The sequence below is a fragment of the Pinus tabuliformis genome, chromosome 4_2 (genome assembly GCF_031772625.1).
Source record: "Pinus tabuliformis cultivar Carrire ecotype Pingquan chromosome 4_2, CPIR1, whole genome shotgun sequence".
In the NCBI taxonomy this organism is placed as follows: domain Eukaryota; kingdom Viridiplantae; phylum Streptophyta; class Pinopsida; order Pinales; family Pinaceae; genus Pinus; species Pinus tabuliformis.
This window is the reverse complement of record NC_142304.1, coordinates 488,911,709-489,055,887: the sequence shown is the minus strand read 5'-3', so window position 1 is coordinate 489,055,887 and position 144,179 is coordinate 488,911,709. Positions and strand designations below refer to the sequence as shown.

Below are 144,179 nucleotides of genomic sequence, written 5' to 3'. Positions count from 1 at the left end.
CATGTTGCAGATGTACTTTTAGCCCAAAATTTTCAAGAAACATGCACCATTCAATCTTTGCAAACCACATTTCACGATATTTTTCCAGTTCAATCCATCACAAACACACAGAGTCAGATCATAGAGATTAGTCCAAGGAAAACTCTGAACATAGGCAATCACCTAGACTCATCTCAGCAAGAGAAATTGATTCGACTATTGAGAAAATACCAGAAAGCATTTGCTTGGGACTACACCGATATGCATGGGATTCACCCCGACACATGCACTCACCATATTTATACAGATAGTACTATCAAACCAGTGAGGCAACCGCAGAGAAGAATGAACCCCATGCTCCAGGATATTGTCAGAGAAGAATTGCAAAAACTGTTGAGAGTTAATTTTATATATCCTATTTCTGACAGTCAGTGGGTATCCCCATTGGTTATAGTGCCCAAGAAAAATGGTAAGTGGAACATCTATGTTGATTACAGACAACTGAACAAAGCAACGCTCAAAGATTATTTCCCACTACCATTTATTGACCAAGTGTTAGACACCTTAGCTGGGAAATCATCATTTTCTTTTCTTGATGGTTTCAGTGGCTACAACCAGATCAGGATAGCCTCAGAAGATCAGGACAAAACCACATTCACCTGTCCTTGGGGCACTTATGCTTATAATGTTCTGCCATTTGGACTTTGCAATGCTCCAGCTACATTTCAGAGAGTTGTCTTAGCTATTTTCGTTGATTTAGTTCATGATTGTGTTGAAGTTTACATGGATGATTTTTCAGTTTACGGCAACTCATTTGAACATGCATTAGAAAACCTTGAAAGAGTTTTGAAAAGATGTATTGAAGCTAATCTGTCCCTGAGAAATGAAAAGTGATTTATGATGTTAAATGAAGGGATAGTATTAGGCCACTATATTTCTTTTCAAGGCATCAAAGTTGACCCAGCAAAAATCCAGATCATTGTTGATTTGCCAATTCCAAAGAATCAAAGAGAGGTAAGAAGTTTTCTTGGGTATGCAAGCTATTACAGAAGGTTTATTGAACATTTTAGTAAAATAGCTTTACCTTTGTTTAATCTTCTAACAAAAGATGTAATTTTCAACTGGAATAAGAACTGCCAACAAGCATTTGAAGCACTCAAAAAGAAGTTATCAACCGCACCAGTCTTAAGAGGGCCTAACTGGAGCCTACCATTTCATATCTTTACAGATGCATCTGACACTGCAGTGGGTGCCTCATTAGGCCAAAAAGAGGAATCTTGTAATTATGCCATTTATTTCATTAGCAAAAATTTAACACCTGCAGAGTCAAACTACACAGTCACAGAAAAGGAAACACTTGCCATCATATATGCTGTGAATAAATTCTGACATTATATAACTGGTTATGAAGTCTTTGTACATATTGATCATTCTGCCATTAGATATTTGATGAATAAACCAATAACTAGTGGCAGAGTTACCAGATGGTTATTGTTGTTACAGGAATTTAACATCACAGTGTTAGATAGACCAGGTAAAGAGAATCAGGTGGCGGATTTTCTTTCTAGACTGCAAAATCCAGGTGAGGTTGTTCCGGTTGAAGATTCTTTCCCAGATGAAAATTTATTTGCAATTTCCATAGTGAATCCTTCGTATGTTGACTTGGCCAATTATTTGTCTACAGGAAGGACACCTCCATATTTTACTCCAAAGGAAAAGAAGAGACTAGTCAAACAAAGCGCTCGATACTCATGGATTAATGGCGATTTATTTTACACTGGTTATGATATGATTATTAGAAGATGTGTAAGAAATGATGAGATAATTGATATTTTAAAATCTTGCCATGATGAACCGTGTGGTGGGCATTTTGCAGCTAAGCGAACAGCATTCAAAGTTCTTAGTCTTGGATACTACTGGCCATCCATTTTTAAGGATTCCAAGAAGTACGTGAAGAGTTGTGACAGCTGCCAAAGAATGGGCAGGCCAACAGCTACAGACGAGATGCCCCTTCAGCCCCAAGTTCACCTAGAGCCATTTGAAAAATGGGCTCTAGACTTCATAGGACCCATTAACCCAACCTCCAATGGTAAAAAGTACATCTTAGTATGCACTGATTACGTCACAAAGTGGGCTGAAGCAAAAGCACTAGTTAGAGCCACCGAACAAACAGTGGTAAATTTCCTTTTTGAAGAGATTTTTGTCAGGTATGGAGTACCAAGGGAAATAGTGACTGATCAGGGTACTCAATTTACTTCAAAGTTAGTGAAGGACATCACAGAAAAATACCAAATCAAGCACAGAAGAAGTACACCTTACCATCCACATGCCAATGGGCAGGTGGAATCCACAAACAAAACTTTGGAAGGGATCATCACTAAAACTGTGGCAATGAACAGAAAGAATTGGGAAGAGAAGCTCAGAGATGCACTGTGGGCTTACAGAATTACGTGGAAGAATACTACCGGATTTACACCATATCAGTTGGTGTATGGCAAAGAGGTAATGCTTCCTATTGAGTTTCAAATACATACTTTTAAACTGGCTGTAGATTTGCAAATTGACCTGGACCAAGCACAACAAGAAAGAATTCAGCAGTTGAACTAGCTGGATGAGATGAGGCAGCAAGCAGAGGAAACCACAATCCTCATGCAAAAACAAAGGAAGCAGTGGCATGATGCACATATCAAGAAGAAGCAGTTCAAGGAAGGCGACTGGGCTTTACTTTTTGACTCTAAATTCAGAGATCATAAAGCCAAGTTTACCACCCATTGGATGGGTCCATACCAAATTATTCAAGCTTACGACAATGGTTCAGTCAAGCTCAAAACTATTGATGGAGAAGGTCATTCCTTTACTGTCAACGGTCATCGCCTGAAACTTTACACTAAGCCCATCAGCAAGCAAAATTTTCTCCAAACAGTATCTCAACAAAGTGAGGTTGAGATACTGCAGCCTTCAGCTGCAGTATCCCTGCCTTAGTTCATTTCATTTCAATTTAGAAATTTAAAATAAATAAAAAAAAAGAAACAAAAAAACAAAACAAAATCTAAAAAAAAAAAGAAAAAAACAAACACAACCAAAAATAATAACAATGGGTTAGATGTGAAAACCAGACTCTGGCACACTCTAACCCCGAATTCTTACTTGAAAACCAATTCGTTGGCGGGTAAGAATTCCTTTTCTTTTGTTCCCTGTTTCATTTATCAACTAAATAATGACTTGAGGACAAGTCAACACTTTAGTGGGGGAGAGAAGCATCAGCATTTTGTTCTCTTATCTCTCCATTGTAAATTCTTAAAGATTTCTTATCTCATCTCCTCACTGTAAATTTCCAAAGCAGTTTGTTTCAGCATTCCAGATTTCAATAAAGAAGTTGTTTTGTCATTGTTTTATCTCAGAGGGACCTGGTTATAAACATTATGCAAGGGGACCTGTTCTGTCCAGAAGACCATGTTATCAACACCAGCAGTAATGGGACCTGTTTAAGACACATAAAAGGGACCTGTTAAGAGACTGTTACTTCAAGATTACTTCAACAAAGCTTCATCAAGTTTCTACAAGGATCCACAGGTTGCTAGGCACCAAGACTTCATCAAATATCAAAGATCAAGGAACCTGTATACATATAATTCTTTCTCCGGATTTCAAAAGAAGCTGCATGAACATCTTCAAGATCTCAGAGGGACCTGTTGCATTCGAATCTATCTTAGGGGACCTGTTATGAACAGCAAAAGTCAAAAGAGACTAGTCCTACCCAGCATGCCAATGCAACGCTTGAACAACCAACAAAAGTGTAATGTATTCCTTATTCTTAACATTTAAATTCTTAGATTAATTTTTAATGTTAAATTTAATAACTGTGACTACTACGATCAATTTCAGAGACACCTCCATACCTATCACTCGTTATCCTATTGTTAATCCCTATCATCTTCCAATACTCCAACCCCTCTCATACTTATACGATTTTGTTAATCCCCTCTCATATCACCCTTTTCAATCTCTGTTAATTAGACCCTACAGCCATCCCAACATTTCTATCTGGCCGGGTACCAACAGAAGCAGGACACGTGGTGAATTGTTTGGAAACCAAATGTCATGCGGGCTTGTTCATTATGTTTGAAACGGCCGAATTATGATTTAAACACCCGACGAAGCCAAATGATGCAAACGACTAACCGGAATCATATCTCAGTACTTCATATATATGCTTCTAGCGTTTCTATGATGGCATCCATACGACCAGTACAGCCATTCCTCTGTTTCAAAAGATGAATATGTTATGAATTGAGTTAAGCCGATTATTTCATTATTGTTTTCAGTTGTTAGCATTCGACTCCTGTGACTTCAACAGTAAAGACTGAAAGTAGCAAGCGCCACGAAAGGAAAGTGCAGTTAATTGGGTTCGACCTCTATTACAAGGTAGTCAATCGAGCATCGTCGGGTTACTAAAGGAGCTAGTGTTAAAAGAGCCAAGGATGCCACCAGGTCAGCAGCATTGGGACGGAAGATAAAAGGTAACAAATCAAAACTTCCTTGTTAAAGTTGTAGAACATAAACAAGGAAGAGTTAGAGCACAACTCTCGGCCACAATGACCAATAGGGTCGAACCAAGCATATTCGATAGTTCCCGGTATCATGAAGATTGTATTTCAATTCTTAAAGAAATACAGTGGCTGCCCTTTTTAGAGAATTTTCGTGGAAGTAATGAAGAGGTCACTAAACAATTCGCTTTTACATTCAACGGAGAGAAAGCTCTGATAGGTAACTTTTCATTCAGAGTTTCGGAAGATACCATAGCTCAAGCCCTAGGGATCAGCCCAGAAGGGGAGAAGTACTTCAAGACAGAGCAATTTAAAGAGAAATCATGGACTCAATTTATGTCCAGATCCAGGGTTTCATCCGTTAATTGGAAGAAAGGCGTCCCAAGAAGTTGGCTAGTGCATCCCTGGGACGAGATGGTCTATATCATCCAAAAGTTTGTAACTTGTGAAGGCCGCTACAGTATTGTTTACTTGTATCATATCAAGTTACTGTTACATTTGAAAGGGCAGTGTGTTATCAGTCTGCCATACTTCCTCTTGCAAAGCCTAACCAAAATGTCAAAGACCATCCAAAAGCAGAAAGGTAACGAAGACAAGAGCTTATATCACTTTGGGTTAATTAAAATTCTTATTGAGCATGAATTGCAGAGAAGAGGGAAAACGTGGAAGGAGTTCTTAGCTGCTAACCAAATTAAAGACGAAGAGGACAAGGAAGAACCACAGGAAAATTCAGGATTCATGAATGATATCGATGAAGAGATTCCCATACACAAAGCAAGCAAGGTACCTCCACCTGTTAGCAGGATAAGGACGAGGAAAATGAGAAAAGAGGATGCTCGGAAAGCAGAGCAAGATAAAATTTTTACCACTTATTCAAGAAGAACCGGGAGAACACCAAAGGCCCAGCTACAAGAAGACCAACCTGAATCAAATGCACCTATACCGATGGATATTGAAAGTAGTGCCCACTCACAACCTGGACCAGGAGCTGAGATGGAGGTTGAAAGCAATAACAGGCAAGAAAAAGATTCACCGCCTGCCATAAAGAAACAGAAGAGACTGGAGAAGTAAATTGAGAAGTTAAAGGAAGAACTAATGGAGGCTAATATGCTGGAAAAAGTTATCAAGAAAGAAAATGAAATGCTCAGAGCACAGAGTAAAGAGACTCAACAGAAGAATGAAAAGTTAAGGGAGCAAATTAAGGAACTTGAAGCTGAACAAACAGATATTTGTAAATGGGCCACTAAATGGTACAATCAAAAGAAGGTCCTCAAGGAAAAGTACAAAAGTTTAAAGCATGAGCTCCATGGTCAGAAAGATGCCCAGGTGAAGAAGAATGTGGATACATTGTTGAGGGCAGCAGAGGTACAGGCAGGGACAGAGTTCAGAGGAAGCACATCAGGGTTAGCATGAGGTCATGCTAATTCATTAAGTCGGGGAGAGATGTTGGTACCATTCCTTGACCTCCTTTTTCCTCTTCAAACGCATTGTTTGCCTACCTTTTTCCTTCATACATCTCTTAGACCCCTTGGAATTGATTAGTTAACAGTATTATAGTTGTTAAATACATTAGAATTGATTTATGAGTTTTATGTTAAAGAATTAGGGATTTTTGATAAAAAGACTACAGGAAGTTGCAACATCCTGTAATTGGTTTATTGTTTGACATATGGCATGACAGCTAGGCTAAAGCAAAGGGTAGGGATGAAAAGTAGAATGTACAAGCATGGACGAACACCTATCCTACAGCAGAACCAATGCTCCTGGAGGCACGGTCAATGATGGTCAAAGTATAGCATGTTGGCGACAAAAGCAGCAACAGCATAGGGTTCTAAATCGATGTAGTTTTATTCCTTTTTGAAATTGGTTCATAATAGAAACAACTTAAAAACTATGCCATAGCAAAAGCGGCAACAGTCGCATCATGAATGTACATTCATTTCGAAATGTAAACGTTGCAAAAACATATGTAAACACAGTTCTGTGTTCGCAGTTAGTTTTATCATTGTATCGTTTTGAAAATAGAGTTTTGAACTTAATACAAAAGACACAGTTGCAGTCACGATTTTATCGTTGCGTTGATTCTATAGTTGCTTGAGCACAGTCCAGTATACCTTTGAAACGCGGACGGGCCCTGCGTGGAACGGGTATACTGTTATTTTATTTCATTTGCAACTTTTGAATATTCAATAGTATGCACAGTGATTAGAGTTCAGTTATGCTTTCGTTGATTCAATTAGAAATTTGTATGAGTAATGTTTATGAGGGTAGCTTGAAAGATTAATTGCTGAGATCGTTGAATTGTATCCTGTAAGGGATCTGATCTTTCATTATTTTTAGGAGCATCTTCATGAACCCTGTTTCTCATATATTTGGATTTTAAGTGTGCTTATGATTTTAATACATTTCAATCTTTCATGAATGATAAACATGGAATGCTGAGTGTTTACTGAACAGGGGTTTTATGCACAGTATCCTCGTAAGGGGATTGAAATCTTGGTTTAAGTAATACACAGTGTTTTTAGAATAGGTAGATGAATTGAGTGACCTGAGTGTCCAGGTGATAGGGAGCATACCTCAACCTTCCGTAAAGAAGTTCTGTAACCTATCATCACAAACACTTAGTTAGGAATCCTTTATGTCTATAGATTGTAGACGCATGCCTCGAAGTTTACTGACCCTGGTCGATAATAAATATAGCCTAATCTAGCACCCTAGATAGGAAACTACAATGCTCATCTTGGCCCTCTTTACGGGGAATTAAATTGGGAAATCTTGATCACAACAAAGCCTTTCTTCATCACTCTGGTGTTTTCCATCCACAAGAAACGATTGCAGTGTACATCAGATGTTAAGTTTATCTTCTGGAAAGAGCAACACCTTTTGCTTTCTAGTTGGCAGTTTCCTTTGAGCGAAGTTGAGAGCCCTCTTCTCTTTGGTCTTGCCATCCTTCATCTTTCGTTCGCCAACCTTCCTTCTCTCTTAGGCCTTCCAATTATCCTCCCCTTGGTTTGGTTTCAATTCTCTTTCTTTTTGGGTCATTGGGTTTTGTTTCCACTGTGTTTCATCTCTCTCTCCCACAATATGGTCCAGTTTTTGCGAGAGTGAGCCTCTTGGGTATCTGGGAGGCTGCTCTTCTTTGGGATCCTCTAGTCTTTGAGGGATCACAGTGCTTTAAGGTTTCCTTTGAACCTCTCCCTTTAATTAAATCCACACTTTGGGACGTTGTTACATTGTCCACCTCACTCTCCTCTCTCCCCTGTCTCACTTCTAATGACTATCTCCTCTTCTTTGGGAACGACTTCTCCTCCCATGTAGCAAGCATGCCCCGTCTGTGAGCTCGTGCTCACCATGGCACAATGTATTATCAGAAATGTGGGGATCAAGGATGGACAAGAGCTTAGCTCAAGGCTAAATATTCAAAAGTATAGTTTTGAGAGCTCATTCCCCCTCCAATCCAAGTAGAGCAAACTCAAGTTGGGAGGGATATTGCTAACAAGTGGCACCTTCTCTCGAACACAGAATTTCTAACTAATGTGGTTGATTGATTTCCCGACGTGGGACACACACACAGTAGATACAACCAATATATATACATGATGGACATCTATTGGCACATGAAGTATCTACTTGGTAAAGTTTTATTCGACAAGCACGAAAGCTAGGAGGACCTCCTCCTCTCTATGGACCACTTAAACAACATATGTCAGTTCTCGATCATCATTTGGAGCACATTGAAAAGCACATAAGCATCCCTCCAATTCCCAGTTGCTCTCCAGGCAGCAACGAGGAGCATATTCTGGTAGAGGCCACAAATTCATAACCCTCTTCCTAGTTAATCTTGTCATGTTATCATATTATTTTTTAAAATTATGTTTTTTCTTCAGTTCCCTTAGGTTCTTAAAGACCCAGTATCCTACATATGTATTTTGAATTTAGACTCTTTAAGCAATATTTTGTCCTCCACCTCTCTAAAAAAGCTATATTTTTTTATATGGTCAGGTTTTCCTAGTGACCAACCTATCTAAAATGTCCATATTTATCATGTAATATCTTGTTTTTCAATTAATACTTAATAGTATAAAAATGATAATAATAAAAAAAACTTCTTATAATACAATAAAGAAAAAGAAGGAAATAACATATAAAGTTATTAATTGATTTCAAAATGAATTTATTGGATTTTACAATTTTTTTTAAAAAATTGAATATTTCTTTTATAATAATGGTGATTAATATCAATATAGATTTATTTTAATTATATATATATATATATATATATATGAGAAATTAAAATAAATTTTATTATTAATTTTTTAAAATTTAAAATATTTTTAGAAAATGACAAAATTTATAATAATTTAATTATCAAAATTTAAAGCTCAAAAAAATTATAATAACTTAATTATCAAAACTTAAAACTCCAAAAAAAAACTATAATAACTTAATTATCAAAACTTAAAACTTATATAAATGTAAATATTTAAAATTATTGTTTTGGTAAGTTGAAGGTTTTCTAATAAGAAAATGAATGCATGGCTAATTTCACTTTTACAAAACTTTATATCAAATTTTTTACATCTAACAAAAGTGATTGCACTACCCATTATCTTACATTTATAGTGATCCACAAAAGCAACATAAACAAGCCAAAATAGAGACCCACTCTAGGAATCAGATGATGTCACAGGAGCTAGATTTTCAGGCCTATTGCTAGGGGGAGTTGGGAACTTGAATTCACATTGAATATGCTTCTTCCATATGGGGCACACAAATTTTCAGTCTATTTAGGCTATCCTGCATTTGCCATAGATTTTGTTGGAGGTCATTAAGGAACATGATTATTTAATTTCTATCATCATGCTTCTCCTTGAGAACTTGGCCCGGTGGAGACTTCAATTCCCGGTGAAGAGTAAAAATGTGTATATGCTAGTGACTTCGTCCCCTTGTGTGCCTAGGGTCTGGAAGCCATTAAGAAACTTCATCAAGAAGATCAAAATTTGAAAATGCATGTCTACCCTATGAACATTCCTTTCCAGTTGTTGAATCTTAGCCTGAGTGTTTGGTGAGGTCGTTGCATCGTAAACCCCCACTGCCTCATGGGAAAGAGTCTTAGTGCAACACTAGCTGGTCTAACTTCTCTCCAAAACAAAACCCCAATTACGACCTCGCTAGTAGGGCATAATGACCTAGAAAAACCATAGACGCCAATAGGCCCCAAGAGGGTATGAACCACAACTCCCCCAATGCCAATTCGAGACAATGTCCTTTAATATAGAGTGATTACTCAAAAAACCGAACAAAGATATATGTAAACATTTAAAACTATTATTTTGATTGTTTTTAAATATTTATAATAATAATACCATAATAATTTAATCTAAATATGTTAATTTTAGATAACAATGGCATGTTCTATGCTTAAAACACTTTACTTCAATGTTCCTTTAACAACCAATAACAATTTCCAGCTATTTCCAATAGCAATCACATTAACCATTAATCACATTGATAGTAAATGAAGATAGAACATAAAGCAAATGTAGAAGACAATCCAAGACAAGAGGATGCTAGATTTGTCAAATTCCAGGGAAAAAACCCAATGTGGGGAAAACCCTTTGATCATTCAATAGTTCAGTAGAGAGAGAGAGTAAAAAATCAAATAGACTAGCACAATACAAAGTCAAATCAACCTTGTCAAATTCTACAGTCAACTGCATTCAAACTTTAGCCCTAACCAGAAAGTCAAATTTAGTCAAAACAACAGTAAAATACCTCCTTTGAAGCTCGGTCAATGACAATCCAATTTTGCCTCCAACAGTGGTCAAATTCACCCCAAAATAGTCACAAAAAATATGGTCAAACTCAATCAACCTACGGTCATACAGGCCTACGGCCAACGCAGGTCAAACAACTCCAAAATCCTCGATTTCTATGCCAGTCAATGTGACCTAAAGAAACCAAAAATTTTCCCTCAAAACTAAAGTCAAAACAAGTCAAAATCTCCTTTGTCAACATTGGTCCTGAAGTCTGAAATTCAGCCTGTAATTTTCTTCCCATAAAATCGTCCTCCTTGCCACACGTGTGAGAGAGAGGTTGTCCAAGTTGTATGAACCAATCTGATGAAGAGAGAGAGAATAATGCATGAGCGATGGATGTCCAATTGAGGTGTGAGGTCTCTTCTATTATACACTTTGTTGTGGGTGAAGAGACACATCCATTAGGCTTCTTGAGCCTACACGAAGCTGAGGCCGACTTGAACAATTTGCACATGTGTGGTCATACATTTAAAATCACACTTCTGCCTGTATGAATGAGATGATATTTATATCAATATTGGACCTCTCGAAAATAGGAATCCAATGCAATCATCATCTCCATCAAATGATTTGTTCCATGGTGGAATTTGGCCCTAATTGCCACTTTTAACACTCCCTCTCAACCAGGGAGAATTCCACTTGCCAATCCATCTATAGTCATCACGTACCATCTTTGTTATCTATTCTCTATTGAACCATGAAGTAATAATGAAGAAGAATTGATCGAGAGTGAGTTACAAGACCTTACCACTCTCCACTAACAAAATTCAGTCCAGTGGTAGAACCTCAAATGATCCCAGATCAAGTTGTTGAACATGATGCATCCTAGTCATACGGAGTCGACAATACACAATGCGCCCATCGGTAGTGCTATGGTACCTAACCACTTTTCCCAACTCATTCGCCAGATGATAGGTAATTCCCATGAGCCTTGGACTCCATGGGTAGGATGTATGTTGGGGAATCAATGGGAGAAGGTGAACCACTCATCCTATCCATATGTCATAGGAGAAGGTGAACCACTCATCCTATCCATATGTCAATCGTAGGGGAAGGTAAAATAATCACCCTACACACATGTCAACCATCATGGGGTATCATAGGGGAAGGTGAACTACTCACCTTATACATAGTGCACCACAAGGGGAAGGTGAACCATTCACGCTATGGTCGCTCATAGCTCCAATAAGTACCCCAAGCCTCCAAGAGCTCCCAAATCTCAGTATCCAACTCATGTGGGACCCTCATAGGAGGGTCTTTCCATGAATCCAAGTCTCTCAAGGAAAGCTAAGAATTTGACCTTCCTCAAGGGCTTCGTGAGAATGTCTGGGACCTGCTCATCCATCCTGATGTGTTGGAGAATTATTACTCCTCGTTGTACCATATCCTGAATAAAGTGGTACCCGATATCAATGTGCTTGGAGCATTCGTGGAAAGCGAAATTCTTTGAGAGGCAAATCTCACTTTGGTTGCTGCAAAATATCACAGTGGTATCCAACCTGTGCTGAGATATCTCACTGAAGAGCTTCCTCAACCAAACAACTTCACAATAGGCCATACTAATAGCAATGTATTCGGCCTCAGCGGTGCTTAAAGCAACCGATTTATGCGTCTTGCTCATCCAATATATTGAAGCAGACCCCAAAGATAAGTAACACCCAAACGTTATTTTACAATCCACCACACGGTCAACCCAGTCATCATTAGTATATCCATGTAGCCTCAAATTCCTGGCAGTGTATCTCAAACCATAGTTGATTGTGCCACGGAGATATCTCAAGAGATTCTTGGTAGCAATCCAATGTATGTGATGAGGCTCGACCATAAATTGACTCAATGTATTCACAACAAACCATATGTCCAGACAAGAGTTTACCAAGAACATTAGGGACCCCACAAGTTGTCGATACTAGGAAGGATTTTCCAATTCTAGCCCAACAGCACTTTCGCGTAGTTTCTTGATGTCGAGTTCCATTTGAGTAGACACGGACTTGCATTCCACCATCCCACATCTCTCGAGTAGCTTCACAATATATTTTCCTTGAGAAAGGAAAATCTCACCTAGCTTTTGCTAGACCTCCAAGCCTAGGAATTAGTTCATCAAACCTAGGTCCTTCATATCAAATTTGGAAGCCAACTCCCTCTTGAATTGATAAATGAGAGGGTTTGCACCTGTCAGAAAAAGATCATCCACATAAAGGACCAGAATGAGAGGCATGTCCTTTTTAACCTTGAAGTATAGGTTTGGGTCAACTTCACTCCTTGTAAAATCCATCTTCATAAAATAGTTATCAATCCTCTCATACCAATCCCTAGCAGATTGCTTCAACCCATAGAGGGCTTTCTTCAACATGCATACATGTGTCTTTCGATCTTGGACTTCAAACCCCTCAGGTTGTTCTACATAGACTTAATCCTTGAGTGAGCCATGCAAGAAAGTAGTTTTGACATTCATTTGGTGTAGGTTCCATCCTTGAGAGGAAATAAGAGCAATGATGGATCAGATAGTGGTGTATCGGGCAACCAGTGCAAATATATCATCATATTCCACTCCTTCCTTTTGAGCGAAACCTCGAGCAATGAACCTGGCCTTGAACTTTTTAGCACTCCCATCAGCTCCATGTTTGATTTTGTAAAGCCATTTTGAAGTGACCACTAACTTGTCATTAGGTCTAGGAACCACATCCCATACATCATTCTTCATGATCAATTCATATTCCTCATTCATCGTATCCTTCCATACTTGGTGCTTCACGGCTTCTTCAAACGTACATGGCTCAGATTGAACAATGGTACTCATAGCAGCTAAGTACCCTTGGTACCTGTTTGGCTTCTTACTTTCACGAAATGTCCCCCTTGGTAAAACATGTCCTTAAGCATATTCGAGAGTATGTTTGAACCATAAAGGTATTTTCCTTAAAGTAGAGGGCTCACTAGGAGGTGGATTAATGGGATCCATCGGGCCTTCAACATCAGGCATCGAATCATTTGTCGGAGATTCATCCTTCTTTCTTGTATCATAATCATTGTCCTTCCTAGGGATAGGAAGATCTCTGACTTTCCCATGGGAAGAATCTTCATCGAAGGTGACATCATGACTTATTTCCACTTCTCTTTGACCAGGCATATAGATTCTATATAGCTTCAAAGTTTCATTGTAGCGCACAAAAGTTCCTTTCTTCCCAGATGCATCTAACTTGTTTATTTTCTCTTTCAGCACATGAAAATATACAGGACAACCAAAAATTATAAAATGAGAAACAGGTTTCTTACCAGTGAAAACTTCGTTGCGTTTCTTGAAGTCCAATGCTTGATGCAGGCACCTATTTTGAACATATATAGTGGTGTTGGTAGCTTCTCCCCATAATAAATTTGGTAGGCCTTGGTTATAAAGCATGGCATGGGTAGCTTCTATGATTGTTCAATTCTTCCTTTCGACAACTCCATTTTTCTCAGGAGTATATGCAGTAGTCGTCTCCCTCTTAATACCATCTTCTCTACAATAGTCATTGAATTCATTTGACTCATATTCGGTTCCATTATCGGTCCTCAATATTTTGATCTTTTTCCCTGTTTGATTTTTGACCAAGGCTTTGAAAGAGTGGAACCATTTGAACACTTCGTCCTTCTTCTTCAAGAAATAGATCCATGTTTTGCGAGAGAATTCATCCACAAAAATTACATAGTACAAGTATCCTCCCAAAGATGTTACAAACAACATACCTGATAGATTAGAATGAACCAATTGAAGAATATCGATAGTTTGACTTTCACTTGAAGGGAATGGTCCTCTTGTATGTTTTCCAGCTGAACAATCCTAACAAACTCCTTCATGATCTATGTTGAATTTGGGCATACCTGTGACCATCTTCCTTACATCAGGAAAGGCTTTGTAATGAAGGTGCAAAAATCTTCGGTGCCATAATTCGGATTGAAGAGAAGTATTGCAAGTCATAGATCCCAAAGGACTTACTACAACCTGGTAGAGACCTTCAACCCTAAATCCAAGTGTAAATGTATCTTTTGGGCTCCTTTGCCAAACACGTACCTTCCCATTAATGAATGTTACCTTGAAGCCTTTATCTTCCATTGTAGAAATAGATACCAGGTTCTTTTCAAATTAGGTACATACAAAACTTGTTGTAGATGAAGGTTTTGACCTTTATTTAAGTGAAGAGTGAAAATCCCTATTCCTTTCATGGGGTAGGTGGAATTGTCCCCAAGTATGATCTCCAAATTTGTCTTCTTTTCAACCAAATTTGAGAGGGCCTCCTTGTATCCAGCGAAGTTCCTTGAGGCACTACTATCAATCAACTAGTGATCTAATGTATCTGGAGGAGACACAGTGGTGAGGGCATAAATGGGATAAAATTCCTTTTGGTTATCTACAACATTAGTTTCCTCATACCTAGAGTTTCTTGACCTTTTGGGAGGATGACCATTTCCATACCGAGCAGCGGGAACATTCCTATTTCCTTTGTTGTTGAACTTGTTGTTCCTTCAATTGTCATTGCCTTTGTAATTGTTGTGGTTGTTGTTGTCATCATCCCTTGGATTATCCTTCTTGTGAGGAAATTCTCTAGCATAGTGGCCAAACCTGTTGCAATTGGAGTGCATCTAGCCAATAATTCATCAAAACTCAGAATCCTATCATTGTTGAGGATGGTGGTGTTAAACACATCCCATTCTCTTGTAAGACCTCCAAGTGCAATAAGAGTTGAGCTCCCTGTCTCCAATATCTAGGAGATCATTCTTGATTTTGGTAAGCCTCATGAAGTAGGATTGAATGGACTCTCCTCTCTCCAGCGATGTTTTTCAACTTGTTCTTGAGAAAGAGGACTTGATTTGCATTGTTTACTTTGAACATCCAAACAAGCTTGTCATACATCTCCTTTGATCCAGGTGGATATTGGTGGCCACATGCCTATTCCACTTAGACCCCCAACACTATCTCTTTCAGTTTTTTAGTTTCCTTAGTTGTAGCACAGTTTACTATTTTTGGTAGTTTTTCGGACCTGAACTTCTGAAGCCATTTTGAGGCCCTAAACGATGTTTTTAGGGAAAAAGGAAGACCAAAATTGTCCCAAATTGGCTTGCCAATTTTTTTTGGCCTTCTCTTCGAGATCTTCGAAACAAGGTATTATGATAACCAAATAGAGATCGTATGGCAAAGTTACGACCCCGAGAATTTGATGTACCAATTTACCCAAACGAGGCCCACAGTTTTGGTGCTTCATCTCCTCGGGTTAGGTTTTTGGATGTTTAGGGTTTTCCATTGTTTCTCAATAATAAAAGGCCTTTGAGCCTCATTGTAATACAGTTTAGAGGCATGTAACCACCACATCTCTTCTCAAAGATAAGCTACCATCACTCGAGCTATTTTAGTTTTATTTATGTCTGTAAGCATATTTCAATTCTTTGATATTAATGAAATGAAGTTTTATTTCTTCTACATCTATGTGTATATCGGTATTTATGTATTTTGTTGTGTTCCTGCGTAAGTCTGGATTATTGGTATCAGAGCAGTCTGTTCTTTCTCTATTTTTATTTTCATGTCCCCAATGAGGTCAGGGTATAACAAGTTAGGGCTCGATCTGGTTGAACCTTTGCAAGACCAACCTCGCAAAACCTGACAACCTCCTATGGAAAAAGAAAAGAAAGACGAAGGGGCGTGAGATCCTTTCAAAATACTACACGAGGAAGCCCTCAAGCAACAAAGGAATACACTTTTCCTAGATCCTTAGACAGCTACCCACATGCAACACATCTTCATCCAGCGGCCACTCTGGAGGTGCCACTCCTTTTAAGGTACAAGCTAACTTTGATATTCCCATATTTGAGGACCAGATAGATGTATATGTCATAGATAAATGGTTAAATATGTTGGAAGGGTATTTTTCAGTTCATGACTTTTCCAATCGGGAAAATTTTATTTTTGCACTTCTCAAATTCGTCCCACACATCAAGTATTGGTGGGAAACCTACTGTGAACAAAAGGATGAGAGGGAATCCTCACTATTTTCAGCCGCACCCACTTAGAATTCTTTCTGAGATTCCATCAAGGAACAATATTACCCTGTCGGGAGCTATGAAGATAAATACATAAAGTGGACCACACTACGACAGTGAATGGACCAAGATGTGTCGGAGTTTACAAAGTTTTTTTCCATACTCTTCGCACGAAGCTGGGTATCAAGGATTCTGAGTGGAATTTTGTACTCAAGTGCCACAGTTATCTACACAAGTACGTGCAGGACGAGATGGAGTTCCTGGACATCTTCTCACTCGGTATGATGTACAGATACACTGTCAAGATTGAGCAGAAGTTTAAACAAAAGAAGCGAGACTTTGGATCTCTGAATCCGAAGAAAGGAAAAGGTGCCCCCAAACCACAAAGAAAAGGACAAAGCCAAGGCGGGGCAACCCAGGACAACCTGCTGAAGCCGCAAGAAAAGAACAATACCATGAAGACAAAGAAGGACACGAGAAAATGGTGTGAGTTCGATAAGAGCTCCACTCACAACACGAGTGAGCGCCATGCCAAGCAGTCACTGGTGGTCGACTTGAAGGCTTATGAATCAGACACATGTTCCGACTCTAAGTCGGAACCCGATAAGGGGAACGACAAAGGGAAGAACATCATTGACGCGGAGCCCAATGCCACAGTGGCCACCACTAAGATCGACAAGAATGAGCCTCAAGATCCAGACGAGGGGGAACTCCTCTTCCACTCACAAATGTGGGTGAAGGGTTCTCCGCTCCAGTTCATTGTCGAAAATGGGAGCCAAAAGAACCTCAATTCAGTAGATGTCATGAAGTGATTGGGCCTACCGACTACATCACTCTGCAACCGTACACCATTGGGTGGCTTCACCAAGGATAAGATCTCTGCGTCAGCTAGCAATGTCGCCTTCCCTACAACATCAAGCCCTTCATGGATGAGGTACTGTGTGATGTTTCTACTCTTGAAGTTTGTGATGTATGATTAGGACAACCATACTTGTGGAAGCGACATGTTGTATATGAGTCTAGACCTCGCTCTGTGTTTATTATCTTGGGCGATAAGTTGTACAGGATCCCAGAGGTAGCCCCACCTATCACCATCTATTTGATCACTGAAAAGAAATGCAGTACGATCATTTCCAAGGCCAAAAAATTTGTTTTCCTTATGATTCACCCTCAAGGCAAGAGGAAGGTTGTGGCCACGACTTCCATACAAGGCTCCTCTGCACAACAATAGCAGATGTACAAGGTCATGGAGGAGCACAAGGACATTTTCGCCTCACCTAGAGGGGTACCTCTACACTGTCAGGTCAAGCACTCTATTGATCTGACCTTGGGTGCGCCGCTACCTAATGGAACGATCTAGCGATGCTCTATTCTGTAGAACGATGAGATCGAGAGGTAGATTCAGGAGCTATTGTAGAAAGGGCACATCGGGCCAAGCTCATCCCCCTTGTGGGAGCCCGATTGTATTGGTACAAAAGAAGGATGAGACTTGGAGACTCTGTTTTGACTATCAGGCACTGAACAAGATCACTGTTCGGAATAGGTACCCAATCCCACAGATTTCTTCTAGATCAGATCAGGGGCAAAATATTCAGCAAGATTGACTTGAATTCTGGTTATCACCAAGTGCCTATCGAACCCTCCGATGTCTGGAAGACTGCCTTCAAATCCAAGGAGGGATTTTTTGAATGGTTGGTCATTCCTTTCAAGTTGATGAATTCCCCCACAACCTTCATGAGATTTATGGACGACATCTTGCGACCCTTCACCAATGAAATTGTGGTGGTGTATTTAGATGACATCTTGATCTTCAGCCAGAGTTGGGAAGAGCATCTCCACCATATTTGACAGGTCCTTCAAACCTTGTGACAACACAAGATGTGTGCCAATTTGGAGAAATGCACTTTTGGCATGACCCAGGTTCAATATATGGGGTACATCATTGATGAGCAGGGTGTGCATGTGGACCCAACCAAGATACAAGTCATTTGGGATTGGCCAGCCCCAACCACTCTAACAGAACTCTACAGCTTTCTGGGTCTTGCCAATTTCTATCACAGGTTTGTGTTGGGGTTCTCTCATATCACTTGGCCTTTAAGTCAAGTCACCAAGGGCGGAGCGAAAGAAAAGTTATTTTGGTCTGAATCCCAACAAAAGGTGTTTTCCGAGTTGAAGCATCACCTCTACTCTGCACCAATGCTCACATTACCAGACCTGCAACAACCATTTGAGATCAAGACAGATGCTTATGACTATGTTATTGGTGTAGATCTTACTCAACAGTGGCATATCACAGTGAGAGACTTTCAGACACAATCCAAAAGTATCCCACCTATGACAAAGAGATGAATTCCATTGTGGATTTCTGCTGACAATAGAAGCATTACATTTTGGGGAAGGAAACAGTCATCCACACAGACCACCGACCCTTGCAGTTCATATAGAGACAAGGGAAGATGCAGAACGATCGCCATCAGAAATGATCCACATGCCTGCAACAATTCCATTTGAACATTAAGCACAAGAAGGGAAGCACCAACAATGTTGCAGACTACCTCAACCAACCATCGGCAATGGTGTTGACCATTGTGCTCGACTCTTATGGGCACGAGACTACAGGATGGCTGCATCTTTGCAAGAGCAATCCAAAATTCGGCAACACATTCCAAACACTCCTGGAAGGTAAGAAAGTTCCAAATTTTCCCCTCCAAGATGCATTGTTATGCCACCTGGGACACATTTGTGTTCCTTCAAGTGAGCATGCCAAGATGATTTTGGAGGTGCACTATAGTCGGGTCGCTGGACATTTCTGGGTAGGTAAAACAGTGGCAGTACTATAGAAGTATTTTTATTGGCCGAACCTTCGACGAGATGTTGGGAAGTACATTAGATCCTGCACTACCTACGCCATTGCCAAACCGACCATCAAGAAGCAAGGCCTATATACTCCTCTGCCTACTCCTAGTTGACCTTGGGAATCCATCTCCATGAATTACATGTTGGGCCTTCCTTCTACTAAGCATGGAAACACCTATGTTTTCGTGGTCGTCAATAGATCCTCTAAGATGGCCATTCTGGCACCCTGCAAGAAGAGTATCACAGCAAAAGCCACTGTTAAGCTCTTCTTTGAATGAGTGTGGGTACATTTTGGGATCCCACAATCCATTATCTCAAATCGCAACAACAAGTTCCTAAGGAAATTTGGTCAAGTCTCTGGTTGATGTTGGATACCAAGCTCACTAAGTCCACGAATTTCCACCCCCAAACTGATGGCCAAACAGAGGTCGTCAACAAGATGATTGTACACATTCTACATATGTACAACTCGAAGCATCCACGCACATGGGATGAAAGCCTCCCATATGTCCAACACAGCTATAGCAGAGCTCTTCATAGCTCAATTAGACACAACCCCTTTCAGGTGGGTTGAGATTCCAACCACTATGTCCCATTAATGTGGCCTTGCCATTTGTAGCTGCTCAGGCAGATTCGACTCATGTCCAATTTGAAGCTGACAAGGCTAACAACTTCATTCAACGTATCCGCCAGTAGGTCCATGACATATTGGATAAATCCAATGCTCAGTACAAGCATCGTCATGATCAACATCGGGTGCCACACAAGTTCCAGGTGGGTGACAAAGTTTGGTTACATCTGCAAAAGGAGCGCCTCGCTAGGCCCCAACACAAACTTCACCTGCTCCGATATGGGCCTTACACCATCACTAAGGTTATAGGGGACAATGCTTTCGAGCTGAGAATCCTATCATTCCTTGGCCTACACCTAGTGTTCAAGGTGGACCACCTTTGACCATACTTTCCACCATTACTAAACACATCAGAGATTGCAGAACAACTCACACCAACAGAGTTAAACCTAGACTACATGGAACAAGCCACAACTAATTGGATCATGGACACACAGATCAAGAACACTCACTAGTAGAAGATCCAACTGTATCGAGTTGTCAAAGCTGGCCAACTCATGCACTAAGGCAAGTGGCTCACTAGGGACCAAGTTCAACAGAAGTTTCCTCATCTCATGGAGGCACTCAACACAATCGGGACCATTGCTTCCTAAGGAGGGAAAACTGATCCAAGTGGATATTGGTGGCCACCCACCTATTCCACTTGGACCCCAAACACTGTCTCTTTTAGTTTTTTAGTTTCCTTAATTGCAGCACAATTTACTAATTTTGGCAGTTTTTTCGGGTCCTGAACTTTTGAAGCCATTTTGAGGCCCTAAATGAAGTTTTTAGGGAAAATTCTAATTTGGAAGTTCCTTTGGTTTTGTTCCAAATATATATTGATTGAGCTAATTGTTGTCAATTGTTTAAAAGATTTAAAATCCTTAATACCATGTCTGACAAATTTTGGTAACATCTATGACCATGATGAGATGTACGAGTAGTGATAACTGTAAACTTCAAAATTTATATTAATTAAATTGTGTTTTTATTATAATTTTATTTGGAAAAATATAATTCCTATTTGTTTTTGTTGTGATTCATTTTATGTATAGGAGTACGTTTCTAGTATTTGAGAGTTTGTTGAGAGATTATCTCCAACTAGTTAGCTTCTTAGATTGGTGTGTGCATGTTGAGATATTCATTCAACCAAGAGATTGTATGTCTAAGATAGACTAGCTATCTAGAGACATAACTTGATGTATTTATATTGTATTATTATTTTCATGTGAATACAATTATGAATGCATTTAGAAAATATCTTACAAACCTGCAATCATACCCGTTCAAAATGATGAAGTCAGATCTGACATTCCTTAAGAGATGCAAAGATTCCTCGGTCATTCCGGTTTTCGTTTTTTTAGCCATTTGAATGACCGATCACTCTATTTAACTTGTTGCCATGATCTGGTTTTTCATCTTGTCCTGACGATGAAACACACTTGTTGGTTCAAAACGCGTCGACAAATGAATTTTGATGTGATTATCGCCGAAAAATATGTCTCAAAATCTTGATATGGATCACAGAAGCCTTAATTCAATAATTACATCCCTGCACGAAAGGGCCACTGCGACTAAGGTTCATCATTTTGAACGGGCACGCTTGCAGGTTTCTAAGATGAAGTCAGATCTGGCATTCCTTAAGAGATGCAGAGATTCCTTGGCCATTATGGCTTTCGTTTTTTCTAGCCATTTGACTAATCGGTCTCTCTATTTAACTTGTTTCCATGATCTGATTCTTCATCTTATCCTGACGATGAACCACACTTGTTGGTTTGAAACACGTCGACAAATGAATTTTGATGTGATTATTGCCGAAAAACATGTGTCAAAATCTTGATATGGATCACAAAAGCCTTAATTCAATAATTACATCCGTGTATGGAAGGGCCATTGCGACTAAGGTTCATCATTTTGAACGGGCACACTTGCAGGTTTCTAAGATGAAGTCAGATTTGACATTCCTTAAGAGATGCAGAGATTCCTCGGTCATTCCGGTTTTCATTTTTTCTACCCGTTTGAATGATCGGTCTCTCTATTTAACTTGTTGCCATGATCTGGTTCTTCATCTTGTCTTGACGATGAACCACACTTGTTGGTTCGAAACGCGTTGACAAATGAATTTTGATGTGATTATCGCCGAAAAACATGTCTCAAAAAATAGTTAATATAATTTTTATATTATGAAATTTTATTGTTAGAAATAAAAGTATTGATATGAATTATTTTAGAAGAAGAATATTAACATATTTTTATGGTAATATGTTGAGTATAATTTAAGGTTAGAGTTGATCATAAGATTATAAAAAATCCAATATTTAAATATGATAAGAGGAAGAGAACATGGAAAGTTTTAAGGATGAAATTTTACCCATGAATTAAATAAGGAGATTTGTAAAAGAAAAAAATTATATGTAAAATTCATAAAGCATGTGTAGAAATCCATTTCCCCTTTAAAATTTGAGCCAGATCTTTTGTATTTCACTTTTATTTTTTAAGAATGTCATTTATTTGGAGGCATTTCACTATATAGATTTCATGTGTACTTTGTTCAAGTTTTCCATTTGTCCACGTTTATTGGGATAACATATTTTTAGTAGCAATTTCAAGGCCCTGTTATGGAAGCGAGATTTTTTGTATTTCACTTTTATTTTTTAAGAATTTCAATTATTTGGAGGTATTTCACTATATAGATTTCATGTGTACTTTGTTCAAGTTTTCCGTGTGCCCATGTTTATTGGGATAACATATTTTTAGTAGCAATTTCAAAGCCCATTTATGGAAGCAAGGTATATTAACTTGATGTCGGAATGTAATTTATAACTTATTTTTTTCCAAACTTGAGAAGGTAGTTTCGAGCTCACTTGAATTTAAAATTACAACATTCTTTTTCAAACCTCAAATAGCAGCCCTCTTTTACAAGCCACAAATTGCATTTCCAACCCTCTCTTTAAGTTTTATTTAATGCATGGTTTTTGAGTAATATTACATCCTTCATTTGATTCTATGGAAAAATGAGATTTCGACCACCATTTGCATCTTTGAGATGATAATTTCTAGCTCTTTATCATTGCTTGAAGGATGATTTACTATCTTTTTTTTGTGTTTTTGAAAAGGGGGATTGCCAAGTACAAACTATGCTTGCATTGAAACATAAAAGGCGAAGTGATGGCATGTTGAATTTTATAAAAATATAAAATGAAAAGAAAACTCATTTTTGCAAACCAAGTATAGGGTAGTGAAATTGAAATCAAAATTTCTATGTTATTCCTTCAACATTTTGAATATCAAAAATTAGTTTGCACAAGAATTTTCATGATAAGAAGGCATTAAAGTAATGAAATTTTTGTATGAAGTAATGAATTTACATGAAAAGCTTTGTAAAATGATGTTTCAACAAACTTAAATCGAATAACATGTGTTATTTCCAAGAGTTGATGCCAACAAACTCGTAATAGGCAAAATAAGTCATCTCCCATTCCATGATTAGTATGCATTCCATGATTGATATGGCTATTGGACAAAGAACAATTAAAATCGATGTGTATGGGAAGATTCAGTTATGCTAAATTTAGTCATTTTGTAGTTTTTTAACTTTGTTTAGTTATTTTGTAATTTTTTAACTTTATTTGAATGTTTGTACAGAGATTACTAAATGAAGCATAAGTCCTTAAACTTTGGCTTACTTTTATTTAGGATTTTAAGAAGCTTATGCAAACTTGTGAGTTACAAGGCTAATATATTCCACTTTTTGCCCACTTAATGCCTTGCTAAAATTAACATATTTTTCCTAAAGCTTAAACATTTTAGGTTAGCATGAGATTTCTAACTAGTTTGAAAACTTTCTTTTACATGATATAGAATGCAATATTTAAGATGTAATTTTCAACACATAGTTTTGAGATACAATCTTTAACACTGTCTTGGGTTTTGCTTGGAAACAAAAAATATATCCCTCATTTATTTGCTTAAGAATGCATCTCTAATTCTTTTTCAAGCCTTAAACACATTTCTACCTTATGTTAAAGACAAGAAATGCTATTTTTTTCAAAATTTTATATACATTTCCCACCTTCATTCACTTGCCTAAAAATTCAAATAAAAATTCAAATAGCATCTTTCACGTTTAAAAATACATTTTATCCCTTTTGCATGTTGAAATAAAATGTTATTGATTTATTTCACATATTTTGAAAACATATTTAATTAAAACACAGAAAACAAAAATTATATTCTAATTTAATGTATCACTTATCATTCGCTTATATTCTAATTTAATGTATCACTTATTATTCGCTTGATTATGGAAATTAAAAAACATTTTCCAATTTAACAATGTTATGCACGTCTCTTTGCACCTTTTGAGAGCCATTGCAAGTAATTAATTTGAATGTTTTAATTAATATAAGTAAAATCAAAGAGTGGCTAATAAGAAAAAGGCAAATTTAATAACATTATGCAGAGATAGCTGTCAGCATTAAGAGGCCATTCTTTTTTCAGGGTGGACCCCACCACGTCTACTTCTAAAAAGCTGTCACATTGTAAGTGGCCATGTGACTTTCATTGACTCCAAATATGCCAGGCTTCGTAATGAAGAAACTGGGTAAATATTTTAATGGCTTCAGAATACAGAAAGTATGAAAGGCGCGTTTGCCAAGTTTGAACGAGAAATTAAATAAATTTCGTATCCAGGTAGTTGTCAACGAAAAGAAGGCAAGTTGTGCAAGGTATCATGGTACCACTGAAATATTGATTAAATCAAAGAGAATATTCTGTGAATATATCCTTTGAAGGCCATAGATCCAGATTAACACACATAGAACGATATCACATCTAAACGCATACTGTATCTTAGAATATTCTGTGAATATATCCTTTGAAGGTCAGAGATCCAGATGTATAGAGGTAGAACGAAATCACAGCTAAACGCAGACCGTATCTTTAAAGCCACAAGCCTGTAATTTCCTGCATCCATCCTGCCTGTGTTTCATCTTATATACTTATTTATTGTTCTTTCATTCATTCAATTTCAGTTCCAATGGCACAGCTTGCAACCGCCTCGGCTTCTGCTTCCCCCTCAACCTCTGCGTCCACTTCTTATCCCCACTACGATGTTTTTATAAATCATCGTGGTCGTGATGTCAAAGAAACCATCGCCCTCGATCTCTACAAACGTCTTTCTTCCTGTGGCCTGCAAGTCTTTCTTGACAAGCCTAAAATGGAGCCGGGTCTCAACATTTGTTTCCAAATAAATGCCGCCATTCAAAGAGCTTCTGTGCATATAGCCATCTTCTCCCCCAATTATGCGGATTCGAAATGGTGCCTGGATGAACTGGTCAGCATGGTGAACTCTGGGGCTACCATAATCCCCATCTTTTACGAAGTTAAGCCTCATGTGGTCCGGAAGACGGGCACGGATCGCAATGGAGCGTATGCTATAGCCTTGCGGAAGCACGAGCAGCAGAAAGACTGTGCATCCGACATTATTCAAAATTGGAGGCATGCACTTCATCATGTTGCTAATATAAGCGGTTTCGAGTTGCAGGGGTGAGTTGCATCTCGCACGGTACCTTCCAATTTCTGTATCTTCCAATTCTGGTTCATTTTCAATTTGCTGGATCGATTTATTTAGCCGTTTATTTGCATCTTTATTTTGATTCAGATTTTGGAAACATTTTGGAATTAAATTGACAAAATGGAAATCAAATGTGAAAATTGGAAATATTCTCAAAATCTGATGTTTCTCACTGCTTACTTCTGATCTAAATGAATATTATGCAGGCAAGGTGAGGAAGATCGCTTGGATAAGATCGTGCAAAGCGTGTTCAAAAAACTTCCAAAAACACCTTTGTATTTGGCAAAATATCCCACTGGTTTACAGGAAAAGTTACAGGAATTTGAAGAGATATTGTTATCGCAATTCAAGGAACGCAAGGGGTCTAAGGTTATGGGCAAGGAGGCTAAGGTTGTAGGCATTATAGGTGCAGGGGGGGTTGGGAAAACGACACTAGCCAAACATTTTTTCAACTGTAAGAGATCAAATTACAATGAATCCTCCATTTTATTTGATATGAGAGAAAAAATAGCTATAAATTCTCTCAGTTATTTGCAGAGTAAGCTTATTAAGGACTTAAGACATACAGATGTTGAAATTGAAAGTCATGACCAGGGTATAGAGAAACTTAAAAAGCTTCTGTCATCTTGTAATGCTCTGATAGTACTTGATGATGTTGATCATGTGGACCAACTGGATGCATTCTTGCCAATTAAGCATGTCCTCAGCACGGATAGCTTGATTCTGGTTACTTCTCGTGACAAACATGTGCTCATAAGCTCAGGAATTGCTGATTCGTCGATTTATACGCTAGTAGGATTGAATAGACAGCAGTCCCGAGAGCTCTTCAGCTTCCATGCCTTCCATCTCCCACAGCCACTCCCAGGGTTTGAAGATCTTGTAAGTCGGTTCTTGGAAGGCTGCGATGGATTGCCCTTATCATTGAAAGTGCTGGGCGCGCTTGTTTGTGGAGAAGTAGAAGCTTTCTGGTTAGATCAATTGAATCAACTTGACAGTTATTTGCCTGCAGAGATAGAAAAGAGGCTTAGAATAAGTTATGATTCTTTGAGTTCACAGGAACAGCAAATATTCTTAGATATTGCCTGCTTTTTCGTGGGGGAAGACAGAGATGCGGCAATAAGAATATGGAGCTTTACTGGGATTCGAAAGTTGGAGAACAGGTGTCTCTTGGAGGTGGACAGTGAAAATGAAAATAAGATAAAGATGCACGATCATCTTAAACGTCTGGGAAGAAGTATTGCGCGGGAAGCATCGATGCCCCGTCGTCTCTGGCATCAAACGACCAACAATATTGATGATCTGGTGGACCAATCGTCACGCGTAAGTGCTGAACCATCATTCAAACCCTTGCCTTCCGTTTAAAGATGATTTTTGTTTCTGTATACTGTAATGTATGATTTTGTTTTTGATGAACGAACAGGTGGCGATGGAAGTTCACGGAATTGCGATGGTGAGACCCCCTCAGTTTGGGGACCTGGTAATCAGTTCTGAAATGCCACGGATCAAACGATGGCGTGATGAAGTGGTTGGGGCCTGGAGGAATCTGGTCCGTTTTCGTGGTATTCGGAGTCTGCAACTTGTTGCAATTGAAGATTGTTATTTAGAACGCATATTGAGGAGAACCGAGTCAGCACAGCTCACATGGCTCCGTTGGTATAAATGTCCCTACAATGTCCTACCTGCCTGGATTATGATCGGCCATTTGAGAGTCTTAGAAGTGGTGGGGAGCAGATTGAACAAACTGTGGCCCCAAGAATCTGAAGTAAGAAAGTATATTTGTGTGTTTATTCTTATTTCATTTCATTTTGGAGAAGAGAATCGTCATATAGCTGAAATTAACCCTGAAAATTGCAGGTGCCTCACCAATTGCGAGAGCTAAATGTCCGGGCTCCCCTGTCAGAGTTTCCAAAATCCATAGGGTACCTGAGACACCTCGAAAAGATCGTGGTGCGTTATGAAGCACTCGCAATAACAACTTTGCCTGACGAAATTGGTGATCTGCGTTCTCTGAAACACTTGGAGATAAGGGGCTGCTCCAGACTGAAGTCGCTGCCTGATTCTTTGGAAAGGTTAACAAACCTGGAGCACATCGATTTGTTTGATGCTTCCTCTTTGCTGATTCTTCCCATTTCTTTTGGGAAATTAACTCGACTCAAACATCTGGCTTTGAGGGGTTGCCGGAACTTGAGCATCTTCCACAAAACCCTAGGAAACATTACCACTCTGGAGTACTTAGATCTTCGAGGTTGCATCAAAGTGACAGAATTGCCTCCGCAGCTCGCCCATCAAAGGTCTTTGGAAAAATTATATCTGTATGAAATGAACTTCAAGGCATTGCCAGTCGGTATTGGACGCCTCGGCAATTTAAAAGTTCTAAAGTTGGGAAGCGATTCGTTGGAAGTGCTGCCCCCTTCTGTTGGGGGCCTGAAGAGCTTGAAGAATTTACGGCTCTGTACTAGCCCAGAACTGATCCGTTTGCCTGATGCTTTTGGACTGCTGACTCAGTTAACTGAGTTGAAGTTGTTCAATTGTGGCATACAATACCTGCCACGAGATATTTTGAAGATGAATAATCTCGAAATTTTAGAGATAGACCAGTGCCCGGTAAGGGAACTGCCATTTCAAACGATGAAAGAAGAAGTGGAAGGCTTGATTCTTCTGAAGCAGTTACATCTGTTACGCTCTGATATATCCAAAGTATCTTTTCCTGTGAGTGTTTGTCCCAACCTTCGACATCTCACGATGGACTCTTGTAAGAATCTGGTGAAAGTGGGGGATTTGCCGACAACACTAAAATCACTCTCCTTACTTCACTGTAATGAATTGAGGCAAATAAGAGGGCTTTACCAGCTTGAAAAACTTCAGCGTCTGGACATCAATGGCTGTCACAAAATAGAGGAGCTACCAAATCTTGAAATGCTGGTGTCTTTGCAGGTCCTGTGTATTAATGAGTGTCACAAGCTGAAGAGATTATCAGGGTTGGAACAGCTCAACAATCTTAAAGAATTGGTTATTCAGGAATGCCATGAAATAGAAGAGGCACCGGGTGTCGAAGAATTGATGGGGTTAAAAGGACTTGATGCCCGTGGGTGTCCCAAACTGCGCTGGGATGAGGGAGTTATAGAGCAGCTCCGTGAACAATTAGGGGAAGATCTCTATATATGAGTAAAATGTAATAATCCTTTTTTTTAATAAAATGTAGAGTAATTTGTAAGTTGATCTTGGCCAGTAAATTTGTTAACGGAATTTTGTTTTAATATTTTCTAAATGTATCAATTAATTTTTAATATTATTTTTAACTAAGATTGGAAAGGATCAGTAGTAGTAGTTATAGACGTTAAATTCTTAATTTGTAATTAGTTGATGATGAATATTAAAAGATTTAAAAAATTATGTATTCATTATGATTCCGCCCTACCATTGTTGCATGTTTATCGTTGGCAAACACATCGTTTAAATAATGAACTTTTAATTTGATTATTAAAGTGAGAAAAATTTATGTCAGCCAAAAGTTTTCTACAGATCAGAGAGCTGAAATAATTTCAGCATATAAACAGAATGTTCATGAAAACCTCTTTTCTATGCCCTTTGCCTCTTCAGTGTGGAATAGGGTGCTCCATATGATAAACTATCTAGCTGATTGGGAGGGGTCCGAATATCCCTTCTTGCTTTGGTGGATGGGCACTTGACCACAAACTTCATTATATTCTGGTTTTCTGTATCATTTGAGGTATCTGGAAATCTGGAAATGCTTTCATTTTTAACATGTTTTTGGAATATTTAGAGAACCTGTTGCAGCATCCTCTCTTACCATTTTGAATTTCTGGCTACTTTGACATCCAATCAACTTTGTCTCTCTTCCTAAAGACCTTTGGTCTTCCTATCCCGTTAGATTTTTCAATGGAGCTTCCTCTTTTGACTCCTGTGGATGCAGCATGGCCATCCATATCAGCCCTGAGCGCTTTTACAGATTTTATTGGCACTGTTTCTTCGGTACCAATACTTGGGCCGAATTTCTTGCACTCTAGGTTATCCTTCACTAGGTTATTCTTTACTGTGCTATTTGGCTTGATGTCAGGTTTTTCTTTGTTTTTGGAGACTCCAATTCAGTTATTGAATAGGCAAACAACAGGGGCTCTTTAAACTCTGTTACTCTCGAATCATAGAAAGCTCACATCAAAGCTCTATCAATGGTTTTCTATCATTTATCTTTTCAGCACATCAGCAAAACTCAAAACAGTGAGGCTGACTGTCTTTCAAAACAGAGTTGCAGCTCTGTCCCAGATCACATTATTTTCAACCAATTTGATCTTTTTTTTTTTCAGATGGAAATCCACATATGGCCAAAGCCTACAGATATTTTTTTTTTACAATCAATATGGCCGAAGCCAGCAGAATATACGGCCGAAGCCAGCAGAATATGGCCGAAGCCAGCGGAGTTAATGGCCGAAGCCAGCAGAATACGGCATAGCCGTTTGAAATTGCCCAGTGAGGGGCCGCCGCAGGACTCGATCACGGCTGGGGGGTGCGAAAGCCAACCGCCCCAGCCGTCCTAACATGCACGTCATGTGCTCAACCAATTTGATCTAGGGACATTGACTAGGAAAAATGTCATTCCTATTTAAAATGAACACACCACTTGCTGGGATACTCTGTGTCCACTGTTTTTCCTCAGATTTTTTGTGGATTTTGTCCCTATGCAGCATTCTTTGGTGCTAATTTTTGTAGCGGTTGGAGCGGTTGGGGCAGTTGGCTTTCTCACACACGGATCGTGTTCCATTCTCACTATTTGTGACGCTGCGCGGCAGCCCATTTGTATCATTGTGCACATATATCGGTATATGTTGATTGATGTGATGGATGACATTTGTATATATGTAAAATATTGTACATTGAACCTAATATAAAACTTCTTCAAAGGACTACTAGCTCCCTTTTTAAAAAATATTCAAATCTATTCAGCACCGGATAAAAACAGATTTGTAAACTCGAATGAACAACCCTATTCCAGTTCTCTGCTAAAAGATCGAATGTATACATTTTGTCTTTTTGTCCTCTGTTTTAAGATAGCAATGGAGAATCACATCTGCAAGACACACATACTTTCTCTCATAATAGAAAACAGTGTATTTTTTCTTTGAAAAAAAACTGAATGTTCAGGAACTCTTAATTTAATTATTAAACTGAGAAAACTTTATGCTAGCCAACGGGTTTTTTTTCTAATCCGCGAGTTTTCAATAATCAGAGAGCTTTCAATAATTTCAGCATATAAACTGAATGTTCATGAACTCTTAATTTAATGATTTAACTGAGGAAACTTTATGCTAGTCAACGGGTTTTTTTTTTAATCCGCGAGTTTTTAATAATTCAGCATATGAAGTGGCATATTCTTTGATTTTGCTTTCAGCACTATAAAGTCGTATGTTATAAACTCTTATGAATGGGCAAGATATTTGAATCAATTCATGGGTTCGATGGTTCATTACACGTTCTAGAAGAATATTAACGATTCTAAATGATATTTGACCATATTTAATTAATAAATAATTTGTAACTATATTAAATTAGTAAATCACAACGTGATGAGCGATTCGCTGATCAAACTCCACCCCCCGTGACAAACTAGCTAACAACTTGTCAGAATTCTGAAACGAAAAAATCAAAATATTTGATAACAAAGTATATTCCACACATTAAAAATGTTATATATATATATATATCATTTTTATTAAAATACATCTTATGAGGAGATATATATACTCTGAAATGTATTTTAATAAAAAATGCTATATATATTGTCATGAGATATATTTTAATTAATTTGTATTGATTTTAATATTTATAAAATTTTAAATTTAAATTTTATAACAAAATAGCAATCAGAAGAATTTACAATCTATCTAAAACAAATTATAAACTAATTTCAATTTAAATATAATTTAATAATAATAATATATTTATATATAAATTATAATTTTCATCATTGTTCTTTATGTTGCCCGCGATAGATTTTCAATTATTGCGATACCATGAGACAGTCTTTTGCCCTGTTACTAATCCACCCTTTCATGTGAATCACATTAATACGAAGTTTTAACATGTATCGAATAAAAAATAAAAAGATTAAGGATTTTTCCTGACATTGCGATGGTATGACGAATTGTCTCCTCACGGTTTCGATGCCTTCGTTTCCGCTTTCATCTCATGTCGGTGATCTGGCGGATTTTATGATTAAAAATTTTATTTACTAGAATTTTTTTTGCAAGCTTGGTAGGACCTTTTTATTTTCGAGTTTTTACATCTCTGATCTGGCGGATTTTATGATTAAAAATTTTATTTACTAGAATTTTTTTTTGCAAGCTTGGTAGGACCTTTTTATTTTCGAGTTTTTACATCTCTGTTATTCACCCTATGTAGCACAAGAATTGAACTTAAGATCTCCGGTTCGGTGAGACTTTATTTCCACGGCCATTGCCACTTAAGCTACCCCATCCAGAGCATTTAGTAAAATATTATTAAAAAATATAAATATTAGTAATTGTTTTTAAGGATTTTATGATAGATTTTTCGGCCAAAATCACATGAGAAACCATTTGTCGACGCGTTTCGAACCAACCAGTGTGGTTTTTAAGGATGTAAAGTTACGGCGAAGGAATAGGATATTAGAGAACATCGAAAACTAAATTATTAAATATTAGAAGATTATTTGAATTTTTTTAAGACTATAAGAGTAATCTTCTATTTTAGTGGTTACTTATTTACTGATGGAAAGTTGTTATTATAGCATTTGGTTATGTTTGGAGAAAGATGGTTGATTGAAAATTATGTAAGTAAATAGATAAATGAACACATAATTTAAGTCATTTGTTAGATTTTAATTGGAGGGAGATAGATAAAAATGAGGCTCTGCCATGGTTGGGGTGGGGTGAAGAGTGTCTGCCTAGCCCAACCCTGCAAAGAGACATCTTCCGTATAATTATTAAGTATTTTTAATGAAATCAATGGCAGTTTTAAGAAATATTAAAATGAAAAATTGAAATTCTTAAATATTCTATCATACTATTATGATTTAAATTTTGAATGATATCAAGTCCAAAATCATATGCACACATGTTTGAATGACAAAGTTTGAGATGTAAATTATAATTATGTGTTTATTTTAAATAAGCATATTTAACAATCTAAATAAGCATGAATGACATGCTATTCTAATGTTTTTATAAAAGATATATTATAAATTAATCTTTAAGCTACAAACCATAAAAATAGCAAAAAAATCCTAGGTCTCCTCACACATATCTTGATCACCATGATATTACTATGAATGAGATTAAGACTCTTTTTTTTCGACTACAAATATCCATCAATATTGTTTATAACATATAGTTGTGTCGAAGAATCACATTATTCAAACTCCAATTTTAAAATAGAATCCCTCAATATTTGTTGATAGATTTAGATCCTCCAGATAGACCTTGAATAAGAGGCTCAATTGCCGCTACATTCAACAACCTAGTTGTTGAATTCTACATTAATGCACTTGGCTTACCAGTAGAAAACCCCCTAGTGCCCTATGGCAAAAGCCTTGCATTACCAATTGAATGCTTTAAAACAGGTGCTTGGGAATGATCTTGACTTAGAGGTAGAGCAGGGGATGGCACCAGACTTTCTTTTTTGTTTACTATTCCACCAAATAGGCCTCCCAAACCATGATTGTCCATTACAAGCATCCCAAGCATCTTTCAAACCATTGCAGGAATTCCGGGCATCGAACCTCCAGGTCGTCAAATACCGAAATTGTTTCTAGCACCCATAACCATAACAGTAGATGCACCACGACTATTGCAAATGTTAGTTAATATGGGCCTTAAACCAAGCTTCTATCCAGCTTATAACTGGATCTCATTTGTAGTTTTAGCTTTTATCTCTTCACGTCTAGCAATACCAACACTGTTTCTGGCACCTGTATCCATAAGATTAGATGGACCACGACCACTGTGCATGTTCGTTGCTCTAGGGCTTAAACTAAGCTTTTGTCTAGCTTATGAATGGATCTCATTTATAGTTTTAGCTTTTATCTCTTCACGTATAGGGATCCATTTATTAGCACGCAAGTTAAGAACATCATGAACCATGAATCTCATTTGAGATGCCAATTGTTGATTATTAGCTAGTTGCTTCATTGACGTTGATAGAACGCGGCTTGGGATTTTCTTCAAGCTGTTTTCCAACAGTGTTGAAAAGATGGCAAGCTGGAGGAGACTTTGCATCCTAGTCTAACAAATGTTGAATACAATGCTGAACAATTTTTTCAGGTACCATTTTTTGCTTGAACAACTCTGTTATGAATAAAATATAGATATAGATAATGTAAATATAACACATCATAAATAATGATTAATTAGTTAATGAAAAGGCATGTCCCTAGGGAAATGACATTCATAAAGGGGAACTTGCCTAGGGTATATAAGCAAGCCCTCGCTCTCATTTGTAACATCATTCTCATTCATACATTTTAATATATATTCTTGTATGTTCAATGGAGATCTTCATATTCCAAGTCTTTTGGAGTGTTTAACCTGCTATAACAAACCTTGTTTGGTACATTGGTATCTGAGAATTCCTTTGAGTATATGAACTTTGTTCATTACATTTGTTGAAATGTGGCAACAAGAATATTCCAATTTAATTTCTCCTTGAATTGAATTGGAATTAAAATTGAATTTAGTCTTAACAACTACTTGGAATTAATTAATTAATTTGTTTCAAATTCATTAGTTGGAGAAATTCAAGTTTTTCTAAAGTCATGCAAGAGTTATCCCTTAAATTAAGGAGATAAGATTGAGTTATATTTGAGTTGTAATTAGTTAACTCAGTTTACTAAGTTAAGTCCAGTTAAATTAGTTCCAAACTGTTTGAGGAACTAATAGAGAGTTAACAGTCAGTTGATGCATGCATGCACTCAACTAGTGTACTCTAGTTAACTGAAGATTCCCTCTTCAGAAACTCATGCATGTCTATTATGAGAAAGACCCAGTTGAGATTAAATTCAAGGACAGTGTACTATCAGTTGCATGTGTTTTCTTATAAAAAAAATTCATGCATGCAATCAAGGTATCATTCCTTGAGGATTGTGCAGTTCTGACAGTGTGTGAGATAGTGTTCCACTTGGTTGAAGGAGAATCATCCCAGAGGAACAATACAAGGAAATAGGAGCTTGGAGGGTAGAGAGGAAGGCTGGAGAGCAGCCAAGATTGCCTGTGAGCATCTGTGAGGATTGTACTGAGAGTTGGCTAGCTGTGAGAGCTAAGGCTTTGTATAATTCCTATGTATTTCCACCTTGTATGATAATACAGATAGTGGGGTTTTTAGCTGAGGCTTTCCCCAAAGTATTTTCATGTGTATGGTTCATTGATTCTTCTTGTTCTAGTTATATGTGTTCAGCTCGATATTTAAGCTTCCGTAAATTGATAGTAGAAATAGGATATAGTATTCTGCTTTGATTTATATTGCATTATTGGGTTAACCTACAGTCATATTTTCTACATGGTCTCAGAGCGATATTTGTAGAGAATTTCTACATGGTATCAGAGTTGTTAACAATATATTGAGAAGATAATTCGAAGTTTGAAATTCGGGGTTGCAGGTGCAAATTGAATTCATATCATACTTCAAGGTTGGCCAATGGCGTTCTATGGCTTGAGACTCAAGTATGCCTTAGAAGGTAGCTCGAATTACATAGCAGGGAAAGATAGAATGGAGGCTGTATTAGAAGACAATGGCTTGAAGAAATTCATTGATTAAGAAATCCCAAAGCCAGCTTCAACTAATGCACAAGAGTTGGCTGAGTGGAAGAAGTGTGTGGCGAAGGCGAGATGGATCATCCTTGAGGGAGTTTGAGACCATATTGTCTCGAGTCTCCATGGGAAGGTGTAGAATTTCCCACTGTAGATCACCTAATAATGCAATATACTAAAGCAAAATACTTGATATACTTCTACAAACAAACTTGAGGAAGCTTAATCGATTTTGAGCAAGATCAAATAGAACACATATAACAGAGAATGAGAAATCAATCACACATGAAAACAAAAGAATACTCTGGGGAAGCCTCAGCTAAAAACCCCGCTATCTGTATTATCATACAAGTGGAAATATCTTCGGATTACACAAATCTTTAGCTCACAAGCTATCCAGCTCTTAGTACAATCCCTCAGCGCTGCTCATAGACTGAATAGACACAACATATGCCTTCCTTCAGTCCTCCAAGCTTCCTATTTCCTTGCGCAGTTTCTCTTGGGTCCTCTCACTGCCACTTGTGTGAATTAACCTCTCACACAACTCACCAAACTTAGAAGTAACTCCGCAATCTCCAAGGAATGAATTCCTTCTGCATGCAAGAGATATCCTCAATGGAATATTCTTGCAACTGATAGTACATTGTCCCATCCTTTGATCTTAACTGGGTCTCTGACTGAATTGACATGCATGAGTTATTTATGAGAGAATATTCAGTTATCTGAAGTACAGTAGTTACATGCATGCATGCATTAACTAACTGAACTCACAATTAGTTCCACAAACTGTTGGAACTAATCTAACTGGACTTAACTTAGTTAACTGAGTTAACTAATTACAACTCAAAGTACAACTCATCCTGATCTCCTTAATTAAGGGATAACTTCCTCAATCAAAGGGAAAAATGTTGTATGTCTTCACATAGACTTCATGTTTGATTTTATCCAACTAATTAACTCAAGATGAATTCATTAATTATTTTTCAAACAGCTGCTAAGATTAAATTCGAATTTTAATTCTCAATTTTAGTTCAGGGACTAACTAAAATTTGATTGTATCCCGAAATGCTATTTATAGCAATGCTATTTTTAGCACTTCTATATTTAGCATTTCTTGTTGCTATTTTCAACACTCCCTATCAACAAGAAAGGGATTATCAGTCACCCCAATCCTGTCTTCGTGGAACTCGAATTTGCATTTTGACAATGCCTTTATCAAAATATCTGCATCCTGTTCCTCGGTCAAAAAATACAGTAACAACATGATCCTCTTCACCACACAGTGTCGAAGATGATGATACTAGATATCGATTTTCTTGGACCTGTCATGAAATACTGGATTCTCAGAGAGTTTGATACAATTCTGATTATTGCAATAGATCACAGTTGGATCCATCCTCTGACCAAACAATCTAACTAGAATTTTCCGCATCCAAATGGCCTCACATGCTGCCTAACTGGCAGCCATATATTCAGCCTCTGCTGAGCTAAATGAAACTGACCTCTGTTTTCTGCTGTACCAAGAAACTGCAGCTGAGCCAAGGTTGAAAATTCCTCCTGAAGTGCTCTTCCGATTTGATGGACTCCCTGCCCAATCTGCATATGTGAAGCCTTGAAGCTTCACTCCCTTTGTCCGTCTGTACCATAATCCATACTGAGATATGCCTCTGAGGTATCTCAACACATGCTTTACTACCTTCCAAAATAGCTTGGTAGGTTGAAACATAGCTTGACTCAACTGGTTCACTGCAAAGCACAAATCTGGTCGTGTGTTCACTAAATACATCAATGAACCCACAAGCTGCCGATAAACAATAGTAGCTACTACCTCACCTGAAGTAGCATCCTTCTTCTTCCAGTTACTTGCTAGAGGAGTCTGCATGGGCTTGCACTTATCCATGTGGAATTGCCTAAGTATCTCATTAGCATACTTGCCTTGAGACACAAACACTTCCCCATCCTTCTGCCACACTTCTATGCCTAGAAAGTAGTGCATAAGACCCATGTCTTTCATCTCGAACTCTCTTGCAAGGTCCTCCTTGCAAGACTGGATCAACTGATCATCACCTATCAATATCAGATCATCAACATAAAGAACAATGATCAATGACTTACCTTCTACCATGATGTGGTAAAGGTTCGCATTTACTTCAGTCTTTATGAAGCCCAACCCGGTGAAATAGATGTCGATCCTGGTGTACCAAGCATGAGGTGCTTGCTTCAGCCCATACAAATCTCTCTTGAGTGGGCACACATGCGACTCATAATCGAAGGTCTCAAATCCTTCCTTCTACTCTATGTACACCTCTTCCTCAATCTTGCCATTGAGGGACGCAGTCTTCACATCCATCTGATGGATCTTCCAACCCATCTAAGCTGATAGTGCCAACATTGATCTGATAGATGAGTACCTTGCTATAGGAGCAAAAGTCTCATCATAGTCGATCCCCTCAACCTGTGAGAAACCACGGGCAACGAACCTTGCCTTATGTTTCTCCACACTACCATCAGCTGCTTGCTTTACCTTGTAAAGCCATCGGGAACTCACCACTGACTTGTCCTCCGGTCTTGGGACAACATCCCAAACACTGTTCCGAACGATGGAGTCGTACTCCTCTACCATAGCATCAACCCAGACTGGTTGTTGCACTACTTCCTCGAAGGAAGAAGGTTCGGTCTCTACACACTCCCCAACTAGGGCCATGTAACTAGTGTACCGCTCGGGTGATCTCCTCTGTCTATGCTGAGAGGATGGTTGTCCCACATTCTCTCTCGCATCCATCACCAATCTGTCAGCTTCCCTTGAGCGTTTCCGCCCATCTCTGGAAGACTCTGCATGAGTGGATGTCTCCACTCCTGGATCCTCTGCATGCAGTTGCTCCGCATCAGTCTGAGGCTCCTCCTCCTTAGGAACCAAAAGTTCCTCCTCTGCATGCAACTTGAGCTCCCTCTCAAGGGAAACTCACATGGCCTTCTGCTCATCGAACTTCAGATCTCTACATACCACTGTCCTCTGACTGGTAGGCAAGAACACCCGATAGTTGTGGGGTGTATTAGTGTACCCCACAAGTATCCCCAACTCAGCTGTTGGCTCTAGCTTCTTCTGGGCATCTTTGGTCACATGGCAATAAATCGATGATCCAAAGATCCTGAAGTGACTCACATCTGGTCTCTTCCCGAAAAAGGCCTCCACTGGTGTCTTCATCCCCAGTATACGATGCGGGCTTCTATTCTGCAAGTATACTATTGTATTGCATGCCTCAGCCCACAAATTAAGTGGTAGGCTTTTGTCATGCAGCATCGCCCGAGCTGCTCCCACAATCGATCTATTCTTCCTTTCAGCTACCCCATTCTGCTGTGGGTTATGGGGTGCCGTCAACTCCCGTTTAATTCCTTCTGCTACACAGAAGTCCTTAAATTGTTGGGAGACATACTCTCCACCATTGTCGCTTCGCAAGACCCTTATTTTCTTTCTAGATTCTTTCTCAACCAAGGCTTTGAACTCACAAAACCCTGAGAAGGTTTGATCCTTCTTCTGCATGAAGTAGATCCAACATCTACGAGAAAAACCATCAATAAAAATAACATAGTAGCTTTATTTAGCGGTGGAGGCTATTGAGAATGGTCCACACACATCTGTATGAACTCGCTCCAAGATTGCTCGAGCTTGACTGTTTCGATCCTGAAAGAAAGATTTTGCATACTTACCCAAGGTACAACCTTTTCATGTATCAACTTGCTCCAGTTTACCCTTGGGAAGTTTGGTAGAAATCTGCTGCATGATCTTCAAGTCCCCATGGTGTAAGTGGCCCAATCTTCTATGCCATAGCTCGCCAATATCTTGGCTCTTGTTGGACACCTAATCCTAAAGGGTTAGTGTGGAAGCCGAAAAGACTAAGCAGTCCAAGAGACCTTGGGATCTGAAACCCAAGAGTCATATGTTGTACTATAAATGTATATCTGATGTTAATAAAAAATATGAACTCACATGATTTATCTTTGACATTGTTTGTTGTCCATGACATTGTTTGCTGTCCATGTGTGTTTAACATGGTATCAGAGCCACTTGTGTTTCTGTGGCCTGTTATGTGCATGGCAGTCCTGGCCCTTTATCTGCATAAACGCATCTGTCCACAATATTCTCTACTCATATGCCTGACATAGCACTGCCACTGCTGAGTCTATCGCCCTCTGTCCTGAGCGCCTCTGACATTATTTGCGCATCAGTTTTTTTCCAGCAAAGAATACCATCCAACGCTCCTTGGGGACGTTTTTGCCAGGACGTTTTTTTTGCCAGTCCGTTGCTCATCCAGAGGCCTATCTCTGGTATCTCCTTCTTCGAAGACTCAAACACCATTTGAGTCGCTGCTGCAATACGCTCCAGGAACAGCTAGCCCATGGAGGCATGTGGCCCAGCTGGAGAAGCCGGATGCGTTGAAGCTCCTTCTCAAAATCTGAGAATTTTCGCTGGAAATGCTGCTTGAATAATAGTTTTTCCCCATCGCACCTTCTTTCATTGTGGCCCAGCTGGAGATGCTAGAAGCGTTGCAACGAGAGCTGGAAACCCTGTTGATCCGAGGACTGTAGAAGCTGTTCGTCGAGAAATCGGACTAACTATCTTGCAAGTAAAAGACAACTGTATGCATACCAAATCTCCTCCGAAGGAACCTGCCATTACCAATCTCAGTTTTCTGTAGCCAGTGCAGGATTGCTTTCCCCATCTCTACTTCACAGATTTGGAAATCCTCAATAAAACTTGTATTTCGTCAATTTCTCAGTTTTCTCCTACTGTAATATATTCGAGTACAGAAAGCATTAGCCCGAGGTGGTGAGAAGTCTGTTCGAGTAGGCATTCGGTGATTTTCATCATTAAAAAAAAAAAAAGAAGAAGAAGGATTTTGTGGCATTGTTCTCTACTATCTATGAGTCAGGATGACCTTAAATCAAGCAAAAAAAAAAAATTGAAGGGGTTAATTTGCCACCGTCAGATGAGTTGAATTTCTGCCTCGGAAGTATTGTGGCATTCATTAGAATCGGCTGCGGTACACATTAAAAATGGGAATGGCATCGTTGCTTTTCTGGAAGATCCAGAACTGGACCATCGGATTCATGCATCTAAGCTGATATGTATTCTTTCAGAGCGGTTTAAGTTGCATGCTTTTGAAGGTGTGCCTGACTATGCTCTATTTGAAGAACACAAAGCCTGTGTATAAAATGAGCTCAAGAAATCGTGCATTATGGCTGAGTCTGATAGTAAACTGAAGTGTTTCTTTGGGAGGCATAATTCTGTCATTTTAATGTTATAGCTAGTAGGACCAAATTGTTTCTTGAGTATCCAAAAGATGTGCCATTTTTTGTGTAGCAGAGCATGACACACGATGATAACGTTTGAAAGTTTCACTTGTTTATGTTGCGTGCATGAGGGCAGATGGAATTCGCTTGTCGCATTGACTCATTAAACTTTCCAGATTTAACGTATCATTGCCTTTCGTCGTTCTTCCAATAAAAATTCCATGCTATTTCGTGAGTACAAGGGAGAAGCAGCCCCTGGGTATGGTTGAAGTTTTCATTGACTAAGTTCCAACTAGAGTTGGGTGCATTTAGAGCCAAATCATTGTATTTCTTGTAGCGGCCAGACAATGTAGAGACAAAGCATATATATAAGCCATTTGCCAATGCTATTAATCGCTTACAGTAGTGACATTGGCTCGATCCAAGCAATAAGTCTGTGTAGGAAGGGCAACATATGTCTGAGTATGATAAATCTCATCATGCCAGATGCTAGACATGTTTGAAAGGGAGCTGTGCGTGGTTGCCATAAAGACAAAGTGCTGGGACAAATGCAAGTGATGTGTCCCTTCAGAAAGATCCCCGTTCCAAAACTGGCAAGTTTTCTAAAAAAAAAAACGACGGAGTATAATAGCTGTCGGTGACACTTCACAATTTATTCCGGACAAGGAAGCTGATATTGCAGTGTGGTATCGTTGCGCGTGTGCCATTCACATTTCATCTTCAATAAACCAACTAGAGTTTACAAACATTGGATTGATGGTTTGCGCAGAGACTGTTGTATTTGGACTCTCTCTATCACTCTTGGTAGCTATATTCGTGCATGATATGTGTGTTTAACATGTGTTGATAACTCCTGTCTCATTTCAATCATAACAGTTCTAAATTTCCAGCGATAAGGAAAAGATTCTTGACATAGTATTGTGAGTGGGTGCTGCTTATTCATTTGTTCATAGTTATGATCAGTTTTTAAAAGGTGTAATTTTGACAATGGAGAATATGGCTAAAATTACTGAAGTATTAGAATTCTTGAAAACTTTGATGCATTCTACTGATCATGATACAGTGAAAATCAGCAAGAACACTCTCTGTGATATCAAAACCTATCTGCAGTATACACAAGAAAAGGTAGAATTTTTGGAGCTTGAATCTCAGCTTCAGCAAGAAGAATTAAAACAAAGGAGTCATCATTCTGAACGTGTTTTTGTTCAGAACAGTGAAATAAATTCCCATAAGCAGCAAGTTCATTCAAATCCAATGCCCAATAAAGTAGCAGTTGTACATGCAGATGTAGAAACTCAGTGTGCACTTCCCAAGCCCATCATCAGACCTTGGGAACAGCTTGTCCACAACAAGCATAGAACTGGTCTTGGATATGACAAGGACTTGTCCTTTCATATTCCAGACTACTCAAAGCCCATTCAGTTTCAGAGTGCTCGATTCATTCATGACAGTTCACCTGCTCTTCATGACAGTTCAGCTTCATCTGTTCCAGACTCTGCCCCTCTTCCACAGCAACAGCAACAACAAAAACAACAGATCGTGAAATGCCCACACTGTGACCGAGTTGGCCATCTGAAAGATCACTGTTTTGATCTTCATCCATGTAAGCACTGTCATAAAACCAGTCATTCTTCACACAGATGCTTCAGAAACAAACGTCCTGCAAGAACAAAGATTCATCTTGGATGGATCACTTCTTGGCAATGGGCATCAACAGCCAAGAAGATAATCCAAACGCATGTCAGAACTTGTTCCAGAGTATTGAACAGTCTTGCAGTTGAGTTTTCTCCATCTTCTCACCTTGTACCTCACAGGGGGAAAATGATGGTCATCTACAAGCTTCAAAGCCACATCAAGCGAGCCTGAGCCACAACCTGCCACACCAGTTTCAGAGTTGTAGCCAGAGACAAAGATGCCCGTGAACAGATTAAGAACACTTCCTCTAGCAGAAGACTCCAGCTTCTTGCCAGTTTTGGAAGAGTTCCAAAGTTGTTGGTCATCCTTAAACCATCACAGATTGAGAACACTTCCTCTAGCAGAAGACACCAGCTTATTGCCAGTTTTGGAAGAGTTCCAGGAATTGCATTAAGCATTCCAGAGTTGTTGGTCATCCTTAAACCATCACAGATTAAGAACACTTCCTCTAGCAGAAGACTCCAGCTTCTTGCCAGTTTTGGAAGAGTTCCGGGAACTGCACTAAGCGTTCCAGTGTTGGTGGTCATCCTTAAACCACCGCCCTTTTTTACCAACATTTCATAGAGCACATTCAGCCTAGTGCTGCCATGCATTTTTTGCACATTTTGTATTACAGCTCTCTTCTTGGACTCATACATAACCCTTCAGATCAAGGGGGGGGATGTTGGACACCTAATCCTAAAGGGTTAGTGTGGAAGCCGAAAAGACTAAGCAGTCCAAGAGACCTTGGGATCTGAAACCCAAGAGTCATATGTTGTACTATAAATGTATATCTGATGTTAATAAAAAATATGAACTCACATGATTTATCTTTGACATTGTTTGCTGTCCATGACATTGTTTGCTGTCCATGTGTGTTTAACAGCTCTGCACCAGCTTTGCTTTGGAACTCAATGCAACATAGTCGTCTACCTCCAGCTTGTAGAGATTCTTTACTTGAATCCCAATCCTCTTGGTCTGTCCAGTGCCGATATGCCTCATGAATGCCTTTCGTTTGCTAAAGACTACATCATAGCCTTTGTCTTCCAACATAGCGACAGACACAAGGTTCTTCTTTAGACCAGACACGTACTCTACATTAGTCAGGGTGAGAGGAGCTCCATGCTCCCTTTGAAACACAACCGTACCTTCACCTGAAACACGGTACTTTCCATCATCGCCCATCTCTATGCACATTTGGAGGTCCTTCTCCTCCAAGGTATTGAAAGGACTCTTTTCGCCAGTCATGTGGAATGAGGCTCCACTATCTAGGTACCAAACACAACCCACCATCGATGAAACCATGCATGCGATGAGGGTGAAATCCAATTTGAACTGTGAGGCCAATGCCTCACCATCTGATCCTTTCGAGGATCCCTTCTTGGATTTCTTCTGTGGACAATTTGTAGCATAATGGCCCACCTCATGACAATGAAAGCATCACACTTTCGATTTTTCAATCTTCTTGCCACCATGGGAAGAAGTCGACTTGGAATGGAAGCCTTCCCCTTCCCTTTCCTCGCCTTACTCTTTAAGGCTAGATTTTCTTTATCATCTTGCTTTGATGAAGATCCATCTCTAGTGCTTCTCCTCATCTCCTCCTGCATCAGATCCAACCATAGTCGTTCCCAATCTAGCAATTTCTCTCTTCCATTTACCGAGTCTTGGCAGCTATGCCAACTCTTAGGAAGACTGAGGAGAGCAAGACTCACCATGCCATCATCAACTGTCGTGATTCCTACACTTCCAAGCTCATCCCTGCAGGTGGTGAGCTTGTTTAGATATGTAGAGATCGTGTCGCCCTTTTCACACTTGATTTCTTGAAGCTTGTCTTTCAGCGCCAACTTCCTTTGATCGCTGTTGTTCTGATATAGATCCTTCAATGTTTTCCACATTGAAAACAATGTCTCCTTCCCATGGAGACTCGAGACAATGTGGTCTTGAAATCCCTCCAGAAGAATCCTCCTCACTCTGGACACACATTTCTTCCATTTCACCAATTCTTGGGCATTAGTAGCTTCTGGTTAGGGAATTATTGATCAATGAAGTCCTTCAAACCGTTGTCTTCTAATACCGCTTCCATGCAATCCTTCCAGGCTATATAATTCGAGCTGCTGTCCAGGGCATACTAGAGTCTCAAACCGTTGAATGCCATTGGTGAAATTTGAGATGTGATAAGAATTCAATTTCTATAATCAGGAACTTCAAACTTCGAACTTCTCCCTTATTTTTACATTGTTCTTTGCTTTGATAACCTGGCTCTGATACCATGTAGAATTTCCCACTGTAGATCACCTGATAATGCAATATATTAAAGCAAAATATTTGATCTACTTCTACAAACAAACTTGTGGAAGCTTAATCGATTTTGAGCAAGATCAAATAGAACACATATAACAGAGAATGAGAAATCAATCACACATGAACATAGAAGAATACTCTGGGGAAAGCCTCAGCTAAAAACCCCGCTATCTGTATTATCATACAAGTGGAAATATCTCCGGATTACACAAAGATTTAGCTCACAAGCTATCCAACTCTCAGTACAATCCCTCAATGCTACTCATAGACTGAATAGACACAACATATGCCTTCCTTCAGTCCTCCAAGCCTCCTATTTCCTTGTGCAGTTTCTCTTGGGTCCTCTGGCTGCCACCTGTGTGAATTAACCTCTCACACAACTCACCAAACTCAGAAGTAACTACGCAATCTCCAAGGAATGAATTCCTTCTGCATGCAAGAGATATCCTCAATGGAATATTCCTGCAACTGATAGTACAATGTCCCATCCTCTGATCTCAACTGGGTCTCTGACTGAAATGACATGCATGAGTTATTTATGAGAGAATATTCAGTTATTTGAAGTACAATAGTTACATGCATGCATGCATTAACTAACTAAACTCACAATCAGTTCCACAAACTATTGGAACTAATCTAATTGGACTTAACTCAGTTAACTGAGCTAACTAATGCAACTCAAAGTACAACTCATCCTGATCTCCTTAATTAAGGGATAACTTCCTCAATCAAAGGGAAAACTGTTGCATGTCTTCACATAGACTTCATGTTTGATTTTCTCCAACTAATTAACTCAAGATGAATTAATTAATTATTTTTCAAACAACTGCTAATATCAAATTCGAGTTTTAATTCTCAATTTTAGTTCAGGGACTAACTAAAATTGGAATGTATCCCGAAATGCTATTTATAGCAATGCTATTTTTAGCACTTCTATATTTAGCATTTCTTGTTGCTATTTTCAACAGAAGGATACTCCATTTTCAATGTGGAGGACATTGAAGGACCTCTACTAGAACAACAACGACGAGAGGAAATTTACGCTCAAGGATAAGCTTCGAAGAATCAAGATGGAGAAGGGCGATACTATTTCCACATATCTGAACAAGCTCACCACTTGTAGAGATGAGCTTGGTAGTGTGGGAATAACTACTGTCGATGATGATATGGTGAGCCTCGCTCTCCTTGGCCTTCCAAAGAGTTGGAATAGCTACTAGGACTCTGTGAATGGAAGGGAGAAATTGCCAGATTGGGAACGACTGTGGTCGGATCTCATGCAAGAGGAGATCAGGAGGAGCACACGAGATGGTTCTTCATCCAAGGATGATGATGAAGAAAATCTGGCCTTAGCAAGTAAGGCAAGGAAAGGGAATGGGAAGGCTTCCCATTTCAAATCGTATTCTTCTCATGGAGGGAAGAACAGTGACAAGTCTAAAGTAAGATGCTCTAATTGTCACGAGATGGGACATTATGCAACTAATTGCCCATCGAAGAAGTCTAAGAAGGGATCCTTGGAAGGATCAGAAGGTGATTCATTAGCCTCTCAGTTCGAAATGGACTTTACCCTCATTGCATGCATGGTGTCATCGATGATGGGTTGTGTCTGGTATCTTGACAGTGGAGCCTCATTCCACATGAGCGGCGATAATTTAGTGCCTTGGAGGAGAAAGACCTCAAGATGTGCATAGAGATGGGTGACGATGGAAGGTATAGTGTTTCAAGAGTGGGCACGGTTGCTTTTCAGAGGGAGCATGGAGCTCCTATCACCTTGACAGATGTGAAGTATGTGCCTGGACTGAAGAAGAACTTGGTATCGGTCGCGATGTTGGAGGACAAAGGCTACAATGTTGTCTTCAGTAAAGGAAAGGCATTCCTAAGACACATAGCCACGGGTCAGACCAAGAGGATAGGGATTCGGGTGAAGAATCTTTATAAAATAGAGGTAGATGATTGTGCAACATTAAGTACGAAAGCAAAATTGGTGCAAATCCAAGACATTGGTGAGTTGTGGCACAGGCGGTTGGGCCATTTGCATCATGGGGCTTTGAAGATAATGCAAAAGATATCTACAAGACTTCCCAAAGGTAAACTTGAGCAAGTTGACACATGCAAAGGTTGTACCTTGGGAAAGTACACCAAGTCTTCCTTTCATGATCGAGACAGTCGAGCAGAGGCTATCTTAGAGAGAGTTCATACTAATTTGTGTGGACGATTCTCGACGGCATCCACAATGAAGCATACTTGGGATGAAGACACCAGAGGAAGATTTCTTTGGTAAGAGACTAGGTGTGGGTCACTTCAGGATCTTTGGCTCATTGGTATATTGCCATGTGAAAAAGGATGCACGAAAGAAGCTTGAGCCGATAGTAGAGTTGGCGATACTTGTGGGTGTACTTGCCTACCAGTCAGAGGACATTGATTCATAGAGATCTCAAGTTTGATGAGCAAAAGGCCATGCGAGTTTCCCTTGAGAGGGAGATCCAACTAAAGGCTGTGGAGGAACTATTGGTTCCTAAGGAGGAGGAGCCTCATACTGATGCGGAGAAGCCGCATGCAGAGATTCCAAGAGTGAGACATCCACTCAAGCAGAGTCTTCCAGAGATGGATGGAAGCACACAAGAGAAGCTGACAGATTGTTGAAGGATGAGAGAGAGAATGTGGGAGTACCATTTTCTCAGCGCAGACAGAGGAGGTCACCTGAGAGGTATACTGGATACATGGCCCTTGCTGGGGAATGTGTTGAGACCGAGCCATCTTCCTTTGAGGAAGCAGTGCAGCAGCCGAATTGGGTTGATGGTATGGTGGAGGAGTATGACTTCATAGTTCGTAACAATGTTTGGGACGTGGTTCGGAGACTGGAGAACTAGTCAGTTGCGATTTCTCGTTGGCTTTACAAGGTAAAGCAAGTTGTTGATGGTAATGTGGAGAAGCATAAGGCAAGATTTATTGCTCGTGGCTTTTCACAGATCGAGGAGGATCATGTTGCTGCAATGTATATTTCGACAGAGGAGCAAGATGCTGACATTTTGATAAAGGCATTGTCAAAGTGTAAATTCGAGTTCCATAGAGACAGGATGGGGTGGCAGATAATCCATTTCTTGTTGAGAGGGAGTGTTGAAATGTGGCAACAAGAATATTCCAATTTAATTTGTCCTTGAATTAAATTGTGAATTAAAATCAAATTTAGTCTTAACAACTACTTGGAAAAAATTAATTAAATTTTTTTCAAATTAATTAGTTGGAGAACTTCAAGTTAGAAGTTTTTTTCAAGTCATGCAAGAGTTATCCCTTAAATTAAGGAGATAAGATTGAGTTATATTTGAGTTGTAATCAGTTAACTCAGTTTACTGAGTTAAGTCCAGCTAAATTAGTTCCAAACTGTTTGAGGAACTAATAGAGAGTTAACAGTCAGTTGATGCCTGCATGCACTCAACTGGTGTACTCCAGTTAACTGAAGATTCCCTCATTAGAAACTCATGCATGTCTATTCTGAGAAAGACCCAGTTGATATTAAATTCAAGGACAATGTACTATCAGTGGCATGTTTTTTCTTATAAAGAAAACTCATGCATGCAATCAAGGTATCATTCCTCGAGGATTGCGCAGTTCTGACAGTGTGTGAGATAGTGTTCCACTTGGTTGAAGGAGAATCGTCCCAGAGGAATAGCACAAGGAAATAGGAGCTTGGAGGGAAGAGAGGAAGTCTGGAGAGAAACCAAGATTGCCTATGAGCATCTATGAGGATTATACTGAGAGCTGGCTAGCTGTGAGAGCTAAGGCTTTGTATAATTCCTATGTATTTCCACCTTGTATGATAATACAGATAGTGAGGTTTTTAGCTGAGGCTTTCCCCAAAGTTTTTTCATGTGTATGGTTCATTAATTCTTCTTCTTTTGGTTATATGTGTTCAACTCGATCTTTAAGCTTCTGCAAATTGATAGTAGAAGTAGGTTATAATATTCTGCTTTGATTTATATTGCATTATCGGGTTAACCTACAGTCAGATTTTCTACATGGTCTCAGAGCGAGATTTGTAGAGAATTCCTACAACATTGGTATCATAGCATTCCTTTGAGTATACGAACTTTGTTCGTTACATTGGTATCAGAGTTATTCGATCCTCTATCCACTCAACCGCTACACAAAGCCACATCTGTTCCGACCTTTGGCCATCAACCTATAATCAACCTTGTTGTCATCATGATTTAGGTGTTTCACTACACCAGTCTTAGAGATTCTCCATTCTACCGAATTCATTGTTAGGCTTTTGGCCATTAAAATATATATATATATATATATATATATATATATATATATATATATATATATAGAAAGGAGTTAAAAAAAAAAGTTATCAAGAAAAACAAAATTACAATATAAGGAAAAATAATAACAATAATAATAAATATATAAAAAAAATTGGAAAAAATAATATAAAAAAAGGGGAAAGTTAAAAATAAATTAATATACATATTAAAAATATAAAAATATAAAAGTTGAAATATATATATATATATATATATATATATATATATCTATATATATCTATATATATATATATATATATATATATATATATATATATATATATATCTATCTATATATATATATATATATATATATATATATATATATATATATATATGATAAGAAAACAAATAAATAAATTAAATTTAAAAAACAACTACCTGGCCATCGGGACAGATCGCTACAGCCGTCGACCGAGCCGCCAAAACTCCACCACATCACCATATTCTGCAGTCACTCATCCCTGTACCCGTTACAGGTCAACGCCTCTCATGACCTCATTACTTCTTGCTTGTTGTAGTCTCTGACCCCGCCCTATGCCCACACACAGTCGTTGTTTGAAACCAATTTACTCGCCCATTGCAAATTCTTCTGTCACACACCGTCCATATTCAGTATTGTCGCTGCCATTGGAGACTGATCCTCTTTGGAGCCACAAATAGTTACTCCACACTTCGACACTTTACCCGTCGGCTAACAAATTCGGCATTGTTGATAGTTCACTGATCCATTCATTCCCTTGCCAGCCGCTCACCCCTTCTTCCAGCCACGCACAAATGCAGTCGCACCTTGCTACCTATCGGAACTCCCCAAAAAATCCATCTATCGCCAGAAGAATCCACCATACAACACATCCACTGAACCCTTTCTCCACTTTATCCTCCACATACTTGTTTTTGATAAACTTCCATCATAGTCACCTGACCGTCCACTTGCCTGTGTTCTTTCTGCCACCCGCAAGTCCCTATTCCATCACCCCCAAATCACTGTCCGTACGTTGGTTCCATCACTGTCCACCAAGGATCCTCAAATTCCATGTCGACCGTCGTTCCTATCCACTGGGCCCTATCCTTCATCGCCATTCATCGCTTCTTCTGCCTACTCCACTGTCATGACTGGTCATCTTGCCAACCATCCTACAATCGTCTCTACTTCCATATACCTGCCGCCGTCAAGGTTATAGTAAAAAGAGTTGAAATATATATATATATATATATATATATATATATATATATATATAGATATATATATATATATATATATAAAGTTCAACTTCCATCTAAAAGAAGTCATAAAGATTCATAAAGTTTGTATTAAATTTTAAGGTTTATTAAACATTAAATTGAAGAGAATTATAATTTTTTTTTGCCAAATCCAGTCAAGCCTTTATGTAAAATTTGAAGTAAAAGGACAAGGGATTATAAGTCAACACTTGCCAAGTATTTTAATAGTGATTTAGTGGAATAATAAGAAAAATTACTTTTGAAATTTTATTTAATATTAATTTAGTGGAATAAAAAAAATTACAAAGAAAAAAAAATGATTAGGAAAGAGAATATATTTTTATAATCTCAAATTCCATTAAAAATAAGAGGAAGAAATTTATAAATTAATAATAAGAATAAAAGTGTTGCCTTTTAAACCTTATGTCTATCTCAGTAAAACAAAATGGAGTCAACCAAAAAATAATGGATTCTAGTCTTGAAATGAAGGAAGATTTCTGGAAACCTCACGTAATTATGCTTCAATACTATTTAGAATTAGAGGGTCTATTGTGGGAAAAGATGTTATTATTTATAGCTCACCCGCCAAAGGTAAAAATGATATAAAGCCTAAAATCGCAAACCAATTAGTGATTCTCGAGTCAAATATAATCGAAAAATTAGATTTTTTTGACAACAAAAATTATGACATAACCAATTTACAATTAAACATTGGAGACTATACATTTACACCACAATTCTCTGTTCAAACCCTATGAAACGACCAAGGTGACATTATTCTGGGTTCACCCTGGATGGAAACCTTAGGGTCCTTTATACTAAATACCAAAAAATAAAAAATTGACATTTTCATACAGAAAGAAAAAAATAATGCTACAATCATTACTTTGAAGCCAGATTCAGTCACACCATAAGACATACAAGATATTTCAAAAATAATTTCTTAAGAAGGTAAAAAAGTACTACAAAATATGCAAAGAGAAGTTGACAAGATCACCGCTAACAAAAATGAAGAAGTTTCTCGGCTTAAAGACCATAGTGAAAAATTACTAATGCAAATTAAGAAGCTTAAGAAGGACAATAAGTCATTGGAAAACAAGGTACAACAACTTATCGAGAAGGAAGCATTGAATGTAGAAGTCCAAGTTGAAGAAAAAGAAATAAATATTGAGTGAGTGAATATCACAACTCATAAATAAGACAAGTCAGTTGAAGAAAAGGCACACTTAGATGTTGCAGTTCAGACAATGAACATCCCAAGTGAGGTTTTGTAACCAATTCAACAACATCGTCACCTGAAGTAAATCATAGTATTGCTACACACGTGATGAAGGAAAGAAAAACCAAAATAACTCCTTATCTATATCTGAATCACAAGTGTAGACAACTCAATCAATTCACGTATTTGTATGACTCAAAATAGAAACAACAGACTTATGTTTCCAAGGATAATGATTTCATCACAATCCAGTCTGATGATATCAATTTATCTCAACTATCAAGTAATTGCAAAGTGCCTCAGAAGATTGATCTAGGATGGTCTGATCCTTTCTCAGTGCAACAATTTTGTTTATCACTTAGAGGATCATATTGTCTTGTATCAACGAAGATCGCAGTTTCGAGAAGATAAGATATTCAAAATAGAAAAAGAGATCAAGCCTTTTCATCAACAAACTTTGAGGAAAAATCTTTTTGAGGAGGAAGACAATGTTATGAATAAAATATAGATATAAATAATGTAAATATAACACATCATAAATAATGATTAATTAGTTAATGAAAAGGCATGTCCCTAAGGACATGATCGTTCATAAAGGGACACCTGCCTAGGGTATATAAGTAGATCCTCACTCTCATTTGTAACATCATACTCATTCATACATTTTAACATGTATTCTTGTGTCTTCAATGGAGATCTTCATATTCCAAGTCTTTTGAAGTGTTTAACCTACTATAACGAACCTTGTTTGCTACATTGGTATCAGAGCATTCCTTTGAGTATACGAAATTTGTTCATTACATGGTATTAGAGCATTCCTCTTAGTATAGGAAATTTGTTCGTTACAAATTTAGGATAGTAGTCTAGCCACTTCAACTCCTAAACACACAACGTTGCTTCTTCACAGTCTCGAATAGTAAATTACTCCAAAATATTTTGAATTTTTATGTAATTCAACAGGTGGTTTTCCTGAGGCTAAAGGTTTTTCCATAACATACATGTTAGCTGAGAACCTATCTTTCTCAAATTATTGGACTTTAGTAATATCTACAGTATATTTAGATCCTCCATATAGACCTTGAATAAGAGGCTTAGTTGTCGCTACATTTGGCAGCCTGGCTATTGAATTCTACATTAATGCACTTGACTTACTAGTAAAAAAACCCCTAGTGCCCTGTGGCAAAAGCATTGTATTACCAATTGAAGGATTTAAAACAGGTGCTTGGGAATGAACTTGACTTGGAGGTAGAGCAAGAGGTGGCATTAGAATTTCATTTTTGTTTAGTAATCCACTAGATAGGCCTTCCAAACCATCATTGTACATTGCAGGCATCCCAGGAATATTTTGAACCATTGCAGCCATTCCAAGCATCGAACCTCCAGGCCGTCCAATACCAAAATTGTTTCTGACACCCATAACCATAAAATTAGATGCACCACAACCATTGCACATGTTCATTGATTCATGCCTTAAACCAAGCTTTTTCCCAACTTCTAAATAGATCTCATTTATAGTTTTAGCTTTTATCTCTTCACGTCTAGCAATACCAAAATTATTTCTGGCACCCGTACCCATAACATTGGATGCACCATGACCATTGTCCATTTTTATTGATCTAGGCCTTAAACCAAGCTTCTGTCCGACTTCTGAATGGATCTCATTTATAAATTTAGCTTTTATCTCTTCATGTATAGGGATCCATTTATTAGCATGCAAGACAAGAACATCACAAACCATGAATCTCATTCGAGATGCCAATAGTTGATTATTAACTTACTGCTTCATTGACGCTGATAGAACACAACTTAGGGTTTTCTTCAAGATGTTTTCCAATGGTGTTGAAAAGTTGGCAAAGAGCCTCCACATTTTCTTCAGCTGGAGGAGACTTTGCATCCTGGCCTAAAAAATGTTGAATACAATGTTGAACAATTTTTTCTGGTACCATTTTTTGCTTGAACAACTCCCCAATTAGCCTTATATTTCCTAGAGTGCAAAGATTTACCATCTTCTCCTTGTCACGACACTCAAATTCTTGATTTGGGGTTATCATTTGCTTGATTTCTACTGGAAAATTGTATGCACCTTTAAATGCTTCTTGGCAAGTGTTAAGAAGTATCCTCTAGAATTCTATTGGTTTTTCATTTGGTTCTTCAGGTGGAAATTGAGGGAGTTTTGTACTTAGATCATGACACAACTTGACATACATGGGTTAATGTTGGTTCCAACACTGCCTTGTCAAAAATAAGATGCATTACACATGGTAGATTGTATGTTGAATTGATCCCTGAATTTATTAGTTGATATTTGAGAACACCAAACTTTTTTGGGGTTAATTTGTTCAGTATCCCCCTCACAGTTTTTAAAACTTTATTCTTTTCTGACAAGATTCCCCTCCTATCCAACCAAGGAACAACAATCTACAACCTTCACTAAAGTAGTTGTTGGTCCAAGCCCCGAGCCTAATGAAACATGAAATTTTGAAAATTGTGAGTTCAGTTGCTCCTGACAAGAAAAATGATAACCAAACCCCTATAAGCACTACAATCATGCATAGTGATAATAATGTATAAACAAGGCTTCATCAATTTTCATTGGCTAGTCGTTTGAGGATTTGGAATTGCAAGATTGCTATGATACTAAACATTTTAGCTACCTAGAAAATCTAGGTAAATAAATTAAAAGTATCATAACATACAATGATGACGTATCAAATGTTTCTTGAATAAATTTCAAAGATCCAGTTGGAAGGCATGCTTCTCTATTGAACCACACCTTTTGTGAAGCTACAAAGAGCCAGTTGGAAGGAATGCTTCTCGACTAAACCACACCTTTTGTGAAGCCACTCACTAACTAGGCCTTTCATTCTTTGCATGTCAAAAGCATTGCACGTTGAACAATTTTTAGTTTTCTTATGGAAAATACATTCCACTTTGGACATCCTTTAGTCTATTACATAGCTTTGTAGGCACCCTTCCTGGAATCCTTTCTGCCTTCCAATGGATTTATACTTCATCTCTTCTGCATCGTATTGAAAGCCTCTGAGTGTGCACTAGTGTTTTAGTAAATAATTGTTGAAGGGTTTTATGCTCCACTACTACCTAGACCAAGATATGATATGATACAACAAGTGATGGTATTGGAAGTGACTTTCTTTCTTGCTTGCTTCTGGTAGAGGACATAAATCCTTTAAGATGATTAGACTATTTTAAACCACGATGCTCTATAGAGATTTCCTTGATCTCTCCAATTTGTTAGGGGATTTATGACACAGTGTTTACAAACACTTTCTCATAGTGATACTAATATGTGAATGCTATTTCATGTCATGTTTCCTGAAACTAGTCACAAATTTGTGGCTACAAATCTATGAATGTTATTTCATGTCACGTCACCTAAAACTAATTAAATTAATTCAGTTCAATTACCTTTGGATTTTTTGCTATTGTTATAGGGTCTTTGCAAGTTGGCTCTTGATTTAAAAATGGTTGGGCTACCTTTCACATCCTAGGGAGTAGGATGCTTTTAACCTCCACAAAACCTCGAAATCCCCTAACTTCTATCATTTTTGTTGGGTCAACACCAATGTAATATGTTGCTTTATTCATGACTTTCACCTTTGTATCTAGATTTTCACTTGCAACAGTAATAGGCTCTAGAGTAGGCTCTACATTTGTACCCAGAAAACATCGATATCAAGACCCAAAGCAACAACGAAGTAAGTATCCTCATATTCTTGGTCATAGTACACTAATGTTGTGCTTGATATGCCAATTCTTTGGAAATACTCCCTAGTTTCTCTCTTTCATTAAAAGCTACTAGTTTCAGGAAGGATCATTTCTCTTTTGAATTTATGAAAAATAAGTGGTTGCATCTACTTTAATGATTATGGAGAGACATATATAAGTTAACAAGAGATAGTTCAAGAGCCCGGTGAGGTATAAAGACATATCATTGTGAGGAATAGAATGTTCGATAAGCAGTGTGGTTGGTTCCTGATTCTATAGATCCACCATTACCTCAAATGTGGGGAACTAAGAATCCTACCTTGATGTAACTAAGCTTTGTGTTACCATGCACCAACTCTATGCCTATCCACCTGCATGTTCATAGCACTACACACCATCATGTGGACTAGTGAATCTTACTGTGTTTCAAATTTGTGAAAATGGGCTCCTCTCTCCAGCCTTGTTACCCCCATCACTTGCTTGACATCTTTCATTTTAGTTTAGCTAAGTCAATTAGGCTGGAAAGTAGTACAAGGGGCTTAATGTACAAACCTTTTGAATCAGATAAGCATTATTATCTTTCTATCCTTTAAATCAAGTAAGAATTGTTGTCCTCCCAATTTTTGTTAATTGTGAAAGTATTTCGTATTCACGGGCCACGTTATGAAGGATATCATTGTGCAAGTAATTTGAATGTCACATTTTCACTAGAGAATTCAAGCTCATACACCTTTGTCAATGGCATCGAAGTCGAATCGATGCCCAATCTCTTCGCCAAAGACCCAGTCTGACACTTTGGAAGAGCAAGCGAGGAAGAGCATTGAGCAGGTTCAAAGCAATGTCACATCCACTCAGGTGACTGGTGCGATGACAAACTTTGTGAACCAGAAAACTTGAGCTCATACACCTTGGTTAATGGCATTGAGGTCGAAGGTAGATGAAAAATGGTCATGCAAAACCTTTTCCATGTGTCGTATTTTTACTGGATGGAGGAAGATGAAAATGGAGCGTGGTGATTGGCTCGAGTGAACAGTTTCTGCTCACCCGAACCCCTTTAGTGTAAAAAAAAGGAATATTATAATAGTCTACCAGCCTAGATCTATTTTAGCTCTAGATCTACTAAGTATCTACTAAGTGTCGAGAGGAACCAAAGATCTCATCTTTCTCGATACTTGGTAAATTCAGAGATGTCATCTCTAGACACTTGGTAGATTTGAAGTTAAAATGCATCTAGGCTAGTTTAATTATTGACCTCTAAATAAGTCACATTAGAAAAAAATACCATGAGGAAAATACTTTGGTTAGAGAATTTTATGTTTTTTATTATTTTATTTATTTATTTTACTTTAAGTTTAATTTTATTTTGCTTTATTTTGATTGAGTCAAATAGTTAAAGATAACAACATCTACCCTAAACTGGGTTGGAGAGTGCCTCTTAGCTTAACTTATGGTACTGAGTATTCATGTGAAACATAACCTATTTAAAAGGAAATAACTCTGAATAAATGTGTTCTTTTGTATTGTTACCTAAAAATTCAAAATTTGTCATTGTTATGTTATTTTATGTCTTTATAGATAATCTCTAAAAATTATTATAATAATATTTTCTATATTGTATAATTAAATATTAAAATTATATTATTTTAACTTCATATTTTATTTTATAGAAATTAAACAAACACACATATAAATAATATATAATATAAAACAATCAGTACGAAATAAAATACTTTTATAATATTTAAACATAAATGAAATCCAAGAACTAAAATAGACGTTTATAATTTGCTTCCTTATGGGGGCATGCTTATAAATCTGTTTACAGGTATATCCTTGAAATGCGTATATAAAATTTTGGAGCATTATTTTATTTTTATCTTAATTACCATTATAATTTATATCAAAATATTTTGATTATTTATTTAAAAAAAATATTTAATTTTATAATTATATTAAAATATATTTTACAATCATATATATACACTTTATTTAAAGTCTTTATCTCTTATATATATATATGAAATTTATTTAACATCTATATATAGAAACAATTTCTCTACGAAAATTATTTTTGGGAAAATTATTTGAAGAATCTAGGAAAAAAAGAATATTAAAAAAAAAGTGAATTTAACATTTTTTTTATATAAATTATTTTTTATACATTACTTAAATATTTATTTTTATATTTAAAGTTAATTAATAAATATAAAACCACTTAATATTTATGATAAACATTTTCTTTAAACATAAAAATATCAATTATATGTCAAAGAAAAAATGCTAACCACATTGTAACTATATGTATTATTAAAATCGTAATAAAATTAAAATTAAGAATATTTTTATATATACTATCTTACTTTAAAAAAAATTTTTTGGTAGGTAAGCATCCACAGGGGGATTTGAACCAGTGATCTATTGCAAGGAGTGCCCAGTGCACCCATTCACCGTCAAAGCCGGGTAGACATCTTAACTTAAAAATTACTAAATATAAAAAAATCAATTTTTAAACATAGTGCAGATATTTCTTTAAATTTTACACTAAAAAAATTGTATTTCAAAAATTTCTCAACCTTTCATAAATCTAAAATTAAAATAAATTTATATTAATCGTAAAAATATATTAATTTGTTAATATATTAATAACAAATTAATAACTCTCAATGCAAATTAATAAGTTATATTAATATTCAAAACACGTAGCCTTTGTTGGCCGTGTCGAACGCTTCAGAATCAGATGCATGTTTCAACCCTAAGTGAGAACCTAACAAGAGGAATGACAAAGGGAAGCAGATTATTAATGTGGAACCCAGCGCAATGTTTCCACCACTAAGATCCAAAAGAATGAACCCGACAATCCAGAGAAGGGGGTGCATCTTTTCCACTCACAAATGTGGGTGAAGGGTTCGTCTCTGCAATTCATTGTCAACAGTGGCAACCAAAAGGTCCTTGTTTCAACAGAGGTCGTGAAGTAGCTGGGCCTACTGACCATACCACACCTGTAGCCATACAACATTAGGTGGGTTCACCAAGGACGAGATCTCTGATTCAACCAATAGTGTCGCCTTCCCTACAACATCAAGCCCTTCACATATGAGGTAGTGTGTGATGTTTCTCCTCTCGACGTTTGTGATGTATTATTAAGACAACATACTTGTGGAACCAACATGTTGTATATGAGTCTAGATCTCGCTCTGTGATTATTTCTTTGGGTGATACATTACACAGGATACCATAGGTAGCCCCACCTACCGCCACCTCTTTGATCTCTGCCAAGAAATGCAGTAAGATCATCTCCCATACCAGGAAATTTATTTTCTTTCTAGTTCGCTCTCAAAGTAAGGGGAAGATTGTAGCCACATCCATGGCCCTCGGGAAGGGTTCCTCCACGCAGCAGAAGCAGGTGGATCACGGTCATGAAAGAATATAGGGACTTATTTTCCTCACCCACAGGGGTACCGTTGCACTGTTAGGTCAAGCATTCATTCAATCTGACTCCCGAAGCAGCTCTACCTAACGGGCCGATATATCGTCGCTGCATTGTGGAAAATCCCAAGTACAAGCAACGACATGATCAACATCGGGTGCCACACAAGTTTCAGGTGGGCAACAAAGTGTGGTTGCATTTGTAGAAAGAATGCCTTACAAGAGCCCATCGGAAACTTAGACCACTCCAATATGGTCCTCATACCATTACCTAGGTTGTGGGAGACAATGCTTTGGAGCACAACTATTCTCCATTCCTTGGCATGCACAGCCCTCGACCATGCTTCCCACCATTATTGGACACATAAGAGATTGCAGTACATATCACCAGGGACTAGGTTCAATAGAAATTTCCTAATATTATGGAGGCACTCAACGCAATGGGGAACATTGCTTCCTAAGGGGGGAGGAATGAGCAAGGTGGATATCAGTGGCCACCTGCCAATTCCACTTGGACCCCCAACGTTGTCTCATTTAGTTTTTCGATTTCCTTAATTGTAGCACAGATTACTATTTTCAGTATTTTTTCGAGTCCTAAACTTCCAAATCCGTTTTGAGGCCCTAAACGACGTTTTTAGGGAAAATTGAAAGACCAAAAACGTCCCGAACAAGACTTCCAGTTTGTTTTTAGCCTTCTCTTCGAGATATTCGAAACAACGTATTATGATAGCCAAATAGAGATCGTATGCAAAAGTTATGACCCTGGGAAGTTGATGTACCAATTTACCTAAACAGGACCCATAGTTTTGGCGCTTCACCTCATAGGGTTAGGTTTTTGGATGTTTAGGGTTTTCCATTGTTTCTTAATAATAAATAGGCCTTTGATCCAACAATGTAAACTTTGAAACGGGAACTGTAAACTCAAAACGAGAACTCTAGCAAAAAAAAACCTCTTAAAAACATCAAAAACATTGCTAAAAGCAAAAAATGTTGATGCTGGAATAACACTTTTTTTTTCTAGAGTAAATTTTGAACATGTTTTAAAAATGGCGGTGAAAACCAATTTTTTATGCAAATTTTTTTCCAAAAACGCCTTCAAAACAAAAAGTGTTAACGTTGGAATAACACTTTTTTTTTTCCCTTTTTTTTTTTTCAAGGGTAATATTTCAACATTTCGAAATAATAGCGTAAAATATTTTATCATGACCCTGAAAAAGATTAACATTTCAAACAAATAATAAAAACATAAAATAAAATTAAAAAAAAAAAAAAAATTAAAACAATAAAAAAAACAAAACAAAAAAAGTTTAAAAATTAACAAACATAAATTAAAGCATATACTAAAAAAAAAAAAAATCAATCATAAAAATGTAAAAAAAAAAACTAAATTAAAAAACTAAAAAACACTTTAAAATTATAAACAAATAAATAGTAAAAAAACATATTTAAGAAAAAAAAATAAATCTTGTAAACAATAAAAAAAATTGTCAAAAGAAAAGAAAAAAAGAAAAAAAGAAAATATATATATATATATATATATATATATATATATATATATGTGGAAAAGGAAAAAAAAATTAAACAAACTATAAAATTTAGGTAAAAATAGAAAAAATTAAAAATATTATCAAAAAAACTTAAAAAAAATAAAATAAAAAACAAACTAAATTTAATAAAAACATAGAAAATTAACAAAAAAAAATAATTTAAAAACTACTAAAATTAAGATTAAAATGTTAATTAACTAAAAATATATATACTAAAAAGACAAAAAAAAAAAAGATTAAAAAAAAATTATCTCATAAACCATAAAAGAATTAGGAAAAAAAAAACAAAATTAATATATATATATAAAAGTAAATAAAAATAGAAATAAAAACATTAAAAAACCTAGGAAAAAAAATAAAAACAAACTAGATTAAAAAAAAAAAAACATAAAAAAAACATAAAAAATCCAAAAAAATAAAAAAACTAGTAAAATTAACATAAAAAACATTTAAAAAAAATAAAATAAAATAAAAATACACTGAAATTAAAACAAAAAAAAACCCAAAAAATTTAAAAATATGCCTTTTCAAAAAAAAAAAACCAAAAATTTTAAAAAAATTTAAAATTTTTAAAGAAACATTTATTTATCTATTTAAAAAAACAAAAAGAAATTAAATTTTTTTAATACATATCGTTCTTTTTTTTATTTAGAAAAGTATATATTAAAATTTTTTAAATTAATTGATAAACAAATTTGTTTTTTTTTTTTAATTATTTAAAAAAGAAACAATTATTATTTTTTTTTTTTTAAACAACGTTTTTTTTATTAAAAGGTTTATTTTTTTTAAACATTGTTTGTTTGTTTGTTTTTTATTTTTTTATTTTTTTGTTTTGTTTTTTTTTTTAAATGAAAATTTTTATTTAAAAAAAAAGTTTTAAAATTTTTATTTAAAAAAAAAATTATTAAAAAAAGGGCCACCCTGAGGGCGGAGGGGCGATTCCCGGCAGGCCCTCCGCCCGGGGCCGCGCCATCGCGGGCCGCGTGGAGGGCGGAGGGGCGATTCCGGGAATCACCCCTCCGCCCTCCGGGTGGCCCTTTTTTTAATAATTTTTTTTTTTTAAATAAAAATTTTAAAACTTTTTTTTTTAAATAAAAATTTTCATTAAAAAAAATAAAACATTGTTTAAAAAAAAATTTAATAATTGGTTTTTTTCTAAATAATAAAATAAAAAACAAAAAACGTTGTTGAAAAAAAATAAATTTAATAAATGGTTTTTTTTTTAAATATTAAAAAAAAACAAATTTGTTTATCAGTATCAAATTTGTATAAAAAAATTTATTTATTTATTTTTTATTTTTTTTTGTTGTGTTTTAAATAAAAAAGGTAAGTTTAAAATTTATTTTTTATTTTTTAAATAGAAAATACATGATTCTTGAAAATTTTAATTTTTAATTTTAAATACATGTTTTTTAATATATATTTTTTTTTAAACATATATTTCTAAAATTTCTATATTTTTATGGTAAATTTCAATGTATTTTTGTTTTTTTAGTTTTTTTTTAAATGTTAATTTTACTAGTTTTTTATTTTTATTTTTTTTTATTTTCTATTTTTTTTTTTTTAATCTAGTTTGTTTCATTTATTTTTTATTTTTTTCTTCTTGTTTTTGTTAATGTTTTTTTTTTGTTTTTCTATTTTGACTTATATATATATATATATATATATTTTTTTTTTTCCAAATTCTTTTATAGTTTATGAGATAATTTTTTTTTATTAACATTTTTTTGTCTTATTTTATATATATTTTTATATGACTTTCTTGAAGTAATCAATATTTAAAAAAATAAAAATAAAACAACTTAAAAATTCTTTAAGTAAACATAATTTAAAAAAAAATGGACATAATAAATTTTAAAGTGTGAAAAATAAGTCCTCTAAAAAAAAAGGTATGATGTATAACACGTTGCATCAACACGTTTCAAAATCAACATAAAAATCAATAACATTTAAAAACGAATATTTATATTTTATACATGAGAATATTTAAATTGTCAAAAATATGCTCCAAAAAATAATTATTGTATTCTGCATCACCACTTTTCAAAATCGGGTCATGTTTTTACTACCTCTATGAAACGGGTAATCGTATCGGTTATTTAAAGTGCCAAAAACTATGTTCTAAAAAAAATATGTGTATTCTGCATCGCCCCTTTTCAAAATCGGGTCAATTTTTTGATATCTCTACGAAATGAGTAACAGTATCAGTTCCCATTTCAAAGTTTACATTGTTGATCCTCATTCTAACTCAGTTCAGAAGCGTGTAGCCACCACATCTCTTCTCAGAGATAAGCTTCCATCACCCAAGCTATTCTTATTTCCATTCTATTTGTAAGCATACTTCAATATTTTTCTATTAATGAAAAGAAGTGTTATTTCTTTTGCATCTCTGCATTTATGGTTATATTTATAATTTTTTGCATTCCTGCTTAAATCCATATCAGTGGTATCAAAGTAGTCTACTCTTTTTTTGTTTTTCTTTGCATGTCCCCAATGAGGTTGCGATATAAGGATTTAGGGCTTGAACTAGTCAAACCTTTGCAAGACCAGCCTTGCAAATCTCGACGGACTCCCATGGAAAATGAAAATATAGATGAGGGGGCAAGAGATCCAATAAAAATATTGCTCGAAGAATCCCTTGAACAACAACGGAACGCGATGATGGACAACTTTGCCCAGATCCTTCAGCGGCTACCTAGGGGCAACACATCTACTTCCAACAGCTACTTTGGAAGCGCCACACCCTTTAAGGTACAAGTTAATTTTGACATTCCCATATTTGAGGGTCAGATAGATGCAGATGTCATAGATAAATGGTTAAATCTTCTAGAAGGATATTTTTATGTTCATGATTTTTCTAGCCGGGAAAAGATCACATTTGCACTTCTCAAAGCCGCCCCCCACGTCAAGGACTAGTGGGAAGCCTACTACGAGCAGAAGGATGAAAGTATGGCCTCATTTTTTTCATCCACTTCTACTTGGAATTTATTCCGAGATTCCATCAAGGAGCAGTACTACCCTGTCGGAAGCTATGAGGATAAATACATAAACTTGACCATGTTGTGGCAAGGAAGGGACCAAAACGTGTTAGAGTTTACCAATATTTTTCATACCCTTCACACAAAGTTGGCTATCAAGGATTCAGAAAGGCATTTAGTACTCAAATATTGTGGTTGTCTACACAGGTACATCCAGGACAAGATGGAGTTCCTCGACATCTCCTCGCTTGGCACGTCGTATCGATACGCTGTCAAGATCGAGAAGTAGTTTAAACAAAAGGAGAATTTGGATTTGCGAATCGGAAGAACAAAGGACAAAGCCAAGGCGGGGTGACCGAAGACAACCCATCGAAAGCTGCAAGAAAAGAACACCACCATGAAGTCAAAGAAGGACACAGGAAAGTGGTGTGAGTTCCATAAAATCCCCACTCACAAAATAAGTGAGTGTCAGACCAAGCAGTCATTGGTGGCCGAGTTGAAGGCTTCAGAATCAGATGAATGTTTTGACCGTGAGTTAGAACCCGACAAGAGGAATGACAAAAGGAAGTAGATTATTGATGCGGAGTCCAATGCCACTGTTGGTACTGCCAAGATCCAAAAGAATGAGCCCGATGATCCAGATGAGGGGGAGCGTCTTTTCCACTCACAAATGTGGGTGAAGGGTTAACCGTTGCAATTCATTGTCCAAAGTGGCAGCCAAAAGGACCTCGTTTCAGCAGAGATCGTGAAGCAGTTGGGCCTACTGAGCATACCACACCCACAACCATACAACATCGGGTGGGTTCACCAAAGACGAGATCTCTGAGTCCGCCAGTAGTGTCGCCTTCCCTACAACATCAAGCCCTTCATAGATGAGGTATTGTGTGATGTTTCTCCTCTTGAAGTTTGTGATGTATTATTAGGAGAACCATACTTGTGGAAGCGACATGTTGTATATGAGTCTAGACCTCACTCTGTGATTATTTATTTTAGTGATACATTATGCAAGATACCAGAGGTAGCCCCACCTATTGCCACCTCTTTGATCTCTGCCAAGAAATGTAGTAAGATCATCTCCCAGACTAGGAAATTTATTTTCTTTCTCGTTCGCTCTCAAAGTAATTGGAAGATCATAGCCACATCCATAGCCCTTGGGAAGGGTTCCTCCACGTAGCAGAAGCAGGTGGATACGGTCATGAAATTATACAGGGACATATTCTCCACACCCATAGGGGCACCATTGCAATGTTAGATGAAGCATTCGTTCGATCTGACCCGGGAGCACCTCTACCCAACGGGTTGATATATCGTCGCTCCACTGTGGAAAATCCCAAGTACAACTAGCGACATTATCAACATCAGGTGCCACACAAGTTTCAGGTGGGCAACCAAGTCTGGTTACATTTGCAGAAAGAACGCCTTACAAGGGCCCATTGAAAACTTAGACCACTCTGATATGGTCCTTACACCATTACCAAGGTTGTGGGAAGCAATGCTTTGGAGCACATAATTACTCCATTCCTTGGCTTGCACTGCCTCCAACCATGTTCCCCACCATTACTGAACACATCAGAGATTGCAGAACATCTCACCACGGACTAGGCTCAACAAAAATTTCCTCATCTCATGGAGGCACTAAATGCAATGGCGGTCACTGCTTCCTAAGGGGGAGGAACTATCCAGGTGGATATTGGTGGCCACCCTCCTATTCCATTTGGACCCTTAACACTCTCTTTCAGTTTTTTAGTTTCCTTAATTGTAGCACAGTTTACTATTTTCAACAGTTTTGCGGGTCCTGAACTTCCGGAGTCGTTTTGAGGCCCTAAACGATGTTTTTAGGGAAAACAGAGAGACCAAAAATGTCCCAAACTAGCTTGTAATCGTTTTAGATCTTCTCTTTGAGGTCTTCGAAACGAGGTATTATGATAGCCAAACAGAGATCATATGCCAAAGTTATGACCCCAGGAAGTTGATGTACCAATTTACCGAAACGGGGCCCACAGTTTTGGTGCTTCATCTCCTAGGGTTAGGTTTTTGGATGTTTATGGTTTTCCATTGTTTCTCAATAATAAATAGGCCTTTGAACCTCATTGTAACTCAGTTCAGAAGTATGTTGCCACCACATCTCTTCTCAGAGATAAGCTGCCATCGCCCAAGCTAGTCTTATTTCCATTCTGTTTGTAATCATACTTTAGTATTTTTCTATTAATGAAAAGAAGTGTTATTTCTTTTGCATATATGTATTTATGGTTATATCTATAATTTTTTGTGTTCCTGTTTAAATCTGGATCAGTGGTATCATAGCAGTATGCTCTTTCTCTGTTTTTCTTTGTATGTCCCTAACAAGGTTGAGAGATAAGGAATTAGGGCTTGAACTGGTTGAACCTTTGCAAGACCAGCCTCACAAATCCCAACGACCTCCCATGGCGGATGAAAGAAAACACAAGGGGGCAAGAGATCTTATCAAAACCTTGCTCGAAGAAGCCCTCGAGCGACAAAGGATCGCAATGATGGACAACTTTGCTTAGATCCTTTAGCGACTGCCCAGGGGCAACGAATCTACTTCCAGTAGCTACTCTAGAAGTGCCACACCCTTTAAGGTATAAGTTAATTTTGACATTCCCATAATTGAGGTTCAGATAGATGTTGATGCCGTAGATAAATGGTTAAATCTGCTAGAAGGATATTTTTCTGTTCATAAATTTTCCAGATGGGAAAAGATCAATTTTTCACTTCTCAAAGTCGCCCCCCACGTCAAGGACTGGTGGGAAACCTACATCAACCAAAAGGATGAAAGTATGGCCTCATTGTTTTCATTCGCACCCACTTGGAATTCCTTCAGAGAGGCCATCAAGGAGAAGTACTACCTTGTCTGAAGCTAAGAGGATAAATACATAAAGTGGAGCACGATGTGGCAAGGAAGGGACCAAGACGTGCCAGACTTTACCAATATTTTTCATACCCTTCGCACAAAGTTGGGTATCAAGGGTTCAGAGCAGCATTTGTTACTCAAATATTGTGGCTGCCTACATAGGTACATCCAAGACGAGATGGAATTCCTGGACATCTCCTCACTTGGCACGACGTACTGATACGCTGTTAAGGTCGAGCAGAAGTTTAAACAAAAGAAGCGAGACTTTGGATCTGTGAATCTAAAGAACAAAAGACAAAGCCAAGGCGGGGTGACCGAAGACAACCCGTTGAAGCTACAAGTAAATAACACCACCACGAAGTCAAAGAAGGACACAAGAAAGTGGTGTGAGTTCCATAAGATCCCCACTCACAACACAAGTGAGTTTTAGACCAAGCAGTTGTTGGTGGCCGACTTGAATGCTTCAAAATCATATGCATGTTCCGACCTTGAGTCAGAACCTGAAAAGAGGGATGATAAAGGGAAGCAGATTATTGATGCGGAGCCCAACGCCACTATTGCCACTACCAAGATCCAAAAGAGTGAGCCTGATGATCCAGAGGAGGGGGAGCGTATTTTCCACTCACAAATGTGGGTGAAGGGTTTGCCACTACAATTCATTGTCGACAGTGGCAACCAAAAGAACCTCGTTTCAACAGAGATCGTGAAGCGGTTGGGTCTACTGACCATACCACACCTACAACCATATAGCATCAGGTGGTTTCACCAAGGACAAGATCTCAAAGTTAGCCAGCAGTGTTGCCTTCCCTACAACATCAAGGCCTTTGCAGGTGACGTATTGTGTGATGTTTCTCCTCTTGATGTTTGTGATGTATTATTAGGACAACCATACTTGTGGAAGTGACATGTTGTATATGAGTATAGACCTTGCTCTGTGATTATTATTTGGATGATACATTATACAGGATACCAAAGGTAGCCCCACCTATTGCCACCTCTTTGATCTCTGCCAAGAAATGCAGTAAGATCATCTCTCAGACCAGGAAATTTATTTTATTTCTGGTTTGCTCTCAAAGTAAGGGGAATATCGTAGCCACATTCATGGCCCTCGGGAAGGGTTCCTTCACGTAGCAGTAGCTGGTGGATATGGTCATGAAATAATACAAGGATATATTCTCCTCACCCATAGGGGTACCGTTGCACTGTCAGGTCAATAATTCATTCAATCTAACTCCCGGAGCACCTCTACCCAATGGGTCTATATATCACCGCTCCATTGTGGAAAATGCCAAGTACAAGAAACAACATGATCAACATCGGGTGCCACACAGGTTTCGGGTGGGCGAAAAAGTCTAGTTGCATTTGCAGAAAGAACGCTTTACAAGAGCTTATCAGAAACTCAGACCACTGTAATATGGTGCTTAGACCATTACCAAGGTTGTGGGAAACAATACTTTGGAGCACAACATTCTTCCATTCCTTGGCTTTCACCGCCCTCAACCATGCTTCCCACCATTACTGGACACATCATAGATTGCAGAACATCTCACCAGGGACTAGGTTCAACATAAATTTCCTCATCTCATGGAGGCACTCAACGCAATGAGGACCATATATTCCTAAGGGGGGAGGAATGATCGAGGTGGATATTGGTGGCCACCCACCTATTCCACTTGGACCACCAACATTGTCTCTTTCAGTTTTTTGGTTTCCTTAATTCTAGCACAGTTTACTATTTTTAGCATTTTTTCGGGTCCTGAACTTCGGGAGCCAAGAAACATCCCAACTTAGCTTGCCGATTTTTTCGTCCTTCTCTTTGAGATCTTCGAAATGAGGTATTATGATAGCCAAATGGAGACCCCAGGAAGTTGATGTACCAATTTACCCAAATGGGGCCCACAGTTTTAGCACTTCATCTCCTAGGGTTAGGTTTTTGGATGTTTAGGGTTTTCCATTGTTTCTCAATAATAAATAGGCCTTTGAGCCTCATTGTAACTCATTTCAAAGGCATGTAGACACCACATCTCTTCTTAGAGATAAGCTACCATCGTTCGAGCTAGTCTTATTTCAATTTTTTTTGTAAGGATACTTCAGTATTTTTCTATTAATGAAAAGAAGTGTTATTTCTATTGCATCTCCATATTTATGGTTATATCTGTAATATGTTGTGTTCCTGTTTAAATCCAGATCAGTGGTATCAGAGCAGCCTACTCTTTCTCTATTTTTCTTTGCATTTTCCCAACGAGGTCGGGATATAAGGAGTTAGGGCTTGAACTAGTTGAACCTTTGCAAGGCCAGCCATGCAAATCCCGACAACCTCCCATGGTGGATGAAAAGAAAGATGAGGGGGCAGAAGATCCTATCAAAATATTGCTCGAAGAATCCCTCAAACAACAAAGGAACATGATGATGGACAACTTTTCCCAGATCCTTCAACGACTACCCAAGGGCGACGCATCTACTTCCAACAGCTACTCTAGAAGCGCCACAACCTTTAAGGTACAAGTTAATTTTGACATTCCCATATTTGAGGGTCAAATAGATGCGGATGCCGTAGAAAAATGGTATAAATATGCTAGAACGATATTTTTCTATTCATAATTTTTCGAGCTAGGAAAAGATCACTTTTGCTCTTCTCAAATCCACCCCACATGTCAAGGACTAGTGGGAAACCTACTGCGAGCAGAAGGATGAAAGTGCGGCCTCACTATTCTCAGCCCCACCCACTTGGAATTCATTTTTGGATGCCATCAAGGAGCAGTACTACCCTGTTGAAATCTATGAGGATAAATACATAAAGTGGACCACATTGCAGCAGTGAAGGGACCAAGACGTGCCAAAGTTTACTAATACTTTTTATACCCTTCGCACAAAGTTGGGTATCAAGGATTTAGAGCGGCATTTGGTACTCAAATACTATGGCTTCCTACATAGTTACATCCAAGATGAGATGGAGATCCTAGACATCTCCTCGCTTGGCATCGCATACCAATACGCAGTCAAGATCGAGCAGAAGTTTAAACAAAAGAAACGAGGCTTTGGATCTGTGAATCCGAAGAACAAAGGACAAAGCCAAGGTGGGGTGACTGAAGACAAACCATCGAAGTTGCAAGAAAATAACACCACCACGAATTCAAATAAGGACACAGGAAAGTGGTGTGAGTTCCATAAGAGCCCCACTCACAACACAAGTGAGTGTCAGACCAAGCAGTTGTTGGTGGCCGAGTTGAATGCTTCAAAATCAGATGCATGTTTTGACCTTGAGTCAGAACCTGACAAGAGGAATGATAAAGGGAAGAGGATTATTTATGTAGATCCTAGCACCACTCTTTCCACCACCAAGATCCAAAAGAGTGAGCCTGACGATCCAGAGGAGGGGGAGCATCTTTTCCTGTCACAAATGTGGTGAAGCGTTCACCACTGCACTTCATTGTCGACAATGGCAGCCAAAATAACCTCATTTCAGCAGAGATCATGAAGCGGTTGGGCCTAATGACCATACCACACCCGCAGCCATATAGCATCGGGTGGCTTCACCAAGGACGAGATCTCAGAGTTACCCAACAGTGCCGCCTTCCCTACAGTATCAAGCCCTTCGCAAATGACGTATTATGTGGATTATCTCCTCTCTATGTTTGTGATGTATTATTATGATAACCATACTTGTGGAAGCGACATGTTGTATATGAGTCTAGACCTCGCTCTGTGATTATTTATTTGAGTGATACGTTATACAGGATACAAGAGCGAGCCCCACCTACCACCACCTCTTTGATCTCTGCCAAGAAATGTAGTAAGATCATCTCCCAGACCAAGAAATTTATTTTCTTTCTGGTTCGCTCTCAAGGTAAGGGGAAGATTGTAGCCACATCCATGGCCCCCGGGAAGGGTTTCTCCACACAGCAGAAGAAGGTGGATATGGTCATGAAAGAATACAGGGATATATTCTCCTCACCCACAGGGTTACCGTTGCACTGTCAGGTCAAGCATTCATTCTATCTGACTCTTGGAGCACCTCTATCCAATAGGCTGATATATTGCCACTCCATTGTAGAAAATTCCAAGTACAAGCAGTGACATGATCCACATCTGGTACCACACATGTTTCAGGTGGGCGATGTACTCTGGTTGCATTTGAAGAAAGAATGCTTTACAAGAGCCTATCGGAAACTCAGACCACTCTGATATGGTTCTTATGCCATTACCAATGTTGTGGGAAACAATGTTTTGGAGCACAACATTCCTCCATTCCTTGGCTTTCACTGCCCTCGACCATGCTTCCCACCATTACTGGACACATCAAAGATTACAGAACATCTCACGAGGGACCAGGTTCAACAAAAATTTGCTCATCTCATGGAGGCACTCAACGCAATGGGGACCATTGCTTCCTAGGGGGGGGGATGATCCAGGTGGATATTGGTGGCCACCCGCCTATTCCAGTTAGACCCCCAACACTGTCTCTTTCATTTTTTTGGTTTCCTTATTTGTAGCACAATTTACTATTTTCAGTCGTTTTTCGAGTCTTAAACTTCTGGAGCCATTTTGAGGCCCTAAACGACGTTTTAGGGAAAATCGAGAGATGGAAATGTCCCAAACTGGCTTACCAGTTTATTATAGGCCTTCTCTTTGAGATCTTTGAAACGAGGTATAATAATAGCCAAACATAGATCGTATGCCAAAGATACGACCCCAAGAAGTTGATGTACCAATTTAACCAAACGGGACACACAGTTTTGGTGCTTCATCTCCTAGGGTTAGGTTTTTGGATGTTGAGGGTTTTCCATTTTTTCTCAATAATAAATAGGCCTTTGAGCCTCATTATAACTCAGTTCAGAGGCATGTAGCCACCACATGGATGTGAATGATCTACCTGCCTATTATCCACTACTACATAAATCCAAGGAATACTATGGCCATCCTCTTCAACTGTATGTGCCTCTTGAGCACTGTAAATATGAAGTCTTCCAACTTGATGTTGTGGACAATCTCTCCTATGATGCTCTCCACCACAAGTCCAACACCTCAAAGGTTGTCTACCATCGCCCTTCTCCTGCTCCTTAGGCTGAGACCCATCTCCTCTTTCAATTGCATTGAACTTCTTTTGTGACTTTACATTATGTATAAAATCTTGTAGATTCACAAGCTCATGCAATGTACTAAATCACAGGGCAAGAATCTATTTCTACTTTTAACCAACTAAAGCCAATATATCAATGAAAACAATATGAACAAGAAGAAGATAAATCAATGGCACATAACACAAGATGTATCTGGGGAAAGCCACTACTCAAAACCCTGCTATCTGTATTGCATATATCAGAAATATGAGTGAATATACAAAGCTTGTTCTCACTAGAAAAATTTTGCACAAGTATGCTCAACTCTCTCAGCTCACAAGCAATCTCTTGGCCAAAACTTAGCCAATTATGCAGTGCTCCAAGCTCCTAATCTCTTGCATAATTCCTAGGATGAATAACCCATATTTAAAGGGAATTATGCTTCCAAAATTGTGCAATCCAAACTAGGATCAATCTCTAATGCATGCATGATATTTACACTCCAATAAATAATACCATTGATAGTACATTGTCCCTACACTTTAGTCTCAACTAGGTCTTTCTCTGAACTCACATGCATGAGTTTCTCATGAGGGACTCTTCAGTTAACTGGTGTAGCACTGATGGATTCATTAGTGCACCAACTGACTGTTAGTCCTCTATTAGTTCCAATAACAATTTAGAACTAATTTAATTGAACATAACTCAGTAAACTAAGTGATAATTTCCAACTCATACTGGACCCCTAAAAATTAGGGAGAACATATACATGACTACAGAAAGACTTCCAACTCGAAATTCCTAAGCTAATTAAGTTAACTAAACTTAATTAACTATTTAAAAGTTGTTACGAGAATAGAATTTGATTTCAATTCTCAGTTTAATTCAAGGACAAACTAAACTGGAATTTCTTGTTGCCATTTCTCAACACTCCTTCTCAACAAGAAAGGGATTATCAGCTACCCCGATCATGTCTCTATGAAACTCAAATTTACATCTTGACATTTCCTTTGTCAAAATGTCAACATCTTGCTCCTCCGTGGAAATGTACTCTAACAACATAATCCGCCTCAATACACAATCTCTGAGATGATGATATCATATATCAATATGCTTGGATCGATCATAGAGTTTGATACACCTTTGATTATCACAGTAAATCATAGTTGGATCCATCTGCTGACCAAACAAACCAACCAGGATCTTCCTCATCTAGATGGCCTCACATGCTGCCTAACTCACAACCATGTACTCTGCTTCTACCTAACTGAGTGCAACCGATCCTTGTTTCCTGTTGTACCAAGAAACTGTCGTTGACCAAATACTGAAGATCCTTCCTAATGTGCTGTTCCGGTCGGATGGACTCCCTACCCAATCTGCATCAGTGAAGCCTTGAAGCTTCACTCCCTCTATCCATCTGTACCATAATCTATACTGAGAAGTGCCCCCTAGGTATCTCAACACATGCTTTTCCGGCTTCCAATACAACTAGTTAGGCCTAACAATCGCTTGACTAAGTTGGTTAGCTACATAGTACATATCCGGTCATGTGTTCACCAAGTACATGAGTGAACCCATAAGCTACCTGTAAACAATAGCTTCCACTATTTCCCCTGAAGTAGCATCCTCCTTCCTCCAATCACCTGCTAGAGGAGTCTCCATGGGTTTGTTGCTCTCCATGTGGAATCTCCTAAGTATCTCATTGGCATAATTGGCTGGAGACACAAACAACTACCCATATCCCTGCCATACCTCCATGCCAAGAAAGTAATGCATGAGCCCCATGTCCTTAATCGCAAACTCTCTTGAAAGGTCCTCCTTGCAAGACTTGATGAGTTGATCATCACCTGTCAGTATGAGATCATCAACATAAAGTACAATGAACAACAGTTTACCTTCCAGCACTATGTGGTACATATTCGCATTCGCTTCACTCTTCATGAAGCCCAACTCAGTGAAGTAGTTGTCTATCCTGGTGTACCAAGCACGAGGTGCTTGCTTTAGCCCATACAACGCTCTCTTGAGCAGACACACATGCGACTCAGGGTCAAAGGTCTCAAAACCTTCAAGCTGGTCTATGTACACCTCTTCCTCAATCATTCCATTAAGGAAGGTTGTCTTCACATCCATTTGATGTGTCTTCCAACCCATCTACGATGACAGCGCAAATATAGTACCTTGCAACAGGAGAAAAGGTCCCATCATAGTCAATCCCCTCTAACTGTGAAAAGCCACAGGCCACAAATCTAGCCTTATGCTTCTCCACACTACCATTTGTAGCTTTATTTACCTTGTAAAGCCAATGGGAGCTCACCATTAACTTTTCCTCTAGTCTCAAGACCACATCCCAAACACTGTTACGAACAATAGAGTCATACTCCTCCACCATGGCATCAACCCAAACTGGTTGTTGCACTGCTTCCTTAAAGGAATATGGCTTTGTCACATCGCATTCACCCATAAGAGCCATGTATACAGTGTACCTCTTAGGTGACCTCCTCTACCTACGCTCAGAAGTGGGTGCTCCCACATTCTCTCGTGCATCATCCAACAAGATATTAGCCTCTCTGGTGCAATTTATGTCCTCTTTGGAAGACTCTGCCTGAGTGGATGTCTCCACTCCTGGATCCTCTATATGTGGCTGCTCCACATCAATCTTAGGCTCCTCAACCTTAGGAGCTAAAAGCTCCTCATCGACATGTAGCTCAAGCTCCCTCTCAAGGGAAACTCGCACAACCTTCTCATCGAATCTAACATCCTTGGGAACCACTATCATCCCGTTGATCGACAAGTACACCCGATTGTTGTGAGGTGTATCAGTGTACCCCACAAATATCCCCAACTCTTCTATCAACTCAAGCTTTTCCATGTCTTTGGTCACATGGCAATATACCGACGACGCAAAAATCCTAAAGTGACCAACATCTAGCCTCTTACTAAAATAATCCTCCTTCGGTGTCTTCATCTCAAGTGTCCAATGTGAGCTACGGTTCTGAACATAAACCATTGTGTTGCATGACTCAGCCCAAAAGTGTAGTGGTAGGCTCTGATCATGCAACATCACCCTCGTTTCCCCTACTATGCTTTTGTTCTTCCTCTTGGCCACCCCATTATTTTGAGGGTTATGGGGTGTCATGAACTCTCATTTAATCCCTTCTGCTACACAGAAGTTCTTAAACTCACAAAACTTCGTGAAAGTTTGATCCTTTTTTCTGCATGAAAAATATCCAACATTTAAGAGAATAGTCATCAAAAAATATAACATAGTACCTATGTTTGTCCCTGGATGTTATATAGAATGGTCCACACACATCTGAATGAACTCGCTCTAAAATAGCCTCTACTCGAATGTCTCTGTCGTGAAAGGAAGACTTAGTGTATTTTCGCAAAGTACACCCCTTGCATGTATCAACTTGCTCAAGCGTACCTTTGGGAAGACCGATAGAGATATGTTGTAATACCTTCAAAGCCCCATGATGCAAGTGGCCCAATCGCATGTGCCACAACTCACCAACGTCTCGGCTTTGCACCCTTTCTACTTTTGTGCTCAAAGAAGCACACTCCTATACATCCAGCTTATAGATATTCTTCACTAAAATCCCTATCTTCTTTACTTGACCCATGGCTATGTGTCGAAGGAACGCCTTTCCTTTCAAGAAGATCACATCATAGCCTCTATCCTCAAGCATGGAAATGGATACCAAGTTCTTCTTCAACCCAAGCACATACATAACATTCTTCAAGGTGAGTGGATCCCCATGCTCCCACTGAAAAGTAATTGTGCCAAATCCAGTAACACTATAATTCCCATCGTCACCCATATCAATATGCATCTGGAGATCTTTCTCCTCCAGGTCGTTGAATAACTCTTTTTTTCCAGTCATGTCGAATGAAGCTCCATTGTTTAAGTACCATACACTTCCCATCATTGATGACACCATGCATGCAACGAGGTAAAAGTCCAATTCGAATTGAGATGTCAAAGCCTCACCTTCTGCTCCTCCTGAGGACTTCATCTTGGACTTCTTGAGTGGACAATTTGTTGCAAAATGTCCCAGCTCATGACAATGAAAGCACTTAACTTTCGTCATGTATTTCTTCTTACCTCCATGATAAGAATCTGATTTGGAATGGGAAGCTTTCTCTTTCCCCTTCTTTGCCTTAATCACTAAGGCACAATTTTCTTCATCATCAGTATTTGATGAATATCCATCCCTGGTGTTCCTCCTAATCTCCTCTTGCATCAAATCTGACCACATTCATTCCCAAGTTATTGGGTGTGGAGCCTGATTATCTTCTATATTCAAAGGTATCACCGCATTGGACCCCATTTCGTAATGGGGTGGCAAAGCCGCCCGTAAAATATACGCTACAGGGGGGTCCACGGGGGGGCAGTTGCAACCTTTGGGAGCCCCCCTGTGGCAGGGGATCGGGGGCATCGCCCCTGAAGCTAAAAATAGATGTAAAATTACCTTGTAAAATGTTGTAATTTCGTACTCAATCTAGGCCATTCATTAGGTGGAGATCTGACGATAAAAGTTATGTTTAATTTAGGTTTTTTTTCCCTAGAAGGCAACCCCTCGCTATATATGAGGGAATTGTATTGCGTCTATGTATATCTGTATTCTGAGTGAGGAAGAGAGAGGAGATTGAGAGCGAAGAGGGAATTACAGCGGATTTGTTGTAGGTTGCATCTCTTTAGTTTGTTGGATAATATAAAAGGAAGGACTGGTTGTTTCTCCTTGGACGTAGCCCAAATTGTGTGAACCACGTATATTTGTGTCTCTCTTGTTTTATGTGTTTTTGTGTTTGTATTTCTGCAATATATTTTATGTGTTCCGTTGCTCTGTAATAAATAATTTTCTAACATCCGACAGCTTCTCCCGACCATTGACATAGTCCTAATAACTATGCCAACTCTTTGGGAGTTTTAGAATAGAAAGACTCGCCATATCATCCTTGACAACTATGATTCCAATACTTCCGAGTTCATCACAACACTAAGTGAACTTGGTCAAGTATTTTGGAATCATCTTGCCTTTATCCATTTTTATTTTTCAAATTTTGTCCTTAAGTGCCAATTTCCTTTAGTCACTATTGTTTTGATACAAGTCTGTCAATGTTTTCCACATAACATACGGAGTTTCCTTGCCATGGAGACTCGAGACAATGTGGTATCGAACTACCTCAAGGATTATTCACCTCACCTTCGCCACACACTTCTTCCATTCGACCAAATTATGTGCATCCGATGTTGTTGGCTTAGGAATTTCTTGATCAATGAATTCCTTCAAGCCATTATCCTCTAGCACAACCTCCATTCTATCCCTCCAGGCTATAAAATTTGAGCTACCTTCCAAGGCATACTCGAGCCGCAAACCGTAGAACGCCATCTACCGATCCTGAAGTATGTATTGCAAATTCGAATTTCACCTGTAACCCAAAACTCAAAACTTAGAAATCTCCTCTAGTATACTGTTCTCTGTTGAAAATATCAACAAGAAATGCTAAAAATAGAAGTTCTAAAAATGGCACTGCTAAAAATAGTAGTTTGGGTACCAGTGTTGAATTGAGCAACATGGAATGAAAAATGGAAGTGCTAAAAATAGCATTGCTATTTTTAGCAGTTCGGGATAGATTACAATTTTAGTCAGTCTCTGGACTAAAATTGAGAAGTAAAATTCGAATTTGATCTTAGCAGCTGTTTGTAAAATAATTAATTAATTCACCATGAGTTAATTAGTTGTGAAAAATCAAACATGAAGTCTATGTGAGGACATGCAACAGTTTCTCCATTGATTGAGGAATTTATCCATGAGTTAAAGAGATAAGGATGAGCTGTAATATTGAGTTGTAATTAGTTGGCTCGGTTAACTGAGTCAAGTCCAGTTAGATTGATTTAAACAGTTTGCTTAAATTAATGTGAGTTCAATTAGTTAATGCATGCTTGCATATAACTGTTGCACTTCAGATAACTGAATATTCTATCATGAATAAATCATGCATGTCAGTTCAGACAGAGACCAAGTTGAGATTTGAGGAGGGACAGTGTACTATCAGTTGGATGGATTTTTCCTATAAAGGAAGCTCATCCATGGAGAAGGATTTATCTCCTTGAGGTTTATGCAGTTATTTCTGAGCCAAGTGAGCAGTGTGAGGTGCGAATCCACACATGTGGAAGCACTGGAACCCAGGAAAAATTGCGCAAGGAAATAGGAGGCTTGGAGGGCAGAGAAGAAGGTTTGTGAAAAGCCTTTGATTGTCTATGAGCAGCAGAGGGATTGCAGAGAGAGTAGGATAGCTTGTGAGCTGATTCTTTTTGTAATCCGGACTATATTTCCACTTATATGATAATACAGAGTTGGGGTTTTAAGTTGAGGCTTTCCCTGGGTAAATTCTTCTGTGTTATGTGTGATTGATCTCTTCTTATCAGTTATATGTGTTCTATTGATCTTGCTCATATTCGATTAAGCTTCCGCATAATTGTTTGTAGAAGTAGATAAGTATTTTGCTTTAGTATATTGCATTATCAGGTGATCTACAGTGGGAATTTCTACATGGTATTGGAGCTAGCTGATATGTAGAAAAATTCTACATGGTATCAAAGCTGAGGTGATCAAAGCAAAGAATAGTATACATGAAGAAGAGAATTTGAAGTAAAAAAAAAAATTGGGCCACGAGTTTTCAGAGCAGATTTGAAAATTTTTGTGCAAAATTTTTAGAAATAAATAACAGATATAGATTCCTTGTGGAAAAATACCCCAAAAAAAAAATAAAAAATAAAAACCGGCTGAATCAGAGTTCAGATGAGGGAGATATCGTTGATTTAAAATCAGCTCTTTTTCCAGAAAATTTCGTGACGACAGGAAAGATGAAACAAATTGGTGTGCTAGCTAAGAACCTATATGCACTTGAGGTACAAGATGCATGCAAAGCCTTGAGGAGCAAGGAAAAGGTTAGATACTTGGTGGTTGAGAGGGAGAGTAAATTACCTCTCAACATGCAGCGCCAGAAGAAGTCTCAGATAATTGTGGAGGAGCCATGATTGGTGAAGCGACTTCAGGAGGTTTTGGAGCAGCCATAACTAGAGAAGCTGAGAGGAGATCAAGTAGAGACATCTACTCATGCAGAGACCTTCAGTAGGGGGAAATTTCGAGCCAGGTGGGCAGAGGGATCACATGCATCCATACATCCAGGTAGGAGGTGGGGCGATGTGGAGTGACAGTCCCAAGAAGGCTGGAATAGGGGCAGGATCCTTGAGGTACCCAACCTCTTTGATTCAAATTTGCTACAGGAGCCCCGATGAGGAGTAGCAGGATTGGCTGAGTGGGTAGAGACAGATGCGAATGGAGCGACAGAGAGAGATATAGTGCAGGAGTTCCAGGACTGTGTAGAGCTAGTAGGCTGCAACAATGCGAAAGGCACAAGAGTGTTGCACTAGTGCAGGATGGAATAGAGAGGTGTGCAATGGTGCGAGATGCATGGAGTGTTACAACAGCTCAGAGGTCAGAGAGGGAGCACTTGTCAGCAGCAAGTAGAGCTTCAGCATCAGGGTATTTTTCTAAGCCAACAGAGAGGTCAGTGGGGAGTATTCTGTTTCTAGAGTTGTTGGAGCAACCACGCTTGGGAGAAGTTGCATGCAGAACATTCCAAAGGTACAGGATCAGGTTCGAGTTGAATGTCTTTCTTGTTGAGAGGGAGTGATGAAAATAGCAACAAGAAATGCTAAAAATAGAAGTGCTAAAAATAGCATTGCTCTAAATAGCAGTTTGGGTACCAAATTTGATATGTTTTGGTAACCTTGGTAACTAAATTGTGATTGGAAACCACAATATGCTTATAATGGTGTACTATCATGTAGGCTAGGAGTACCAAGCATGTCCTAGGGAATAAGGCAGAGGATCAATGAGGTTTTGCTTAACAAGCTTTGATGAAGGATGACATGATGTATAATATGGTCAATTGTTCACTAACTATGCTATGGAAATATCATTAATGAGTGCATAAAAAGAGTGTGAATGTTTTTTATTTTCAGGGACATGATCATCAAATAATATCAAGTATTGGCCAAGATGGATCATGGCACACTTCTACATTGGATATTTTCTTTTTGTGTTTAGTTGTCCAAGAGAGGAAATGGTGCAACATTAATTATGGTTGGCTAGTAATAGAGTAGTGTTTCCTACTATGAAATGAGCTTGATATTATGCACACTCTAAGGTGCCTAGCTTGGGTTTAGTCATGATATGTCAGTTAAACATAATCTGGGTGACAAAAGAAACTGAAGGCCATGCCCAACTAGTAAGGTCATGACAATTCTATGAAGTAACTAGGATTCTTCAACAAGTAGAAAAAAAAAAATTCAACCCCATGACAAATGGAATCAAAGCACAATCAAAGCCACATTTGAATGTGGAAACTATGGAAGTGTCCCTTCACCACCAACACCCCTTTCATTGGATGATTTGATGGGGCCAAGTTGACAAGGATATCAACAATTCAAGTGAAAAATCATGTCACAACCCTATAGATGTGTCATTAGTATATGGAATGAAAGAGCGTATGTTGGGCATACTTGGAAGGTTACCTGAAAAGTTTTTATGTTTTGGTATCCTTGGTGATTGACTTGTGGGCGGTAGCCACAAGATGGTTATGATTTTGTACTAGTGCTTAGGTTAGGAGGACTAAGGATGTCAAGAATTTATTGTTGAGTAGGATGATGGTCAACAAGGCATTGCATAGCATTATTCAACAAAGGATGGCATGAGCTACAATGTGGTGAGTTTTTTGTTAATTTCCATAATACCCTAGTTTTGATTCCTATATCAATATGGTGTATGTATATGACAAATGGATAAAAGATTAATGATGTAATATGAAAGATTGCACATCAAATGATAACAAAAAAAAAAATTACTTCGTAGGATATAGAAGAATGACAAAAAAAATGGGGGGATATGACTCCAAGAAGGTAAATAAAGGGAACTTAAAGTGGTTCAAGGGGGATAAAGATATATAATATTGTTTTATTGATAAGCTTAAGTCCTTAACCTTCCTTAACTAGTAGTATTCCATAATTCTTGGTATTAGTGATAAGAGAAGAAAAATATGTACTATCCATCAAGACATGTGGTTTATCTCTCTTTCATAGTTTTACCCTATGCCTTATTTGGCCACTTAGGAGGAGAGAAAGTGTGAAGGATTTTGGAGGAGAGTTTGAATGAATTAGAGATATTAAGGATTTTGAATTGTTATGAAAGTTAGAATAACCATCTATTTGAACTAATGTTCTCGTTCATGTTACCATTTGGAATTTGAATTATTGATTGTTGGGGAGGTTTGAGTTGTCATTTGGTTGAGGAATCTGGGAGATCTCAACTTTCCATTATACTAGGGAAATTTGGATGAGTTATTCCCTCAATTATAATGACCATAACTATAGAAAATCTGGTGGTAGGGTAACCCGATAATGCAATATAAATCAAAGCAGAATACTATAACCTACTTCTACTATCAATTTGTGGAAGCTTAAAGAAGCTTAAAGATTGAGCTAAACAATATAACCAGAAGAAGAAGAATCAATGGCACAATACACATGAAAATACTTTGGGGAAAGCCTCAGCTAAAAACCCCACACTGTTGTATTATCATACATGGTGGAAATACATAGGAATTATACAAATCCTTAGCTCTCATAGCTAGCCAGCTCTCAGTACAGTCCTCACAAATGCTCACAGACAATCTTGGCTTCTATCCAACCTTCCTCTCTTCCCTCCAAGCTCCTATTTTCTTGCATTGTCCCTTGTGGATGATTTCCTATTATCAAGTGGAAAACAAAGCCTTCAAAATTGCGTAATCCTCAAGTATGAATCCTTGACTGCATGCATGAGTTTTCTCCATGAGAAAACACATGCAACTGATAGTACACTGTCCTTGAACATTAATCTCAACTGGGTCTTTCTCAAAATAGACATGCATGAGTTTCTAATGAGGGAATCTTCAGTTAACTGGAGTAGCACTAGTTGAGTGCATTAATGAATCAACTAACTATTAACTCACTATTAGTTCCTCAAACAGTTTGGAACTAATTTAACTAGACTTAAATTAGTAAACTGAGTTAACTAATTACAACTCAAATATAACTCAATCTTATCTCCTTAATTTAAGCGATAACTCTTGCATGACTTCAGAAATACTTCTAACTTGAATTTCTCCAACTAATTAATTTAAAATAAATAAATTAATTATTTCCAAGTAGTTTTTAAGACTAAATTTGATTTTAATTCACAATTTAATTCAAGGAAAAATTAAATTGGAATATTCTTGTTGCCATATTTCAACACTCCCTCTCAACAAGAAAGGGATTATCTACCACCCCAATCCTATCTCTATGGAACTCAAATTTACACTTTAACGATGTTATTGTCAAAATGTGAGCATCTTGCTTCTCTGTCGAAATATAATGCAACAACATGATCCTCTCGACCTGTGAAAAGCCATGGGCAACAAATCTTGCCTTATACTTCTCCACACTACCATCAGCAGCTTTCTTTACCTTGTAAAGCCAACTGGAACTCACAAATGACTTGCTCTCTAGTCTCAGAACCACGTCCCAAACATTGTTATGAACTATGGAGTCACACTCCTCCACCATAGCAACAACCTAAATCGGTTGCTGCATTGCTTCCTCAAAAGAAGATGACTCGGTCTCAACACATTCCCCAGCAAGGTCCATGTATCCAGTGTACCTCTCAGGTGACCTCCTCTATTTGCGCTGAGAAGATGGTGCTCCCACATTCTCTCTCGCATCCTCCAACAATCTGTCAGCTTCTCTTATGTGCTTCCGTCCATCTCTGGAAGACTCTGCTTGAGTGAATGTGTCCACTCCTGGAACCTCTACATGCAGCTGCACTGCATCAATCTGAGGCTCATCCTCCTTAGGAACCAACAATTCCTCTACAGATTGTAGTTGGAGCTCCCTCTCAAGGGAAGCTGGCATGGCCTTCTGTTCATCAAACTTGAGATCTCTGCGAACCACTATCCTCCAACTGGTAGGCAAGTACACCCGATAGTTGTGAGGTGTATCAGTGTACCCCACAAATATCCCCAACTCTGCTGTTGGCTCAAGCTTCTTTCGTGCATCCTTTGTCACATGGAAATATACTGATGAGCCAAAGATCCTGAAGTGACCCACATCTAGTCTCTTACCAGAGAAAGATTCCTCTGGTGTCTTCATCCCAAGTATGTGATGCCAGCTTCTATTCTGCAAATAGACCATTTTGTTGCATGCCTCAGCCCACAAGTGAAGTGGTAGGTCTTCGTCATGCAGCATTGCCTGTGCTACCCCTATAATAGTTCTATTCTTCCTCTTGGCCACCCCATTCTGTTGTGGGTTATGAGGTGCGTCAATATCTCCTTTAATTTCTTCTGCTACATAGAAGTCCTTAAACTCTTGAGAGACATATTCTCCACCGTTCTCACTTCTCAAGGCCTTCATATTATTCCTCGACTCTTTCTCGACCAAAGCTTTGAACTCAAAAAACTTTGTGAAGGTTTGGTCCTTCTTCTGCATGAAATAAATCTAGCATTTACGAGAATAGTCATCAATGAAAATCACATAATACCTTTGCTTCGTTATGGATGCCGTTGAGAATGGTCCACACAAATCAGTATGAACTTGCTCTAAGATATCCTCTGCTCGACTGTCTCGATCATGAAAGGAAGACTTGGTGTACTTTCCCAAGGTACAACCTTTGCATGTGTCAACTTGCTCAAGTTTACCTTTAGGAAGTCCTGTAGATATTTGTTGCATTATCTTCAAAGCCCCATGATGCAAATAGCCCAACCACCTATGCCACAACTCACAAATGTCTTGGCTTTGTACCAATTCTACTTTCGTACTCAATGCTGCACAATCATCTACATCGAGTTTATAGATATTCTTCACCCAAATCCCTATCCTCTTGGTTTGACCCGTGGCTATGTGTATTAGGAACGCCTTTCCTTTACTAAAGACAACATCACTTGGGATGTCTTGGTCTCCAAAATATTTAGTTTTTAAGGAGATGAGGAAATAATTCAAGTTAGCTTTCACCCCAAAATACCATTTGGGCTTGGCTAGTAGCTAACCCTTCAATCCCACTTACTAAATTTCTTATTGACCCATTTTGGTCATTCTAATATTTTTCTATAGAATTGTGTCCTTTGATAATTTTTATTATGTGTCTAGTGTCAAATACTTAATGAAAAGTAAGACTCAACTCTTTTCATCCCCATCAAACATGAATGGTTCTTACAATTTAGTTTCTTCACATTTATTATTGAGTAAATGTGAATATAAGGTGGAATATTAGTTTGCAAGCATTATTTCCTATCTTTTACAATATTTGAAAGGTCCATATATGAATACTTTGATGTTTTCTCAGGTCACTTTAACCTTTTGTTATTAAGGTGTAACCAAACTTTGTCACCTACATGGAAGACCTTTCAAATAGTTTATTTATCATGCTTGGCCTTGTATTTCTCATCAAACTTCTTTAGTTTCTATTGAAGATATTAGTGTATTATCCTTATATTTACTGTGAACTTTTCTAACTTGAATGTATCATTTAACTCTACAACCCCTACTCCACATTTTCCACATATAATATTCAATGATGATGGTGGAAAATATTCAAATAAAAATTCAAAAGAATACTTACTAGTGGAAGTGTGAGTGAATATATTATAGTAATGTTGTATGTAAACCAAATTTTCATACATAGTCCTTGGATGCTTCTAATGTTATGATTTAATAGCATTATCTTCCCATCAATTTGTTAGTAAAAGGAAATGAACCTATTTAATCGAGTATCCAACTTCTCCCATGGTGAAGTCTAAAATACACTGAGGACTATAGTATATCTATCAGACATTATTATCCTTGGATTTCCAATGTGAACCTTGACTCTTTCAAAGGATAAGCTTGAAACTTCTTATTCTTTGATGGTATTATTATAGGCCATCACAAATACATATCTTGTTGAACTTGTCTTCTACCATAAATAGGTAGTCATGCCCTCTTCTTATAATAAAAAATAACAAAAAAAATCTACATATATGATCCCCATGGCCTTGTGGGGACTTGAAGTGAATTGAATAGTCCTTACTTGTACAACATAAAATAAAAATTTTGATTCTTCTTATTAAATCTTATGTCAATATAGTATACTTTTGCAAGTTGCCCATAGTCTTATTGACAACAAAATGACCAAAAAATTTAGACGTGTGAACCTCTCTTATCAATTTTAATCTTTATTACTTTCATAGGAAAAGCTTGGCCATATTGTAGAATAATCCATCTTGGAGATGGTAGTCAACATATGTTTGTGATTTTTGTTCTTGCACCATTCATACACCTATTTAAACTCCTCATCTTCCACATAATCCACTATGTGTGCTTCATGGGTGAATGGATTCATGTGGAGACATACCTTAGGCCATCATTTTACCATGTAATGCTTGAATACCCTTCTCTCCAATATGTCCCCATATTTGATTCCATAACATTGTATTTTTTACAAAGATAGTAGGGATTCTATATTCTTCATTTCCACCCTCATAAACAATAGAAATATAACACCCATCAATGATAGTTATTCCAAGTGACTTGTATAGAGTTCCACTCGAAATGTCCCTCATCGATATCATTTATCCTTAAAACATTTAGTAGGTTCCCCTTTTAAACATAGTATGTACACTTACATCACTCATCTTACTTATGGAGATCAAGTTTCTAGCTAGCTTTGTAATGTGTAAAACCCCAGGGAGCCTTCGAATCCTTTTATTCTTAAGAAACCACTTGACTTTTCCTTATGCTATGATTATATTTGTCAATAAATATCCTAAGAAAACATCACTTCCATTATACTTTCATATTCATAAAACCACTCCCTATGAAGATTCATATGAAAAGAAGCACCTAAGTCAATAAGCCAAACATTATGTTATTAATGTGTATTTAAAGAAGTTGAGTACACATCCCCTACTTCCTCTAAGGATATTGTTAGAGGTCATTTTGTCACACCTGGTTAATAGGCATATAAACCAGATCAATCAACATTCGTGAACATCTTTATCATCATCCCTTCACAAATCCCTAAGCATAGTAGGGATTCTATATTCTTCATTTCCACCCTCATAAACAATAGAAATATAACACCCATCAATGATAGTTCTTCCAAGTGACTTGTATAGAGTTCCACTCGAAATGTCCCTCATCAATATCATTTCTCCTTAAACTATTTAGTAGGTTCCCCTTTTAAACATAGTATGTATGCTTACATCACTCATCTTACTTATGGAGATCAAGCTTCTAGCTAGATTTGTAATGTGTAAAACCCCAAGGATCCTCCTAATCCTTCTTTTCTTGAGAAACCACTTGAATTTTCCTTATGCCATGATTCTATTTATCAAGAAATATCCTAAGAAAACATCACTTCCATTATAGTTTCATATTCACAAAACCACTCCCTATGAAGATTCATATGAAAAGAAGCACCTAAGTCAATAAGCCAAACATTATGTTATTAATGTGTATTTAAATAAGTTGAGTACACATCCCCTACTTCCTCTAAGGATATTGTTACAGGTCATTTTGTCACACCTGGTTAATAGGCCTATAAACTAGATCAATCAACATCTGTGAACATGTTTTCATTATCCTTTCACAAATCCCTAAGCATGATCTTAATTGCTCAAAATCAAATTTTTTAGCCCCAGTGCACCCTGCCCATTTGGCCACCTACTTTCAACATTGGTTGCTCCCTTCTGTACCAACACTGGTTAGCACTTGTTGCTCCCTTCTGCAGGTGCATTGATTCTAGAAATTTGGGAAAATTAAAAAGAATTTTGAAGCTTCCTCTTCTAGAAGCTTCTAAGGGTTGTTTCAACTATTTACCATGGATATGAAGCTAAAATCCTATTTGGTGTTAACTTAGAGGCTTCACCTCTTATCCCTTGAGCTCATCCTCCCATCAGATGTGGATCTCAAGCCCATAATGGTAAATCCTAAACTACCATCCTTCTCCTATAAATTTACTGCCATCCATAGCATCAAGGTTGGATTTTGGACATTTATAGTGCCCTTATGCTCCTACCTTGAACCTAAAGGAGTCCTCATCTTCATGCATTAGTTTTGATATTGAGGTGTTCTTTGTGACAACGAAGGACAAGTCAACTTAGGGATACATCTACAAGATTAGCTACTATTTATGGTTGTAAGCTCTCTCCTATTTCTATTAATACAAATAATTTCTTGTTTTCCTATATTTGTTGTGTTATTTTTGCACTCATATATTTGAATGCCTTGTTGATTCATTGAATATATATGTTATATTATGCTACTTGGTTGATGTGGATCCTTTTATTGTTCTAGTCATGTGTGCAGGTTCTAATTATAGCACTTGGAGCTACAATTGGAGCTTACAAGCAAGGAGGAAAAGAAATCTTGCTACATATTTGAGGTAGGCCTCTTTCCCATTCTCTAACTTCTCTAAGGAAAGCTCTATGTTTCTTGTCTTATGTTGTTCTATACCAATCCAGTAGGTCTAGAAAATTCACCCTTTTCTATAACCGTAAATTCTTCAATGTTCATAACAAATTGGCGACCATACTATTTAGTGGTTTCTTCACCTCTTAAACCAACCTTGATTGATTCACTCAGACCTTTATTGACCCTAGGAAAACCATTCTCTAATCTTGATTTAATTTTTTGTGTCATATTTTGGCAAAATGTACCTCAACGCACCCCCTAGTTTGGAGAAAAAGCGCTTCAACACACTCTCTCTTTCTTTGCACCTACATTGCAGAGCACTGGTTCATGTTCTACACCTGCGTTGAACCTTGTAAGATGTAAAAAAATGGTTTTCTCACCTTTCTCTCTGATTTTCTTTGGTCCAATTTATTTTCCTTTTGTCTTTGAGTGTGTACTTATCTATAAAATTCCTTCACTTTGTTTGTTTTAGGTTTTATTATCCTTTGACAAGAATTTGTTTGGATTTTGCTTTATTATTGTCAATTAAGCATCTTGAAAACTTTGATCATTGATTTTTTTAAGAAATTGATATTACAATCATCATTCTGTGTGGTTTCTCTCATCAGTGATTTAGCAAACATCTTAGTTTTCATTTCATTTGAAGATTAAGAGGATTGAAAAGAAAATTCTCATTATTTTTCATTTTGTATTGCATTTAGGGTTTTGTGTGTGAAATTGGGAATTGGAACAGTTGCATTAGGGGAATTTACTAAATAAATTTTGTTTGTTGTATTTTATATGTTGCATTACTCTTTGTTTCTTCCCTCCCGTACATAAATTTTCATTTAAAGGAAAAGCTTTCATTTTATCATACTAGATTGCATCGTTAGGATATTCAGGTGAAATTCGTGGTGAGAATTGAAAACTGAAACCTAATTCAAGATAGACTTTAAAATTCATTGAATCAATCTTAAGGATCATTTGAAACATTAACACAAACATCTAGATGTCTAGGCTAGAGATGTGTTCTGATGTCTATAAACATAGCATTTTTTTGTTTTTTTCCAACGTTTCTTTCTGAGGGTGATATCACGTTCCACCTAAGTAAGTGTATAGAACCGTTGTCCACGTAACTTTGGGTATATCTGAATGCAATCTACACATGAAAAGTATATGGGAATGCTCTCATCATATGGTTACGCATTAGGCAACACTAACATGGATTACGCTTCCACGTAACTTCAGGTATATTTTGGAAGTCGACACTAGGTTGTTATCCTCACCTTAGGTAACTGATTTTGTTTCATTGTACATTATGATACACCAAACACAACATTCGAGGAGATTACCTGCACATACATAAATCCTTAGTTCTCCAAAGTGGTATATTGTAGTTCATAGTTGCTTGGTAAACCATTTTGCCAAGTTACCCCTTTTTTATTTATTTTTGTGTTAATTTCTAAAATTTATTAAACCATCGTGGAAGAACAAACCCCTCAACCCCGTTGTTCACGTAGGATGCAAATATTTCTTCCTTTTCACCCGAGGCAACACCTAGATGTTGTCAGAAGAAAAAAAATGTAAACTACAAAAGCTGGTACTTCGAGAGCTACCCCTTTTGGTCCTCCATCTGAAATTGATCCACCAGAATCCTCTCTTCCTATGAGTACTGAACCTAAGATCACTTCTCCACTAGCTGGTGAGTCTGACATAGTCAAAACAAAAGCACTGAGACTTTATTACCTAAGGTCATTGAACCTGAGTTTCTTGACTCAAACACATTACAACCTTAGACTATACAATATCAGGACTCTCAGTTAATTACACCTGTTACTTTAAGGCCTTCCTCTTCTCTTCCTCTATCTTTGACTCAACCAAGACCCATATATCTTGGACCTCACGATGAAAAAATTCCGCCTAGTCTTGTAAGCATTGAGGAGATTCCTCAAGAAGAACATCAACCTTCTACCCATGTTCATTTAATAGGGCTTCATCTCTATCAAGTCCCTCCTCCTCATATTCCAGCACAAGCTCCTTTGTCTAATTCATCTCTTTTCAACTCACCCTTGAGTTTCCCTTGGCAATCCTCTTTGGGAAATTTAACCATGGCTAAGTCTGCTATGGTTTCCTAACCCACATCTTCTACTATGACTGAGACAACCAATGTTGCATCTTCTTCTATGTTGTAAAAATTACCAAAGACACATTTATATAGTGGCCCTTCAACCCCGCCTGGTTACCAATCATTATCTGGTACCTTATCTAGTGCAGCATCCAGTCCATGGACTTCCCCCATGTCATCCTCTTCTAGAATCCCATCTGACACTTCTTTGATGAGTGCTACATAGTCTGTTCTTCCTCCTCCATCACAACCTTCAGTAGAGAAACAATTTGGTCCTTATGTTAGTGGGTATGGACACCTACAATAGCCAATCCACCTTTTATTGGGTACATTCCTCCTAGGGGGAAGTTGCCTCTATATTCCCTTCATCTTTTAGCAGGGGGGGGGAACCTATTGTCAGAATGTTTCTATCTCTTAATCAAATACTACAAGATAGCATTCAACCCCATTTGAGTCCTCTATATCTAGGAATGGCTTCCAATTCTTGGAAACCTAAATTTCTCATACAACTTGGCTCGGTTGTCAATCAAGTTCAAACCTCTCAAATTGTTTCACCTACATCTCAGATTCTTGTTTTTCAACCTATATCTCAACTTGTTCAAGCTCAAGTTTATGTAATTCAACCTTTGCAGGTTGTACCTATATCTCAACCTCTCCCACTAGTATCTGGGGCCTCCCAAATCACACTTACCCAGCCTCTTCAAGGTGCCTTGGTACCTCCATTGCTTGGTTAGAATATTCCTCAAGTCCAAATGGATCAACTTGTATATATTATTTTACATGCATAACCTATCCCACCTTACATAGGGATGATTCAAAATCCCACGGGGCAACCATATAAAGGTATTCCTCAAATGCCTTACCAAGGTTAGCAAATGAAAACTCAAGCATTTCAACCTTTGCAAGGTTATCCTGGAAAATGAAAGCAAAGTTATCCCAACACTGGGCAACAAGGTTATGTTTATCCATGTTATTAGAATCCTTCTTATCTAGGAGCGCATGTACTTGTTTCTCAAGCCATCCCATCTTACCCAGGATACCCTCCACCAGACTTTAATCAACAGTTTCCATTTGTGGCAACCCTTGAATTTCCAGATCTGAACCAACTTACAAATAATCCAATTTTTCACTCTCTTTGGTGGCTAGTTATTCCTACGAAATTTCCCAGTGATATCCCAAAGTTTAATGGAAATCCTAGAGAAGACCCGTCTACGCACGTCATGATGTATCATTTATGGTATTCTTCGAACTCTTTAAATAATGACTTTATTCTATTGCATATTTCCCTGTGGACACTTACTGGTACAACAACAAAGTGGTATATTAAATTTCCACAAACTTCGTTCCACAATTTCAGTGCCTTAGTAACCACATTCTTAACTCATTTTCAGTTGTCCATATTCTATGAAACTGGAACCAAAATTTTGACTTCCTTCAAACAATCTGATTCCACTCATATTTCTAATCATATTCATGAGTGGCGACATCACCGTCATTTAGTCAAAACCTTTGTTCCTGACCAATTATTAGCTTAATGGTTTATTAAGTCTCTGTTAACATCCATAACATAAGACATTGCTAAAGGTGTAGTTGTAACCGAAGAGCAAGTAATGTCTCCTCCCCAATATCTTGATCTTATTTATACCCAATCTCACATGCTCTATGATAAAATACCAAATGCTCTGCGACCTTCAAATATTGTTCCAAAACCTTCCTATAAATAATGACATGTCCTTGATGGCATGATTGGTTATGCTAGGCAGTAGTTAGTGAGTAAACCATCTGGTTCAACCCCTTTTTTGGCTACCCAAAACCCGTTTTCTACCACTCCTGGGGTTCCTACTTTTGAGATCAATGTCGTCCAATCCATGAAAGGAAAATCTCAGCAACCAGGAAGTAAGAGGAAGGGAAAATTCAAAAATAAGAAAGATAACCCCCCATAGGGAAACAAAATAGTCAGTCTTATGAAGAAAAACAGAAACATCATTATCCCTATTTACTCTGTAATGAGGAGAATTTCACTCGCGACTGTCCACTTTGAGCAAGAGTAAAACAATTCCTTAAATTGTTTTTCACGCTTGATGTGTTGAAAAATCCATTTCCTAATCAGGAGACTAACATGGTTTCTTAGGATCCCGCTTCCTCTTCCTCAATTATGATGCTTTCCTCCACAAAGCCAAAAAATGAAGTTATGGTAACAATGAGGAATAAGGACTACGATAATTCAAATCCCTCCACTAGTTAGGTTATTAATCAACCTGCCAGTTCTATCTCATCTACTTAAAATCCTAATCGAAATGCAATTCATATTGAATTAACAATTAAACCTCCTAAGGGTGTTATTCATAAATCCATGTTCAACCCTCGTGCAATAGTTGCACATAATTGTAACATAGTTGAGGATCTGGCTCAAGCTCCTTCAGTTATGTCAACCATCGAGGTGTTGCAAAATTGTCCCACCCAAAAGAAGGCTTTACTTGCTACAATTAGAGGTATTGATCCTTCATATTCTAACCTTGTAGTCTTTAATCATGGGACTCATACACCAAGACTTACAGTGCAATTGGATTTCATTATTCAAGTTCTTTTTCAAAGTAAGACCATCCATTGAACCATTGTGGATGAAGGAGATTCCACCTGCATCATTTCACTTTCTTGATGGAAGGCCATTAGTTCTCCTCAACTCAATCAATCATCAAATACTCTAAAGGCCTTTGATGGAAGAGACTTCAAGAATTATGGAATTTTTAGTTCATTACAAGCTGAATTAGGTGGCAAGATAGTTCCAATGGAAGTCAAATTTATTGACCGACCGCTAGATTATAACCTTCTACTAGTTCATACATGGGTTTATGCTATCTCTGTTATCGTTTCGACTTATTTCATAATGATAACTTTCCCTCATCGAGGGGGCATAATAGCCATTGATCAGCTCACCTTCTTTGCCAACAATTCTCAAGTTACTGGAAGCATCCCTCTTATGGGAGAAACCCCACATCCATATCAACATGTTGGGGTGGGATTTCTTAAGGATTATTCCCTTATGGGAACATTTTCCTTTCCTCCTCCTCTTCCTTATCCCCTTCCCGACAACTCGAACCTGATAGCCTATGTCAACATGATATCTTCTTGTACTACTCCATCTGATCCTTAGATAGTATCACATGCATCTAATACTAATACCTTTGGTGATCACATGCCACTCAGTCGTATTGAGCTCGAATATGAAGCCATATATTTGGATTGTTCGACACACTCTGATTTTTTCTCTTTGATCAATTGGTTTGATCATTCCTTAGATTATCGTACATATTCTAATCCTTTCTTTAGTACATTCTCTACTGATGAAAGCATCATGGAGGTCATGATGCTAGTTGATGCGACGTGGGATGAGAATCATCACCGTTATTCCTTTCCAGATTCCTACAAGGATCATCTTAGTGATATCTATCCACCCAATGTCGTTGAGATATCTACGAATTATGTGTCTATCCACGATGTCGATTCTGAGAATAATTTGTCGAATATTGAAGAGACTATCCCTCTTGATATTTTGATCAAGCCCATAATTATGAGAATGTACATATTAGTGCATATTTCTCTCTCGATGAGATCAATATCTATAAAGCCCTTTCCAGGAATTTCAAGACATTTTTGCCTATTCATATGAAGAGATGCTAGGTATAGATCCAAATATTGTTGTACATGAAATTAGAACATATCCCAATGCTAATCCAATTCGACGGTAGCTACATCTGGTACATTCTAAGGAGGTTGTTGTTATTAAAGATGAGGTTGAAAAACTTCTTTGTGCTAGTTTCATCTACCCAGTACCTCTATCTGATTGGGTGTTGAACATTGTTCTTGACATGAAGAAACAAGGAACAATATGTGTGTGTCAATTAATAGGACATAAATCATGCTTGTCCTAAGGACAATTATCCTACTTCGTTCATTGACTAGATTATTGATGATTGTGATGGTAGTGAAGTATTTTCATTTATGGATGGCTTTTCCGGATACAATCAGATCAACATTCTCCCATTGGACCAACATAAAACCACATTTATTTGTCCATGGAGCAAATTTTCATATTGAAATCTCCCTTTCGGATTGAAAAATGTTAGGGAAGATTTTCAAAGGGAAATTAATTATGCCTTCGATGAAATTAAAACATTGCACAGCCATATTTGGATGACCTACCTTCCCACTCAAAACATAATGTAGAACTTCCCATGCATATCAAAGCTATATTTATACATTTTTGACAATATAACATCAAGTTCAATCCACACAAATTGCATGTTTTGAGTGAAATCTAGTTGAATTCTTCGCTTTGTTGTGTTGAAGCAAGGAATTTGTATTGAGCCACTAAACATCCAGGTAATCCTAGATCTGCCTGCTCCTTCTTCTCTTGTTCAACTACAACGACTCTAAGGGAAGGCTAACTTTCTACAGAGATTTATTCCCAATTATGCCAAATTTACCAAAGGATTTACTCGATTGTTGAAGAAATGGGTTCCCTTTCATTGGGACAACACTAACCAAAAGGTGTTTGATGCTTTGAAATATGTTTTTGTTTGGACATCATTGTTGTATCCCTCAGATTATCAATGTGATTACTTCTTGTACCTTGTCGTTGCAATTAATACCATCGCTACGGTATTGGTCCAAGAAGATGACATAGGGGGCGAACATCCCATTTATTATTTGAGTCCAAAATTAAATGATATCAAGATCAAATATACTCATGTTGAAAAGTTAGTTTTAGTGGTTGTCCAAAGGTTTTGCCATTATATCTTGCTCGCAAGACTATGGTTGCTTATGATTGCAACCCCATGACGTACATATTGTCATGAAACTTGCTAGGGGGCAAGTATTCCAAATGGATTGTCAGCCTCTAGGATTTTTATTTGGAGTTCATCAAATCCAAATCCAAGAAATCCTTAGTCCTTGCCGAATTAATTTGTGACCTTCCCACTTCCGAAACTGGAACGACATCTTACGATTATATTCCAGATGAGTCGTTGTTCCTAATAGATTCCTCTGACTCGTGGTATAGAGACATCATCATATATCTCCAAAACTAGACTTTCTGGCTTGATACCTCTCGCTTTGACCAGCAAAATATCTGATATCAGGCTAAAAACTATATTATAATTGGTGACACCCTTTATTGTTGTGTTATCAATACAATTTTTCAATGGTGCCTCACTTATGAAGAGGTCAAGAAAGCTCTAAATTAATGCCATGCTGGGGCATGTGGTGGACATATGTCTGGTTATGACACCGCATAAAATATTTTGTGTGTTGACTACTTTTGGCCTACTATGTTTACTCCTTACTACCGACAGGCGAATGGGAAATTTGAAGCAATCACCAAAGTCCTGAAAATGATGCTTTAACGCATGATATGGATCCAAAAATGAGATTGGTATCTTATCCTTTATGCAGCCTTGTGGGAATATCGAACCTCTATTCAAACTGCTACTAGATTCACATCATTTCAATTGGTGTATGGCCTAGAAGAAATCCTTCATATCAAGTGAGAAATTCCATCTTTGAAACTTGTTATCTAACTCCTCCCTACCACTTCCATAGAAGAAGAGCAACTCTTGCATCTAACACGCATAGATGAAACCCGACGTGATGCGCAATGGCTAATGTGGCCTATAAGAAATGCATTAAGTCGCAATATGATAAGAATGTTAAGCCTCATGCCTTCTCAAAAGGTGTCATTATCTTGTTCTATGATCAGGAGTCTAATAAGTTAGGGTCTGGAGAGTTTGAGCCAATGTGGTTAGGCCCGTACATTGTTAAATTTGTTATTACTAAATGGGTCTACGAGCTTACTGATTTCGATGGAGTTCCATTGGCACAACCCAGAAATGGTTTATACCTCAAAAAATACTATGCTTAAGTAATTTTTGCGTAGTTCATTATGTACATACTGTTTATAGGTGTGTTGAGTGTGTTTGCAGTGTGTTCCCTTTGGATTTTCCTACCGCCTTTGTTAATCTTGCTTTACATTTGATTTGTAGATGTCGATGTCCCTTCAACCATACGTTGGTTATTGTAACAACCCTAAATTTAAACATACAACTAAATACATCAATTTATGCGATTAATGGACAACACACAATTATTCAACTGATTAGCATAGAATTTCCAAAAAACACGAGCAGAGATGATTTACCTATAGAGACGATAATCCTCACTTGTGATTTCAGAGTTGAACGCTATTTGGATCCCGCTAACTGCAACAAATTTTTCGGGGATGACGCTCCACCCAAAAGTAGGCTCAATTGCACATAATATTTCTATAGTTGGTCACCCCTGAGCCCGCAATCAACATACTATTGCCAAGTTTTCCTTTGTCTCACAAGACTTTTCTCCCAAGAGAATGGATGAAGGAATGGATTAATCTCATCCTCCTCATCGTCCATTAAATAGACCAAAAAATGGAAAGGGATCTGCATGCACACATTCCATGTGTCAACATGCCAACTTTTATTTCTTTATTTTAAGTTTTACTTAATTTAATGTTTCTCTTAATTTAACTCTTCCTTATTTTACTTTTTAACTTTTTGTTAACTTTACTTATTATTACTATTTTTATAATTTACTTATATATATATATATATATATAACTCTCATTTATTATTTACTATTTTATTTATTTATTATCTTTATATTCTCTTCATTATTTATTATTTATTTACTATTATTATCTTTTCTTTATTATTTACTATTTATTTACTATTATTATCTTTTCTTTATTGTTTACTATTTATTTACTTATATTTTAATATTGTATTATTTTATTTATTTATTATTATTATTTTTATTATTATTAGGGGAATTACATACTCCCTCTCTTTAAGGAACTTTGTCCCGAAGTTAAGTTGAATCCTTTACTTTATTTTGTTATTTATTACTTCACATTTTCCCTATACCCTTTGTTGAACTAGTATAACTAGCAGGCATCAAAAGTTTCCACGACACCCGGGAAATCCCAAGGAATCTATATCCTTTTTTCCAACTTTCAAAACCAAGCATAAGCCTCATCGGTCTGTACCATAGCCCAAGGTTGGCCTCAAGGCTCGCGCCCCGCTCAGACCTCATCTACCCCAAGGCAGCCAACTGGCTCAGTACTCCATGCAACGATACTCCATTCATCTCGAAAGGTTGTCCCCCTCCCTCCACACTCACTAAGGTGCACAACCCTAGGCATCGAAGTCCTTACACCCCCACTAGAATTTGACATCATAATCCAATATCAGGCACTTGGTCTACAATATCAAACATTTGGCCTCCTCAATATGGTCCCATAGCCCCTCAAGAGCTATCCATCAAGAGCTATACAAGAAAAATGAACCACTGACATATGTAGTGTTGATTGAGTATGTCCCCAACCCATATGGTGTTACATATTCTCCCTCGCAGATATGGTCTCCCATGAGATCATCAAATAAACTGGGCCTCTCAACCTATTCGTGGATTTCCTGCCAATCACCAGATCTCAACATGCAACCAATACATTAGCTATAACATCATAGTATCATAGAAAATAATCCACATACCAAGTATTGCATGTCATTATGAGAATATAAAATCATTGTTAATCACAAAATTCTGAATAATAACGAATTGCCTGCTCATGCATGTGATAAAATCTACATGCAACTACCACATGCTTCACCTCATGAAATACCATCATAACTTATAACATTAACATATTTGCATCAAGGATATATCATGACATCACATAATAAACTAAGCCCATGTCAATATAACATCGTATCATAATATCATAATCCCTATGCCACATTATGCATATCATATCCATCATGAGCTTACAACATCATTATCATAACACAATAAATAAGAACCACATGTGCATCATCATCCTCTCATCAACACCGTGTCCATTTACCACATACCATCATATCATGAAACCTCATCCCAACATTATATTTCAACAGTCCTATGTTGACATAACAATTAAATGAAGCCACTACCTCATGCATAACATTGTAAATTAATAAACTTCTTCACTTGTTCTATTTAAAAAAAAAAAAAAACATATTATCAATTTAATTTTAATTTTCACTACTAGTGAGTGTAGTTCCTTTCCTCCTTGTGTACAATTTTACTTGGAAATGTTGTACTATTCCCCAATTTGGGTATAAGACCTATAACAAATTTAACAAGGTGGGTTGTCAAATGTAATCAACTTATTCTTCCTAATTTAAGCCCTAAAAGGAATAGAACTTTGCCTAGTTGTACATAATAATTTACATACAAATTTAGTCACCTAAATTTATCAGTGCAATGTAAGGCTCCCATGAGATGGGAAATATTATGGATATTGCCATGCAAAAAAGCTTATGTTCCTCTAATTGATCAATTTTTTTTAAACCTTATTTATGTTTGATTTATTCCAAAAAATTGCCATCGTGTTCTAGGATAAGCTACTCCTTCTTGTTGATTTCTTACACTCATTATGAAACTTGCATGTTTATCCCTTTCCCTTCATACACAAAGTATTTTTATCAACATTTATTGCTAATATTATGGGTCAAACTTAGAACTTTCCTTCAATTCTTAAAAGTTATATATTATAACTTGAGTTTATGTACACCTTCTTCTTCTTTTTGAGTCTATGAAAGTCACACCTATTTTCTATGGCATAAGAAACATGAATGGTATAGTCTATGATCATTAGGTTGACTTTTATTAACTTTCTCTTATCAAAGTTGCATAAATAATCATATACAGTCTCAATCTTAACAATAATCTGTTTTATCAATATGTTAATTTTTTATTGATCTTTTCAATTAAAAGAATCACTAATTTTAAAATAAAATTAACTATTTAAAATATATTTATTAAATCTTAATTTCATATAAAATTAACTATTTAAAATATATTTATTAAATCTTAATTTCATAAAAACTCATCATTTAATGTATTCATTTTCTTAAATTATATTAGAAAAAACGCTATTTAATTTTATAATAAATACTATTATAAAATAAAAACAAACTTCATTATAAGAAATTATATATATATATATATATATATATATTCCAACTAACATTATAACTCTATTTCCTTTACCTCCAACCGTTGGAATAAATTGTAACCAAAACTCTTATCCAATGATTTTATCTAATCAATAATTTGATTAGATATGGGAATAGTTATGGAAAATTTTCAAAATGAATAGTTATGGAAAATTTTCAAAATGCACATGTAATTAAAGAGAAGAATATTGAAAGAAAAAAAACATTGACAGATTTAAGTATTCATTCCCACAAAATAGGAAACACTGATTTGAAAAATTCAATTATAGTCTTTAAAAATTCATATTATAATCATTTGGCGTTCTGCCGAAAACTTGAATCTAGTTAATGAAGCTTCTTGCTTGAGAAGTGGAGTCCTCAACCAGCTTGCATCATTCATAATCTCAAGAGCATTTTTTTTTTCAAAGAACAAGATTCAATAAGCAAGCAATTATATCGTGATGGCAATTCTCAAAGATAGATGGCTGAAGATACATCCATACAGAGCTTGGTTTTCTGTTTTAAACTTTTGATGTAGTTGAGAGGTTTGGCCTCTAAAACGCTTCTCATTTACATTTGAATAATTTAGATATTTTATTCACAGTGAACAAATAAATTAGTGAAAATTTTATGGGTTAATATTCATAAGTAAGTTAATTTTTTATGTAGTACATTATTATTTTACTTTAAAATTAGGCAAAATATTATATTGACTAATATAAAATAATTAAAAATCTAAATATTTTTACAAAAATATCACTAAAAAAATTTACAATTTGCACATTAGAGATTAGTAAAATTCACCAAAATTTCTAAATTTTAAAATAAAATTGATCCTTAACATTTTCCACAAAATTTCAAATATTTTACGTAGATTTATAGGAAATCACTCCAAATATCAGTCCTTGCATATTGTAACACAAAGCCTAGAATATTCTAAGTTCTCTCTTAAGTCTATAATGTTTATTTTAAAGATAAATAAAAACTAATAGTATAGAAATCTAATGGCACGATATTAATAGTATCAAGTTGATAAATAAGAACAAAGAACCGGCAGATGAAGGGAAACAGGACGTTGCTTGATTATCCCCGTCAACTTAATACATATTATTTTATCAAATTTATTTATACATATAGAAAAATATTATTTATTATACACGTTCTATTATTTAAAATATTAAAACCTCTTATTATACACGTTCTATTATTTATTATACACGTTCTATTATTATACACGTTTATATTATTTAAAATATCAAAACCTCTTCCAAATAAATTCTCAACGCAAATCTCAGTCCAAAGGTTACGTTCATATAATTGTCATTCATCTATGCCACCTTATATAATGAAAATATATTCAACAAAAAAGTATATTACATCCTAATATTGGTTTACCATGGTTTGTTTTTTCTATCGATTTTCTCTCCATCCATAATCCATGTAATATTTTACTTTACTCAAATCCAATTCAACGTTGACTCGTCATACACACTGAGATATAATGAATTGGATTATATTATTGTAATGTATGCATGCAAACAAAAAAATACACTTAAACAAAGAGGAGAGAACTAAATTTAAAATGTATTATCATTATTCCCTAAACCTTGCTTACGAATAAATTATTTTTATCTTTTATCATAAATTATTTTTCTCTTTCATCAAAGAGTGATAGTTCACTTTATTGCCTTCTGTCAACCAATTTCACCATATACACACAATAGTCCAATCTTCAACTAAACTAAAAAGCTAAGTAGTATGCCAGTCATTTAATGAATATCACCCATTTCATAGGTAATTACATATTTAGTTTATGATGTAGTTTGTCAACATTTCAAGTGCAGTTGTTTTCTTCACTAAATTAATGGTTTAAATTTTGTAGCTATTTATAATTTTATTCACCAATCATATACAAAATAAATCCCAAGAGGGAATGCAACACAATTTGTTATATATTTACAATAGGTATATGAACAAATATTAAGAATCAAGGTTAATATACATGTATTCTAAAATTTATTATTCATGAAGGAATCTATAAATATTGAATATGAGCATATGAGCGAAAACAAAAGAATAATTTTTTTTACATGATATATTAGGAAAAGGAAAATTTACAATAACACAATTATAATTTCGAAAACTTGAAACTAGATTGAATTTTAATTTTATTATAAACAAGATTCTTGATAATTCTAATTAACTATTTATCTCAAATTTTTTTATCTAAAGGTCACACAGAGTTGAAACTTCACTCTAATACCATATGTAACAACCCCAAATTTAAACATACAACTAAATACATCAATTTATGTGATTAATGGTCAACACACAACTATTCAACTAATTAGCATAGAATGAGCAAAAATGACTTACCTGTAGAGATAATATTCCTTACTTGTGATTTCAGAGTTGAACACTATTTGAATCCCGCTAACCGTAACAAAAATTTTGGGGACGACCCTCCGCCGAAAAGTAGGCTCAGTTGCACATTCCAAGGTTTCCTTTATCTCACAACACTTTTCTCTCAAGAGAATGGATGAATCTCATCTTCCTCATTGTCCATTAAATAGACCAAAAAATGGAAGGGTATCCGCATACACACATTGCATGTCTCAACATGTCAACTTTCATTTATTTATTTTAAGTTTTACTTAATTTAATATTTCTCTTAATTTAACTCTTCCTTATTTTATTTTTTACATTTTTAACTTTACTTATTCTTACTATTTTTATAGTTCACTTATATATATATATATTTATTTAGAACTTCATTATTATTTACTATTTTATTTATTTATTTATTATAATATTATATTCATTATTTATTTACTATTTACTATTATTATATTTTCTTTATCACTTACTATTTATTTACTATTATTATATTTTCTTTATTGTTCACTATTTATTTACTATTATTATCTTTTCTTTATTGTTTACTATTTATTTACTTATATTCTAATATTGTATTATTTTACTTATTTATTATTATTATTAGAGGCATTACAGTTATGTTGATGGCGCTAGTCGTAGTACTCAGAACCTTTCCTCCGCAACGTGGGCCATATATGTTCCAAGTTACGAGTTAGTAAGTTTACAAGGGATTTTTATCAGTTGCTTTGGCAATAACATCGCTGAATACAGCACAATGATCAAGCTGGTGTCTGATGTTATTTCTTATGGTATCTACCATATAGTTGTCAGACTTGACTCACAACTTGTAGTACTACATTTGACTAATGTCTATTTAGTTAGAATTCCAATTATACTTCATATGTTTTTAAGGTTTCTCCTTATGGAAAGACATTTTGATTATATCCAATATCAAAAAATTCCTAGAAGTCTAAACACATTGACAAATGCATTGGGTAATCTTGTTTTGGATAGACGTTTGCGACATATGTAAAATAAATTCAATTCACATCACATACATTGAAAAAGATAATAGAATACATAATAAACACCGATAGGTAAATAGTTGTATATATATAAAAGTTTGGTTTTACAAAAGATGTGCCTAAGACACATATGGCCACACAACCTATCATATCAAAAAATGTATGTAGTCAAAATATGGCTCTATAGCCTCCTAGTAGACTAATCTTAATGGTGCTCATGGTAACAAACAACCACATGAGAAACTTTGCAGAAGAACTAGCTAATACAGCCATACACTCCAATAGTATAATGCTACAGTCTCATAGGGATCTGATTGACCCTAGTCTCTTGTATGCCCTGGGTCAAATGTTAGGATATTCCAACACATAGGAAATAGTTAAGTATAACTTGGTCTAGTATAGAGTTAGGTAAAGTGTATTTCTTTACTATGTACATTTTGTAACTTACAATCCGACGGTCACGATATGTAGTGATCCAACGGTTCATTCTCTCCTCGGTATTACCGACACTTGATCCATGGCTTAACACCCGACTGGTCCATGATCTCTATTTAAAGAGCATGGAGGGTCATTTGTAGGTAAACCGTCCATGAGAGAAGCTTATGTAAATTTTCATTCTTTTATTAATAAATTGCCTGAAGTGGCCGCGTTGGCTCAGGCTGTGGACTGTTTCCCTCTTTGAGGGTTTTAACCACGTCAAAAGTACTGGTCTATTGATCTGTGATCTGTTTGTGAGCGGTGTCCTTTGGTGTTCTGTCTGAGGAACTTACCCTGTAAATTCCTACATGGTATCAAAGCTATTTAAGGGTCGCGTCCGTTGGTGATCCAAATCTGAAGCCGGTAGAACTGCATCCGACTGTCGTTTCCTAGATCTACTGTTTCTGACTACTTTCGAGCCGAGAGGACTGCTCTATTGTGTTGGGAGCATCTGTTCCAGTGAGGAACCCCTTTCGTTTCATGCGAAAAGATTTCCGGTAGCCCCAGCAACGTCATTTTTAAGATCTGGAGGTATACAGTGTTTATTTGCAGTTTACAGTTATTTTCTCTCTGTTTATTTCGGTTTCAGTTTATTTAGCCTTTTTTATTACTGGATCTATACCTTTCATTTCTGCGTATGCTCTTTGCCCCGCGACTCTGTACGATCTAGGCAAATCAGAAACAGAAAGGAAGGATTTTTCTCATGTGTATGCTCTTTTCCGCTTCGCCTTAGTGTGATCTCGGAAAATCAGAAACATTGAGGAAAATATTTAGTTTCTGGCTAAAGCTAACTTCGAGCCACAAGGTTCTTTTTTTGTATGTCCGTGTTGGGTTTTGTGTTTTTTGTTTTGTAGGGAAAAATAGCTTTCTCAAAGCAAGCACGCAACCCAAAGCTTCAACCCCCCCCCCCTCTCTCTCTCAAACTTTTTGTATAGCTCACTTGGTCCAAAGCTAATTTATGAGAGTAGAGGTCTTGAGTTCAAGTCTCCTTTTTGTGGGGGCGGATTTTTCATTTCCACACATTCCTGCACTTCGTCAGCATCTTCATCAAATTTTCTTCAAAAAGCCATAACTTCTTCATCCGGAAGCCATTTTCAGAACCATTTTTTTTAAAACAGCCTAATTTTTTGAGATCTTTCCATTGGAACACTTAGTTTCAGCATCTATAGCTTTTGTTTCTGTTAAAATGGAAATTCCATGCCAAGTTATTCTTGACAGCACCTACTACTTCCAATGGTGGTCCTACATTGTGGATTTACTTAGAAGTAAAGGCCTCTACAGAATAGCCACAGGCCAAGAAACCAAACCGAAAGATGAAGATAAGGTAACTAAATGGGAAAATAGGCAAGATCAAGCATGTGGGTTGATAGGGATGTCTATTTCTCTAGATCTTAGATTCCATATTGCAGAACTTGATACTCCTGATGAAGCATTGAAACAGATTACTAAAGTTTTTGGAATAAAAAATAAACTTAGAGCCCATCAACTTGAAAATGAGTTGCTTACATTGGACCCCAATAATTTTTCTTGCATTGAAGATTTTTTGTCCAAGTTCAAGACCCTTAGACTTCTCTTGGAAGGTGTTAAGGTTAAGAAAGAAGATAGTAACCTTATCTATTCCATTCTTACTAAGTTGGGACCAGCCTAGTCTGTGTTTGTTTCCACCTTCCATTCTACAAGAGAAGCCTTCATTTCTCAAGGACAAGACTACAAGTCCCCTTCCTTTGATTCTTTTTGTGATTCTTTAATAAGAGAACAAGAAAAACTCTTACACCTTGGTCTTCTTAATCTTGGAAACTCTTCTAAGAAAGCATTAGCCGCCCAGCAGCAACCAAATCCAAAGAATCCTAAGAAGTTGTATCCTAAAAGGAATGGTCCTAAACCAAACAAGGGTCCTAAGCAATCTCAACCTCAAAATGAAAAATAATTTCAACAAAATGATAAGACAAATAAAAACAAAGGGAAGAAGATTGATAGACATTGCAACTTTTGTAATCGAGATGGCCACTTAGAATCCAAATGCTTTAAGAAGATGGAAGCCTTGGAAGCAGCAATGAAGAAGCATAACATCCATTTGGAGCACTCTTCAACTTCAACTTCATCTTCAGGAATGGCACTTTCTGCATGTGGTTGTCAAGCATATCGGTCTGGCTATGCACTAAATGTATCTTCTTCTTCTCATTCTCATGAGTGGCTCATTGATTCTGGAGCTTCTTATCACATGGCCAAAAACAAAGCCATGCTTTCTTCTTTAAATGATTGTAACACCAAAAATATATATGTTGGTGATGATAGATCTCTTAGTGTTGTAGGGACTAGAACTGTTCATATAGACAATGGTCAGTTTAATGATGTATTATGTGTTCCAACCTTATCCTACAACCTTCTTTCTGTATATCAGATAACCCATTCAGGTGAAGGTAAAATCGTTGAATTTTCACCTCACGATGTTGTAATTAAGGACCTAAGAGATCCTAGACAGATTTTAGCTACAGCATTGCTGATGATTCTACAAGGTTGTATAAGTTTCACAACTTTGGGTCATCAAATCTTCCCTCCGTATTTGTTGCTCATAATGATGAAGTGAGCAAACTTTGGCATGAGCGATTTGGTCACTTAAACTATCGCTCCCTTCAGAATCTATGTAAAGAAAATATGGTGACAGGTCTTCCAATGGTATCTTGCAGAGATGGTGTTTGTTCCGGATGTGTACTCGGAAAACATCATCGGGATAGTTTTGAAAAACGTGCCTCTTGGCACGCCTCAGCCCCTTTATAGCTCGTGCATAGTGATTTATGTGGTCCACTTCCAGTTGTTTCATTCTCTGGGTACAAGTATTTCTTAATTTTCATTGATGATTTCTCCAGATGCACTTGGGTATACTTCTTAAAACTCAAGAGTGAAGTATTTAACATGTTCTTGGCCTTTAAGGCCTTTGTTGAAAAACAATTTGGACATCAAATTCTTAAGCTAAGATCTGATAATGGCGGAGAATATGTTAACAACAAATTCATCAACTTCTGCATTGAGAATGGAATTCAAATGCAACATACTGTTCCATATACTCCACAAAAAAATGGTGTAGCTGAAAGGAAGAATCGCACCTTAAAGGAAATGGCTAATTGTATGCTTCACTCTAAAGGACTTGGTCTTAATTATTGGGCAGAAGCAACTAATTGTGCAAATTACATAATAAATCGCACTCCTACTAAGGTTTTAACGAATATCACTCCAGAAGAAGCATGGAGCTCAATTAAACCAGATGTAAGTCACTTTCGTGTTTTTTGAAGTGAAGCATGGACCCATATTCCAGATGAGAAACATAAAGCTTTAGAACCTAAGAGTGAAAAATGTATTTTTGTTGGACATTCTGAAGATGTCAAAAGATATAGACTTCTTCCACTTAAGTCCAAGAATGTTATCATTAGAAGAGATGTAAAGTTTGCTGAAAATATATCGGCCTACGAGCCTAGTTTGGCGGATGTACCACCTCTCCCTATCTCTTCTACTTTTGAAAACATTTCTTCTTCAAATGATGAAAGCGAGGATGAAAATCCTCCCCCACCTTCTCAGGATTCTCCTTCAGCTCCTCAGCTTCCAAAATGGGTCCGTGCTACTCGGGATGCAGCAGGTGATCTTGCCGGTGATCCTACAGATCAACGACGTACACGTTCTCAGTTTGATAGATCCTCTTCTTTACTGGCTCAAGCTTTAGTGAATTATGATCCTGACACCTTTGCAGAAGCTTCAGGCCATCCAGATTGGGAAGCAGCTATGAATGAAGAATATCATTCATTATTGGCAAATGATACATGGGATCTTGTTCCTCTACCAAAGGGACGAAAACTTGTTAGATGCAAATCGGTTTACAGAACCAAGTGTGGACCAGATGGGAAAGTTGATAAACATAAATCTCGTCTTGTTGCTAAGGGCTTTTCACAAGTTGAAGGAATTGACTATACTGAAACCTTCTCCCCTGTTGCCAAAATGAACTCTATTCGCCTTGTTCTTTCCCTTGCTGCCTCTTTCAAATGGGAAGTCCATCATATGGATGTTAAATCTGCCTTCTTGCATGGGGACTTGCATGAAGAAATCTATATGGAACAACCTATTGGCTTTATACAAACAGACTCCAGCCTTGTATGTCGGCTTAAGAAATCCCTTTATGGTCTCAAGCAAGCTCCTCGAGCTTGGTATGCCAAAATGGATAACTTTCTTTTAGAAAATGGCTTTTCTAGGTGTCATTCTGACAATATTGTCTACACCAAGAAAGTGGGCAAGTCTCTTATCATTCTTGTTCTTTATGTTGATGATCTTATCCTGACTGGTAGTGATCCCAACCTTATAAACCATGTCAAGTCTAGCCTTAAAAGGAATTTTTAAATGACAGACTTAGGACACTTACATTATTTTCTTGGTCTTCAAGTCTTGCAATCCAAAGAAGGTATTTCCCTTTCCCAGTCCAAGTATGCTTGTGATATTCTACGCCATTTTCACATGGAAGACTGTAAGCCAGCCCCTTCTCCCTTTCATTCTGGAGTCAAACTTTCAGTCACTTGTACTTCTCCTGAAGTTGATGCTACCTTATACCGTCAACTTGTAGGAAAACTTTTGTATCTAACCCATACTCGTCCTGACCTTTCCTTTGTTGTTGGCCTTGTTGCTCGGTTTATGCAAAACCCATGTGAAAGTCATTGGAAAGCAGCTAAAAGAATACTTCGTTATGTTCGAGGTACAGTTCAGTTTGGGATTCATTACAGTGCCGTAGCATCTCCTCTATTGGTTGGTTTCACTGATTCCGATTGGGCTAGTGACCCTGATGATCGGAAGTCTACTGCAGGTTATGTGTTCACTCTTGGTTCAGGACCTATTACATGGGCTTACAAGAAACAAGGTGCCATTTCTCTTTCTTCAGCAGAAGCAGAGTATCATGGTGCTGTAAAAGCTAGTAAGGAAGCCTTGTGGCTTCGTCAGATCCTGTCAGAGTTTGGCTTTCAGCAGCAACATCCGACTACACTTTGGTGTGATAATCAAAGTGCCATTCAACTATGCAAAGATCCAGTCCAACATCAGCGTAGCAAACACATTGAACTGCACATGCACTTCATCAGAAAGCTCATTCACAACCATGTTCTTGAAGTGCAATATTGTTCAACAGATGATCAAGTTGCAAACATCTTCACAAAGGCTCTCACAGAGGCGAAGTTCACTAAACTTCGATTTATGGTTGGAGTTCAAGAAGTTGTCACTAAGGGGGGATAAGCTCTAGTGCCTCCTTCCTTCTCCTATTGTGTCATATTTGTAAATCCTTCAATCCTATCCCAAGTTGTTCTTAAGGGGGGATGTAGGGATATTCCTACACATAGGAAATAGTTAAGTATAACTTGGTCTAGTATAGAGTTAGGTAAAGTGTGTTTCTTTACTATGTATATTTTGTAACTTACAATCCGACGGTCACGATATGTAGTGATCCAACGGTTCATTCTCTCCTCAGTACTACCAACACTTGATCCGTGGCTTAACACCTGATTGGTCCATGATCTCTATTTAAAGAGCATGGAGGGTCATTTGTAGGTAAACCGTCCATGAGAGAAGCTTATGTAAATTTTCATTCTTTTATTAATAAATTGCCTGAAGTGGCCGCGTTGGCTCAGGCCGTGGACTGTTTCCCTCTTTGAGGGTTTTAACCACGTCAAAAGTACTGGTGTATTGATCTGTGATCTGTTTGTGAGCGGTGTCCTTTGGTGTTCTATTTGAGGAACTTACCCTATAAATTCCTACAAATCCCTCGGCATGTCGCTCGAACTTTGCAAGAGTCTCAGCCACATTGAGATCTTGTAACATCTGTCGTGCCCCTGCGGCAACCTATACTCAAACTTGTGCTTGTTGTGGGTCTCCAACATTCTGAAGATAGGATGAACCCACTAGTCGAATGGGTCCAACGTCTGCATGTAAAAATCAATAGTTAGTATTGGATACATGAAAAATACCAAAAAATAAAATTGTAAAACTAAAAAATAAAAAAAATGATTTTTTTTACCTATACGACTCCATTGCTCACCTTCAGGTAGCACAAGCTTTGGATCTCTTTGGTAGTCCATCCTGGTATATGGAAAGTCTTCAACCATAATGAGTTGCATATGCATCCATCGAAACAAGGAAAATGTGAAACTCATGGAAGACGAACCTGCATGTTTAGACATGAGGTCTACCCGTCTCCTCATCCATGGAGCTCTGAAATACGGAAGCTCGAGTGAGATATGCTATGGACAAAGTAATGGAATCCTCTCTAAGGAAAATGAGATCAAAATGGAACCATAACTAAAATTTTTTCAATCACCCATATTTTGCCTTAGTGAGTTATTCCTTCATGTTTTCTAACACCCCCTCGCTCCAGTTGAACATTGTCAACTCTATGCACTCTAATGCATATTGCATTTGGGACCTGTTAGCCAAATGTAAGGTAGTGTTTACGTCCAATCTAGCAATGATGAAAAGGATTATCCTGAGATGAAAATAAACCATATCCTTAATCTCGATTTTCCCATCTTTTTTTGGTCGGGATCAAGGTCTACAATGTGCAACAATATAGTCCTTGACAGTCTCTCCACCCCTTCTTGAACTAGATAGCGAAATAGGAGCACCTCTCCTTGATAAACCTATCAAGAAATAAATGTATTCCATTTCTATGTTGAGCATATGTGCTCCAAGCCTGAAGGATTGTGCCTAAACATCCCATGCACTGACAAGATACTCAATTATTTCCATATGTGCTCTCATCCCAGGAAGCCAAAAGAACTTGAGAATCCCATAGTTTCTCAATGCCTGAATGGTTGTTGGATCATTGGCAACATCCATGTCTTGGTCTTCATGTTCTCTTTCTTGCCAAATAAAATCCATTTCGTTCCAATGGATACCTGAAACATGACAAGAAAAATCATTAGAATAAATCCCATGCAAAAATATGAGAGAAATTTAAGTGAAAAAAGCAAAACAATTTTTTCAAATATGCTGAGTGCGCCCTACTAAAGGGAGATAGTGCACTACAGTGCTCTCCACAGTTATATTTTTACTGGCCTAACTCTCTTTTCGACATTTTAGGGGTGCGCTAGAGCTAGGGCACAAAATTAAAGCCCTAAGTCACTCAAAAATTTAAAATAATTGCATGAAATGAAAAAACGGAACTATGAAAAGAAAGAGGAAGGTAAGATCTCCTACCTGAAAGTGACAACACCAAAAATAATCTATCGGATTGGCCGCAATCAGTTGTTGAAGATCGAGGTAAAATGCACTCATAGCTCACTCACCAAGTGTTAAAATGTAAAATAATAAAAATAAAATTACATGCCTCCTATTTACGGTCCTTTTTTTATGATTATTTAATTATATTTTATTAGCTTGACCTAAACTTTACCTAATTTTACCATATACCATATATTTTTAATCTTTTGGTGATTTTTAGGGTAGGTTAAAAATTGTTTAAAGGAATTAATGGCGTTTTTGAGTTGAAACAATTCATTATGACTATGAATCATACTCTTATCACTTTTTTGAGCTCTAAAACTCACAAAAAAGGAACCCCCTAAAGTCCTATTTCAGCTCGTTTCAAACTCTCTAAACATGAAAATATTTTCAAGCACTTGTCTTTTCGAACTCATTAAAGTAAATTAAAAGAAGTATACTTAGTATAAGTTTAACCCTTTTCCAGCCTGACATAGACTATTTACAAAAAAGGAATGTCTTCATTGAACATGGCTAAGAGGTTCTCCTGAGTATCATTTTCTTCCTTTTCAAACTCAAGAGACTATTCACAAAACATAATTTTTTGAGTTTTCTTTTTCTCCTCTCTTCAAGCTCTCTAAACATGAAAAACAAGTTGAGTTACAGCCTCGTTGGACTCGTAAAAAACATCAAATAGTTATGGACTCATCAAACATGATGTGACCGAACCACTCCTTCTAGGGGTTCATTAAAAAAAATCAAAGGGATTGATATGAAGGATGAAATTACAAATCAAGCATATGTTATCCTCCTCAAGCTCGTCAAAAATAAAGAGGTACTGACTAGTAATGGTTGGGGAAATTGGGAAAACAGGATACTCCACCTATTATTGGCAGTGAGTCACTCAAACATGGTGCTTTTTCACTTCATCTTTGTAATTGTTGGGTTATGAAATCTACTTGTCTTCTTGGTTCATCACACCATATCAAAGCCTCTGCATTCGGTTTTGGGTCAATGTTTCCAACTCCATCCAATGTTGCCAATATGTTCAAGAGAAGTCCTTCAATTGATATATGCTATAATACTCCTAAACCTTCATTCATGTCTATCATACCTGAACTAGTTCCACATCAACATCATTCTATCCCAAATCTTGATACCAATTTCGTGTCATTGATGAGGGATACATCAAAGCCCTCCTGCAATGGGTTTCTTCCTCTCGAGATCAACTAATTATTTGGGAAGTTGACTTAGAAACTACCTTTAGTACCTTGGGGCTTGCAAACATCAATGGCAAGTTTCCTCGCTCTTGGCGACAAGTTTTTATCATTGGCCTTTGATCGAAATCTTTTCTGTGGTGTTCAACTTCAACTCATTCATTCACACCATATGGATTGTATTATGGTACCTTGAGAGACGTTAACATCATCGATGGTTTATCTCGTGTCTGTTAATGACTTACATTATTGGTCGGTAATCATATGGTGTCTACCATGTTCGACTTCAGCGACTCATACGTTGGACAATCGAGTGAACAATATGGAAAACCCCAGATCTAGTTCCATCCATCTGGGCTACGATTTCAAGATTAATACAAGATTACAAATTATGATGACCATGATCATTCAGATAGTCATCTAAACATGGGTCCACTCTCTGTCATCGTTGGACAAGACTACTTGATCATTATACATGTAATGCTATATTATGTTTTGAGTATGGATATGCCTCTCTCAACAAAGATATCACGATGAAAATGTGTTGTAATAGATGATGATCTCGACCAGTTGATCTTGATCCGAACTTGTCACATGGTAAATCACTTCAGTCATCAGTTATCATTTCAGACTTTGTACTTTAGGGGGAAATCTTTTATATTCCATTTTGTCACATAAGGTCAAAAGAACTACAAACCGAATCAATCAACATCTGTTGTTATGAAACCAACTCAAGAAAAAAGATAGAAAAGATAGATCCACGCCTTAGAATTCAGCCTCTTCGAGGGGGCAACCTCATTTGCATTACATAAATGAACAATTCTTGGATGATACAAATGAAAAGACCTCCTTTCTATATATAGGAGTCTAAGGGGTCATAACATAATCAGAGCCAAAATAACAATAATAATGTAAGGGTACAATAATAACAATAGTGGGCTTCTATGGGGCACAATAGTAACAATATGGGAACTGCATGGGTACATCAATATAATAAGTGGGTTGTACTAATAACAATAAGGGGTTACACTAGTAGTATAGGGGCCTAACATGCCCCTCTCCTTCAAAAAGTGTTGTCCTCAACGCTTGAGTAGTTCTTGATGCTTCTGTATAAAATTCTTGTCCTCGCATGTGGAATCTTCAGCGGGTAAGTTCTTCCACTTGATGAGATACTCTGAAATTGATCGATTTCATAGATGTTGGGTTTTTGTTTCTGTGACTACTCTAGGTTCCAATATGATTTTTCCTTCCTCTTCAATTTCTAGCAATATTGTTTGAATTGGAATCTTTTGCAACTTTTGAATAAGTGGCCATACTTCTTCATCCTTCTTCCATTCATCCCTTGCTTCGTTTATCCAATCTGGTTGGATAATATAAATAGCACAAAGCAATGCTTCCACATCCTCATCCTTGAATAGTCTTCCCATTCGGTAAGGTTGCCAATTTTTAAATGCTTGATGTTTCATTTGATTTTGCACCGAAGTGGCCTTATCCTTTAAAAGTTGGAGAACTTGTTGTTGATGCTTGATGTGATCTTTCACTGCTTGAACCTTTTTCTTCTTGATATGTCCTTCTATCTCTAGAGTTTGAGGAATGGTAATTTCTTCCAATCCTTTACAAGATATGGTCGGATTCATTTCTTGATGCTCGATGTGATCTTTCACTTCTTGAACATTTTTCTTCTTGATATGCCCTTCTATCTTGATAGTTTGAGGAGTGGTAATTCCGACCAATGAATTACAATATATGGTTGGATTCATTTCTTCTTTCTCGATGTGATCTTTCACTTCTTGCACCTTTTTCTTCTTGATATGTCCTTCTATCTTGAGAGTTTGAGGAGTGGTAATTCTTGCCAATGCTTTACAAGATATGGTCTGATTCATTTCTTCTTTCTCTAGGGTGGGTCCTAGTGTATATCTTCTTCTTTTGATGTTTCTTGATCCTTTTCTTCCCCCTCTTCATATTCTATGTAAAATAATTTCTTCTCAGCACACTTATGACCTTTAGTGCATTTTCTATCACAATTGTAACAAAGCCCTTTTTCTCTTTTTTCTTCCAATTGTTGTGGTGTAACCCTTGTAGGTTGTGGAAGGCTAGGAGAAACAACACTTCCATCTTTATAGTTGCGAGGGGTATGCTTCCTGGTTTCCATAATTTTTCTTTCCACTATGTCACAAAGCCCTTTTACTCTTTCCAATTGTTGTGGTGTTTCTCTAAAGAAGGTGTTGCTCTTTGTATCCTCATAATGTGCTATCATTTTCTCCATGAAAATTGACCACGTAACAAGTTGTTTACGAGAACAAAGCCCTTCATACCATAAAAATTGATTTGGTTCTAAATATGAAGATGCAATACATACCTTTTGTAATAGTGGTACACCATGTAGGTCAAAATATTGCTCCATATGAAGTATCCAATTTACCGGATCCTTGCCATCAAACTTCCTCATCTTGCTTTTTCTTGATTTTAGGAGCTCAATATTGAAACAACTGTAACTCTATACTTTCGGATCTTTAAGTTCTGAAATTGCGACTTGTAGTAGCCCTCTGTGTCCTCTTTCCAATGCCACCAGTCTGATCCAAATTGTATTCTCCAAGGAAGAGTCATGCACAATCTCCCAAGATGACCTGATTATAGACTAGTTCAGTAGAGCAAACTTGTACGACGTGCCACGGGTCACTGTTTCAACCTTTGAATCTGAAAAAGATATACAAGAAACTATAGTCCATCCTCTTTCTATATCTTCTTATGAAATTTCAATCTGATGCTCAGAGAGAAAGTTATGACAATTTTCCCAAGGTCACTTGTTTGGAATGTAATTCAGGTGTTTGCAAAAATACCAACTTCCTTAGATCATATCTCCCCAAATATAGCGCGAAAAGCTCTGAAATTCGGACTTGAGATTCAATGTGATTTCTTCTCAGATGGGTTTTTTTTTTAGCTTTTGAAACGTCGCAGAAAAAAAAAAGTTATAGCGAAAATGCCACGATGACCTGTTTGGAGCAGCGAAACCCTAGAATCCAAAGCTCTGATACCAAAATGTTATGAAACCAGCTCAAGAAAAAAGATAGAAAAGATAGATCCACGCCTTAGAATTCAGCCTCTTCGAGGGGGAAACCTCCTTTACATTACATAAATGAACAATTCTTGGATGATACAAATGAAAAAGCCTCCTTTCTATATATAGGAGTCTAAGGGGTCATAACATAATCAGAGCCGACATAACAATAATAATGTATGGGCACAATAATAACAATAGTGGGCTTCTATGGGGCACAATAGTAACAATATGGGCACTACATGGATACATCAATATAATAAGTGGGTTGTACTAATAACAATAAGGGGCTACACTAGTAGTATAGGGGCCTAACATCTGTGAACATGGTGTCATCATCTGTTGGCTTGTGTGGGCTTGACCCAGGTTCGAAGGTGATTTAGCTAAGCAAATCCTAGTACTACTGGCCCTTTCGGCAATAGTCTGCGGAGCGCGAACTGAGGTCTCACTTGAAGTAGTATGGGAGGGTGCTAGAACCAAGTTTTTGCACCCTAGGAATGTCTGATGAGGTTCCGAAGGTCCGTGGTTTGACCCTACGCGCATGTTGCTACACACACTTGTTATTCCTTCACAACCTATGATGTTGCTTCCGCGCAACCCTACTCGGGGCGCAAGCTGTATAATACCCAATTTTCTTGCTATTTAATCTGTTATTACCTGATTACTTAACTTGCATGTATAATATTAATGATTATTACAACATATTCAGCAATAATATCAGTGCGTGCGATAAATAAACCAATATAAATGTAAAGAAGACAATGCACAACAGATACACAGAAATAGGAATTAAATTCTCTTTATTATTCTCCAATCCAAAATACAAACTCAACACCGCCCTGTGCACTCAGCTGCGGACTCTACTAGGCCTCTGCGCACTTAGTTGCAGAGCCTCTTCCTACCACTATGACCTAATACACTTAGACACTTCTTCTATGCTTGCACCATTCCTATTCTTCTCTCTAAAAATCACTATCTTTACACTTAGAGCCTCGCTCTATTTATACACTCCCATGGTCCACAGACCATGGGTAGGCCGACATGTCTTTACATTACATTATAATATTTTAGGGCAGACATCCATATGAATCATCCTATACTTCGCGCCCGCAATTCGCGGAGTTTTACAAAACATTTGACCAAAAATTGGGTATTGAGCCCCAAAACATGCTGTCGGGGGGATTCCATGCGCAATAGGCCCCCAACACAATCATTGTAACTCATCTCGAGTCACTCTGCTAGTGCGGTGATCTTGGCACGGAGCCCCGCCAAGTAGTCCCATATTTCTCGGAGGTCCACGGCGCATTGCTCTGCGGTTTGCTGGACCTACTGCATGCACTCTTCCGATGCTTCTTTGTGAGGCTCCGCTATCTTCCTGAGCGCGTATAGTCCCTGCATCTGCGTGAGCTTTCCCTCAATCTCGGCTGTAACGGTGAAGGCTTCATCAATCCAAGGCTAGACGCGTGCTTTGAGAAGTGCCTCTTTCTATCTTGCAGCATCCACCTGCTCCTTTAGTGCCCATGCTTGTTGCCTCTTTTCCAACCATTGGGTAAGGACCACTATCTACGTAGTTCCCCTGACACTGTCATACTGATCCTACAGTTCGCGCACCTTGGTTTCCAGGCATTGTATGTTGGGGTCCTCCTGCAAGGATGTGAGGATGTCAAAAGCTTAGTCCGACATACCAATGTAGTCCTGCACCACCCATCCTATTTCTTCCATGGAAAGTTTACCAAACCGCGATTTCGCGGGGACATGCGGACTGGTCCCGCTGCCTACTTATCCTTCTTGGGCCTCGGCGTCCAAGGTGATTTCGGAATTTCTGGTGCATCCCCAGCATCTCTGGGGACATCCTGCACTGTAGGGTTCTGCGCGGCTTCTTCAGCGTTACTCTCTACAAAACCCACACCTCTCCTGGTAGTCGTCATCCTATTTGAACTGTCTGTGGTTGTTCGCGAACTTGGGGGCTCAAATATCGCTTGGCACTCAACACTTTGTGCTCTACATGATTGTTCAAATGTCAAATGAACAAATGTTATCTCGTGGCTAACCCTTGGAGTTTTATAGCACCTTTTGAATTTGAATTCGACTGTTCCCCCCAATTCTAAGTTATTAATGTTTTCTTAGCGGCAGATTGTCCCAAATCTTGTAGTTAATTTCTGTCTTAAATGCCCGCCACCTGCTCCCTCTTGCCTTAAATCGGACATCCCGTAATGAACAATGACAGCAACAGTCACTTCCCAGCCTATTCATGCGAAAACGCAACCCCCCTTGCGCAGTCGCGACCCTTATGACATGTTGATTTTGCGCACATATCCCTTATCATGCAACTCCCACACAAACTCTTCTATAGTCCTGCGCTCTCTTTCAACTGCATGGAGTGCTGAGGCTGTGCTCCCTACGGCTAGTCAGGTGGTCGCACCATCTATGCAAGACTTCAATTCGTCTTCCAGTATAGTCTGTGGACACTCCTCAATTTCCCTCGTGACAGCTGGCACCACGCATTCTACCTTATGTGTTGCGCTCCCCTGGTTATTGCATTTGGTAAGGTGCGGTCGCAGCCATGGTAACAGAGTCATAAATTTTTTATGACAATCTTCTAATGTAGTGGTATGATCATCCGTATCTTGCCTTGTCATCCTTGGTTTATTGACGAGACATGCTTGCGTGATCTCGTTTTCCAGCCTCGTAATCTCAACGTCCATCAAAATGCTTTTCCTTCTCAATCATACCCGGTCCTTTTCGAGTTCGCAAAGTCTAAGGTTCCCTCACTGAATGGATTCTTGAATCCTTATATGTTCGACCTCGTGTAGCTGTGTGATTTCTTCGTCCTGGTCTTCGCGCACTATCACAACTGTGGGAGCTATTACGTGCAGATTCCTTTTTGTATTCTCTTCAGAAATTATGGTTTCTACTCTGTTCCACACCTTTGGAATCATCTCCGCTCAAGTTCTTTCACATGGTCCTATAGGCTTATCGAACCGCTGGCACGTGCAGGTCCCAATCAGTTCATCTTGCCTGGTGAGTCTTGTTCAGTACTTTGCACACCCTATCAAATGCTTCCTTATGGATAATTCATAGCGCGCATCATCTTTCTTGCTGCTATGATTTGTTTCGATTCTCTATTCTAGGGCCGGTGTGTGCATGTGCGGGTTGTATAGCATATGTTTGTACCCATTGGGAAAGGTGGGCATGTAATTTGTTCCGCCCCTACTGACTGACTTTCATTCGAAGTTGGGGTTTTCCAAAACATAGGCGCATTACCCTTCTACATTTGCGCCAGTCCTCAAAACTTCCTTGATGCATACCCCACCATCGTGCAGGGATTGCGCACAGTGCCCACTTCAGCGCATTGAACCGCTGCTGCTCTAGTACTGTGCTTTCAAATTGGCTCAGAAATTCACCCACCGCTGACAATCCATCACAAGTTGGTAGCTCCCTTGCCTTCGCTGTCACACAGCGCAGTGATCTAACCATCATGTTGAAATTAAGCGTTGTTACTTTGTGCAGCCGATTCTGCCATCACTCTACTTCTTCGTCTAAATTCGAAGTGTAGGAGCCTTCATGCTCCCACGAAATTCTCCCATTTGGAGTCAGATTCACCCAATCCTGGTCTCACGCAGTTATCTTGTAAATACAATCAAGATCATCATCATTGTCATCATCGCGCACTGGTTCAGTGTATCATTCTCCTTCAGCTAGATCCAGAGGTACCATTACGCGTGGTGACTATTTCCCAAAGATCATTTTGTGCTCCTTCAGATTTATGACTCTGTTCATGTCGGTGGTCCAATCTATTCCTAGTAGCACGGGATAGGGATTACTGTCATCGATAATCTCTATTACTTCAAAATCCGCTTGCACACTTACACCTTCAATATTTACTGTCACCCCTTGCAATCTTCCCATGGGAAAAATCTTCTGTTGGTTCGCCATTCATAACTGAATAGGGGACCATTGTAATGTGGGTCTGCCCATGCATTCCCATGTTTTCTTTGGTAGCACATTCGCGTCCAAACCCAGATCTAGGATTACCTAATCCATTTCATACTCACCAATATGCGCAGTCAACCTCATTTCCCTTCCGGTGTGTAATGCATGCTTCCCCAGTTTCTAGACCATGCAGGGTTCTCCTGACCCTGCGCATCTAGTGATAAGTTCTTGTAGTCCCTTGACCACCTTGCTGTCACACAACAGTTTCATGCATGTCTCCAGAAAGGTAGTGAGCATTGAAGGATCCATTTCTAGTTGATCCTTACTACCTAAAGTGGAGGCCTCCATGAAGCTCTTCTTAGCTTCCATGAATGTCTCCTTTGCACATTCTAAATCAAACTCGGGTTCCTTCGTAGGAGCCTTTCGTACCCACACACTTTCTTTTGGCTGCTTCCCCTTATCATCTCCCATGGTCATACCGCTTTTGAGCATCATGTTTACATTCGGGTCTTCTTCGCACGGCTTAGACCTCATCATCTATACATTCTGAGTCGGAGAGGGCTGGAATACCCCTTTTTTGTGCATCCTTGTGATCAACGAAGGGCAGTCTTTTGTCTCATGATCAAACTAAGCACAATACAAAAATGATATCCTTGTCAGGTTGGTACAAACACGGGCATAGCGCACTAGCCCTCCGCAATTGTAACAAATTAGTTGTCCGCGACCACTTCCTGGTCCCATTCCACCTCATCCTTGACCACACCCCTGAAACCCAGCGTGCGCCATCCCTATATTTGGGTCAAGGGCTCGCGTTTCGGTCCACACCCTGTAGGTAGGGGACTAATCCATCATTAGTTCGTAACTTCGGCAAGTACGTTCATCGTGGCCTACCAACCTGTAGAAATTACAAAACAAATGTTGGCACATCTGTGAATACTTCTGCAACAAGTGAAAATTATCCGTAGTGTGTTCCCCTCCTATCTGACAGATCACGCACCATAATGCAGGTGTCGTGATCGGCCCTACCTATGCCTTTGGTCTTAATGGCATCATCCCTCCTCCTGCCAAGTAGTTCGCAAACACTGGACAGTGATCTTTGTCATGCCCCTGGCCTTTGCATTTTATGCACCATACTTCCTCGTGTGCCTCCAGCCGAGGTGCCTTGTCCTGTTTCAAACTCTGCATTTCCAGACATAGGTTCTGCAGTTGCACGTGGATTTGTTTGACTCCTAACCCAGGATCTTGTATAGGGGTCTCATGTAATCTCATTTCCATTTCCAATGCTTCGACCTGGGTGGAAAGTTTCTGCTGTGACAGCACCATCCTCAAGTGCAGTGTCGGAGATGCTACAAACCAGGCGCGATGTTGTCCATCCGTCAACGTCATATTGGCTTAGCGGATCGTAATCTTCAACCTTTGATCCAGATCCCAAGGGGTCTCACCCGGGAGCATCGCAATCTCTTTAAACCTGATGATCGATTTAGTTTCTGACTTTGGCTTGCTAAATTCCCTATTCAGCGCGGCCTAGATCTCTACGCTTCTTGCATTTGGGTGGTCATTAGAATGCTTGATATACCATGTTAATGCGCGATCTTGCTGCGTGCTCACTAGTGTAACCTTCTTAATATTGTCATCTGTGACACCTTGTGCTTCCCATACTGCTCTTACTACGAACCAAAATTGGTTCGGATCTTCATTCCCCACTCCTCTAAATACTAGTAGTTTGATCACACTCGCCATACTGAACTGTGGTGGTGGCGGAGGTGGAGTGGGTGGAGATGGAGATGAGGGGGGTGACATGGGTGGTGGTGTGGGTGGAGGTGGCAAATGCAGAATTCGTTGTCTTATCAAACTGATCACGCTTCTCGGAGAAACCTTCGCAAGCTCTTCCTCACTCTCCCGTGTGGGTGAAATTAAGGGATTGGTTTCTATCTCTAAGGGACTTCCGCTTCTGTAGATATTCCCGCTCTGTGTAGTCCCAAACATTAATTTATTCACATAACCCGCTTTTCACACAATAGCATCTTAATCAAAGTGTTCAAAGATTTAATATACTTACCTCGCGTTCCTTTGAGAAAACGTCATTCTGCCTCACTGTAGCTGACGGTCGTGTCTACCGCAAACTTAGTGATAAATCCTCCTCTTATCTCGTCAAGCCAATGGTCTACAGCTCACGTGATCTTATCCTCTGACGCTTCTAGTCTGCACACTAATTCTGGAGTCCATACTATTGGTTTGTCGAGCCTACACCTTCCCTGGTTGTCGGCTAACTTCGCGATCCACTCATATAGCTCAGAAGGAAAGGATGCAAAGAAAATCTTGTGGATTTCTGTATACAAGTAGCACTCCAACCACTATTCCTTAGATACTCGCGGAGTTCTGTTTTCCTGCGTTACAAACTCGTGAATCTTCTTATCCAACCACTCTTCAATTTCTTTCTTTGTTGGGTTCCAGTGGCACAACATCAGACATCCCTTATGCAGATCCTTGTCCCAGCAATGGAACCATTTTTTTGCTTGTGTGGGCCTAACCCAGGTTCAGAGGTGATTTAGCCAAGAAAATCCCAATACTACTGACCCGTTCGGTAACATTCCGCGGAGCGCAGACTGAGGTCTCACCCGAAGTAGTATGGGAGGGTTCTAGAACCAGGTTTCCACACCCTAGGAATGTCTGATGAGGATTCAGAGGTCCGCGGTTTGACCCTTCATGCACGTTTCTACGCGCACTTCTTATTCCTTCGCAACCTGTGATGCTGCTTCAGCGCAGCCCTACTCGAAACGCAACCCGTATAATACCCAATTTTATTGCTATTTAATCTGTTATCACTCAATTGCTTAACTTGTGTGTATAAGATTAATGATTATTACAACATATTCAACAAACATATCACTGCGCACAATAAATAAACCAATATAAATGTAAAGAAGACAATGGACAACATATACACAGAAATAGGAATTAACTTCGCTTTATTATTTTCCAATCCAGATTACAGACTCGACACCGCCCTATGCACTCAGCTGCAAGGGTCCGCACACTCAGCTGCAGACTCTACTAGGCCTTTGCGCACTCAGCTGCAAAGCCTCTTCCTACCACTACGACCCAATACACTTAGACACTTATTCTATGCTTGCACCATTCCTATTCTTATCTCCAAAAATCATTATCTTTACACTTAGAGCCTTGCTCTATTTATACACTCCCATGGTTCACGGACCATGGGTAGGCCGACATGTATTTACATTACATTATAATATTTTAGGGTGAATAGCCCTATGACTCATCCTATACTTCGTGCTTCATGCCCGCAATTCGTGGATTTTTACAAAACCTTTGACCAAAACTTGGGCTTTGAGCCACAAAACATGTTGTGGGGGGGATTCCATGCCCAACATCATCCCTTCACAACTCCACAAACATGACCTTTCCAAAAAGTTCGAGTTTCTAGGATTAATTGCTCAAAATCAATGTTTTTAGCCCCATTGCACCATGCCCCTTTAGCCACCCGTGTTTAGCGTTGGTTTCTCCCTTCTGCACCAGCACTGGTCAACACTTGTTTCTCCCTTCTGCAAGTGCGTTGATTCTAGAAATTCGGGAAAATTAAAAATAATTTTGAAGCTTCCTCTTCTAGAAGCTTCCAAGTGTTGTTTTAACTATTTATCATGGACAAGAAGCTTGAATCCTATCTGATCCTATCTTGGATACTTCACCTCTTATCCCTTGATCTCATCCTCCCATCCTATGTGGATCTCAAACCCATAATGGTAAATCCTAAACTACCATCCTTCTCTTATAAATTTACTGCCATCCATAGCATCAAGGTTGGATTTTGGAGATAGATAGTGCCCTTATGTTGTTGCCTTAAACCTAAAGGACTCGTCATCTTCATGTAATGTTAGGGTTGATATTGAGGTGTGCTTTGTGACAAGGAAGGACAATTCAACTTGGAGAGACATCTACGAGATCAACTACTATTTATGGTTGTAATCTCTCTCTTATTTATATTAATACAAAGGGTATCTTGTTTTCCTATATTTTTTGTGTTATGTTTGCACTCGTATATTTCAATGCCTTGCTAATTCATTGAATAAGGATGTTAGATTATGCTACTTAGTTCTTGTGGATCCTTTGCTTGTTTTAGTCGTGTGCAGGTTCTAATGATAGCACTTGGAGCTACAATTGGAGCTTATAAGTGAGGAGGAAAAGAAAGCTTGCTATAGATTCGAGGTAGGCTCTTTCCCATTCTCTAACTACTCTAAGGAAAACTCTATGTTTTTTGTCTTCAGTTTTTCTAGACCAATCCACTAGGTCTAGGGAATTCACCTTTGTCTGCAATCATAAATTCTGCATAACAGAGATCTCCCCTTCTATGTAAGGAATTTCATTATATCTCTTTCCTTTATCAACATTTTTATATCTACAATCCTTCTTATAACGCCTAGCTTTATCACATTCCCAACATTTCCTTAAGGGTTTTCTTGGAGATTTAGATCTACCTCTAGAGCTAGATCTCCCTCTCATCGACTTATTTTCATTTCATTCTTGGGAATTACATCTTATAGATAAGGGATCTATGCCATGTGTATCCATGATCTCCAACCTCATATTTTTCTTATAGCCTAGGTGAAACCACAACATCAAAATTAAATGTGGTTGAATTACTCTAAATAACTATAGCTATAATATCTTGTGAATGTGCCAAAGAGCACAACAAAATAATGCACTTATCTTCATTAGAAATTTTAATATCAACAGACAACAACTAACTTACCATAGTATTAAAGGAATTTATATGATCCATAATAAACTCTTTGTCATTCATCCTTAGGAGGCACATCTTCTTTTGAAGGAAATATTAGTTTACTAGGGACTTAAATTGATACAAAGTCTTGAAGTTATCCCATAATGCTTGGGTTGTAGCTTATTATGAGATATTCAATAACATTAAATCTCAAAGACACAACTATATTATACTCTTTGGTTTCTTATCCAACATCATCTAGTCATATGTCGACATACACGTAAGTGCAGTATTAGGATCCACACTAAACCACTATTCTTTGTCTACAAGAAGGTACTCCATCTCAGGCCTTCATAGCTCAATGAATTTCCCATTAAATTTCTTCTACATCTTAGAACTTCTAAATATTCTATTTCAAGACAAGAATCACCACTATAGAGCTCCCACTGAAACCAAGTTTACCTTAGAAGTTTATCTCAACCCTAAGATAAACTTACTATATAGAAAAATGAATCAAGCCCTTAGCGATAAAGGCATGTCCATTAAATTTTTTGTAATACCAGGTGTAAGTTTTAAAAATTACATTAAATATGATAAATAGAGAGAGAGAGAAAAAAAACATAGAAAACACATAAACCATGCACAAAATAATCACCATTTACCTTAGAACCCCTTAACTAGGAAATCCAACAAACCTTTAGAGTCTCACCTCTAACTTTTTCATTGAATTAAATTTAATATTTACAATAAATATATAGGATTTTGTGGCATCCAAATCCCTAATCCATTTATTTGGGTTAAAATATTACCCTAATGGTTTAAAAATATAATGACCAAAAACCACAAAAAATCGAAAAATGGACCTGAATCATATCATTTCATAGGTAAACCATAAAACTCTACATTGTGAACTATGGGAACATTCCACTAACTTGTATAGCTTATTAATGTATTCCATGTTAATTTAAACAAGTGTATTGACATAGAAGGGCCAAAGAAACAACCATATAATGACAACCAACGAAAATTTTGAAATGTTTTATGGATATTAAAATAACCAAAACCTATAGAAAGGGATTGAAAAAAATCAAGATGCAATCATCAAAATTTGAAGTTGAAAAACATATCTTTAAAAACATGTTACTACATACGCAAGCCATAAAATTCTACATTGTTACTATTGGAACATTCCACTAACTTGTGTACATTGTTACATTATTTCATGGTAGCATAAATTAATGGCTTACATAAAATGGCCCACAACATAACAACATGGTCACTAAATATTTGTGATCTCAAAATATAGGTAAATTATACCATACATATGTGTGATCAAGGTAGTAATTTCTTCATTTCAATATGATTGGCCTTACCTAATTATTTTGGCCCTTACCCAATGGCAATGGCAAGGGATACATTTAACACTTTTGTGGCTAGTTCATACACCTTTTAAAAATGAAGGGTATAGTTTCTAAAATGAAAATAAATATCATACTAACATGATTGTCTATGTATGGTTTATGTAGTGTACCCAAGAAGGATAATAAGGGTATCTAGGGAGGCACCCAAGGGGGATAATGATACATATGTGGCCACATATAATGTAAACAATAATTGTAAGAATAATTGCTAGAAGGTTCCACCTTCTAAAAGGTTTTCTTATAATTATTTTGTTCACAGGCCACCTATTCATCATTATCCACATTGGGTAATTCACTAGGTACACCATAGTATCCTCCCTCCATATTATCTTCTTCTCCTAGAAACCATCTAGTGAATGTAGGCTAACAATACGGGCTTATAAATTAATAGTTTTGCATTGAATCAAAAATGACTAGCGAAAATTGAGATTTCTTCTCTATGTATGTGCAGCTTTTGATGTATTGTTGGTTTAAATTTTGATTTTACATTTATAATATTGTAGATATTGAACACAATTTCAATCATTGTCTTGCACACTTTAATTCAACACCGCCTTCACCTTTTGCAACACTACTATTCAACATGAGGACACCAAAACATTTATACATCATCAACATGAAAGTTGCAACCATATTATATTATAATATATTGTCTAATTTCATAAAATTGGTCATTTATAACTTCCTCAAAAAATCACTAACATATAGAAAGATCTAGACCTACTTTAAAGATGGCATCAATTATAGTATTAAGTTCCCTATATACACGAATAAAAATTGCAATAGCTTGTTCTCTCAATATTCTTAGCAAGAGGAAGTAAATTTGTCTTGTTTTCAAAAATTTGTATTGTAGACCGTCATTGATATTTTTCCAATCATTTGATTTTTTCAAACAATGGTTTATACTATGCCATGATTCACGGAAAAATTTGTCATGAAAATCAAATCTACAAAAGCCTCTCACTACTTAACTACCTATATTGCGCTCACCTAGTTAACCCAAGGAGACATACAATTTTAAAAAATTTATTAAATCATTTTGCATAGAAACCATTCATGATAGTAGATTGTTGTGTTGATCCAATTCTATCAAACAACCTATAATCACCTTTAAAATCCATGTATTAGAATGAAAAAGACAATAGTGGTAGAAAGTTCCATTTTCAAAGAGTCAAATTTACATCATATATATATATATCTATATATATATATATATATATATATATATATATATATATATAGAGATATATATATATATATATATATATATATATATATATATATATATATATATATATATATATATATATTGCATTCATTTCCATGGTAGTATATTAATTGCTTATTCTTTCCAATGTCAATATCAATTCCATGCATTCATTTAGAATTATACATGAATATCTCTAAAGACAACTTATTTAGACCCTTGTACGCATTTATTGCAATTTCATGCAAATTTGTAATTGGTTACAATAGAAATGTCTAGATATGTTCAACATAGTAATATTATGGAAGGGAGCATGGAGAATGGTCCACTAACCCTTCCCCAATGATTGTATTTTCTTTGAGGTGTATTTAATGGAAGGGTTGATTGACCCTTCCTCGAGAAATATTTCAAATAATGGGGATCAATGGGAAGGGTTTACTGACCCTTCATTATAGTATTCAAATGAAGTAGGAGCAAAAGGAAGGGTTGATAAACCCTTCCTTAATAATGGTATTCTTGTCATGGGGTATGTAGTTGAAGGGTCACATGATCCTTCTTCAAACATAGTATTATCATGGAAAGGGAGCATGGAAAATGGTCAAGTGGCCCTTTTTAATAGATGGTATTCTTGTTGCAAGGTATCCAATAGAAGAGTTAGCTAGTTCTTCCTAAAGAAAGGTTTTCACATAGGTTTAATCATAAGTGATTATTAATTATTCATTCTTATAAAATGATATTCTTGTGGAAGAGCATGCAGAAGATTTGGTCAGCCTGTCCTAAAAAATAGTATTTATATTAAGGGGTATCTAGTGGAAGGATTAAAAAATCCTTCCTCAAGTATAATTTTTTATTAATGGGGATCCCAAGGAAGATTTGATTGACCCTTTCTTCATATTAGTATTTTCATTTAAGGGGATCATAGAAAATACAATAGACCCTTCCTCAAGAAAAAATTTCACTATGATGGGGATCCAAGGGAGGGCCAATAAATCATTCCTCAACCATAATATTCCCATGGAGGGGGATCACATAGAAGATTTATTCGACCCTATTGGAGAATGTAGTAGCAAATCTATTAATTCAATTTCTCCTTAACCTTAATAATTGCTTGTGAAATTTATTTATCTTCTTGTGTTTCTTTATTATATATTCTTCATCAAACAATTAAGAAGAACAAAAATAGTAAAGATAATGGACACAGAAATTAGGTTCCAAGCTAGGGGAAAACCCCTCCAAGGGGAAACCCTAGAAAATCTCTTCTCTTCTTATATAATTTGATTCAAATGATAAAACCAAGACCTCCTCTTAGCACCAAGTCAACCCTCTAAGAAACCCTTCCAATTAGGTCAAAGCCAAGCTAAGTCAACAAGAGTTAAACCGTTCTATAACTACACCAAGCTCAAAATTTTGGCCCCTAGCTACAACATTTTGGACCTGCAATAGATCTGCAACTTTGGCCCTTGAAATGATTCAGAATATTTGCATGTGTGAGAGAAAACTAGGGCAAAACTTGACCAAAAACTTGATTTTCCTTCCTTCTTGCTTTAGCTTTCTTTTCTCCTTGCCTTTCCTGATTTCCTTCTCAAATTTTGCACCTCAAATAAAAATTATTGATTGCAGATTGAACTGGTTTCCAAATGAGGTCGTGAAAATTATATTTATACTCATCAATGGAAGTCAAATAGCCCTCTTTGGGCTGACTTGTCTCTGGCAGAGCTGACTTGTGCTAGGAGGCTTATTTTGATTGTCTTGACTCAAAATAAAATCCTTTACATGGTACATGTTTCCCATATGGGTCTTATATACATGACATTGACTCTATTGGCTCATGATAATAAATATTATGACATGTAAAACCCTAGAATCATGAAGAACATGCTCTACCTAGAAGACAAATCAAAAGAAGCATGAAACCCATGCTTTAAAAATAATAATTTTTCCTTCTTCTTTTTTATTTTTACATAATATATACGTATTGACATGAGTGCAATAACAATTATGAAGACTGGAAATAGTTACATTTTCCCACAAACCCTTCCTCAAGGATGGTATTCATAACATGAGGTATCCATTGGAATGGTAAATTTACCCTTCCTCGGGAAAATTTTCTACATAAAGGGGAAACCAAGGAAGGGTTGACCAACCCTTCCTCTAGAATAATATTCTCATATAAGGAATCATAAAGAAGGTCCAACCCACCCTTTCTTAACGATGGTATTCATGTCATGAGGTATCCATTGAAAGGGTTATTTGATCATTTCTCAAGAAATTTTTTTAAATAGGTAATCTTGAGGAAGGTTTAGTCAACCCTCAAACCATCATAGTATTCTCATGGAGGTGGAGCATGGGGTTGATTAGCCCTTGATGATGGTATTCTTATCGCATGGTATCTAGTGGAAGGATCATAAATCCTTCTTCAAACATGGTATTCTCAAGGAGGGTTATCATGGGGAAAGGTTAGCCAACCTTTCTTGAAGAATGGTATTCACATAAAGGAGCATATAATGGAACTACCACCTAACCCTTCCTTAAGAAAAGGTTTCAAATAAAGGATAGCATTGGCTAACCCTTCCTCTAGCATTGTATTCAAATGTATGGGTACCACGGAGAAGATTTAGTTGACACTTATTTAATGGCTATATTCACATTGTAGGGTGTTTAGTGGAAGTTTCAGTGGGCCCTCCTTCATGCATACTATTCTCATGGAAATCCAATCAATATTTATTGACAAAAAGATTTTGCTTAAACAAATTGCTATGGAAGGGTCAGCAAACCCTTCCTCCATTGTATTATTCTCATGGATGGGGAAGATAAAGAAGGATTGTCCAACCCTTCTTCAAGTATGGTGTTCACGTCATGGGATATATATTTTAAACGTATAATTTCCCTTCCTCAAGAGAAGTATTTTCAAGGAGGGATACATGGAGAATTAATGTTTGAGCCTTTCTAAAGGATGATATTCATGTTGAGGGTATCAAATGGAATGGTATACCTTTCATTATTAGAGAAAATTATTTGAATAATAGGGATCCCTAGGAAGGATCAAGTCAACCTTCATCCAACATATTGTTCTCATGGAAGGGGAGCATAAATATGGATCAATCAACCTTTACTCAATTATGGTATTCTAATGGTGGGTGAGCATGGAGAAGAATTGGCAAACCATTCCTCAATAATGGTAGTTTATTCGTAGGGCATCCATTTGAAGGGTCAATTGACCATTCCTCAAGTAATGTTTTGGCGTAAGGGGATCTTAGGGAAGGATAAATCAACATTTTTCAAGCAAATAATTCTCATGGAGGGGTAGCATGGAGAAGGCTTAAAGAAGCATTTTTTAAGGATGGAATTCACATCGAGGTTTATCTAGTGGAAGGATTGGTTGACCCATTCCTCAAGGATTTTATTGGCACATTGGGTAGTAGAGGTGTTGGTCAACATTTCCTCAAAAAAAAAAATTAAAGGGAATCATATGGAAGGGTGAGATGACCCTTAATATAACATAGTGTTCTCATTGAGAGGGACCACAAAGAAGGTTCAACCAACCCTTTCTCAAGGATTGCATTCACGTCATGCATTATGAAGTGTAAGTGTTAGTCAAATTTTATTTAAATATAACTTTCACATAAGGGGTATCTTGGAGATCTCGCAGAAGGTTCTATTGAGATCTCACAGAAGGTTCTATTGACTCTTCCTCTAACATAATACTCGCATGGAAAGGAAGCAAGGAGAAGGTTTGGTCAATGCTTCCTCAAGGCTAGTATTATCATGGAAGTGGAGCATGGAAATGGGTTATATAACTATTTCGCAAGGATGGTATTCAAATCTTGAGGTATACATTAAAAGGCTTGACCAACCATACCTTAAGAAAAAAAATTAGGTAAGGCAGATCCTAGTAAGAGTCAATCAAGTCTTCCTCTAAAATAGTATTCTCATAGGCGCTAAACATGGAGAGAGGTCAATTGACCCTTCCTCACATTGATATTCATGCCTTAGGTTATCTAGTGGAAGTGTTAGTTAACCATTTCACACATAGTCTTATAGTAATGGGAGAACTTGGGGAAGCATCAATTGAGCCTCGAGAATAGTAATTTCATGTGGGAGAGCTTAAAGAAATAATGGATAACCCTTCTCACAATACATCATTCCTATCAATGGGTTGCATGGAGAAAGGTATGTCAATAATTTATCAAGCATGACATTCTCATTAAGGGGATGAGGAAAGTTTGATCAACAATTCCTATAACATGATAATACTATGGAGGAGATCATAAGGAAGGATTAGTCAACCCTTTTCAAGAATTTTTCCTTCCCAAACTCATATAATATTTCAATTGCATATTATATAATTTCCTTTAACTATAATATTTTATGTTTAAGTTGAAAATATTTGTATATGATCTATTTCTTTAACAAAATATGTTTAGTCAATTGTAGGTAAAAAATGGCAAGGCTTATCACTCTTGGCCAATTCAAATAGTGATCCAGGTGGATATTGGTGGCCACCCACCAAGTCCACTTAGACCCCCACCATGGTTTCTTTCATCTTTTCAGTTTCCTTAATTGTAGCACAATTTACTATTTTTAGCAGTTTTTCGGGTCCTGAACTTCCGAAGCTGTTCTGAGGCCCTAAACCACGTTTTTTGGGAAAACTCGGAGCAACATAGGTCCATGGACCAATGTTGCTCTCCCCAAAGTTGTAGATCTCAGATAGATCTTTCTAACGAGATATTGTACGCGTCAAATGGAGATCGTATGCCAAAGTTACAACCCTGGGAAGTTGATGTACCAATTTACCCAAACGGGGCCCATAGTTTGGTGTTTCATCTTCTAGGGTTAGGTTTTTGGATGTATAGGGTTTTCCATTGTTTATCAACAATAAATAGGCCTTCGAGGATCATTGTAACACAGTTCAGAGGCATGTAGCCACCACATCTCTTTCAGAGATAAGCTACCATCGCCCTAACTATTTATTTCCAGTTTCTGTTGTAAGCATATCTCAGTATTTTACATTAATGAAATGACGTATTATTTCCGCTGCATATTTGTGTTTATGGTTATCTCTGTAATTTGTTGCATTCCTATTTAAATCCAGGTCAGTGGTATCAAAGCGGTCTACTTTTTCTTTGTTTTTCTTTTCATGTCCCCAACGAGGTCAGAATATAAGGAGTTAGCGCTTGAACTGGTCGAACCTTTGCAAGACTAGCCTTGCAAAACCCGACGGCCTCCTATGGCGAATGAAAAGAAAGATGAGGGGGTAGGAGATCCTATCAAAGTATTGTTCGAAGAAGCCCTCGAGCGACAAAGGAATGCGATGACGGACAACTTTGCCCAGATCCTTCAGCGGCTACCCAGGGATGACGCATCGGCTTCCCATAGCTACTCTGGAAACGCCACACCATTTAAGGTACAAGTTAATTTTGAAATCCCCATATTCGAGGGTCAAATAGACGCAGTTGTTGTCGATAAATGGTTAAATCTGCTGGAGGGTTATTTTTCTATTCATGATTTTTCCAGTCAGGAAAAGATTATTTTCCCTCTTCTCAAAGCAACCCCCCACATCAAGGACTTGTGGGAAACCTACTACGAGTAGAAGGATGAAAGTAACGGCTTATTGTTTTCAGCTGCACCCACCTAGAATTCATTTTGGGATGCCATCAAGGAGAAATACTACCCTATTGAAAGCTATGAGGATCAATACATAAAGTGGACCATGCTGCGGCAGGGAAGGGACCAAGACGTGCCAGAGTTTACCAATATTTTCCATACCCTTCGCACAAAGTTGGGTATCAAGGATTCAGAGTAGCATTTGATACTCAAATACCGTGGCTGCCTGCACAAGTACATCCAGGAAGAAATAGAATTCCTGAACATCTCCTCGCTTGGCACGACATACCGATATGCCGTCAAGGTCAAGCAAAAGTTTAAACAGAAGAAGCGAGACTTTGGATCTGCAAATCTGAAGCAAGGGAAAGGTGCCCCCAAACCACAAAACAAAGGACAAAACCAAGGCGGGGTGGCCCAAGACAACCCGCCAAAGCTGCAAGCAAAGAACAGTGCCACGAAGCCGAAAAAGGACACAGGAAAATGGTGTGAGTTCCATAAGAGCTCTACTCACAACACAAGCGAGTGTCGGGCCAAGCAGTCACTGGTGGCTGAGCTAAAGGTTTTAGAATTAGATGCATGTTCTGACTCTGAGTCAGAACCCAACAAGGGGAATGATAAAGGGAAGCAGATTATCGATGCAGAACCCAATGCCACCGTTGCCACCACGAAGATCCAGAAAGAGGAACCCGAAGATCTAGAGGAGGAGGAGCGTCTCTTCAACTCCCAGATGTGGGTAAAGGGATCCCCGTTGTAGTTCATTTTCGACAGTGGAGCCAAAAGAACCTCATTTCGGCAGAGGTCATGAAGCGGTTCGGCTTACCGACCACAGCAAATCCACAACCATACACCATCGGTTGGCTTCACTAAGAACGGGATCTTCGTGTGAGCCAACAGTGTCGCCTTCCATACAACATCAAGCCCTTCATGGATGAGGTATTGTGTGACATTGCTCCCCTTGAAGTTTGTGACATATTATTAGGCCAACCATACTTGTGGAAGCGACATGCTGTGTATGAATCAAGGCCCCGTGTTGTTATTATTACTTTGGGAAATAAGTTGTACAAGATACTGGAGGTAGCACCGCCTACCACAATCTCTTTGGTTACTGCAAAACAATGCAGTAAGCTCATTTCCAAAACCAGGAAATTTGTTTTCCTAATGATACACCCTCAAGAAAAGAAGAAGACGATGGCCACGACCTCCAGACAGGGCCCCTCCACACGAAAACTTCAGATGGACAAGGTCGTGGAGGAGTACGAGGACATCTTCACCTCCCCCACAGGGGTTCCTCTGCACTGTCAAGTCAAGCACTCCATCGATCTGACCCCAGGTGCGTCGTTGCCCAATGGACTAATCTTTCGGCGCTCCGTTCTGGATAACGATGAAATTAAGAGGCAAATTCAGGAGCTGCTACAGAAAGGTCACATCCGTCCGAGTTCATCGCCCTATGGAAGCCCGATCGTGTTGGTACAGAAGAAGGATGGGACTTGGAGAGTCTATATTGACTATCGGGCACTGAACAAGATCACTGTCTGTAATAGGTACCTGATCCCACGGATTGATGACCTCCTAGACCAATTGAAAGGGGGAAAATATTTTAGCAAGATTGATTTGAAGTCAAGTTATCACCAGGTACCAATCGAACCCTCCGATGTGTGGAAGACCACCTTCAAAGCCAAGGAGGGCCTTTTCGAATGGTTGGTTATGCCTTTCGGGTTGACGAATGCTCCTGCAACCTTCATGAGGCTAATGGATGACATCTTGTGGCCATTCACCAACTCATTTGTAGTGGTATACTTGGATGACATCCTCATCTTCAGCCAGAGTTGGGAAGAGCACCTCCACCACATCTAACAGGTTCTCCAAATACTGCGGCAACACAAGTTATGTGCCAATTTGGATAAATGCACTTTTGGCATGACCCAGGTTCAATATTTGGAATACATTATTGATGAATAGGAGGTGCATGTGGAACCAACCAAGATCCAAGTCATTCGGGATTGGCCCTCTCCAACCACTCTAACGGAGCTTCGCAGCTTTCTAGGTCTTGCCAACTTCTACCGCAGGTTTGTGTTGGGATTTTCTCATATCACTTGGCCCTTAAGTCAAGTCACCAAAGGAGGAGCGAAAGAAAAATTATTTTGTTTTGAATCTTAACAGAAGGCATTCACAGAGTTCAAAGATCACCTCTGCTCGGCACCAGTGCTCGCATTGCCAGACTTGTAACAACCATTTGAGGTCGAGATAGATGCCTCTGACTATGCTATTGGGGCAGTCCTTACTCAATAAGGGATCCAGTGGCATATCACAGTGAGACACTTTCAGACACAGCCCGAAAGTATCCCACTTATGACAAAGAGATGTATTCCATTGTGCAGGCCTGCCGACAATGGAAAATTACATTTTGGGGAAGGAAACGATCATCCACACAAGCCACTGACCCCTCCACTTCATACAGACCCAAGGGAAACTACATAATGATCGCCATCAAAAGTGGTCCACATATTTGTAACAGTTCCATTCGAATATCAAGTATAAGAAGGGCAGTACCAATAATGTTGCAAATTGCCTCAGTCGACCACCGATCATGTCATTGACCACCGTGCTCAACTCTTGTCAGCATGAGACTGCTGATTGGCCACTTCTCTACAAAAGCGACCCAGAATTCGGCCACACATACCATACACTCTTGGAGGGTCGGCATGTTACAGATTTTCACCTCAAACATGCCCTGTTATGCCACCTGGGTCACCTTTGTGTTACTTAAAGTGAGCGTGCCAAGATGATTTGGGAAGCACACTACAGTCGGGCTACTGGGCATTTCGGGGTTGAGAAAATGGTGGCAGTACTACATAAGTATTTCTATTGGCTGAATCTTCGACAGGATGTCGGGAAGTACATCAAGTCATGGACTTCCTGCACCATTGCCAAACCGACAGCCAAGAAGCAAGGCCTCTATACCCCGTAGCCTACCCCTAGTCGACCTTGGGAATCCATCTCCATGGATTACATGTCAGACCTTCCCTCCACTAAGCATGGAAATGCCTGTGTTTTTGTGGTCGTCGACAGGTTCTCGAAGATGGCCATTCTGGCAGCCTGCAAGAAGAATATCACGGTAGAAGCCACTGCTAAACTCTTCTTTGAACGAGTGTGGGTACACTTTGGGATCCCACAGTCTATCATCTTAGATCAGGATAGTAGGTTTCTTAGTACATTTTGGTCCAGTCTGTGGTCGATGTTGGACACCAAACTCACTAAGTCCATAGCCTTCCATCCTCAAACTGATGGCCAGACAGAGGTTGTCAATAAGATGATTGTACACATTCTACACATGTAGAACTCAAAGCATCCACACACATGGGACGAGAGCCTCCCTTATGTTTAGCACAGCTACAACCGGGCTCTCCACAGCTCAACTAGCCACAGCCCTTTTCAAGTGGGCTTGGGATTCCAGCCACTATGTCCCATTGATGTGGCCATGCCATTTGCAGCTACTCATGTGGGTTCGGCCCATGTCCAGTTCGAAACAGATAAGGCAAACAACTTCATTGAGAAAATCCAACATATTCGCCAACAAGTCCATGACGTTCTAGAGAAATCAAATGCCAAGTACAAGTAGCAACATGACCAACATCGGGTGCCACACAAGTTTCAGGTGGATGACAAAGTCTGGTTGCATTTGCAAAAGGAATGCCTTACCAGAGCCTATCGGAAACTCAAACCACTCTGATATGGTCCTTACACCATTACCAAGGCTATGGGAGACAATGCATTTGAGCTCAGCATTCCCCCATTCCTTGGTCTGCACCCAGTGTTCAATGTGGACTGCCTTCGACCATACTTTCCACCATTACTAGACACATCCGACATTGCAGAATAGCTCACACCCATATAGTTAAATCCAGATTGCATGGAACAAGCTGCAACTAATCAGATCAAGGACGCACAGATCAAGCACACTCGCCAATAGAACATCCAACTGTATCGAGCTGTCAAAGTAGGCCAACTACTTCACCAGGGCAAGTGGCTCACCAAGGACCAAGTTCAGCAGAAGTTTCCTCATCTCATGGAGGAACTCAACGCAATGGGGACCATTGCTTCCTAAGGGGGGAGGAATGATCCAGGTGGATATTGGTGGCCACCCGCCAAGTCCACTTGGACCCCCACCATGGTTTCTTTTAGCTTTTCAGTTTCTTTAATTGTAGCACAATTTACTATTTTTAGCAGTTTTTTGGGTCTTCAACTTCCGGAGCCGTTTTGAGGCCCTAAACGACGTTTTTTGGGAAAACTAGGAGCAACATGGGTCCATGGACCATGTTTCTCTTCCCAAAGTTGTAGATCTTGGATAGATCTTTCCAACAAGATATTGTACGCGTCAAACGGAGATCGTATGCCAAAGTTACAACCCCGGGAAGTTGATGTACCAATTTACCCAAACGGGGCCCACAATTTGGCGTTTCATCTTCTAGGGTTAGGTTTTTGGATGTTTATGGTTTTCCATTGTTTCTCAACAATAAATAGGCCTTTGATCCTCATTGTAACACAGTTCAGAGGCATGTAGCCACCACATCTCTTCTCAGAGATAAAGTACCATCGCCCTAGCTGTTTATTTCCAGTTTCTGTTGTAAGCATATCTCAGTATTTTACATTAATGAAATGAAGTATTATTTTTGCTTCATCTTTGTGTTTATGGTTATCTCTGTAATTTTTTGCATTCCCGTTTAAATCTGGATCAAATAGATCATGTTTCTTCAGGTAAGAGTTGAACACAACATTAGAGAACTTCTAAATGAATTTTATATTGATTTATTCAAACCAATCAATATCCACCCATGTTTATATATTTATGAAGTAGAATAAGGAATGTGTAGTTGTAATTGGCATGGTGATGTCTATATAAGTGATCAATGAAAAAATATTATGTGTTTAAATCAAGGTAATTTAGAACAACTCTTGTTTTTTATTACAATCAAATTCATTTTTTTGTTGTATAGAATGTCCATGACTTGGAATGTTGGAAGCATAATCCTTTTGGGTTATGAAAACTTGGCATATTCACGTAAGATGAAGGAAAAACGCCTCAAGCGAATACCAATAGTCATGAGAAATCCAAGAGACCTCTTAGAATATGAAGCCAAGGGTCAATGAATTGTATTAATATGTATATCTTGTGAATATATCATATCATACAATTTATCAAATTTCTATATATTAGGTATGTGCTCAACAATGGTATCGGAGTAGGTCTTCATTAAAACCCTTTCAAATCTACCTCTCAAAGTTTTTTTGGTTTGCCACTCTATGAAGTCTTGAAATCCTTGGTGGTTTCTATGTGTACATGCAATTTAGAAACCCCATCTATTTATGGCATTCTACCATTCTATAGCCCTATTTTGGCATTCCCTTCACCAAATTTTCCCCAGTTAGATAGTTTGCAATCCATAAATATGTAAAAAATAAAAAATAAAACTTGGGCGTTCCTCAAAACTATAATTCCCATATGTTATTCTTCTATGTGCTCGTATGCGGCCTATTAAAGTTCTAGGTGTTGTTTCTTTGGAATTCTGAATTCCCTCACCATCATTGAGCATATCTACACCAAAGTGAGCTTAGTGGACCCTAACGCTATATGAAACACACACAACATGTTTTTCTCATTTTGATATCAAAGGCAGGTGAAACTTGAGATATTGTCGTGATATCCATTCCAATTTTTTGTTGTTGAGGTTGAGTAATTTAAATGAGGAGATGAGGAGGTGAACAACAATGGCTTCTTTTAGAATGCAATATTGCCTCTAGTTGCATATTTCTAAAATAATACTGGGGGAATTGGTGGGTGGAAACCATACAGCTATAAGATTGTTTCCTCAAACTTTTCTCTCTTATTGTTGTTTTCTTATTTTTCGCTACCAGTTGATTGGTTTCTAAGTGATTTCAGATTTCTGGTAATATTGTTGGTAATTTTTAGTGTAAAAAATGTCAAAGATATTTGGTCTCAGAAAGGAATCATTTGAGGCTTATTATAAACATTGTAAGATGTGGAGATAAATCATAAGGTATCTTATTTTAAGGATAGTAATTATATTCATTAGAAGAGGAGGTTTCTAGTTTGAATCCTGGTGTTTGGTGTGGAAATTATGCTTTTTCACTTTGTCTATGTGATCGCATAGAAGGGTTTTGGTGGTGGACCAAGTAATTGCTTCATGTATGATGTGCAGGATTTGAACCCTTTCAGTAATGGTGCCCTAAAATACTATCCGCCATGCCATACGTTCAAGTCTGAGGAGAAGTACATTCAACTGAAACAAAATAATACAATGGACCCGGACCTTCAGAGTCTTTGGAAAAAAAAGGAATGGAGGCAACAGGTGGAGGCATTCCTGGTATTTTTTCAGGGCTTAATGATTGAGGGGTGTCTAAACTATGAGGAAAAATACCTCTGCATTAACGCTAAATACGGGCACAAGGTTTTGGCTTCAAAGAAGATAGGTGTTTCACATGTTATGAGATTCAATCAGGTGGCCTCTCCTCCTCTTGTTATGGAGGGAAACATACATAGACAAACTTTTAATTATAATACACAAAGAAAATTGTTTGAAAAAAAAAAAATTACATATTCAATAACAAATATGATACATATATATAGATGGAACTATATTTAACTAATTCTAAATTGGGAGATTATAGTTGAGAGAATATCTCAACAATCACCAACATCCCAATCCAAACTAACAAACCATTTCTAATGTAAGCGTTATTTCCAATTCCCTCCCTTAATTCTTACATTACAAACAACAATACTTGAGTCACAAAGTACAACGCTAAGGTTACAACATTGGTTCTATCTCACTTAGTCATCATTAGCACTTTCACCCACTCCGACATCTCACAAACCATGCTCTTTGATCTCCACCACAAATTTGACCTTACCATTTTTCCCATTTAAGAAAAAAATTCCTCTGAGCATCATTGACATATTTGTAGGACCGATGCATCTTAACATACTTTCAACTTGTCATCATGCCAGGGAAGCAATCTTGATACTGAACCATCCTATTGACAAACTCTCATCTGAAAATGACATACACACTTTGTTCATAAGTTATATAGGAAATTCATATGAATATTGAATGTATCCAAAAATCAATCTTATAAAGTGACTCACTTTAAACAAACTTACTAACATAAAAACTATAACCAGTAGTCATTTTTCTTGGGTTTCTTAGCACCAAGAACTACAAACTGTAATACACTGTAAACATAATCAAACTAGAGATGTGTTATCGGGTTTCTGAGCTCCAAAAACCACTAACTTAAATTATGTGACTCTGATCAATGATTGGTTCATCATATTCATTTTACAAACCACAAAAAATAAAAGTAAAAATAAAAACAAACAATGAACCTAAAAAACCAAAAATCAATCCCCATTCTTTTAAGTTAAAGTATATGTTGTTGAATGATACATTTGTGGTATATTAGTAGGATTCAAAGTCATGAACCTCATGTCAAGAGATACAGAGGGATGATTCGTAGCACTAGAAACAAAGGATGGATATGTCGATGTCAATGTTTTATTTGGATCATGTTATTGAGAATGATGCTTTTGATTTATTTATCAATTGAATCCAAGTAGCAATTCTAGGAACACCTTCATTCATTGCAAAGACCATGTAGTAACATGGAGGAGAAGAAATTGCATTGGGAGGAGCAATTACAATTATAATATATGTCGATGCATCAGGGCCATTAGAAATGACAAATGAAACCTCCAACTTAATCAATCTCTAACCCTAAGACATTAAACTGATGATGCCTAGAAGTTGATCTGCGTCGATTCCATCTGGAAAACCTAGCAGAGTGTGTCAAAATCCATCTAGCATAAGGTGGAGCAAAAAGATGAGTAACACCACAAGAAAAAGACATAATATGGTTGACATCGTGATTTTTCCACTAATGGCATATCTTGACACACTCTCATATTAAGGTGGTTGATTAGATTCACTATCGAGCTCATCTTGAATTCATAGAAATTATCTTTCAAATGGGGTTGGTGTCAACCCTCAAACCACTTAGATAGTGTGCTCTGTAAAAATGGAAGAGAATTGCTAGATTTTTTGTGGCTCCAGTCTTCAATGAATTGAAAAACAACTTAAAAAGAGATTTCTCTTTGCTTTCAAAACACACAATCACTAATTTCAACCCGTTTTGGATGGATTAATGATTTGGGTGATTTTGAAAAGGCATATCCTCAAATATCAAGCCATACAAGTTCCAAGAACCTGTGTATTCAATAGTATGTGAACTTTCCAATGGCTACTTTACCATGAAGAATCCCGAGCGAGTAAAAATAATCAAAACTTTTGAGAAAATGGACTCTAAAGTTGTTATACAAAAAGGCATGATACATATTGACTCTAATTAGCATACGTCCAAGAACATAATACCTCTAAATCGATTGTAAAACTCCCTCCTGAAAGCATGTTCTATGCATCAGTCGAGTTCTAATATCTTCACGGAAGATATGTACACAACATCCTTCATATTAGTCCTCATGATCTACTCCACGACCTCTCCTTCACACTAGCACACAAAACAAACACACTTCTATGCTAGTCTAATCTAGCTCTACAAATTAATCTCACAATTCTTACATTTTCCTCTTCCTAGGCCCTCCCACAACGGAGATACACCTAGAGCTTAGGTTCTAATACCAACAAATATAATATATATATATATATATATATATATATATCTATATATATATATATATATATATATATATATATATATATATATATAGATATAGATATAGATATAGATATAGATAGATAGATAGATATAGATATATAGTTGGAACTAGATCCAACTAATTCTAAACTAGGAGATTATAGTTGAGAGAATATCTCAACAATATCCAACACCCCAATCCAAACCAACAAACCATTTCTAATGTAAGCATTATTTCTAACTATTTCTTTCGACTTTGAGTTCTCTACTGCTTTTAAACCTTATCCAAATTTTTCTTTAGAGATCGAATGAATGCTCAAACTGAGCAGTGTTGTTATAGTTCATTTCGAATCTTTTGGTGATATTTATAGCATCAATGTATTCATTCATGTTTTCAATAATTTTAATATCATATGTTTTATCAAAAAATGACAAAGGTTTTCTCAACACTATGTTAAAGAAAATTGTAAATAAGAACAAAGATACAAGCAGTGAGGCTAAATACTCTCTTCTACTTGGAACAAGGTAGCAATCAACCAAGCAGAGGTTCTCACTAAAGGGGAACTATTGAAACCCTGGATTAATCTAAAAAGGAATGTCAACAACAATAAATATGTTCCCTACATAGTTAATATTAGGAATCGGAGGAATATCATGGGACACCTTGGAAGAGAGACTCAATGAATAATTGGGTAACTAAGGCCAGGTGATGGATGCCATTACGAAAGATAGGGCTATCGATAGAGCAAGAGGTGTTGGGTTTGTGGTATTTGGAGACCCTTCTATTGTAGAAAAACTTATTCATTAGAAGCACACTATTGGCAATAGAACAATTGAAGCTAAAATGGTTTGTGGGCTTATGGATCCATAGGGCGACAACTAGCTCGGGAAGAAACAACAAAATGATGGTAACATGCAAATAGTGTTTTCTGTAAGTTTCCTAGTTAAGCTCTTTTATAAAAGGGTGCATTTTCAGTAGAATCCAACACCCTTGTTGAGTTTTCCACATAAAGGATCATAGTTTTTTTTTATCTTCATCCATGTGGGAATTAGAAAAATATTTTTTCCCTTGAATTTTATTTCATGGGAAAATGACACCAACGATTGATAGTTAGGCTTCTAGTTTTAAATCCCTATCAATAAATCATGTAAAAGTCATCCTAAGAAATAGGTAAAACCAAAGCCTCAAGTCTAAACTAGAATTGAAGTTGTAGCCAAAATCAAATATATGAGCATGATTCAGTTTATGGTCATCTTGAGACCATCATTTTTTAGCACTTCCAATCAATGCAATATAGGAGCTTCTAGCCAAATTTGGAAATTTTTTAGGAATTATTGAGCTTTAGAGCCAAGTTCCAACAATTTGTGCTCAATGTCAAACCACCATCTTATCACTTTATGTTTATCTTTAAACCATCATCAGGGAGCACGTCCGTTTTGTAGGAGACATTAGCTTCTAGCCAAATTTGGAATTATTCTAAAAACTGCTTCGAGCCAAGTTCCAGAGTTGGTGGTCAGCCTTAAACCACCACCGGTGGAAGGCTTCAACTTCTTCTACACTTTTCAAGTTGGTGATCAACCTTAAATCACTACTGATAGAAGAATTCAACTTCTTCTGCCTCATTTGGTTTGTGATTTTCCTTAAACTACCATTTTAGAGACCACATTGTTGAACCTCAGAATTACCCTCTCCTTGACAGTTTTTCTCACCTCTTTCCCTTGCTTTTCCATAATATTGCAGATCCCCATTGATGATAAATGATAGGTTTTGTCTTAAGGAAGGCATTAAATGATTGACATGTTATATTTTTATGTTTTTTCTATTTGAATAATTTTTTGCAAATTAGCTACAGAACATAGCCTATTCTGTAGCTGAATGTGTATTCCGTAGCTATTTCCATGGTCTGGCAGGTTCCAAGTGTCAAATGAAGAATCTGGCCACATGGGCATCTCTAGAATCGTCTCCACATGGATTCTATCCTATTCACTCAGCCCAGATCGACAAGAAAGCAAGCTCAAGATCATAGTCAAAGGTGGAGTCAAGCATATGATACCCGAAAGCAATAGGACTCTTCATCTATACTTTCGTGGTTAATCAATAAATATAACAATTATATTGCAAGCATTAACTCGGATCAGCCACCTGTGTTAACTATTCTATTGCAAATGTCTTGCTCGAATTTAAGTCACCTGTAGCTGATAATACGTTTAGGCAATTCTGTTGTAATACGTATGAGCCACCTGTAGCTAGTTTTCCTCAAAGACAGTTATGATTATTTCCTTTTAAATACTAGTTGTACAGAACTGAGGGGGCAGAGAATTTTATGTATTAGGTTCAGACTTCCAGCTCTGTATTTTGGGACTTCGTTCTTTTCTATAATATAAGTCGTGTGTTGACCAATGATCATTTAAGAGATCATTTTCAATTAGTTAGCAGCTCAACCCAGTCAGTTGCAGAGGGCCCCTGCACTGAAGGAGGTTTTCTTTCCATTCATTTTCTGTTTAGTTTTAATTTCATTATTTGCTTTTAGCAGTATTTCTAACTTAGGTTGATTTATTTTAGTTTTGATCAATAGCATAATGTTAAAACTCAATTGTGCAGTCTTGTTCTTCCAACACATTTCATGAAAGGAAACGATTTTGTTTCTAAACAGAGTAAGGTTGAAGTAATGAGAACGCACTGTTGTCTAGCTTACTCACTATTTTTTTATTTATTTTCTAGGACAGATTTGTCAATCCACTGTGTTAATGAATGTTTTCTATCACCATTTCAATTTGATACTCATCCTAAATTAAATGGCTAAACATTCACTCCATACAAAGTTTGAAATCAATCAGTTACCTTTTTCATGTTTCATTTAGTTCTCTAAATCATAAAGTACAGAAAGTTTCTTGTATCCCATCTCAAGAAGGTTATCCTTCAAAATTGAAGGTTAGAGTAACTAGAAGTACTTCAGTTGATTTCATTCTCTGTATTTATTTCAACATGCATTACAACTTCACCCTTAATTTTAAGAATTAGATTCATGACTTAGGATTAATGACGAGATAGGACAGATGCTTTGTTTTTCCTTTCTTTAAATTAGATTTTGACTAGTTTCAACTCTTGGTTCACCTTTAGGAAGTTTAGATTTAGTTTCTCATAGTTCAGATTTTACATCATTAGGAATCAAAGAACAAAAACCCCCAAAACAATATAAAAATACAAAACAATGAAGTAAGAAGGGTTAACTAAGCACATATAGTGCACTACACTTCATCAGCTTACAAGCCTCGGTTGATAATTTACGCAAGAAATTTAGGACACTAAATTGATTAAAATTTTTAAGTTGTTGTCGGGGAAGTGTAAATTAGGTAACCTTATCTCTTACATTAAAAAAAAAATGATATGCGTAGAGAAAGAGACTCTAGGGGTAGATTTATAGTTAGAGGCAGGAGTTCCATTCCTACAACACCACCTACTCCACCAAGACTAAGAAGAGATACACCTCCATCTCAAGCTCATACTCCTAGCCATAGAACTCCTGAAGTTCTAAGGTCAGAAATTCAATCAAGAGGATCTCCTACTTCATCTAGAGAGGTAGTCCTAGAGAAGGAAAATCTTGGATCTCCAACAGAAGGAGTAGACTTTTTCACCTCCATAGGGGAGCATATTTTAGTTGAAGAATTAAGAATACCTAGTGAGGAAGAAGAAGTAGAACCTCTCTCCCACATACCATTAATAGAGGAACTAGAGGAAGAGAAATTAACCTTGCAGGTTGAATCTTATACTGACTATGAAGAAACTATAATGGCAGAAGAAGGAGAGGAGGGAGAATTCACATTGTTTGGAGGAGGAAGAGGTAGAGGAAATAATGGAGAAGGCAAAGGAAATAATGGAGGAGGTAGAGGAAATATGGAAATTGATAATTCTTTTGGATTCCCTATAGTTGATGAAGAAACAATTGCCACAATGAAAAATATCTCACCTTCTGTCCTCCTAAATTTCTATAGGTTAAAAAGTGAAGATCTAGCAACATTTTTATTTGAATTTGAAGTATTGTGCAAAACCTATGATTATTTAGAAGACCTCAAAAACTTAAGTTGTTTCCTGCAACGTTGAAAGGAGCTGATTTGAAGTACTTCATGGGGTTGGTCAATTAGTCCATTAGAACATGGAATGACATGAAGAAAGTGTTTTTGGACAGGTATTTGGATTATTGCCTGCCTACCAATCACAAGGATGAAGTGTTAAAAATGATGCAAAGAGAGGATGAAAATTTAGAGGATTTAATTGAGAGATTCAACTATAACTTGAAAAGAGCAAAGATGGATAACTTAGATGAAGATACCTTAAAATCTCTTCTATTAAATCCATTAGAGATGAGTGGATAGATATCCTTAACATGATGGGGAAGGGAGATATCTCTCAATTCCCATTAAGTAACATAGGAGAATTATGTGTTCATCTCTCAAGAAGAAAATCCAAAACTGGGAAAGGTCCAAGAGATCATTCTCTTATTAGAATAAATAAATCTGCAACTATATCGGTGAGTAGGGAAAAAATTGGGAATATGCTTGATGAATTCAAAACAGATATTCTAGGGAGCCTTAGTGAGAAAATAGACACCCTTAAGTTACAACACAAGCAGAAAATCGACGGTGATGCTTTAGCTATTTTCTGTCCCAAATGCAGAAAAAAACACGCTTTAAGAAAATGCCCTTTGGATGCAAAAAACATAGAGACTTGTGTGATTTGTTCAGAAAACCATGAGACCAAGGGTTGTCCTTCAATTCTAGGTCTTAAGGTTGTTTTTCAAGAAGCAACAATTCCAAATTCAGTGGAATCTCTTTGCTTTGTCTCTAGAAGACCTTGGTAGGGGTCACAAAAGCAGGGATTTAACAATCAAATGTATCTTCATCCCCCACCAAATTGGAATTCTTGGTAGCAACCTTGGCCTCAATCTCAATCTCAACCTTGGGCTCAAGGAATACAAAATCCTTATGGAAGATTTTCTCAATACTATCAATATCCTCCATCATATCAGAATTATCCTCCCCCAAAAATTTACAACAAAATCAGCAGCCACAACTTCAAAATTAGAATCCTCAACTTTCACTACCATTCCCACAACAAAACCAGCAATCTCAACTTCAAAATCAAAATCCTCAACTCTTACTACCATTTCAGCAGAGACCAAATCAACTACCTGCCCAACCATTACCAAACCCCAACAATAAAAATCCTCAAAATACTTACATGGTGGAAGGACAACAATTTCCAACTTACATGATCACTCCTCTAGATCTTAATGATGTTCAACTAAGATCCAGTAGGATATTAGAAAAGGAAAAGCCTTCTGTAGTTATTCAGGAACAAGACCATTTTGAGGAAGATTCTCTATAGCCCAATAAAAGTTTTGAAAGAACATCTCTCCAAAACCAAAATACTAAAAATGAAAAACAGAAAGAACCAATGAACTCAACTCCTATCATTGAGCACCCAGTATCTACTTCTGCACCTCATTTTCCTGAAAGATTACAAGTTGATAGAGGGGTAGAAAAGCAGATTATGTTGCCTAATTATGATTTTCTAGATGAATTGAAAAATGTCTGTATCAAAATCCCTTTGTTACAAGCCATTAAGGAGATTCCAATTCTAGCTAAA

The 144,179-nt window shown here is 37.6% G+C and overlaps 1 protein-coding gene and 1 pseudogene across 1 annotated transcript; one reads left to right on the top strand and one right to left on the bottom strand.

The window, feature by feature from the left end:
- Positions 1-24,499: 24,499 nt before the first annotated feature.
- On the top strand, positions 24,500-28,609 carry LOC149170100 (disease resistance protein Roq1-like). Its single transcript, XM_089428877.1, has 4 exons — positions 24,500-25,367; positions 25,602-26,715; positions 26,816-27,157; positions 27,250-28,609. The coding sequence occupies exons 1-4, from the start codon at positions 24,859-24,861 to the stop codon at positions 28,558-28,560; spliced, it is 3,276 nt and encodes a 1,091-aa protein (XP_089285003.1). The 5' UTR covers positions 24,500-24,858; the 3' UTR covers positions 28,561-28,609.
- Positions 28,610-52,338: 23,729 nt separating this feature from the next.
- LOC149170099 (eukaryotic translation initiation factor-like) lies at positions 52,339-114,824 on the bottom strand (annotated as a pseudogene).
- Positions 114,825-144,179: the final 29,355 nt, after the last annotated feature.

Bases quoted from the DNA above. Each gene is read 5' to 3' on its own strand.
- LOC149170100 (XM_089428877.1), top strand. From the start codon at position 24,859: ATGGCACAGCTTGCAACCGCCTCGGCTTCTGCTTCCCCCTCAACCTCT. The intron at 25,368-25,601 runs GTGAGTTGCATC...AATATTATGCAG, and splicing joins AGCGGTTTCGAGTTGCAGGG to GCAAGGTGAGGAAGATCGCT. The intron at 26,716-26,815 runs GTAAGTGCTGAA...ATGAACGAACAG, and splicing joins TGGTGGACCAATCGTCACGC to GTGGCGATGGAAGTTCACGG.